This window comes from Neltuma alba, unplaced genomic scaffold, assembly GCF_004799145.2.
Source record: "Neltuma alba isolate B1F8T4 unplaced genomic scaffold, ASM479914v2 tig00004331_pilon, whole genome shotgun sequence".
Taxonomy (NCBI): Eukaryota; Viridiplantae; Streptophyta; class Magnoliopsida; order Fabales; family Fabaceae; genus Neltuma; species Neltuma alba.
This window is the reverse complement of record NW_021633659.1, coordinates 141,930-266,800: the sequence shown is the minus strand read 5'-3', so window position 1 is coordinate 266,800 and position 124,871 is coordinate 141,930. Positions and strand designations below refer to the sequence as shown.

At 33.3% G+C, this 124,871-nt stretch overlaps 12 protein-coding genes, 1 non-coding gene and 1 pseudogene across 15 annotated transcripts; 9 read left to right on the top strand and 5 right to left on the bottom strand.

The window, feature by feature from the left end:
• Positions 1–10,909: 10,909 nt before the first annotated feature.
• On the top strand, positions 10,910–14,805 carry LOC114744320 (protein JASON). Its single transcript, XM_028932489.1, has 6 exons — positions 10,910–11,137; positions 11,385–11,436; positions 12,514–12,768; positions 13,172–13,973; positions 14,056–14,138; positions 14,437–14,805. Exons 1-6 carry the CDS (start codon positions 10,987–10,989, stop codon positions 14,543–14,545), a joined length of 1,452 nt encoding a protein of 483 aa, XP_028788322.1. The 5' UTR covers positions 10,910–10,986; the 3' UTR covers positions 14,546–14,805.
• A 3,388-nt stretch (positions 14,806–18,193) lies between these two features.
• Positions 18,194–18,408, top strand: LOC114744331 (small nucleolar RNA U3). Its single transcript, XR_003740087.1, has one exon. It is a non-coding gene; the product is annotated as a small nucleolar RNA U3 (small nucleolar RNA).
• A 639-nt stretch (positions 18,409–19,047) lies between these two features.
• On the top strand, positions 19,048–20,068 carry LOC114744329 (glutathione S-transferase F10-like). Of its 2 annotated transcripts, none has more exons than XM_028932498.1 (3): positions 19,048–19,205; positions 19,332–19,380; positions 19,530–20,068. In XM_028932498.1, the coding sequence occupies exons 1-3, from the start codon at positions 19,062–19,064 to the stop codon at positions 19,982–19,984; spliced, it is 648 nt and encodes a 215-aa protein (XP_028788331.1). In that variant the 5' UTR covers positions 19,048–19,061; the 3' UTR covers positions 19,985–20,068. The 2 variants fall into 2 exon arrangements, with proteins under 2 accessions (XP_028788331.1, XP_028788332.1); XM_028932499.1 differs by having other exon boundaries at positions 19,058–19,170.
• A 2,943-nt stretch (positions 20,069–23,011) lies between these two features.
• On the top strand, positions 23,012–29,864 carry LOC114744328 (glutathione S-transferase F10). The gene is made up of 4 exons (XM_028932497.1): positions 23,012–23,051; positions 28,631–28,792; positions 28,919–28,967; positions 29,122–29,864. The coding sequence occupies exons 1-4, from the start codon at positions 23,019–23,021 to the stop codon at positions 29,574–29,576; spliced, it is 699 nt and encodes a 232-aa protein (XP_028788330.1). The 5' UTR covers positions 23,012–23,018; the 3' UTR covers positions 29,577–29,864.
• A 395-nt stretch (positions 29,865–30,259) lies between these two features.
• On the top strand, positions 30,260–30,830 carry LOC114744319 (uncharacterized). Its single transcript, XM_028932488.1, has 2 exons — positions 30,260–30,329; positions 30,442–30,830. Exons 1-2 carry the CDS (start codon positions 30,260–30,262, stop codon positions 30,828–30,830), a joined length of 459 nt encoding a protein of 152 aa, XP_028788321.1.
• A 2,085-nt stretch (positions 30,831–32,915) lies between these two features.
• LOC114744318 (mannose-1-phosphate guanylyltransferase 1-like) lies at positions 32,916–41,805 on the bottom strand (annotated as a pseudogene).
• Positions 41,806–47,167: 5,362 nt separating this feature from the next.
• On the top strand, positions 47,168–69,393 carry LOC114744308 (transcription factor JUNGBRUNNEN 1). 2 transcript variants are annotated; one of them, XR_003740085.1, is made up of 4 exons: positions 47,168–47,414; positions 47,628–47,935; positions 51,071–51,589; positions 69,358–69,393. XR_003740085.1 is itself a non-coding variant. In XM_028932479.1 (3 exons), the coding sequence occupies exons 1-3, from the start codon at positions 47,192–47,194 to the stop codon at positions 51,473–51,475; spliced, it is 936 nt and encodes a 311-aa protein (XP_028788312.1). In that variant the 5' UTR covers positions 47,168–47,191; the 3' UTR covers positions 51,476–51,610. The 2 variants fall into 2 exon arrangements, 1 of the variants encoding a protein (XP_028788312.1); XM_028932479.1 differs by lacking the exon at positions 69,358–69,393 and having other exon boundaries at positions 51,071–51,610.
• LOC114744309 (transcription factor JUNGBRUNNEN 1-like) lies at positions 65,773–69,351 on the top strand. Its single transcript, XM_028932480.1, has 3 exons — positions 65,773–65,987; positions 66,901–67,208; positions 68,850–69,351. The coding sequence occupies exons 1-3, from the start codon at positions 65,846–65,848 to the stop codon at positions 69,210–69,212; spliced, it is 813 nt and encodes a 270-aa protein (XP_028788313.1). The 5' UTR covers positions 65,773–65,845; the 3' UTR covers positions 69,213–69,351.
• Positions 69,394–70,349: 956 nt separating the features above from the next.
• On the bottom strand, positions 70,350–75,926 carry LOC114744324 (switch-associated protein 70). Its single transcript, XM_028932493.1, has 10 exons — positions 75,833–75,926; positions 75,647–75,754; positions 75,264–75,325; positions 75,089–75,172; positions 74,947–74,978; positions 74,762–74,843; positions 72,519–72,744; positions 71,839–72,066; positions 71,380–71,672; positions 70,350–70,898 (listed from the first exon to the last, which is right to left on the bottom strand). Exons 1-10 carry the CDS (start codon positions 75,854–75,856, stop codon positions 70,550–70,552), a joined length of 1,488 nt encoding a protein of 495 aa, XP_028788326.1. The 5' UTR covers positions 75,857–75,926; the 3' UTR covers positions 70,350–70,549.
• Positions 75,927–78,330: 2,404 nt separating this feature from the next.
• Positions 78,331–82,132, bottom strand: LOC114744323 (protein LTV1 homolog). Its single transcript, XM_028932492.1, has 5 exons — positions 81,603–82,132; positions 80,709–81,143; positions 79,807–80,442; positions 79,417–79,544; positions 78,331–78,702 (listed from the first exon to the last, which is right to left on the bottom strand). The coding sequence occupies exons 1-5, from the start codon at positions 82,068–82,070 to the stop codon at positions 78,699–78,701; spliced, it is 1,671 nt and encodes a 556-aa protein (XP_028788325.1). The 5' UTR covers positions 82,071–82,132; the 3' UTR covers positions 78,331–78,698.
• Positions 82,133–90,216: 8,084 nt separating this feature from the next.
• On the bottom strand, positions 90,217–102,359 carry LOC114744317 (4-hydroxyphenylpyruvate dioxygenase-like). The gene is given in 5 exon segments (XM_028932487.1): positions 90,217–90,412; positions 90,508–90,812; positions 90,814–91,609; positions 93,372–93,386; positions 102,316–102,359. Coding segments are annotated over 5 exon segments (1,356 nt in total).
• Positions 102,360–102,525: 166 nt separating this feature from the next.
• LOC114744325 (4-hydroxyphenylpyruvate dioxygenase) lies at positions 102,526–104,975 on the top strand. Its single transcript, XM_028932494.1, has 2 exons — positions 102,526–103,757; positions 104,418–104,975. Exons 1-2 carry the CDS (start codon positions 102,544–102,546, stop codon positions 104,608–104,610), a joined length of 1,407 nt encoding a protein of 468 aa, XP_028788327.1. The 5' UTR covers positions 102,526–102,543; the 3' UTR covers positions 104,611–104,975.
• A 6,347-nt stretch (positions 104,976–111,322) lies between these two features.
• On the top strand, positions 111,323–113,013 carry LOC114744316 (4-hydroxyphenylpyruvate dioxygenase-like). The gene is made up of 2 exons (XM_028932486.1): positions 111,323–112,548; positions 112,623–113,013. Exons 1-2 carry the CDS (start codon positions 111,323–111,325, stop codon positions 112,810–112,812), a joined length of 1,416 nt encoding a protein of 471 aa, XP_028788319.1. The 3' UTR covers positions 112,813–113,013.
• Positions 113,014–114,527: 1,514 nt separating this feature from the next.
• Positions 114,528–117,920, bottom strand: LOC114744326 (GDSL esterase/lipase At2g42990). The gene is made up of 3 exons (XM_028932495.1): positions 117,507–117,920; positions 116,630–117,119; positions 114,528–115,336 (listed from the first exon to the last, which is right to left on the bottom strand). Exons 1-3 carry the CDS (start codon positions 117,897–117,899, stop codon positions 115,143–115,145), a joined length of 1,077 nt encoding a protein of 358 aa, XP_028788328.1. The 5' UTR covers positions 117,900–117,920; the 3' UTR covers positions 114,528–115,142.
• Between the last annotated feature and the right edge of the window lie 6,951 nt (positions 117,921–124,871).

Sequence of the window (124,871 nt, the reverse complement as noted above, 5' to 3'; positions counted from 1 at the left end):
GACATCCAAAGACGGCCTTTCGTACCAGATACGGACATTCGAGTTTCTAGTAATGCCTTTTGGTTTGACGAATGCTCCAGCGGTGTTTATGGACTATATGAACCGGATCTTTAGGCCGTACTTGACAAGTTTATTGTGGTGTTTATGAGATATTCCTGATATACTCTAAGAATGAGGAAGAACACCGAGAGCATCTTTACATTGCATTGCGAATATTGAGGGATCATCAGTTATATGCTAAGTTGAGCAAGTGCGAGTTCTGGCTTAGAGAAGTGAAGTTCTTAGGCCATGTAGTATCTGCCGAGGGAGTAGCTGTTGATCCTAGCAAGGTCGATGCTGTATTGAATGGCAAACACCAAAATCTGTGACGGAGGTACGAAGTTTCGTGGGCTTAGCTGGGTATTATCGAAGATTTCATCAAGGGATTTTCTCAATCGCCATGCCTCTAACTAAGTTGACCAAGAAAGACCAAACCGTTTATCTGGAATGAAAAGTGTGAGGCGGCTTTTCAAGAACTGAAGGCTAAGTGACCACGGCTCCAGTGTTGACTATTCCAGATCCTAGTAAACCGTACACCCTTTACACTGATGCTTCACTTAAGGGTTTAGGTGTGTGTCTTGATGCAGGAAGGCAAAGTGGTGGCCTATGCATCTAGGACATTAAGGCCACATGAGGAAATTATCCTACACATGACCTGGAATTAGCTGGCGGTGGTGGTTTTTGCATTGAAGATCTGGAGGCACTACTTATATGGATCACAGTTTGAAGTCTTCAGCGATCATAAGAGCCTGAAGTATTTAATAGATCAGAAGGAACTGAATAATAGACAACGCAGGTGGATGGAATTCATCAAGGACTATGACTTTGAGCTTAAGTATCATTGGTAAAGCCAATGTGGTTGCCAGACGCTTTGAGTAGAAAACGGTGCATGTGTTTTCACATGAGTCTGGAGGAACACTACTGCTTAGAGAGATTGAGAGATCTCCAAGTGGTGCATGAGGCTCCAGCCACTCTACAATCAATTTTGGGTGATTATGAGTTCTTTCGAGACTTGAAGGCTGCACAGATGGAGGATGAACGGTTATTAAGCATCCGAGAGGAAGTGGAGACCCATGGTGTGCCTGATTATGAAATTGTGATGAAGGAATCCTGAGGTACAAGAAGAGGATTTGTGTCCCTAATAATGAGGAAATCAAAAGGACTATTCTAGAAGAGGCGCATCGAAGTAATTACACAATACACCCAGGGATAACCAAGATGTACCAAGACCTGAAAAGGAACTACTGGTGGCCAAAAATGAAGAGGGATGTCACAAATTTTGTGTGAAGTGTCTGACATGTCAAAAGGTCAAGATAGAACATCAGAGACCTCCAGGACTATTAAAGAATCTTGATATTCCCCAATGGAAATGGGATAGTATTTCCATGGATTTCATTACTGGTATGCCAAGAACCCCGGCGCTGGCTATGATGCTATATGGGTAATTGTAGATAGATTGACTAAGTCAGCGCACTTCCTGCCTATCAAGAGTACTTACTTCGTTAGAACGATTGACAAAGCTGTATATAGATGAGATTGTTCGACTTCATGGAGTGCCGGAGTCTATCATTTCAGATAGGGACCCGAGGTTTTACATCGAACTTCTGGCAGTCATTACATGAAGCTCTGGGCACCAAGCTCAAGTTTAGTACTGCTTATCATCCTCAGACTGATGGACAGACTGAGAGGACGATTCAGACTCTCGAGGATATGTTGAGGGCTTGCGCTATAGAGCTAAAGGGTAGTTGGGACACTCATTGTCATTAGCTGAGTTTGCCTATAACAACAGCTATCACGCTAGCATTCAGATGGCACCATATGAAGCTTTGTACGGGAGGAAGTGTAGATCTCCACTTTGTTGGACTGAATTAAGTGAAAGAACAATTATTGGCCCAGATTTAGTGGACATCACAACCAGAAAGATTGAGCTGATCAAGCAGAAGCTGTTGATGGCCCAAGTCGACAGAAGAGTTAGAGTTATGCGGATCGTCGAAGGAGACCTTTAGAATTTGAAGTGGGTGATCATGTATTTCTGAAGGTTTCACCGGTCACTGGTGTTGGTAGATCCATCAAAGCCAAGAAGCTTACACCCCGATTTATGGGTCCTTATGAGATTTTGGAGCGAATTGGACCTGTTGCATATCGAATTGCGCTGCCGCCACATCTTTCCAGTTTACACGACGTGTTCCACGTGTCACAGTTGAAAAAGTATCATCCTGATCCGTCTCATGTTATTGAACCTGAAGAGGTCGAGTGCGAGATAATTTGACTATCCAACAGAACCAGAGCGGATTTTGGACGTTAAGGGATAAACAATTAAGGAACAAAACTATCCGTCTGTTAAAGTCTTTTGGAAGGCATGAGTCCCGGTGATGCTACTTGGGAGACAGAGGAACGGATGCGTTATGAGTACCCTTACCTGTTTCTTAGTAAGCACTTTGAGTTACTTTTGTTTTTATTTTTGTGTGTGGTTGTTTGAATTTTGAGGACAAAATTCTTATAGGTGGGGAGAATTGTAATATCCTTTAAAAAAAAAAAAGAAAAAAAAAAAGAAAAAAATAATATAATAAAATATAATATAATATAATAATATTTTATTATAATATTTAATATATAAATATATATATATAAGTCAACTTTCCACCGAATTCGGTGGAAAGTTGAGCGTTGCATGTGGAAATTTTGGAGGGGTTGCGTTTAGAAATTCAACCCCCTCAATAAATGTGTAGGTTGTTAAATACCCCCTCCCCAATTTCATTTTCCACATCAGCGCAAGAAGAAAGAGAGAAAGAGAAGGAAAAAAGAGAGAGAGAGAGCCGAAGAGTGTGTGAGAGAGAGGAGCATACCGGTGAAGCAGAGGGCAAGTTTTGAAGATATTTTAGGTACATGAAATTATCTCTTTTCATCAAACTTTCTTCATAAATATTTCATATATATTTTATGCTTCCTAATAGTAGTATTACCCTAGTGATTAGAGAAAATTTTGAGACTTATATATGATATAAGTATTGAGTTTTGACAAAAGATGACTATAGAAATTTAGAAACAAATAAGTTGTTAATTTTAATCGGTTTAGATTTCTCTATTTGCTAGTTTTAGTATTTAAAATTAATTTATTTAGTGGAAAATCTGTTATGTATGAGATATACCATATTTTTTACCGATTAAATTTAAGTGGGTTGTTTGATATATTATTGAGATTTTAATCGGTTTGGATGGTCCATTGGGTGGTTTTAGTGCTTAAATGGATTTTTCTAGTTGAAAAATATGTGATATATGATTATATCATATTTTACCGGTTTAAATTAAGTTGAATTAATTTAATTGAGGTGTTTAACATATTATTAAGATTTTAATCGGTTTATTTATTTATGGGTGACTGGAGGTTTTAAAATAATTATTGTAGCTAAAAGTTTATTATTTATGGAAATATATATATGGTAGTTATACCATTAAAGTTTTGATTAGATTATTTATTTATAAATATTTGAAATATTATTGAATTTTGATAGTTTGATTTTGAGGTTAAACTTAAATGAGGATTTTTAGAGTTTATAATATATAATTTTATATTTAGAATTAGAAATTGTTGAAAATCCTTTTTATTAGGTAAATAATTTGGAGGTGGTAAATAATAATTGGGGTTGTTAGAAATTTTAAATGTTGCTAAAATACTTAATAATTTTTGGGTTATGAGAGTTGCGGGAATTTTAGAGTAAAAAAAAATATAGAGAAGTTTAATTATTAATTAATTAGTTTATATTAATATGTGGTTATATTAATTGTGTAGATTAATTATTGGTTGAGCAAAGGATTGACCTTGTGGTAATCCTTAGTATTGCTTTGGCGAGAGGTAACCACTTTCCACTTGTTATATGTGCTAATATGTTGTTTGTGAGTATTTTGCTGTTTTCAGAATAATATTTGATATTTAGAACTTGAGTAGATATGTTATATCTTTTGAGCTTTGAAAATTGTCTTGTGGGATTCTTGGAATGGTGATTGAGAAGTTTGGAAAAGATATATGATTTATATCTTATGGATTATACTGAGAAAAGATTGAGGCATTTTTATTATATTATGAATGATTGGTTGTTATTTGGATTTTGGATTGAGTCTTGTCCTACCACGTGGTAAGGCCGCCATTGGTGCACATTGGTTGGCTTCTTCTTTCGTCCCCCATAGTGAGGGATAGGCCTTTGTGGCTTCTTATTCGTCCCCCAAAGTGAGGGATAGGCCCATATGGTTGATTGATCCCCCAGAGTGAGGGATAGACTTATGTGGCTTGTGTGTTGGCCCCCATAGTGAGGGTTTGGATGATTGAAATTATATTTCTATGGATATATCTATAGTTCTCGAGAATTAATAACTGTCCCACTTGACACCTCACGAGCACGTGTTAGTGTGTATGATGAGTTGGAAAGTTGGTTACTGAGGCGTTTGTCTCACCCCGTGGTTTAACATTTTCAGGCGATAGTTCCCGTGGTGGCCCATCAGGGAAGGCTCCGGAGGCATAGTGTGCTGTTATAGCTTGTATAGCCTCCCTGCTTTTGTTTTATGTGCTGACTTGTTATATATTGCCACATAGGGCTCATCTACTATCATGATGTAAAATAATACTTTTAATTATTACTATCTGATATGATAGGGTCGTGAGGAGGCCCGAGACATCTTAGACTCTGCATGTAACGCTCCTTCGAAAGTGTTGACTTTTGACTAATGAGCTCTATAGTTTATATTAAACTGATTTATCAGTTCGTATGTTTGAAAATATCAGTTTGGTTTGGGCTAACGGTTGGATGATATTTCTAGACTTTGGAAGTCTAAGGCCCAAGATAACGATAACTGTTACTCTTATTATAAGTTTATTTCTTTTAACCATGATAGCGATTTTAAAATTTTAAGGTTTCTTCTTTTCTATCATGGTTAATCGTTTGAATAAATTGAAAATTTGACTAAATGGGTTCTAAAAGAACGGTTGTCACACATGTGGCTTGACATCTATTTTCAGCTTTTAATTGTTACTTATTCCCTTTTTTAGTCGGGAAATTGTTATTTTTTTTAATTAGAGATAATAATAAGGGTTGGATCCACACAAAAAATGACAAGTTTGAGTTAGCAAAATGTCAACTCGCCAAGTGCTAGCTACTTTACCTTGTATCGCTTTAAGCCCACTTCACCACGGGCCAACCCACTTTTTTTTTTATTTTAAATTTATAAACTAGTCATCACATCACATTATCCCAACCCACTAGTCCACTACCCAAGTTTAACCCTATACATTTTTTATATTAGGGCGTTTCTATTTCAATGCTATTTTAGTTCTCTATGTTGAATGTTAATTTTTTTTTTTACCATAAACTGAGCCTTCATTACTTTGATCATGAAATTAATTACAGGCATTGACCAAAAATAACGCACTGCAAATACGACCTTCGATTCTTAATATAATAGCTTGTCTGACTTCTATTTTAGTTTTAAATATAATATCTCAATCCACTTTGTATCTCATATTTATCTATTTTTTTAAAATATTTCTTGTAATAATGATAGTTTTAACTAAAATACTTGGTTAGCAAGAATATTTTAGAAAAGACAATATTTATTTATTACAAATAACTAACATAATTAATTTTTTTAATCTATTCAAATTAGTTAACTAGCTCTTATATTAAGAACCTGTACTATTTACTTTACTACATTCGTGATTACAATTAGGTGGTTATATAAAAATGAAATTGATAACATATTATTAACAGTTTGGGTACATTTTCAAAATAAGTTATCCTCATTATTTTAACTCAATGCCTATAATTAGTTCTCATCCTCATTTTTTTTTTACTATACAATTGTTTTTATGAATTTATTTGAGTTCTTGTTTTGAAAAACTTATTTGAAAATATTTTTTGATTATATGTTCTAAAAATTTTAAAAAATGAAAAGTTGTTCTAAAAGAATATCTTTTTGATGTTTTGTTATTTTTTTCTCAAAATTAGAAAAAAAGAATATTGCATTTTTTTGTCAAAAAGCTGGCTGATTGGCGCGGGTTACTCCAACCAGCACCACGATGGGTTAACCCGTATCCGTACCACCGACCCGCTTTACCAACTCTACCTTTTTTGGCCATCTCTATCCTTGATTTATACTGCTACCTCCTGTTCTAACTATAAAACCTTATTTGTAGTTTACAAACAAAATTTTATATTTAGGATCGAAGATAGTATTAATTTATTATTTATGGCAACAATATGATTAGGAGATAAACTTAAAAAGTATAATATGATACGTCAGAGTTTTGGGCTGAAGCCCAATAGATGCAAAACATACAGTATAGGGCCCAATAATTAACATTTGATTAGACGAAAGCCCAATAAAGTCAATGACTGAACCTGTAGGGGTTTTTTTTTTTTTTGGGACCAGATCTGTAGAGCTTCGCTTTAGTACTAAGAAGAGGGCTAAGCGTGAATGAGTGATGATACGCAAATATCAACTTTACTTTAACGGTATACCCGCCCCCCGGGGGGACCTTTATTTTACTCCCTCCGTTCCTTATTATAAGAGATAAATAATCGAAGTACGTTGATCAAAAAAATAGTTAAAGTTAGTTAAGAACAATTAATGTATAAAAAGTATAATTTTTTTCCAAAAATGCCCTCATTAATAAGGAGAGAGAACAATTAAATTATTAAAAGAAAGAGAAGTGGGAGGGAGAGAGAGTGTGAGTTGGAGATAATAAATATGGGTAAAATAGTAAATCAACACAAAAAAGTAGAGACAACTTGTAAGTGTCTCTTATATATAGGAACATGGTATAAGCATCAAGTGTCTCTTATAATAAGGAACGGAGAGTAACGTTTAAGTGAGGCAAATTACAAAGCGTGGGAGAGTGAACATTTAACTTGTGTTTAGAGTTTTTCTTTTTAAAGGAACTTTCAACATGTATTTGATTAATATGGTTTCTTAATATATAAATTTGGAATTACTATCATTTTGATTATAATTCGGTGCCACGTAGGAATTTTAAACATAATTTTCAATTCAACAACCGATATATTGATAGTGAAATAATTCCTGTTTGTTTAGACTTTGTGGACCCACGCTTCTTTTATTTTTGTTCATCTAATATTGCATCCAGTAAATTTATAGCAAAAATTGCGATTCCTTTTTTGGGATGAAATAAATATAAAAAGAAAAGTTACAAGACCAATAATTTTTTTGGGGAAACATCGTTACGAGAAAAAAATGTTAAGTAAGGGGAAAAAAAAAGTATTCGATTTATTTAGTTATTTATAAGCAAGGTGTGTGATGAACTTATTATTTTGGGGAAATCACAAATAAAGACCCTTGAATTAGCAAAATCACTCTATGGTCACCTGAATATGCTAAATTACTATGAGGGACCTGGTCTCAAATTGTAATTATGAAATCATGGTCAAATTACCAAAATACCCCTCTTTAAATTTTTTTTTTAAAAAAAGAAAGCCACTCCTCACCGGAATCCGGCCACCTGCGCCGGAGCTCCGGCGGCCGCTTCCGGCCACTGTCGGCGGCCGGACGCCGGGGTCCGGCCGCCGGAGCTCCGGCGCCGGCGGCCGCTTCCGGCGGTCTTCCTTTGGTTTTTTTTTTTGAAACTGTTTTTTTTTTTTAATTGGGGGAAGTGAGGTTGGGGGGATTTGATCCCCCAACCTAATGCTTCCCAAAATAAGGAATGACCATTGAGCCAACAAATTTTTGTTAACATTATGATGCAAAAAAAAATATAAGTTAACTCATTTACTCTTGTTCCAGGTGATAACAACAATACATTTGGAAATAACAAGTTCTGATTGTAAAATAACACGTCTGGAATAAAATTTAACAATATGTTTTTTTATAACAATAAATTTGTTGCAGGTAATAACAACAATACATTTAAAAATAACAAGTTCTGATTATACAATAACAAGTTTGGGATTAAAATTTAAGAACACGTTTTTTTTATAACAATACACTTTGTTTCAAGTGATAACAACAATACATTTAAAAATAACAAGTTCTGATTATAAGATAATAAGTCTAGGATTAAAATTTAACAACACGTTTTTTTATAACAATTAATTATTTTATACTTTTAAAAAATAAATTATTTATAACATAAAAAATATTTTTAATATATTTATTCTCTAAAAAAATACTTTTTAATCTGTATATCTATACAACTCATTATAATCAAACTACTTCTTATAAATTATAAAGTATTTATAATAAGGCATTTTTATTTATTAATCATAGTATAAATTTTATATTATTTCATTCTTTAAATATTAAAAATAGTTTTTATATTTAAAGAATAAAATAGTATTTTTAATTATAATTAGAGATAAATTTCACTTATAAATTTAAGCAGTCAAAAAGTATTTTTAATCCACAATAAATTGTACTATTTATAATGTATAAGAAGTAGTTTGATTTATAATAAGTTGTTAGATATATAGATTAAAAAATTTTTAAAAAAATTAAAAAAGTGTGTTGCCATTTTCCCTAAATTTTATTTATAATTTGAACAATAAAAAGTATTTTTAATCTATAAAAAATTATACTTCAAGTTCTGATTATAAATTGGAGATAAAAATTATTTTTTTAGCAAATTAAATAAATTATAAGTACTTTTTATAAGTTATAAATAATTTATTTTCCAAAAGTATAAAATAATTAATTGTTATAAAAAAAAGGTGCTGTTAAATTTTAATTCCAGACTTGTTATTTTATAATTAGAACTTGTTATTTCCAAATGTATTGTTGTTATCACTTGAAACAAAGTGTGTTGTTATAAAAAAACATGTTGTTAAATTTTAATCCCAGACTTATTATCTTATAATCAGAACTGTTATTTTTAAATGTATTGTTGTTATCACTTGAAATAAAGTGTGTTGTTATAAAAAAAAACGTGTTGTTAAATTTTAATCCCAAACTTGTTATTTTATAATCAGAACTTGTTATTTTTAAATGTATTGTTGTTATTGCCTGCAACAAAATTTATTGTTATAAAAAAACATATTGTTAAATTTTTATTCCAGACATGTTATTTTACAATCAGAACTTGTTATTTCCAAATGTATTGTTGTTATCACCTGGAACAAGAGTAAATGAGTTAACTTATATTTTTTTTTGCATCATAATGTTAACAAAAATTTGTTGGCTCAATGGTCATTCCTTATTTTGGGAAGCATTAGGTTGGGGGATCAAATCCCCCAACCTCACTTCCCCCAATTTAAAAAAAAAAACAGTTTAAAAAAAAAACAAAGGAAGACCGCCGGAAGCGGCCGCGGCGCCGGAGCTCCGGCGGCCGGACTCCGGCGTCCTGCCGCCGACAGTGGCCGAAGCGGCCGCCGGAGCTCCGGCGCCGGTGGCCGGATTCCGGTGAGGAGTGGCTTTCTTTTAAAAAAAAAAATTTAAAGAGGGGTATTTTGGTAATTTGACCATGATTTCATAATTACAATTTGAGACCAGGTCCCTCATAGTAATTTAGCATATTCAGGTGACCATAGAGTGATTTTGCTAATTCAAGGGTCTTTATTTGTGATTTCCCCTATTATTTTTGTGCTTTTGTTGGATTTCAATCCTCTTTAAGCGTCATGGCCTCTTAAATAGAATGAAGAGATTATCAATCTTTTATTTTTATTTTTTAAAGAGTCAACCCGTGCTAAATAATATGTGTTGATGCTGGCAGGTTGCTCATGTGACTTGTGGGTCAATTTTTTTTTTTTTTTTACGTTGGGTTATATTTAATTATCTTGTAATAAAAACAAAAGCGCTCAATTATTTCATAATAAATCAAAAGGTGAAGATACATTTAGCACTTCAAAGTATTTTTTTAGATGTATTTAGTACCCACAGGTATTTGTGGTACATTTGACGCCTCAAAATATTTTTTTAGATATATCTAGCACCCTGAATTTTTTTCCCTTGGTGCTGGATGCAGCAAAAAATATTTTTGGATGTTAGACATACCTAAAAAATATTTTGATATGTTAGATACACCGAAAAATACTTCATAGTACTGTATGCACATAAAAAAAAATACTTTAAGATGTTGGATGTACCATACAATACTTTAGAATACTGGACGCATCTGAGAAAATATTTCAAGATGGTAGATATCCCTTAACCGTAAATCAAATGATGAAATTTGTTAGACATAAGGTAAGTTATCATAATTTTTATTGTTTAAATAATATCAAATAATTCTGAATATAAATTTACAAAATATTACAGTACTCTTAAGCAATGAATAATGTTACTCATTTTTTAAAATTATGTAAAGCATAAGGGGCATTTAATTTTTAAATCATAGATAAATAACCTAAGACATGATTCGTTAGAGGGAAAAAGTTCCTGGTGCAGTAGGTAGAAATATTTAGATTTAAGTTGGAAAAAAAAGAAATATTTATATTTAAACAAAGAAAATGAAAAAATGAATTATATAATGCTTGTTTATTTAATTTATTTAATTTTTTAATGGATGAATATCAGTATAAATAATCAATAAATTCGGGCAAGAAATAAAGAATAAATAATATCTATATAAGTTTTTATTTCTGGCCAAGAAGTAATAGTAACAAATTAACAACAAGAATCAAAGTAATTATTAGCAAATTGGGAAAATTTAAAAACAAGAATAACGCACATTTCCATTTAAGACTAATCAATCGGCACAAAGAGGAGAAGCGTGTGCCATATCCATTCCCTCGCTCCCGTTGGTTCAAATTTTAAAAACGACCCCTCACCTCAATTCAGCTCACACAATAGACAATACACACACAACACTCTCTCTCTTTTCCTCTGATTCTCTTTCTCTCTCAAATTTTTCAATTTCAAACCCAAAATTAGGAAGAAAAAAAAAAAAAGTGGAAAAGGTTTGATTTGAGGTTTGAAGACGAAACCTCCTCTTCCTCAATCTTCCCTGATATGCTCATTCTCTTCAGGTTCGTACTCCGTTTCCTCTACCGATCATTTTCGAAAGCCATGGGTTGCTTCTTTGGTTGTTTCAGGATCAGAGACGATCGCCGCCTCCCTACTTCTCAGCTTGTTGCCGATCGTTCCCGTTCCCAAATCTGCTGTAATGTTCTAGAACTTTGTTTCGTAACGCCAAGAATTGTCGACTCTGTTTTTTCTGTCTTTCTTTTGTTATTCATTTGTAATCTCTAATTTGTGTTGTGTATTTGCTAAAGAAGGGGAAGAAGTTTTTCTTGATAGGCGTTGTGATTCCTTTTTTCTCGCTGTTTTTTTTTTTTTGTGGTATCTTTGAGAAAATTGCTAAACAATCGAAGTCGCGTAGAGTTTTTACTAATTTGCTGGTTTTAAAGCAGGATGCCTTGGTATCTCGAAATCGTCTATCGTCATTGTTTTTATCCGAAGGTATCCCTCTTCTCACTGCTATCTATTTCATTGTTATAATTACCTTTCCGGACCTTTTTCTCTCTTCCAGCGTGCGTACTTTTTATTTTTGGCCTTTAAAAAACTCTTGTACAGAGAAAGAAGATTCTCCACGCGATGAGACGGTAAAAGTAGGTTTGGGATCTCAGATGGATGACAAGGCGCTCAAGGACGAGGTACTTTCTATCCAATGATGAAAGTTTGTCTTGTCCTACAAGATAACTTGTATCGAATTTTCCATTTTGGTTTGTAATTTTACTCGTTGGAGCATTTTACTTCAATTGTTAATCGTCCTTAGCGAAGCGTCTCTTTTATCTCCTGACCTGTGATTTCTCTTTCATGCTACCAGATTTTATACGTGGGTGACTCTAATAAGTTGGAGTGCACTAATTTTTTAGTTTTTGTTTCTCTCTGCTGTTCTGTTCGTGAGTGGAGCTACTGAGAATAATGTCATGGATGCCTATTGAGTATGAGAAAAATACAGCAAACTAGTTTTCATGTTACGAATCAGGATTTTCTACCATCTTCGTCTACTCTTGACTTTTAATCCATAATTTTTTTCTAGTTTCTTAATGCATTTAGAACTGCCATTCTGTTCTTAACACGCCTTTTGAGTTGTGTAGTTCTTAGAAGTCGTCTTGGCTTTACTGAATCGTTTGTGTAAAACTGATTCTCTCGTTCTTCCTTACTAATTCAGCTTGTTAGTTTCTTACAATCATGAATCGACTGGTTAGTTCTTCCATGTCAGCTTCTATATTTGTTCCAAAGTAGAGATGCCCTCACTCATTCAATGCCATTTTTCATTTTGTCGGAACATCCATTATCTGTACATGAATTTCAAGACTAGGAATCTGAAAAATGTTTTGAGAGACACAATAACTTGTTATTGAGTAAGCTATTAAGTTTTCTTATAACCTAAGTTGTTACATGTGGCTTTCTTTAAATGTGCCCGCAATCTTGGAAACTGATATTTTTGCGTGAGTTCCACAGAGGTATATCTACTCCATTTACGTATTGTTACTTTACCATTGCTTATCTGCTTAAGTGAATCAAAATTTTTCTCCAGGCTAAGTTTCTTAAAGCATGCGGTACGTTAGCCGGGACCCCTGCTGAAATCCGGAAAGCATCTGGGAAACTGAAATCGTCACCTTCTTGTAGCAAGGAATCTGAATCTTCACGGTTTCATTCTTGGCTTCCTAATGCTCCTGTCGTGAAGCTCCAGATGGATGCTCAGCCTTTTGATCCCCCAACTCCCATAAAACCTGGTGAAGAATGGCGAGATGGCAGGGATTCTTTAGACCGCACTCCAAGCAGGTTGAAACATCTCTCTGTCTTGGCCCTCTGCCTTTTGTTACGTTTTCATTTTTGCCTGATAATGATTGATAATGACTGTTTAAAAAGTAGGTTGTAGTCTTTTTTTTTTTTTAATCGAATATTGTATCTTCCTTTGCACGCCAGCTGATTCGATAGATTTTGAAGATGAATGTGTTAGGAATTGGCCGTGGTTTATCACGATCTCAAAGAATCTACGAGAATATTACTCCTTAAAGGCTGTCCCTGAAGAAAAAATTCCGAAGCTGGTCCCCCCTCCCCCGCCTTTTCATGTTTTTGTGGAGTCGTGTTCTTATGGAAGACATACTTTGGTTATACCTTGTCCTTCCCTAAAAGTTACATAGCTCATGATCGCATGATAATGATAAATTTATTAATCTTGCAGCTGTATCTCCAATGCACAATACACCCAAAGTGACTCTGTTGACTCAGCTGAAGGAAGTGGAGCAAGAATCCTTTATTCTGTCGGCAAGACTTGTGATAATCGATCTGAAAAAAGTGCAGCTTCAGTTTCGCCTTGGCCAACGGTGGCAGACATTCAGAGGAAGAACAAGTCTGTACGTTTTGAATGCGATGCTGATTCTTCCTGTGGGAGTTCTTCTGAATATGGTGGAGGTCATACGAAGAAATCAGGGTCACCAAACAATCAGAGTGCACACAAACCATCACCTTATGCAACCCCAAGGAAACTATCTGATGAAATGCAAACACCTGGAACCGTGTACCCTGCAACTATAGAAGATTTTCCTAATGGCAAGCCTCGGGTTAGGTCCCAGTTTGTGTATTCATTTCACGGAACAAGTGAGAACGTCTCTCAGTGCAAAGTGCTTGAGGATGAAGAAGATTTAAACTCTGAGCAAGATTCAAGTGATATGAGATCTCATGAGCCGCCTCAAAATGCAACTCCAACAACAGAGCAGTCAAAGCAACACTCATCTGAAAATGAATCTAAAGTGGAAGAAAGTTTATCTGCTTGGTTGAAGCCGGCAGCAGTCATTGAGGAAGAGAGAAGGAAGAGAATGGAGGCAGCTTATAGTCAAATTCCTAATTCTCGTAAAACTCCTGCAGATAGGCCTATCATTGGGATGGTTGCAGCTCACTGGAACGAAGAAGAGGAATCTGATGTTCCTCCCCCAAAGTGGTGGGATGGCAAGGGCATACCAAATTCAACGAACAAGTACAAGGAAGTATGTCTTCTATATCTTTATTTGTGATGCAAGAATTTGAAATCAAAAATACTGAAATTAATGAAGGGGGATTGCTTTCCAGGATCAGAAAGTAAGTTGGCATGCAACACCCTTTGAAGAGAGGTTGGAGAAGGCGCTGTCTGAGGACAGCGTTGTGCCTCAAAGGTATGCTATGCCTCTAAACTATTTGTTGTTTTCCAAATTATGCAATGAATGGTTAGTCATTAATAGACCACAATGGTATCACATAACCGACCTCACTTAGTGTAACGACTTGATCAGGATCCTGCTTGAATTCAAATCATTTTTTATGGAGAGAGACATGGAAACTTGAACTCTGGGAATCCGTGAAAATTAAGAATTATAACAATTGTATTCTTGTTTCTTACCTTATCAGACACCTCAACATTTCGTTCTGAATACGTATAATAACATATTAGCAATTTGCGACTGTGATTAACAGGAAGGATGTATGTGGAAAGCCCATTGCTTTTGATGACAATGAAGAAAGTGATACAGCTCTATCTCAGATGCAAACCTCAAGTCATCCACAATCTGTGGTAACATTCTGATAAATGTAATCAGCTGCTCATTCTCCTTTGTGCTGTAGTCTGCCTTAAGTGATTGGTTGGTTTGTAACGTGGGTGATAGCAGAAATTGAATCACCAATCCGATTATAAACAGCTTTTGGTGGTAAGGCAGGCTGGCTAACAAGCGTGACAGCGCTTGCGTTGTACAAAAGTAATGGGTATTGGGTTATCGGAACTCATGTTCCGTGGACTTTTATTAATTTATTGTGCAAAGCACATCAATTTATTATGTTCTTATTCAAGGAATTATAACAGGCATTAAAGAATTTCTCTAAATGACGACCAAAGAAATGCGACAAGGAAACCTAATGAATCAAATCAAGCAGTGCTTGATATAAGTTTTATTTTACTTATATATATATATTAGTTTACTGAATCAATGTGTTAATTAAAAGACAATGCCATGAGCATTACGTTGTTCGCACGGACTATTTGTATGACAATGTGTTTGGAAATCAGTAGGTTTTAGTGTCATGTGAAAGCAATTTCATCTTAAAAGTTGGAAAAATTGTGTTTTCAGACTAAGAATAAACACTTTTGACCCCCAAAAAAAAAAAAGACTAAGAATAAACACTTGATTTTGAAAAGAAGCATCATTATAATCAAGACAATAATTGTGGTGATTGGTTGCAAAATAATCTTTTGCAGAAAAAATTTCTCAAACTTGATGACCTTGTTAGGCAATCATAATGTTTTATCCAAAAAAGGGGAATCATAAGTCTATTTTGGATTTCATTCCACACGTGTATGTTGGCAGTATAAATCATATTTTTAATAGTTTATATAATTCTTATATTAACTTATTTCTTAAATTTTAATCATTATTAGTATCAGCATAAAGTAATCTATATTGGACTATACTAGTTATAAATTACGGATAAGGCTAAAATGTATTTTTTAACTTTACACAAGATTTCATTTTAGTCCCTTAACTTAAAAATAAACTTTTAGTCATTAATCCTAAAAATGTAAACAAAAAAAATGATGATATTGAGGTTTTGAATGCCGATAAAATATGACTAAATACTAATATATTAAATTTAATATTTAAAATAACTACAAAAATAATCATTTAGGATAATAATTTTGGGATTAAAGGACTAAAAGTATACTTTTTAAAGTTAAAGGACTAAACTGAAACCTACATAAAGTTAAAAGATCAAATATATATTTTAGCTTTACGAATAATAATTCTTTTTAATTTTCGGATTTTTTTTTTCTCTTTTCAATTTGTCTCCCATGTATTTTGTTTGATTCTATAACAAATTCTGAATGCTAAAACAATATGTAGAATCTTCCATGGTTTTTTCCCTCAAAATAACCTTCCAAAAACTTTCAACTTAAATGCATCCAAGGACATAATTTCTCACCGTGGCCATGAAATTGTGAAAGTGAAATTTAACGATAAAAGCTACTGATATTTAATATAAGATACTGTTTGACTTTTAGTTTGGTCTTAAATATAAGACCCCAATCCACTTTGTTTCTCATGGTTACTCAATTTTTTCCAAGATAGTCCTTCTAATAATTAGAATTCTAGTTAATACACTTGATTATTAAGGATATTTTAGGAAAGACAACACTTATTTAGGACAAATAACTAACTCAATTTTTTTTAATCTCTTCAAATTAGTCAACCGGCTCTTATAATTAGAACCGGAGGGAGTATAAATTTAAGATAATCGCCGCCAAGCATTGGTAGGGTGCTTGAGAGGGAACTGGTTAGGGTTTTGAGGTAAGAAAGGGGACGAGTGGTCGGAAGCGGCAAGCTACATGTGGATACGAAAACCAACCTGAGAGGATCATGATGCTCTCTATTCAATAGTTTTCAATCTGAATTTTCATTCTCTTGCTGCTCCCATTCTCCCCTTTCTCTCTCTCTTTCGGCGCAGTTCCCATTGCTCACACCTTGGGCCTCGTGATGATGCGCTTCACGTCTGAAGGTTCTAATTTCCGTTTATTCATCTCATCTTAGTTTTCGTCTTTGTTAGTCTAGTTATTCCGTGAATCGTTAAATTTGATTGGAGTTTTGCGGTTTTTTGGTTTTTGAGTCTGATTTTTGAGCAGAACGAACTCGAACAGGATCTTGATGAATCGTGTTGTGGAGCTCTGATTTGTTTGTTGGGTGCCTCGTGATAGGTTTAATTTTGCTGAAAAACATGTCATCGTTTCTACCTTCCGGCTTTTGTTTGTGGTTGTTTTGGTATTTTGCATTGTTGATGATGGTGAAATTTGGAGACTGATTAATTTGGTTGCATGCGATGAGGAAATTGAAAAACTTAAAAATTTCGATGGGAGGAAGCTTGTTGCTGTGAATTGTTGTTTATTTCACAGACAAGCTCCGGGAATGAGCTATGGATCGATTAGTTAAGAATGGACTTGTTACAGAAGCACAGGCAAAGGTCTGTTCCATAGAAGTGAAGCTGAAACAGGACATGGACACACGAAAGACGAAAACTAGCTATGTTACTTATTCCAAGCCTGCTAGCAATTTGAAAAGAAAGAAAAAAGAAGAAATGAATTTACAAACTTTACGACTGAAAATATTTCACTCCATATATCATTCAGATGACGCAAATTTGCAAGTCCACGAAATCCCCCTTATCAGCAAACATGAAATGGCTTCAGAAGCAAGAATAGACAAATGAGTGGAGGCTTCAAGGATAACACTTCACAGTACGGGAAATAATTCCACTCTAAGCTGGTTAAAAACTTTATTCATGTCTATCTTCCAGTTCTATCGAACTTTTCCTTCACATGCTAGCTCCTTTAGCTGAATAATGTCTTCATTTCCCCCTCATTGCGCTATGCAAATATAGAGAATTCGACTTATGTCGAGTTGTAAAACATGGAGGGGTGTGTGCATATATCAAAGTTCACTTTTTATATAATATTTGGACCTAATAAATATAGAAACTAAAATATTAATGTTTCATATGCATATATATGAAATAAAATGAAGTAGGTATCACATTAATAGTAGGATATATGAGCTCAGTTTAATTTTTGTATTTAAAAGTATCCAGATGTTTAAAAAATTAACAAACTATACACCATCTAAGTAACTCTATGCTGTGACGAGTTGACAGAAATAATCACACTTTGGAAAGTTAGGGGATAAAAAGTTCGATCGCTCGCAAATATAGGCTATAAGAATGTTTGTTTTTTGGGCCATCAGTATATATAACCATATTGATGGGCATATTGTTAAATTGAAGTGGACAGATAGAAGTTCATACTACCGCTGGTATTTGATGTTCTTAAATATAAAGATTAGTTAAAAATTTTATTTAGTTCTAAATATAAAATTTTAATTCACCTTATTTTTCATATTTATTTATTTATTTCCTCAAAATAATACACATAGTAATTATATATGTTAAATGGTTTCTATACTAATAGACATGATACATAAGTATATTTTAGAAAAGATGATATCTATTTATTACAAATAATTAACTTAATTTTTTTTTAATATTTATAAATTAGTTATCTAGTTTTTATATAGAAACAGAGACAGTATTCTTGTCTGTTCAAAAGAAGAAGAGACTGTAAGGAACTGAAGTCCCGCATCGAATGCATCATATCAAACGCCAAGCTATAAAAGAGTGGAAAGTGGCTGAGATGGGCACGACCTTACTTGAACAGGATCTGTTCTATAGGCTCGTACCTCTGTGTCCTTGAGTATCAAGGAGACAAGATCCGCAACTTGGTTGATGACTTAAGACCAGATGGCCAGAGCGTGATTATTGGTTCGGCTGACTCATGGTTGAGTCTGTCTGGCCGCAGAGGATCGTTCTCATGTAGTCTCTACATGAGATGGCCACTTGGTTGTCTGACAAGTTCCCATTCTTTTTTTCCCATTTTCGTCTTGTTCGACCTTATTATACCGCCTCTACTTCAGTCAAATGCATCGTATGGTACTCGAAATAGTGGAAAGCAGCCTGGAAGGTCACGACCTTACTTGAACAGGTTAATTTCCTTCTGCATAATACTCAGAGAATGTAGCAGGTTAATTTAAATTACGACTTATCAGAATGAAGATATCAATAAGAAGAGTAGGAAGCATAGAAAAGTATGCAAAGAATATAATTGACATGAAGTTTTGAACTTTGAAACTTCCAGTTACGTAATTTGAACACAATTTTCGATCGACTTGGGAGCCTCTTTAGTTCATCTCTAAAGCTTAATATAATTGCCATGGCTCATCTTGCAAGTGGCCCAAGAAAAATTTGGCCTTGAAAATGACAAGTGAAAACAACAAGAAGCGGGTTCACAAAAGCCGCGGAACAGTACACTTACAAATAAACCCAACCATCTAGAGTTTAACAAAATGGCCCAAACAAGAAAAAGGATAGAAGATCAGCATGGATCTCAAGAGCCAGCTGCCTGGCTTTGACTTGATCAGTACCTCTATAAGAACCAAATGAGATTGTTAGCCTAGACTTAAGTGTAGGCGACTTAGCTCTAAAGTGATCCTCTTTCTCATAGACACACCATGGTGGCGAAGGTGTATGGCCCTACCGGTGCTGCCACAAAACGAGTGCTCCTTGTTCTGATTGAGAAGGGCATTGAGTTTGAAACTGTCCATGTTGATTTCACTAAAGGTGACCAGAGATATCCTGAATACCTCAAATTACAGGTTCAACTGTCTCCTTCTTCCAAATGTTTTCCTCTTTTGGCTTCTGTAATCCATAATTTAGTGAAAGATTGATTTCTGAAACTTTATCTGAGTTCTGATTTGTACTCATTTGTTCATGTTGAGCAGCCCTTTGGAGTTGTTCCTTTGATTCAAGATGGTGACTATACCCTATATGGTTAGATTCTTCCATGTTCTGAGCTTTTTCTCAACCTGATTTTTCTATTCATAATGCTTGATTAGTTTGTTTTGTAACTCTTTAAGCACATCAATTTCTGGATACTAATAGTTTCTTTCTTTCTTGTTCAATCCCATATGAATCTGCAGAATCCAGAGCAATAATGAGATATTATGCAGAAAAATGCAAATCTCAAGGAGTTGACTTGCTGGGGAAGATGATAGAAGAGAGAGGTCCAGCGGAACAATGGCTAGAAGTTGAGGCACAGAACTTTCACCCATTTGCTTACAACTTAGTGATTCATATACTGTTTCCTTCAATATGTGGGGTCACACCAGATCCAAAGGTGATTGAAGAGAGCGAAGCTAAGCTGGAGAAGGTGCTTGACATTTATGAGGAGAGGCTCTCAAAGAGGAAGTATTTAGCTGGGGATTTCTTCAACCTCTCTGATATTAGCCATCTTCCTTACACTGATTATCTAGCGAATAATATGGGGAAGGAGCATCTGATAAACAAGAGGAAGCATGTCAGTTGTTGGTGGCAAGATATCAGTAACAGAGCTTCATGGAAGAAGGTTCTGGAGCATTACAGAGCTCCTATATAAGATCAGTAAGTTACTTGAAACAGTGACTTGAGTGTGTGGTTAGAACAAATGTTGTGTCATTAACTTCATCGGTCCTATGAGGATTGAGGAAAGTTATTGTCTGTGTAACCCACCAAGGTTGTGGAATGTGAAGGAGGTGTCAAGTCTCTGCAAATTTTATTTGTTGTGAGAATGTGGGTTTGAGATCTAGAAATGCAATAAAGTTGTCCAATCTTTTTGTTCAGTCTTCATGTCTTCATTTGTTTTATATATATTGGTGGGCACAGGGCACCCACTGTTGTAGTGTTGTTACGTAACCTTGCTTTAAGTAAAGTTAGTTAATTGGAATTGTATGTCTGGTAAAAGTTGTGGTTCCCAGACAAAGCTATGCACTATATTTTGTCCTTGCTATTTTGTTTTAATTTGTTTTATTTATAATACTCATAATGTTTATGCATAAAACTGGAAACAAACCTTTGGACTAATAAATCTGTTTAGAAATCATTCAATTTGTATAAGATAAAATCAATTTTTCCTCATTAATCCAAACGAGTTATATTTATTAGAGATATGGTTGTCGCTAAGTTTGTGGAATGTGAAGGAGGTATTAAGTTGGCAAATTTCTTTTTCTATTCTATCTAGAAATGAAAGAAAAATGCTAATTCTTCATGTTAGAAATGTGAAACTATCTTTTGAATTTGTATGATTTTGAGAATTCACATTCTTGGTTTAGTCTCCTTATTTTATTTTAGAGAAAAATAATCATTGGATACCGCAGTTTTAATTCTTAAATTTTGACTGGATGCATACCAATTCTTATTGTTTTAACCATTTAAAAGTTAAATCTCTAAGTTTCATAAAATAAAAAAATATAATTAAATGGTTAAAATTAAAGAAACTAAGTTGTATTGAGTCAAAGTTCAGGAATTAAATTAAAACTGAGTCAAAATTATAAAGATTGAGTTGCCTTAAATTAAAGTGTAGAGATTGAGTTATAACTTAGCTAAAAATATAAAGATTAAAGGCTAATTTTCTCTTTATTTTATCATATCAAGATTCGAATCTTAAAATTTTCATATATTGATGTCACTTACTCATGTCTTTTATTTTGGCCGACACATACTCCTGTGATATGAGTGCGTGGTTGGAATAAACGTTGTTATTAACTTCATCAACCCTGTCAGGATTGAGGAAAGTTAAGTGAGATTTAGAGACAAGGTTATTGTTTGTGCAACCCACTAAGGTTGGGGAATGTGAAGGAGTTATCAAGTCTGCAAATTTTATTTAGGAAAAATCTCATATAAATACTTATTTAATTCTAAAATTTGAAATAAGTCATTCTAATTTGCCATTTGAATATAAGTAATATAACTTCTATCTTAGGCCTACTAATTTTTGATAAATAATGTCACTTCAGTAGTCAATTTCATTGTATATGTAGTAAATTATGAAAGTTATTGTTATTATGTTTTTTATGATATTCTTCAAGTGTACTAATATGCTACTTTGCCAACACACTTTGGCCCTTGTTTAATTGCCCCAAGACTTCATGAAAATTGACCATGTGAATAGTATGAAAATCGTCAAATGTCGTTATTAAAATAGTTGCTTACATTATATAAGTTGTCATTCTTGTTACTTATTTTGTAAAATATCATGCGAATAACTGAAAACAAGTTGTAAAAACCATTATGCATTCGGTGACTTTTATTATACAAGTTGTTATTCCTCTTGTTATATATTTAGTAAGTTTGTTTGCAAATAGATTAAAATTGGACTGCAAATAAAAATGTTGCAAATCCCTTGATAGAAATGGTAACTTGCATTACACAAGTTGTCATTTCTATTACTTCTTTTGTAAAATACTATGCAAATTACTTAAAACATGTTGGAAAAATCATTATGCAACTAGTATAACTTTCATTACACACAAGTTTTTGTTCCAATTACATATTTAGTAAAAAAATTTTAAATGAATTATGATTGGGTTGCAAACAAATAAGTTGCAAATCCTCAAATGAAGATGATTACTTGTATTACACAAGTTGCCATTTCTGTTACTTGGTTTGGTAAAATAAACTGATGAAGATTTAATTTGGAGTTTCTAAATTCGAAACCAAGAAAAAAAACTATTACAAGACGTGGGAGGAGAGAGGTGGTTAATTTTGGTTGCATACGATGAGGAAATTGAAAACTTAAAGATTTTGATTGGAGGAAGCTTATTGTTGTGGTGAATAATAGTTTATTTCACAAGTTCTGGGGATGAGCTATGGATTGATTAGTTAATAATGGACTTATTATAGAAGAGCAGGTTATCTAGCAGGGTGCTAAGAAAACCATTTCTATCATAGCAGGCAAGGAAGGAACTACTCCATAAAAATAAAAGTGAAGGTGAAACAGGACATGTAAACATGAAAGGAAGAAAACTAGCTATGCTCATTATTCCTAGCTTGCTATCAATTTGATTAAAAAAAGAAGAAGAAGAAAGGGAGTATTATAATGAAGGAATAAATTCACAAGCTTATTGTGTTGTAGCCAAATACCTGTTGATTTAAATGACGACTTGTGAGAACGAAGATACCAATAAGAAGAGTAGGAAGGATAGAAAAGTATGCAAAGACTATAATTGATTTTGATGGTTTTGAAGCGTCCAGTTACGTAATTTGAGTGCAAATGGCCCAAGAAAAATTTGGTCTTGAAACTGATTGGTGAAAACAACAACAAGCGTGTTCATAAAAACGACGGAAAACTCACAAATAAGCCCACCCAACTAGAGTCTAATGTAATGGCCCAATTAAGAAAAAGACAACAGATCAGCATCGATCTCAAGAACCAGCCGCGCGGCTGTGACTTGACCACTTGAGAGAGAGCAACCTCTGATCAGTATCATTATAAGAACAAAACGAGAGTCCTAGCCTAACCCCAAGTTAACTCTAAACTAATCCTCTTTCTCGTAGAAGCACCATGGTGGTGAAGGTCTATGGCCCTATCTGTGCTGCCACAAAAAGAGTGCTCCTTGTTCTGATTGAGAAGGGCATCGATTTTGAAACTGTCCATGTTGATGTCACTAAAGGTGAACAGAGAAATCCTGAATACCTTAAATTACAGGTTCAACTCTCTCCTTCCTCCAAATTTTTTCCTCTTTTAGGTTATGTAATCCATAGTTTACTGAAAGATTGATTTCTGAAACTTTATCTGAGTTCTGATTTGTACTCATTTGTTCATGTTGAGCAGCCCTTTGGAGTTGTTCCTCTGATTCAAGATGGCGACTATACCTTATATGGTTAGCCTAGCCTCTTCCATGTTCTTAGCTCTTTCCCAACATGATTTTTCTATTCGTAATGCTCGATTAGTTTGTTCTGTAAGTCTTTAATCACGTCAATTTCTGCATACTAATAGTGTCTATCTTTCTGGTTCAATCCTCGATGCATCTGCAGAATCCAGAGCAATAATGAGATATTATGCAGAAAAATACAAGTCTCAAGGAGTTGACTTGCTGGGGAAGACGATGGAAGAGAGGGGTCAAGTGGAACAATGGCTGGAAGTTGAAGCACAAAACTTTCACCCATTTGCTTACAACTTAGCGATTCATATACTGTTTCCTTCAATATTTGCGGTCACACCAGATCCAAAGGTGATTGAAGAGAGCGAAGCTAAGCTTGAGAAGGTTCTTGACATTTATGAGGAGAGGCTCTCAAAGAGCAAGTATTTAGCTGGTGATTTCTTCAGCCTCGCTGATATGAGCCATCTTCCCTTCACTGATTATCTGGTGAACAATATGGGGAAGGAGCATCTGATAAAAAAGAGGAAGCATGTAAGTGGTTGGTGGGATGATATCAGTAACAGAGCTTCATGGAAGAAGGTTCTGGAGCATTACAGAGCTCCCATATAAGATCAACAAGTTACTTGAAATAGTGAAATGATTGTGTGGTTAGAATAAATCTGTGTTATTAACTTCATCAGTCCTGTGAGGATTGAAGGAAAGTTATGTGAGATTTAGAGGTGTGGTTATTGTCTGTGTAACCCGCTAAGCTTGTAGAATGGGAAGGAGGTATCACGTCTGCAAATTTCATTTTTCTATTCTGGGTTTGGGGTTGTGATCTACAAATGAGATTAAAATGCTTATTCTTCTTATCAGAAATGTAAAACTAGCTTTTGAATGTGATGTTGAGAATTCACATGTTTAGTTCAGTCTTCTTATTTTATTTTAGACAAAAATAATATTTGCATCCCTATAGTTTGACTCGATTGTAACTTAATGCCTAAAATTTTAATTCGGTGCAACTTAATTCTTAAATTTTTACTCATTTGTAGTTTAGCCTTTGAATTTTGACTTTATGCATCTCAATCCAAATAGTCGTAACCATTAAAAAGTTTAACTCAAGTTTCATAAAATATATAATTTATTTTTTTAAAAAAAACATATATTTAAATGGTTAAAATTATAAAGACTGAGTTGTATTGAGTTAAAATTAAATAACTGAATTAAAACCAAATCAAAACTATAGGGATTAAATTTTTCTGGGTTAAGTTAACTGAATCAAAATACCGGGATTAGAATATTAAATTTTCTTTTGTTTTATCATATCAAGATTCGAACCTTAAAATTTTCATATATGGATATCACTTACTCGTGTCTTTTTTTTTTTGAATGGTTACTCGTGTCTTTTTCTTCTCAAGTAAGATATTTTATTTTTGGTCCAAAAAATAATATGTTTTATTATTTTGGGTCAATTTGGGTGGGTGGGAGCTCTGCGTAGGCAGTAGGTAAGCTATTTCTTTTTCTTTTTTTTTCCCACTGTGTTTTTAAAATAAAATATTATTCCAACCGTGTTGACCTCCTTTTTTAAATTTCTTTTTCTGTTTGTTCAATCCTCCGTGTTTTGTATTCCAAATCATCAATACATTATTGATGGAAAATAAACATAATTGATACCATTCTCCCAACAATATTTCACTATTTTATTAGAATGTCAATTTTAGGACTAAAGAAACTAGGAAAAATCGTAAATAAAGACCCCTCAATATATAAAATTGGGACTTAGGACTTTTAATTTGAAAAATTGCAAATAAAGACTTGGTTTGATATTGCAATTATAAAATTTTAGTGAAATGTCTGAAATACTCTTCAGCCAAATTATGATTTGATGTACTGAAATTATCATTCACTAAAGTAAACTTGTCATTTTTCATAATCAACTTATCATTTGGCATACTCTCAGTCAAGTTATGATTTGGTCTACTGAAGTTGTCATTTGTTAAAGTGAACTTGTCATTTCTCATAGTCAACTTGTCATTTGACTGAGAGGCATTTCAGACATTTCATTCACATTTCATATTTGTAATTTGAGACCGGGTCCTCTAAAGCTATTTTCTAAATTAAGAGTCTCAAATTACAATTTCACATGTTAGGAGGTCTTTATTTATAATTTTCCCAAGACGCTATGATTAAATATTTCTACTGCCTAGCAAATAAATAAAGATAAAACCAAGACTTCAGTCATGACCCGTGAACATAGAATATTATGACGATTCTCCGATATTATTCAATTATTCTTAAGCGGGTAGCATATAAATATCCTTACAACAAAATGAATTAGGGTCTTATATTTAAAATAAAAATAAAAATTAAAAGAGCTTTTATATTAAAGACCAAAGGTAGTATAATTAAATGGTTAAAGAATACTTTTGGTCTTTTAACTTTACATAAAGTTTCATTTTGGTCCCTTAACTTTAAAAAGTAAACTTTTAGTCCTTTAACCCTAAAATCATTAACAAAAAAATGATGATATTAAGCTCTTGAATGTTAATAAAATATTACTAAATGCTATAATATTAAGTTTAATTTTCAAAACAACCAAAATTGTTACAAAAAATATCATTTAAGACAACAATTTTAGGGTTAAAGGACTAAAAGTATACTTTTTAAAGTTAAGTGACCAAATTAAAACCTTACATAAAGTTAAAGGACCAAATATATACTTTAGCCTAATTAAATAAAAAGTTGCTGCGGCCGTTGAAAACAAATGATTTTTTTCTCTATGAAGGAATACTGCAGGTTTTAGATTAAGAATTTCCAACTGTATTTATCCTAATGAATGCCCCAATTGCTACGCCATAATCTGGAGAAAAAAGAAAATCATGCTCCTTCCTGTTCCTGATGGAAGAGCTAATTAGATATTAAATTTGGCTAAAAATATAAAATCATATATCATTCACTTTATTTATCATAACTGTCATTTTTTAAGTTAATTTATCTAACTTATAAATTGATATATAATCTAATATTATACCTAGATATTTTAGGAAGATCATATCGTATTTATTATAAATAACTAATTTATCTAAGTTAATCCAAACGAGTAATGTTTATTAGAGATATGGTTATTGTCAGTGTAATCCACTAAGCTTGTGGAATGTGAAGGAGGTATCAAGTTCGCAAATTTCTTTTTCTATTCTATCGAGAAATGAAATGAAAATGATAATTCTTCAGATAAGAAATGTGAAACTAGCTTTTGAATTTGTATGATTTCGAGAATTCACATTCTTGGTTCAGTCTTCTTATTTTATTTTAGAGAAAAATAATCATTGGATACCCAAAGTTTTAATTCTTAAATTTTGACTGGATGCACTCAATTCTAACCATTTAAAAGTTTAGCCTTTAAGTTTCATAAAATAAAAAATATATTTAAATGGTTAAACTTATAGAAATTAAGTTGTATTGAGTTAAAGTTCAGAAACTGAATTAAAACTAAGTCAAAATTATAGGAATTGAATTAAAGTGTAGAGATTGAGTTGTAACTTAGCCAAAAATATAAAAATTAAAATCTAATTTTCTCTTTATTTTGTCATATCAAGATTCGAATACTTAACATTTTCATATATTGATATCACTTACTCTTGTCTTTTATTTTGGCCGACACTTACTCGTGATGAGTGTGTGGTTAGAATAAACGTTGTTATTAACTTCATCGGCCCTGTGAGGATTGAGGAAAGTTAAGTGAGATTTAGAGACAAGGTTACTGTTTGTGCAACCCACCAAGGTTGGGGAATGTGAAGGAGGTATAAGTCTGCATATTTTATTTAGGAAAAATCCCATATAAAACCTTATTTAATTCTAAAATTTCAAATAAGTCATTTTAATTTGCCATTTGAATATACGTAATGTAACTTTTGTCTTATGCCTGCTAGTTTTTGATAAATAATATCATTTTAGTACCTAATTTCATTGCATATATAGTAAATTATGAAAGTTATTGTTTATTATTATTTTTACGATATTCTTCAAGTGTACTAGTATGCTAATTTGCCAACACATTTTGGCCCTTGTTTAATTGCTCTAAGACTTTGTGAAAATTGACCATGTAAATAGTAATAGTCAAATGCCTAAGAATGAGTTGCAAAAAACGTTATTGAAATAGTTATTTACATTATGCAAGTTGTCATTTTTGTTACATGTTTTGTAAAATGCTATGCAAATGACTAAGAATAGGTTGCAAAAACCATGATGCCTTTGGTAACATTTATTACACTAATTGTTACTCCTCCTGTTACATAGTTAGTAAAATTGTTTGCAAATAAATTAAAATTGGATTGCAAATAAACATTTTGCAAATCTCCCGATAGAAATGATAACTTGCATTGCACAAGTTGTCATTTCTATTACTCGTATTGTAAAATACTATGCAAATTATTTAAAATATGTTGCAAAAATCATTATGCAACTAGTATAACTTTTATTACACACATGTTGTTATTCCAGTTACATATTTAATAAAATTACTTTTAAATGAATTATAAAGGGATTACAAATAAATAAGTTGCAAATTCCCAAATGAAAATAATCACTTGCATTATGCAAGTTGTTATTTTTGTTACTTGTTTTGTAAAATAAACTGATGAGGATTTAATTTGGAGTTTCTGAACTTGAAACCGGGAACAAAAATATTACAAGACGTGGGGGGAGAGAAATGGTTAATTTTTGGTTGAATACGATGAGGAGATTGAAAGCTTAAAGATTTTTATTGGAGGAAGCTTATTGTTGTGGTTAATTATAGTTTATTTCACAAGTTCTGGGGATGAGCTATGGATTGATTAGTTAAGAATAAAAGTGAAGCTAAAACAGGACATGTAAACATGAAAGGATGAAAACTAGCTATGCTACTTATTCCTAGCTTGCTAGCAATTTTATTTTAAAAAAAAACAAGAAGAAGAAAGGGAGTATTATAATGAAGACATAAATTCACAAACTTATTGTACTGTAGCCAAATACCTGTTGATTTCAATGATGACTGGTGGGAAAGAAGATATCAATAAGAAGAGTAGGGAGGATAGAAAAGTATGCGAAGACTATAATTGATTTTGATGGTTCTGAAGCGTCCAGTTACGTAATTGGAATACATCTGGCCCAAGAAAAATTTGGTCTTGAAGTGAAAACAACGACAAGCGTGTTCATAAAAACCACGGAACACTCACAAATAAGCCCACCCATCTAGAGTCTAATGTAATGGCCCAATTAAGAAAAAGACAACAGATCAGCATCGATCTCAAGAACCAGCCGCGTGGCTGTGACTTGACCACTTGAGAGAGAGCAACCTCTGATCAGTATCACTACAAGAACCAAACGAGAGTCCTAGCCTAACCCCAAGTTAGCTCTAAACTAATCCTCTTTCTCATAGAAGCACCATGGTGGTGAAGGTCTATGGCCCTATCTGTGCTGCCACAAAAAGAGTGCTCCTTGTTCTGATTGAGAAGGGCATTGAGTTTGAAACTGTCCATGTTGATGTCACTAAAGGCGAACAGAGAAATCCTGAATACCTCAAATTACAGGTTCAGCTCTCTTCTTCTTCCAAATTTTTTCCTCCCTTGGCTTCTGTAATCCATAATTTAGTGAAAGATTGATTTCTGAAACTTTATCTGAGTTCTGATTTGTACTCATTTGTTCATGTTGAGCAGCCCTTTGGAGTTGTTCCTCTGATTCAAGATGGCGACTATACCTTATATGGTTAGCCTAGCCTCTTCCATGTTCTTAGCTCTTTCCCAACATGATTTTTCTATTCGTAATGCTCGATTAGTTTGTTCTGTAAGTCTTTAATCACGTCAATTTCTGCATACTAATAGTGTCTATCTTTCTGGTTCAATCCTCGATGCATCTGCAGAATCCAGAGCAATAATGAGATATTATGCAGAAAAATACAAGTCTCAAGGAGTTGACTTGCTGGGGAAGACGATGGAAGAGAGGGGTCTAGTGGAACAATGGCTAGAAGTTGAAGCACAGAACTTTCACCCATTTGCTTACAACCTAGTGATTCATATACTGTGTCCTTCAATATTTGGGGTCATACCAGATCCAAAGGTGATTGAAGAGAGCGAAGCTAAGCTTGAGAAGGTTCTTGACATTTATGAGGAGAGGCTCTCAAAGAGCAAGTATTTAGCTGGTGATTTCTTCAGCCTCGCTGATATGAGCCATCTTCCCTTCACTGATTATCTGGTGAACAATATGGGGAAGGAGCATCTGATAAAAAAGAGGAAGCATGTAAGTGGTTGGTGGGATGATATCAGTAACAGAGCTTCATGGAAGAAGGTTCTGGAGCATTACAGAGCTCCCATATAAGATCAACAAATTACTTGAAATAGTGAAATGATTGTGTGGTTAGAATAAATCTGTGTTATTAACTTCATCAGTCCTGTGAGGATTGAAGGAAAGCTATGTGAGATTTATAGGTGTGGTTATTGTCTGTGTAACCCGCTAAGCTTGTAGAATGTGAAGGAGGTATCAGGTCTGCAAATTTCATTTTTCTATTCTGGGTTTGGGGTTGTGATCTAATAATGAAATAAAAATTCTTATTCTTCTTATTAGAAATGTGAAACTAGCTTTTGAATTTGTGACGTTGAGAATTGACATATTTGGTTCAGTCTTCTTATTTTATTTTAGACAAAAATAATATTTGTATCTCTATAGTTTTGACTCAATTGTAATTTAATGTCTAAACTTCAACTCGGTGTAACTCAATTCTTAAATTTTAACTCAGTTGTAGCTTAGCTTTTGAATTTTGACTCTATGCATCTCAATCCAAATAGTCTTAACCATTAAAAAGTTTGACTTGAGTTTCATAAAATATATTTTTTTTTCAAAAAAACATATATTTAAATGGTTAAAATTATAAAGATTAAGTTGTATTGAGTTAAAGTTGAAGAACGACATCAAGGAAATGTGGAAATCCATCATCAAGCCTCCCTTACATAACTACTTCTCGGCGCGCCTTAAGGAATGGGTTGAGTTAAACATGAAACGCAATGTGTGTCAGACTTAAGGGGCCTGGAAAGAGTTATTCATCATTATATGCTGGCTCATTTGGTGTGACAGGCATGATCGGATCCATAATAATTCTTGCCAGGAGATATCCAACCTTGTTGCTAGAGCCACGGCTATTTTGGGCAGTATGACAAGGGCACAGTCTATAATGCTGCCTGCGCAGGAGTCCTTAAAAAGAGTAGTGGGAGCATCATTGAAGGATTTCAATCTAAACTTCCTAGGGGAGATGCTCTCTCTGCAGAAATATGGGGCTGTCTTTTAGGCCTCAAAAGAGCTTGGGATTGTGGCCTTAGAAATGTTAGACTGAGTAGCGACTCCCAGGAAGCTTTAGGCCTCTTTCTAACTGAACCCTCGGACCTTCATGAAGATTTGAACCTGATTTTAGAAGTCAGAGATATGCTGCAGAGGGATTGGAAGGTCGATCTGCATTATTTCCCAAGAGAAGAGAATAATACAGCTGACATCTTGCGTGCTTTGGCAATGAGTGTGGCCATGCAAATTCTTAGTCCTGGAGCAGTCATGCGTTATGTACAAGAAGACACCGGAGGCTAGCCTCTTTAGTTTGCTCTCTTGTATTTTGTTATATTCGTTTTCCAGTATATCCAAAAAAAAAAAAAGGCTAAAGAACTATAGGAATTAAATTCTTCTGGGTTAAGGTTAACTGAATAAAAAATATAGGGATTAGAAGAATAATTTTTCTTTTGTTTTATCATATCAAGATTCGAATCTTAAAATTTTCATATATTGATGTCACTTACTCGTGTCTTTTTCTTCTCAAGTAAGATATTTTATTTTTGGTCCAAAAAATAATACGTTTTTATATATTTTTGGGTCAATTTGAGTTGGTGGGAGCTCTGGGTGGGTAGGAGGTAAGCTATTTCGATTTTTCCACTGTGATTTTAAAATATAATATTATTCCAATCGTGGTGGCCTCCTTTTTTGAAAATTTTCCTTTTCTGTTTGTTTAATCCTCCGTGTTTTGTTTTCCAAATCATCAACACATTATTGGTGGAAAATAAACATAATTGATGCCATTGTCCCAGCAATATTTCACTATTTTACTAGAATGTCACTTTTAGGACTAAAGAAACCATGATTAAATATTTCTATTGCCCAGCAAATAAATAAAGATAAAACCAAGACTTCAATCATGACTCGTGGCCCCAAGGTCAAAAAAAAAAAAAAAATCATGACTCGTGAACATAGAATGTTATGATGATTCTTGGATATTATTCAAGTATTCTTAAGCGGGCCCCATATATAAATAATTTAACTATATATATAAAGAAGGGAAAATCACAAAAACAGACTGCTAAAATGAAAAATGTTACAAATTAGGACTCATTATAATATTAGTATGGGTTTTAATAATAATAGTATGGGTTTTGATAACAATTTTTATGAACAGATCCTTGTATGCAATTTTTTAATTTTAGCAGTCTTCTTTTTGTAAGTTTCCTTATAAAGAATCTCTTAACTATTTGTATTATTGTCCTTTAAACACTGCTATGATTAAGTAAAAAAGAAAAGAATTCTGGGACCTCGTAATGTTTTATTGCATTAACGAATCTGTGTCCCCTATATTTTGGGACAACAAATTCTGGATTTAAAACAAAATAAGTGATGAAAATTTATGATTGTAATTTTCGACAGTTGAGTTAGCAGCTTAGGTGAGAAAAATGTGTATAAACATTAAATGTAAATAAATAGGATAAGAAAGGCACATATTATTTGAAGGAAAATAAGGGGTAGATGGGGGGGAAAAACAACATAGTTTTAGAAGAAATATAATTCAATAAAATGTTGATGGCCGTTGAAAACAAATGATTCTTTTCTCTATGAAGGAATACTGCAGGTTTTAGATTAAGAATTTCCAACTGTACTTATGCTAATGAATGCCCCAATTGCTACGCCAGAATCTGAAGAAAAAACAAAGAAACTTGATTCATCAATGTTCCCAACCCACCACATACACAGCAATCAACATCATCGGTTTGATTTACTTGTTTTTATTGGATTGTCTGCTTTTTTGGAATGACTTAAACAAGGGCAGAAAAATCTCTCGTTGCTATGAAATTTACTCGTTTTCACGCCTTTAAAAGTTGACCATAAAATTCTAGAAGTTCAATTTCCGGGAGAATATGGGCTTGCTTGGATCAGTGTTTTATAAATACTTCTAAACATTTTTACATAATTCAAGATAAAACTTTATAACATACTTATTTCATATTCTATAAATCCTGATTGAAAAGCTGTTTTTTAAAGGAGCCCTGCATCTTTGTCTTTTTTCTTTGAATTTTCACACACACCACTTGAAAAAAAATAATGAATACATCCAGGGGGAAGAATATCATCCAATTATCATCACGGTTTCTCTATTTGTTAAAAAAAAAAAGGGAGAATGACAAAAAAAGAAGGTTGAAATTACAAATCCTAAATTAGGTTTGGTAACACAATTTTATTTGGTTGACAAGTCTGAATTTGTAAATGACAACAAATTTTTGTTGACATTTCTTATTTGATATTTACAAAATTCTAGCTTATTTTTTTTTGTCATTGTCTCTAAAAAAATGCTATACGAATTAAAAAATAAAAAAAAGCAGTCAATATAGGGGAAAAAAAAGGAAAAAAGGGGCATCATTCCCATTCAGTGATAGGAGGAGGCTTGGACATAATGTTTTGCACAACCCGATTTACAACTGGTACACTGTTACAAACCTTCCCTGCAACATCATCCAGGAACTTGTGCTCAAAGTAGTACCTGACAAAACAAACACCATTTAGTTTCCTATCATAAATAAATAAATAAATGGGGAAAACCCAATACTTAATTTGTTTCATTTAGTGACGTATTAATTAAATTAAAGATTGACTTGTACCAGCTTCTTTTATGGGAGAATTTCAGTAAAAGACCACATTATCATGTTTAAAAAAAATCAAGAAATTCTGAAATCTCATTTCAGACTTTGAGATTTGAAATGAAAACAAGCTGAAAAACAGAATGTCCAGAATAAACTTAAGGCAAGCCAAAAAAAAAAAAAAGACGGGTGTATCAGGGTCAAAAAAAAAATCTTTACAATAATGGGGTGTCCGCCATGTGCCCACTGTTGAGTATTATTGAGTGTGTGTATATATTTTACAAAATAAATGTAAGTATGAATGCACAGATAAAATAAGAAGATTAACAGCGAAAGTTAGAAAATTTATTAAAAAATATACGAGAATTCATAGTATCATTTAAGGTTTTGTATAGAGAAAAATCTAAGTGCCAAGATCTACATGAAAAATTGGAATAAGAAAATTTATAAAAAAAAAAGATGATTTATAAAAAATTACAAAATTAACAACAACGTATAAGAAAATTAACAATAAAAATTAAGCTATTTACAAAAAAAAATTAACAACAAAAATTAGGCTTTATGTATCTTGTAAATCACCCAATTGTATTACAAATCCTCTTAAGTTAAGTAATTTATAAGAAATATAAGGGAGTTAACAACCACATGTAAGGGAATTAACAACAAAAATTAGGCTCTATGTATCTTGTAAATTGCTAATTTTTGTTACAAATCCTCTTATGTTCCTTGTAAACCTCTAATTTTTGTTGTTAATTCCCTTACTTGTATTGTTAATCAACTAATTTTTGTTGTTAATTTTCTTATGTTTCTTGTACTTACCTAATTTTTATTTTTAATGCCTTTATAAGTTGTCGTTAATTTTCTTTTTTGTTTGTAAATAACCTAATTTTTATTATAAGTTTTCTTATTTCAGTTGTTTATATAGACCCTTGGCATACATTTTTCTCTCTATAGAATCTAAATGGTATTGTGAATTTTCTTGTATTTCTTGTAAATTTTCTCATTTTTGTTGCTAACTTTTTATTTCACCTATTTATTCATACTTAGATATTTGTATTTATTTTGTCATATGTTTTTTCTTATCATATGATTAAATGGATCATATGGCAAAAATATAATCACATTTCACCAACAAAATTATGTCTATGAAAAATGAAAATTTGGTTATTAACAAGAATGCATGGGGGTGATGGATTTGTCCTAGTTAGTTATTTTAGTAGGCCGTGATTGATTAGGGTTAAACGGTATGAGTTGAAAAGGCATGTATAACGGCAGGTTGGCTGAAACTTGCCATGATGGGCTGACAGGTTGGCGGGCCAATCTACCAACTATTTTTAATTTTTTTTCTCATATGATATAAAGAAAATATAATAAAATATTTATTTTTCCTTGAAATACTTGATTGAAAATATCAAATAAATGATATTAATATTTTTTAATTTATTAGATAGGATATAAAATATAATAATATGATTATAATAATTAATCTTTTTAAAAAAATATAGGTTATGGGTTAAATGGTACAGATTAAACAATTTCATTTATTGGTAGGTTGATTTTAGTCAACCCTGATCTGTTATTTTTGGTGAGTTGGCGGGTTACACCTATGAGTCCAATCTATATTACTAGCTCTAACTTTGACTAGGCATGCTAATTCTTTTTTCCCACTATGGTTTTAAAATACAGTATTAAAGATGCAAATGAGTCTTTTGCTCCCAAAAAAAAAAAGAAAGATACGTATGAGTCATCTCTTTTGCTTTTGCTTTTTCTTTTTTTTGGGTTTTCTCCATGTTTGGCATGCCCATCATGAGTGCATTAATGGAAAATAAACAACGAATAACATTGTCCCAGCAATATTTCACTAGTTTATTATGATATTGATAACTTCTAAATCTGATAGAGTTGAAATATATTTGGGGAGTCAAGGACACAAAGCTAAAAGGATTTACCTGAGATTTTGATAAAAATTTGATTTTGTGAATCATTTATTAGGGATTTTATTGTGAATATCATAGTTTTAAATTAAAATGGAAAAATATTACTTCCTTTATTTTATTTTATTTTGTTTTTTCCCCCTTCCTCCGCTGAATCAGACGATGCGTTTTGAGGGGAGGGGAGTTTTTTTTTTTGGGGGGGGGGGACTTCACCATTCGAATCTTGTGACAGCGTCTACAAGAAAAAGAGAGAAGCTTTTTGTCATATCTATAAGTTATTTTACTAAACTTTTCATATGACTTAGATGTTGTATCTTTTATTTATTATTGATATATTATTATTTTCTTAGAAAGTGTATAATACTACCCCTAGTTCTTATTATAAAACTCAGTTAGCTAATTTCAAAAAATAAAAAAGTTAAACAATTACTTATTTATAGTATATGTTATATGATCTTTTTAAAATATTATTAGATTATATATTAACTTATAAGCCAGAAAAATTATTTTGGAGAAAAACAATAATCATAATATTTTAAAATAATTTAATTCACTTTTTTAATCTTCTTAAATATAATTAGTCAATCAAGTCTTTATATTAAGGACCAAAGGTAGTATTAGAAAAAGATAAAATTAACAAAAGTTGTTAAGTTTTAAGACAAAGTTAAAAATTTAAGTTTTTTTTCTTGATTTTGATAAACATGTTGAAAGTAACTTATAAATAGAAATAATAGAGTATATAATCATCTTGCATATTAATTTTAATTTAATGCAATAGCCTGCATTGATGTAGACTTTGCTTGTTTTTTTTTTTGCCCCCTTAATTAAACTTGAAATTTTAATTAACTTTCTTAATCATGAATTACCTTTTAATATTTTGTCATTGGACCAATTAAGTGCAAGTAAAAGATCGTAAAAATATCTAAATGCAATACAATTAGATTGGACAAGCGAAGAGATATGGACTATGGAGACCTTCCGTGCAGCTGGGGAAGATCCTGAAAGACGATGCTGAAGACGCTGTTTGAAACGGTGGATAAAGGATTTTGTTTTGTTTTGTGTTTTGTTTTGGAATGTTTTCTGGTGTTTTGGAATGAATTTTATGGTTGGCTAAAAAGGTTTAATAATTGGTGTTAAATTCGTTAATATATTTTTTAAAAATCATAATGAAAAAGATGGCCAGTAAATCTCTCTTATTTGTGTGAAATATTCATCGATTAGGTCATAATAATATTGGAGTTGACCTAGAAATTAAAGTTAGCAAAGTTTGAAGCTGATTAGTTTAAGAATAATATAATGTCTTTTCATAATTTAGAGCTCACTTCTCACTCTTGAAATTATAATTTCCTCACATGGAACGACTTCCTTGCATCACTACCAAAAAACATGTGATTAGCGACGGATTAGTAACGGAATTGTATTAGTGATGGAATTAGCAATGGAATTTGTTCCGTCGCTAATTCTTTTGTCACTAATTGGATTAGTAACAGAATTTCAATTCTGTCACTAATTACTGACAAATTAGTGACAGAATTTTTCCTGAACTCTATAGAGTGATTCTGAACTCTATGGATTATTTGATAGTGAAAAATGGCCACGATAGCTTGAGGATCTTGTTCAGCTCCAATGAATTGGATATGAACTTTTACCCTCTGTGAAGCAGTTGGATTGGAAAGCATAAAACTGAAGTCTGGGGTGATAGTCATGGTAGCACTGTCATTGCTAAGGGTAGTTAGAAGGGTGCCTATCAAAGCATTTTGATAGGATTTATAAGAAGTATCTAAAAGAGTGACTCTTGCGGTGGCTGGGATGCCTTTTCTTCCATGAAGGGTAAGAATAAAACATACAGCGCCTATGTGTAGATGCATATGACCTTGATCTATGTATGAATTAATAATGGGTTAAGGTATTTCAAGGGTGACATATTGTTCAGAAATATAAGCAAGGAGACCAAACTGGTCAAGCTTTGAATATTGAACAAGTTCTTTGATAGGAGGGGTAGATGCATATAACCTTCCATGAAGGGTAAGAATAAGACGTACATCGCTTGTGTGCAGATGCATATAACCTTGATCTATGTATGAATTGATAATGGGCTAAGGTATTTCAAGGGTGACATATTGTTCAAAAGTAGAAGCAGGGAGACCAAACTGGTCAAGCTTCGAACATTGAACAAATTCTTTGATAGGAGGGGTAGATCTGGAGATAAGAGATTGGATGGATTTAGTGAAAGATCCTTGGTGATGGTAAAAGGAATAAGGGCTAATGAGAGGTAATTCTGTGACTTAGATGCGGGCATCTGGTAGTATGTGGGTAATCCCAACAAGATTATCAATCTTGTCGTTGAGGGTACAATGAAGGGAAGAAGGTGCACACTCAAGAGAAAGAGATGAAGAAAGATGAATAGGTTTGGTAGAAGTAGATTCACTCATGATTTAGAGTTCTTTCTTACTCACGTAATCTATACCGTTGGGAGCTTAGGCTCTGATACCATGGGGGTGAGTATCAGAGATTACGAATACTCACCCCTATTTTTAAACTTGCCAAATTCTTTATATCATTCCATCTTCACATAAAAAATGAGTACAACTTTCCTACCTTGCCTTTATGCACCACACATCCACACTGTAGTCAATTTAATCATAGAGAACTCTAAAGCTATGTAGTTTTGAAGCCACCAAAGGAAGTGAGAAAGGAGAGAAATAGAACCCTTCTTCAAACCACCCCCGAAAAGATCTAGGCCCATCAAATTTGGACATCTGTTGGCCAATCTCATATCCATGGTTATCTCTCTTCTTTTTTTTTTTTTTTCAATCTCCTAGCCAATTCCAGACCTAATCCTTTTTACGAATCCACTAATCCATCAGCCATGGCTATCCTAGGATTTCCACCATTTGAGTTGAGTTTCACCCGTCCTCATTCACGAACTCTCTTAATTTAGATTAAGATTTTATTATGTTCCAGCATGTCAAAAAAAATAAAACACCGACTATGAAACAAAAGGAACGACAAACTAGAAATACCCTTTCTTGCTTACAATTAGTGCCTGTTGCAACGTATTAATTAATATAAACCAAACAAGAAGAGTCACAAACACTCTAATAAAAAAGATTCATAGACATCGCGATAAATATCCTAATTATATGACTTGATTATCAGCGCTAATTTAAAAAGGTTGCTCTTAGCCTCCCAATACGATAGAACTATGCCCTCGTGCCATGCTTTATCAAACACACGACCATATTCTCTGAGAAGACTAACCTGTAAACTAGCCATTTCCCTAACAGTGGAGTGCCATCCAAGGATACTCTGGCTAACCATGGCATCCTTCTTAATCCAAGCAACCTGCATCACAATGCAATCTGCAAGTTGAACCCCTGACTCAATGAGGCAACCAGGATCGATAGCCACATTAGGTCCCAACATGCAATTTTTGCTAATTTTGACAGTGTCATCTATGATGAGGTTCCCAAAAATTTGGGCATTCCCCAAAGTTTGGGTGTTACCTAGGATATAAGGACCAATAGCAAACTTAGAAGGGGAATTCTTCTTCTTTGAGTCCAAATAGAGTACTAGACTAGTAATAGTCCCATGGTTGTTCAATGTGCATCCAAAAGCCAAGAAGGAACATTGTAAATAGCTTCCCTCTACGAAAATCTTTGGAAACACATCTTTCTCGATGGATTTAATCCCTATTTTAATACGATCCAGATCTAAGGGGTTCAGTAAGTAAATTCGAGCATTGGTAGGCTTTTTCGCAAATTTCTCAACCTTCCTTGTGGTCTCCATCACAACCACAGTGTGACAACTACTCTTCCAAAAACCTATTTAGATTAAATCAAATAATTTATTTGAAAAATTAATCATGATAGAAAAGAAAAAAATCATAAAATTATAAAACCACATCAGGGTTAAAAAAAAATTATATCACGAGCAATATCAATAATTAACTTAGGTCTTGGACTTGCAAAGTCCAGAAATACCTTTCAATTATTAGCCCAAACAAAACTCATACTTTCAAACATACGAACTGATAAATCATTTTAAAAAAACTATAGAGTCTATTAATAAAAAATCTTTAAGGCCTTTGGGCTTTTAACGACCCTCCCATCAAATAACAGCAATCAAAAGTATTAGTTTACCATATCAAAGTAGATGAGCCCTATATAACAATATATAATAAATTAGCACATAAAACAAAAAAGAAAGCTATACAAGCTATAATAGCACACTAAGTCTCCAAAGCCTTTCCTGATGGATCATCACCTGATGATAGTAGAAACCATAAGGTGAGATAAAAGCCTCAGTAACCAACTTTCCAACTCATCATACATAGTAATATGTGCTCGTGAGGTGTCAATGCGACACTTATTAATTCTTAAGAAATATAGATATATTAATAAAAATACAAAACACGTATACTAAAATAATTTCAATAATCCAAACCCTTACTATAGAGAATCAATTTGATATATAAGCGTATCCCTCACTCTAGGGGATGAATAAGAAGCCACAAATGCATATCCCTCACTGCGGGAGACAAAAGTAGCCAACCAATGTACACAAAGGACAGCCTTACCACGTGATAGAACTGGACTCAACTCAAAATCCAAATAATAACTAATCATTCACAATATAACGAGAAATGTCTCAATCTTTTATCAATATAATGCATAAAATATAAATCATATATTTTTTCAAACTTCTCAATCACAATTCTAAAAATCCCATAATACAATTTTTCATAGCCCAAAAGTTATAACATATCCATTCGAGTTTCAAAATACACATCATTATTTTAAAATAACAAAATACTAACAAGCAACATATTAGCATATATAACAAGTTACCTCTCGTCAAAGCAATAAAAAAGATTACCATAAGGTCAATCTCGTTCTCAACTGATAATTAATCTACACAATTAATATAATCACATATTAATATAAGCTAATTAATTAAGCTTCTATATTTTAGTTAAATTTCTAATTTAATTTAATTAATTGTATAAAATTCTTAATTTATAAGTTAAGCTTTAAGCTTCAAAAATTCTCTAATAATATATCCTCAGTATTTTCAAAATTCTAAACCGATTGAAATCTCAATTATATGGCAAACAATCTAAATAAATTATTTAAATTAATTTTAATTGATAAAAATATGATACATATATATATCATAAATGACAGATTTTTTAACAAAAAAATTAATTTAAATATTAAAAACTAACAAATAGACAAATTTAAACCTATTAAAATTAGCAACTCATTTGCCTGTAGATTTCTGTGGTAATCTATTGTCAAAACTTAATACTTAACCCATACCTAAATCTTAAAGTTTTTTCAAATCAATATAGTAATACTGTTATTAGAAAGCTTAAGATATATAGAAAATATTCATAAAAAAATTTTGATGGAAAAAAATAATTTTATATACCTAAATTATCCCCAAAGCTTGCTCTCTCATTCAGAAATGGCAAACAGTCCTCCTCTCCCTGCTCCCTCTTTTTGTCTTTCTCTTCCTCTCGCTCTCCCTTTCTTTCTTTGCCTCTCGCTCTTTTTTTATCTGTAACCTTCAACTGTCCTCCCTCATTTTTTTTTCTTCTTCCATGAACTCCTCCTTTCCATCCATCCCCATTTTCTTCCACCTTTTCCACTGAATTAGGTGGAAAAGGTGTTTTTACCCCCTACTTTTTTAATAAAGTAATATTATTTTATAATAATAAAATATTATTATTTTATATTATTTATTTTTTTAAATTTTGTTAACTAATATAATATTTAGGATGTTACACACAGCATGCTTCGATGGCTCATTGACCTGCACAAGTAGATGGAAAAATGACATGGAATGCTCTAAACTATCATTAAAAGTCTTGCATGGTGGGCAAACATTTGTCACCTTTGTAACCATTATCGATGCCTCTCGTCCGTGGGATTTATGAAATTCAATCATCTTCTTAAGCAGGGACTCACTAATAACATCACCGTTGAAAACAAAAAACGGCTCTCCAGAGCTATCTATCAGCTTATCCTTGGTAAGATCTAGAAGTTCTGCTGCACCCAGTGGGTGAGCTTCTTGAGAACATGTCATCTTGATGCCTAGCTTTCCCCCAAATTCCTTAAAGAACTTCAGCATCTGCCATATAGAGAGCAACTTCAGCCACATATAACTCTCAATTATTGACTAAATATTGCAGTGAGGATATTTTGATCTTTACCTTTGGTTGGCAATTGATGCCTACTGCCACTTCCTTAACTCCAATAGACTCGAGCCTCTATTTGAAAAATAAGTAAAATCAAAATGAGAATAAGTTGGAAGATCTTTTCTCCCATTCACAGATAAAGAAAAGTTGTGAATATATACACAAACACATATGGGACTTTAGAGAGGCCAACATTACCACATCAAGTGAGGAGGCTTCAGAAAGCCAAGCTGGTGCAGGATCATGGGTTTGTTGGCAAAATCTACAAGACCCTCGGGACTGTAGGTGTCAGTGGCATCAATCTTGTTGTAAAGCCTCCAGCTAGAATCGGTGCCTTCATTGTGACTTGCTATTCCTGTAAATTATAGATCAATAAAGAACCAATTTCAGTACGAGTGATGATGAGCAGACTGATTCCACTCTGTCCTCTAAATACTAGCGGATGGAAAAGCAAGAAGCATTGCTACGGAACTTAAACATGAGCTGACCAATGTTGTGATGAGCATGACAGATGCAGCTAAAGATGAAAATCTAAATCCGGAAGAACATTCAGAGGACGGTTCTTCCAAATCAATGCTAAATCCAAACAAAATGGACAAGTTCTTTCGATCTAACTAAAACAACACTTCTTCAAGAAATGATTAAATAAATATATATATATATATATAAACTAAACAAAAGATCCAGTCAGGTGAGATGAATTCATAAGAACAAGCAATGATGACATTGCAATCGCATGAAACTGATTCTTTCTTTTCGCCTGACTAAAGAGAACCGTATTAAAGTAAACAAAATACTGCTGCTTCGTTGATATTGCTCTCTGGTTTTCTCCAGATCAAATACACAAGGGAGAACGACTGTTGAAAATCCTTATAGTAGCTAGTTTAAAAGGTTCTCTGTTCTCCGTATTACCATGTGAATGAAAAAAGATTTCCCCAACGAAATCACAAAGATTTGTAGCAGTCGCACAAAATCCAGGGAGGAAAAAATGTTACATTACGCAGCGCACAAGCAATCAGGAACAAAAACGAAAAATGAGGAAAGAGAGGGGAAGAAGCAGAGGTCTCAATAAGGTACCAAGCTACCGTTTGCTAAGATATTGAAAATAAGAGATAGGGATTATAATTGAGATTAAGAAAATACTACCTCCGGTCCTTAATATAAGATCCTTTTTTTTTTTTATTTTGGTCCTAAATATAAGATCCAAATCCACTTTGTTTCTTATATTTATACATTTTTTTTTCAAAGTAGCCCTTCTAACAATGATAGTTCTAATCTATACATTTGATTAGCAAGGATATTTTAGGAAAGACAACACATATTTAGGACAAATAACTAACTCAACTTACCTCCGTAATTTCCTCAAATTAGTCAACTGGCTCTTATAATTAGAACCGGAAGTAGTAGTGTTTAAGACGAAAGATTGATATAGATTAGATAAATTCATATATGGGATTGGGGAATATTATGGGGGAGAAGTGATATTTCCTAATCCTACTTCAGGTTTATCTAATCTATATAATAAGTAATTACTCGTACTAAAAACTTTTTTAATAATTTTTTTTAATTACAGTTTTAGTCTCTATCTTTCATTTTCATTGTTTCGTATGATACGGGGCCCAAGCGTTCAGATATTTATTACGTTCCGTGAATCTAGCCTGCGCGAAATAGAGACGCATCTGAGTGGAGGTTTATGTGGTCATTAGAGCAGAGTCTTGTCTTGCTAAAAACAATATATTTTGGGTCAACTGTTGGGCCAAAAAAAAAAATTGGTCAACTGATGCGTTGCGAGCTTTGGGTGGGTAAGCTGTTTTTTTTTTTTTCCCATCGGGATTTTCTTTTTTTGACTAGAATTCCATCGTGATTTTAAAATGCAGTATTAAAGAATTGACGCGAGTTTTTTGTTTTTTTTTGGGTAGAAAATTGACGCGAGTTAAGGAACTTGATTTGCTGACGGCTTAGCTAAAAGTGCGCTGGGTAACGCCTTGGGCCTGACGATCTATAATGCTCACACTCCAAGGGAAGTCATGGCTGCAGATACTGGAGACTAGTAGTTTGTTTTTCTCTTTCCATTGTTATCAAACAAAAAAAAAAAAAAAGGAAAAGAAGAAGAAGAAGAAGAATTGACGCGAGTTGTCTCATTTATTTATTTTTTTATTTTTCTGTTATTCCCATTATCAATACATTATTGATGGAAAATAGACAATTTTTCTGTTGTTATAGTTGACTAATTTAAAAAAATTAAAGAAGTTAAAAAAATTACTTAGTTATAATATGTATTTGATAATTTCTCTAAAATACTTACGTACTCATTTCATTCCTTATTATAAGATCTAATTTTTTGAATAGGTTTGTCCCTTTTTATAAGATTCCTTTTGAGCTTGTCTGAACATTCAGCGCATTATTACCCATTTTACTCCTAGTTTAATGTATTTAATACATTCTCTTTCTTCATTTATCTCACTATTACTCTTTCACATCTACCTATTTATATATAAGGGTATATTTGGAAAAAAATTATATTTGTTACATATTAATTGTTTTTAACTAATTTTAACTGTTTTTTAAAACCGCGCAATTTAGTTAAAAGAATCTTATAATAAAAGACGGAGTAGTACATTATTGTATCATATAACAATTTATAAGTTAAGTAAATTAGTTTAGAGAAAAACAATACATATAATATTTCAAAGTGGTTATTTAACTTCCTTAGTATTTCTAAATTAATCAATTAGGTCTGGATTAAAAGTAATAATTAATTTATAAATTAATATATAATCTAAATGGGTATTCTAGGGAGGCTTTGTCAGATTTGATATAACATTATCTAATTTTTTAAGCGACTGGTATTTCAGATTAAACTCTAGAAGCAACAAGGATTCAAGGAAACTTGGTTCATTAATGTACCCTACCCACTACATACCCAACAATCAGTTTGATTTACTTGTTTTATTGATTCTATCATTGTTTGCTCTTTTGTAATGACATAAACAAGGGCAGAAAAAACTCTCAATGCTATGAAAATTATTCTTTTCACATCTTTAAAAAAGTTGAGTATAAAATTCTAGAAATTCAGTTTCCAGAAGAATACGTCTTCGTCTTTTTTGGTCCCCACATACATCACTTAAATATTAGATTGAAACAATATAATGAATACATTTGGGAAAAAGAAAATTATAATCCAGTGCTAAGAACGGCTTTTTCTATTTGATAAAAAAGACTATGCTATGCGAATTCAAATTTTCTTTTTAAAAAAAAAAGAAGAAGAAAAAGTAGTCAATATTCTTGGGGCGGGGGATAATATAAGTCTCCTTAATGGACAAAAATGATGGATTCCTACCAAATACCTTACAATTTAGAAGTGTGAAAGTTTCCTTGCTAGTGGGAAACTGCAAATTCAATTCCAATTATAATTTTTAAAAAATAATGACGGATTCCTTGGAAGGGAAGAAAAGGAAAAGGCACAAATTTTCAAAGAGAGGTTTACTTTTCTTTTTGGCCAACGTGAATCCTTCTAGCGAGTGAATTATGAGTCTGATTTTTGGTAAGATTTGGTCCTAAACGTATAAGTTAATTAGAAAGCTAATTTTGGCTCTAAACATATGACTTAATTAGGGAACTTGATTTTTACTAAGTTTTGGTTCTAAACTAATATATAATATAATATTACACATGAATATCTTAATGAGATCAAACTATATTTGATAGAATTAAATAATTTATTTAGATTTTTAAATATATTTAAATTAATTAAGTAGTTCTTATATTAAGAATTAAAAGAGCATAGGGAAAGTTACTCTTAGATCCGAAACAAGAGAAATTATTACTAGAGAGTGCCTTTAAATCTTGCCTTTGGGACCTTAGTGTGAGAGATTATAATTACATAACTACTTATCGGTCCTTAATATAATACCTATTTAATTAATTTGATTAGATTAAAGAAGTTAGATAAGTTAGTTAATTATAAAAAATATGACATTTTTTCTTAAAACATCATAATCATCTTCTTTAATATCCTCCTTACCTCTTCCATTTGATTATGATTGAGGGATTATCCATATGGATAATTTAAAAAAATTAATAAATATAAAAAATATGTCTTATATTTAAGATCAAAATCAACTCAACAATTAGATTATTTTGTCCTTATTAATTTACAAGGTAAAACTAAAGATGGAAAGCAAGGGCTCCACGACCGGTGACTGAAATCCAGTGATTAATTGTGACTCTTGCTCTACAATGGAGACGAGAGGGCTGTTCAAGGGATCTACTCCTATGGCGAAAGATGCGGAAGGGTCGAATCAAAGGAAGAAGTAGAAGCCTCAAGTTTTTCTTATTTATGAAAACTTTGTGTTATTGCTGTTGCAGTTATTTATTACTTCTTCCAATTCCTAATATAAGAGCTCATTTGATTTTTATTTTAGTTCTAAATATAAAACATAAATTTATTTTGTCTATCATATTTATCTTTTTTTTTTCCAAGGCAGTCCTTGTGATGATTATAGTTTTAGTTAATATACTTGATTAGCAAGAATATTTTAAAAACGATAAAACTTATTTATTATAAATAACTAACTTAACTAATTTTTTTAATCTATTTAAAGTAGTCAACTAACTTTTTTATTAAAGATAGAAAGTAATACTTTAGATTGATACTATAAATAATATAGTCATAGTCTTACCTGAAAATTCTCGTTTTGCTAAGTTGGTTGAGAGGGCATTTGGCAGCCCCCATAAGCACTTTTTAAAAGTGTTTTTACATAAATCGAGGTAATTCCTCTCATATATTTAGGTGGTATTACGCAAGTATGAAAAGCTCCGTAACTTGAGATAAACTTCTCTACATATTTAATTTGTATATTATAAAATTACTTTTAAAATCATGATTTTGATTCCATCCAAACATCCCTCATTTCGTATACCGTAAAATTAGTTTTAAAATCATGGTTTAGGTTTTACTCAAACACTTTCTGAGCTTAAAATAATGATGTGAAGCTTGGGCGTAGCAGAAATTAATGGGGAGAATCTTATCGCTAGTTTGAAAATATCTAAGGATTAGCATGTGTTTGTTGATAATTTTCTTTTGTCATTGGTTGTTAAGATATCTGTATTTCATCAAAAATGTTGGCTTTAGGGCTGATGATGATCTTACGGATGCACAATTTTTTTTTTTTAACAGAACTCATTATGGGCAGTTTGCTCCCCAAGTTCCATGAGTCATTTTAAGAGAAGTTGGGAAACTTCCACACGGTTCCATTATTTTCAGGGGCACGTGGGTGGTAATTTGGAGGAAAAGTTGTACTTTCAAGGACAGATCAAGTACGGCATATAGTAATGTGCCACACGCTTTCATAGAATTTTAATGACATACGTAATAACAAAAATTTCAAACCTTAGCGATGTAATAAAAAAATAGTTTTGACAATTTTAACATAATTCAAGAGACATGCGTAATTTACTTCTGATCTTTAATTAAGTAGGGATTGTGTAAGCTTTGAAAATGGATTTTTAATACATCCAAATGATGAGACTTGAAAGATCCATATATATAATATTTGTTTTGATTTAAGAAAAAAATAAGACAAGTTTATTCAAGAGATGGTTATACAATTTACTTTAAGATATTTTATTTTTAAGAATATAAGACATTCCTATGGAAAATTCAAAAATGCCAATATACGCACGTATCTATCAATCACAAATTTATTAGCCCTTGCAATGCCTTCCTTTCTGAGAAATGTCACACACGAGATGATTGACCTTGACATATCTAAGTCATGCTCTGCCAATATCCAATTAAAAGTACACACCACGATACCAGAAAATCACAAACACGTAAACTTCTAAGAAGATATATATATTTATATGTATATATATAGGCGCACACGGTTCTTGAGAGCTAGGGATTAATTAACAGAGATGAGGAACACAGACATGGAGGTGGGTAAGCTTGAAATTAGGTCATCAGATAAGAGAGAAGAAGAGGAAGAAGAAGAAGTGATGGCTCCTGGGTTTAGATTCCACCCCACAGATGAAGAACTTGTAGGGTTTTATCTGCAGAGAAAAGTGAAGAAGAAGCCTCTTCCAATGGAACTCATCAAACAGATTGACATCTACAGATACCATCCTTGGGATCTTCCAAGTATGAATATATTTCATTTCCTAATTCCTTCTCCTTCATTTAATTCTCTTCCTTCTTCCTTGATTATTACATTCTACGTACCGCTCCGAAACATACACCAGAATAGATATTCTGCTGATATATATAATCAGTCTCTTTATGCTTCTGATATATAAATATATATATTCATTTTACAAGTACTAAAGGTGCAAAACATATTCAATTGTGGAACAGAGAATAGCCATGGGGTGGAAGGGGAAAGAGAAGGATACTTTTTCTGCAGGAGAGGGAGAAAGTACAGGAACAGCAAGAGGCCTAACAGAGTGACAGTGAGTGGATCTGGTTTCTGGAAAGCTACAGGAATTGATAAAACTATTTATGGAGGAGGCGGAGGTCAAAACGGCGTCGTAATTGGGCTGAAGAAGTCATTGGTGTATTATCAAGGAAGTGCTGGAAAAGCCTCAAAAACTGAGTGGATGATGCATGAGTTTCGTCTTCCTCCCAACAACTCTACTGTCGATCATCATCTTCTTCATGATGCTGTAAGTCTTCCAGGCTCTAGTAGTTAATTATTTCGTGATTTTTTAGGGTTATTTTGGAGATTTATCATTACTTCTTAGTGATTTTGCACAATTTATTTGAGGTTTTTACGAATTTTATCATTAAATATAACAATTTTAATGATTTTGTAGCAATTTTCCTATTAAAACTTAGTATTGAACTTATTAATCGGATGCAACTTGATTTCTTTTAAAAATGTAAAATTCCAAATCTTCAGAGGGGGCTTTTTTTCGTTTTAATATGTGCGTGTAACTCATAAATTTTGAAGTTTCTAAATACTCATAATTAATGTCGTTTGTTTAGATTTTCTGATTAGGAGAATGACAGCGCAAATTTTCTTCTCCATCATTTTCATGTATATTTATCATCACCTAACCTTATTATTTTAAACTCTTTTTCATTCATTGTGCATCTTATGACCGCCTAGTGTTACATGAAATATATATATATATATATTTTGTGTAGACGATGGCATAAGATCTCCTAAGTTGGACTTATCAAGAAGCATCAGAAGATAAATGATCAATTGAATTAGGGTTAATGGGTCTGTTTGAATTAGTAGCAGAAAAAGTAACTTATTTTCAATATGACTTTTAAAAAAGTAAGATTAGGTAATGTGATTTATGTTTGGATTGACTTTTATAAAAGTTAGTTTGTAAAATTAAAAATACTATTTGGATTATAATTAAATAAGTAAGTTTATTTTGTAAAATGACCAAAATGGCAATGACTTTTATTAAATAATAAAAAATAATTAAAAATATAAATTTACAAAATATAATAATTTTTAATTATTATAATAGGAAAAAATTATATTTAATGAATAAAATATATTTAAATTAGAAATCACAGTAATCTGAGAATTTTTTAACCAAATAAGATTACATAATTAATTGGATGATATACTTTGCATAATTTATGTAAATATAAAAATAAAAATAACATTAAAAATTAAAAATATTATAAAAACTATTAAAAATTATTTTCACTTAAGAGAATATTAAAAATAAATAACTAAAAAACTGATTGGAAAGCACAAAGAACATATTGAGAGAAGCATAAGAACAACATAAATATAAGGACAAAAATATCTTTTAATTCCAAAAAGCTGTTTTTGCATGAGTCATAAGTAAGTTTTAGTTGCTTTTCTAATTTTGCTTAAAAAAGCAGTTTTTAACCCATAAGTCATATTGACCCAAAACTATGATAAACAACTCTCAAATTTGCAAACTAACTTATCACACTTATAAGTCAATTTTCCCCCTCAAAAACACCTTAATATAATCTTTGATCTCTCAAATTTACCTTCATTTTACTTGTGGTCCCCCAAGTTTCAAACAATAGGTTTTGGTCATTTTAGTTTCTTTTCATTTCAAATATTGGTCCTTGCAATTCAATGAAAACTTGAACTATTTTGCCCCTTGAAGGACCAAAACCTATAGTTTAAAATTTGAAGGATCAAAACCAAAATTACGGCAGACTTAAGGGACAAAAAATTGTATTGACCCTTTGAATTATTCTATACATATAATGGTCCCAAACTCAATATAATTACCACAAATTAATATTGATTTAATTCCACTGATTGACCACAGAGAAAACCTTCTTGGAGAAACTTTTGACTTTTGAGTAGCAATAATAAAGCCTATGAATTTAGAAATTTTTTTTATTTTAGTTAATATTACTTCCGATCTTTAATATAAGAGCTAGTTGACTAATTGAGTAGATTAAAGAAGTTTGTTAAGTTAGTTATTTGTAATAAATAAGTCTTATTTTTTAAAAATATTCTTGCTAATCATGTATATTTGCTAGAACTATAATCTGATATAAATTTAACATGTACAACTATTACAAGGACTGCTTTGAAAAAAATAGATAAAGATGAGAAACGAAGTAAATTAAGATCTCATACTTAGAACCAAATTAAATATCAAACTAGTTCTTATAATGAGGATTGAAGGTAATACTATCTTTTAGTCTTTAAAGTCTGACTTCATTTTGACCTTGGTCCCTAAAATCTCATTTTGATTTTATATTAGTGTCATATTTAGTCCTTAAACAGTGTTTTTGGTTAAACAAGTTCTCAAAAATCAAAATCACTCGTTTCAAATTTTTGGGACTAAAACCTTTTTGTTATTATCTTTTCCATCAAAATATCTGTCTTGCAATGGGATCTTCATTATGGTCATTTTCATTGTTAAATTAATTGTGTTTGATATTTCTCTTTCTGGTCCCCATCGTTGACTGTGTACATCCAAGTCATCTAGTAGTTGTGAAGATAGTTTCCCTTAAATTGCGTTAGAAATTTCCCCCCAAAACTGTGACATCAAATTCAACACCCGTACAAAAAAAAAACGGTTACATGTCCCCGTTAACCTTCATATAATTATTAAACATGACATTTTTTTAAGAGACAAGTGTTAATATTAATGATGTATTAGATTATAAAATTAATATGTATATATATATATATATATCAATGTAAAATTCGCATTACCAATGCGGTGCAATTAGTCATAAACCTCTCTCTCAGCCCTCCAAGCACCTCTCTCCAATTTAGGGCCTGTTTAGAATAGCGTTTCAAAATATTTATAAACACGGTTCATATAGGCCGAGACAAAACTCTTATGTTTTGTTTCGTATTCTAATTAAAAAGTTATTTATAAGCTATTCTAATTGGCTTTTAGTCTTGTGAAGTACTCAATCTCATGCTTGTACGCCTGCTCGTTCACACACACAACCAACATTGAGTGAGAGCGATATAGCAAAGGTGTGAAAAAGACAAAATTTCTCCCTTAGGTGGCATATAAAAAAGACTAGAAGGAATATATCTCAAGTCATCCTTGTTTGACATTTGTGGGATCATCTAACATCTTCATTAGTATTTATTCTGTATCAGACACCATACTCATTTCCTGCTTGCACGACAAAATTTCATATGCAACGCAAGTTCCTGCCTTGAAACCCTTTTTTCTCCAAAAGATTTGTGCAGACCAACATAAAACACACAAATAAATGCAGAATAGGACACACAAATTGTCTTGCATGACTTGTTTGTTAATTAGCATTACCAACTAACCTATCTGTAATTATTTGTGTAAAACTGGATTTTGCAGGAAGTTTGGACACTGTGCAAAATATTCAAACGAACCCCGTCTCAGAAGAAGTACACGCAAGCAGCAATCAAACCCAGCCTAGCTCCTTCAACTCCTGAATCAGGAAACTTAAGACCCGACGTCAATGGCAACTCATGCTTCACTTTCAAAAACTCAATGATCATTCAGCAAAATGATGAAAGGAAGCAGATTAGGAAGAGCATTGAAGAGGTTGAATATGAAAGAAATCACTTGTTTCTGGATCAGTTAGCTCAAGCTTCACCATCAATAGTATCTTACCCTAGCTTTTGGGATACTGGTATAATGGAAGAGAATATATTTGCTAATGCAAACTGGTATGAGCCCCAACATATGGTTCAATTAGCTATGGATGATCCATCCAAAATTTATTATGACTGTACGTAGTTATACTCAATTAGTATGATGGTTGGGGGCATTTTGATGCTCCAATACCCAACTTTTCTTTGGGTTAAAGGGGGAGACTTTGACATATTATTGTACTGTATGAACAGATTACAGGTTTTGACATTATTTTCATTATTTTATTTGTTTCTTTGTCTTGAATACAGTATTCTGAGGTTTATTCTAGAGTTTTAGATACTTTTCCAGGTTAAAAACCCTAAATTAGATCTTCTATAGTGACCCAGTTAGAGACAAAATAACACATGACAATATGACTGTGTAATTTGCATTTCCCCTTAAATGCATCCTCTTTTTATCACTTCGTCTCTCTTTGAATGCTCTTGAATGCATTCGCTTAATGACTGAGAGGATCTAAATTTGATAAAAATCCAATATAGACTTTGGTAAGGTGACTAGATGACATCATTTCGTGGCTTCGATCTAACAGCGCACGCTCACATTATTACAACTAAATTTTTAGAACATTTGAGTACGTAATATTAAGAAGATTTCAAGATTTTCACTTTGATAAAATGATCACACTAAAATGTATGTTCAAAATCTTTTAGAGTTCAGAATTTTACTTATGCAACATCACATGATATTTAATTGTTTACTTTCAGATTCTTCAGTTAAAAAATAAGTACAAAAGCAACACATTTTCCCATTATCTATTTATATGTTTATAACTGATCATCCCACAAGCCCAGAGAATAGCTCAGTGAAGCTGAGCTGTGTCTTAAGAAATCAGATTGTTCTGAGTTGCTACAATTTTGCTTGACTTAGTTCACAGGTCACCTAGTCAGTTATAACTCAACACAAGGTGACTGGGCCACTGAGAAAATGAAATCATCAAAAAGAATACATTCACATGCCACCAATGATACACTGGATTTCTTCTAGGTTAAAAAAATTGTTATATGTATATTTGTGAACTAATTCGAGAAAATTAAGAAAGCTAAAAAAATTACTTAGTTATAACATGTGCTTGATAATTTCTCTAAAATACTTATGTACATCATTATATTATATAACAATTTATAAGTTGAGTAACTTAGTTTGGAGAAAAACAATAAATATAATATTTTAAAGTGGTTTATTTAACTTCATTCATCTCTCTAAATTATTCAACCCGATCTTATATTATAGACTGAAAATAGTAATTAATATATAAATTGATATATAATCTAATATTAAATGAGTATTCTAGGGAGGCTATGTCATACTTGATATAAATAACTATATAACTACATTATCTAATTTTTTAAGCGACTGGTATTTCAGATCAAGCTCTAGAAACAACAAGGAAACTTGATTCATTAATGTACCCTACCCACTACATACCCAACAATCAGTTTGATTTACTTGTTTTATTGATTCTATCATTGTCTGCTCTTATGTAATGACATAATCAAGGGCAGAAAAAACTCTTGATGCTATGAAAATTATTATTTTCACATCTTCAAAAAAGTTGAGTGTAAAGTTCTAGAAATTCAGTTTCCAGAAGAATGTGTCTTCGACTTTTTTTCTTCACATACATCACTTATATATTAGATTGAAACAATATAATGAATACATTTAGGAAAAAGAAAACTATCATCCAGTGGAAAGCACGGTTTTTCTGTTTGATAAAAAAGAGTATGCTATGCGAATTCGAATTTTCTTTTTTTTTTTTTAAAAAAAGTGATCAATATTTTGTTGTTGGGGGGGGGGGGAGACGGATAATACAAGTCTCCTTAATAGCCAAAAATGATGGATTCCTACCAAATGCCTTACAATTTAGAAGCGTGAAAGTTTCCTTGTCAGTGGGAAACTACAAATTCAATTCCAATTATAATTTTCAAAAAATAATGACGGATCCCTTGGAAGGGAAGAAAAGGAAAAGGCACAAATTTTCAAAGAGAGTTGTTTACTTTTCTCTTTGGCCAACGTGAGTCCTTCTAGCGAGTGAATTATGAGTTTGATTTTTGGTAAGATTTGGTCCAAAACGTACAAGTTAATTTTGGTTCTAAACACATGACTTAATTAGGGAACTTGATTTTTGGTAAGTTTTGGTTCTAAACTGATATATAGTATAATATTACACATGAATATTTTAAGGAGATAAAACTATATTTGATAAAATTAAGTAATTTATTTATATTTTTAAATACATTTAAATTAATTAATTAGTTCTTATATTAAGAATTAAAATAGTATAGGAAAAATTACTCTCGGGTCCGAACCAAGAGAAATTATTACTAGAGAGTGCCTTTAAATCTTGCCTTTGGGACCTTACTGTGGGAGATTATAGTCACATAACTACTATTTTTTTTTTTGGTGATACCACATAACTACTATTTTGCCCTTGTTAATTTAAGAGGTAAAACTAAAGATAGAAAGCAAGGGCTCCGCTACCGGTGACTGAAATCTAGTGATTAATTGTGACTCTTGCTCGACAACGGAGGTGGGAGGGCTGTTGAAGGCACTACAAAAAAATATGTCAATTGTAGCGGTTAGAGTGATACATTTCTAGCGGTTTTAACCGCAACAAATAACATTTGTAGCAGTTAACAAAACCGCTAGAAAAACAGGCGCAAGAAAAAATTTCTAGCGGTTATAGCAACCGCTACACAATATTATGGTCAACACGCTAGAAAATTTCTAGCGGTTTATAACCGCTAGAAAATATGTAAAGGAAAAACATTTCTAGCGGTTATGAAACCGCTAGAAAATGTGCCCGGAATAAAATTTCTAGTGGTTTTATAACCGCTAAAAACATGCTAAACCAAATCAATTTTGCCGGGAAATAAATAATTTCAGTAGTGCGTGCAAATTTCTAGCGGTTATAGAACCGCTAGAAATGTTTGGAAAATTCAATTTTCCCGCCAATTAAATTTCTGGAATGGCGGCAAAAAAATTTTCTAGCGGTTTGAACCGCTAGAAATTTTGGCGCAAAATTTAAATTTGACGAAATATTTCTAGCGGTTCGTAACCGCTAGAAATGTTTACCATGCCACAAAAAAAAATTTTGGTTTTTCATATAATAATTTTAAAAACCATTAAATAAATTATGTTGAAGAATTTTTGTTTAATTTGTATAATTAGTTATATGTTACATTTTATATATTTAAATTTTTTAATAAACAATATGTAATTAAATTATGAATGTGTCAAAGGAAGTGAATTTAATTTAATAAGATAATTTAATTGAATATTTAATAAGATAGTTGAATTGAAGATGATATATTTTGTAATATTGAACCTATAGTGTTAGGTTGAGGAGTATTTGAATCAGTTGAGGAGGGCATGACAAGTGTGGAAAAGAAAAATCTGAAAGAAAAGGAGAAATAAATATGTTAGTAAATTTTAAATGAAAACAAATAAAAGATACAATGAATTATAAAATAAAATTCACTTACCATACAGTAAGGAGAAAGAAACCACCATATGAGATAGTAAGAAAAAAAGAGAGAATTATGAAGAAGAATAGGAGAGGAAAGAAAAGAAAAGAGATGGAGTAAATAAATGTAGAGAAGATATGGTATTTATAGAGATCAACGACACATTTGTAGCGGTTATTTTGTAACATTTTTTTGCATTTTGTAGCTGTTATTCATTTTCTAGCGTATACATAACCGCTAGTATTTTGTAGTGGTTCATTTGTAGCGGTTAATAACCGCTACAAATTAAATTTTTTTTATTTTTAAAAAGCTGAACGAATTTTAATTTATAGATATATATTTGTAGCGGTTAATAACCGCTACAAATTAAATTTTTTTATTTTTAAATATGTGAACGAATTTTAATTTATAGACATATATTTGTAGCGGTTAATAACCGCTACAAATTTAATTTTTTTATTTTTAAATATCTGAACGAATTTTAATTTATAGATATGTATTTGTAGCGGTTAATAACCGCTACAAATTATAATTTTGTAAAATAAATTTGTAGCGGTTATCTAACCGCTACAAATTAAAAATTTTTTATTTTTAAAAAAACTGTACAAATTTTAATTTATACATATGTATTTATGGACGGAAATTTTTTTTAATAATTTATTTTGGATGCTGCTATTCTCCATCATCATCCGGCCTGAAAGGACACATTTTAAAAAAATTTGTTAAATTTATAATGTATTTGAAAAAAATTAGTAATTAGTAGTTAATTATTTAAATAATTTAAGAAAAGACGTGTACCTGATAATTGGCAAATTATCATCTCCTTGAGGAAAGAAGTCTTCAAAATTCGAGGGTTGGAAGGGTTCACTGTCGTAAATAATGTCACCATCACCCATATCATAAAGATCCCGTGGCTTGAGGTGAACGACCATATTCCAGTCTTTATGTTTCTCGTCCTCGACATAGTAAATTTGGTGTGCCTCAGAAGCAAGGATATATGGCTCATCATCTTCAGATGCCCCTGTATGAATAAGTCTAGAGAAATTAACTGAGGTGATGCCCAAATGGTCAGTAGCGAGTCCCCGTGAAGTTGTCGTATTTGCCCAGGAGCACTTGAACAGTGTCACGGTGAAAAGCTGGTAACTCAACTCAATAATGTCAATTAGCTTTCCATAGTAAGTGACGCCTCCAAAGCGCATATCGCCATCACTACTGCTAGCATAACATCTCGTTCCGAATGTCCCGCAAACTCCAGAGTTTTGTGTGAGCAATCCCTGATCACGTCCAACCGTACAGAACTTGAAGCGTTGACATTGTACGCGGTAAACCTTCGTGCATGGTCTAACGGACCGAGAGAAAGAGCTTTGAATTCATCTGTGTATGGGCTGTTGTCATTACGTATTCGACGTGTAAACCAACTGGGAAACTCTTTGTAGACTCTTTTATCAATGTCAGCAGAACGCGCACGGCCCCGTAGCTGACGCCTGAGATAACTCCTAAACTCACTATAGTAAAGTGTAATTTGTTAGAAGAGTCAGTAAGAAACAAATATAAAGTGTAAAAGCTAGTGAGCTTATATGATATATATACTTACTGCATGAAGGGTTCAACTTGGCTGCAATTTATCAAAACGTGTCTGTGTGCCTGGAGTTTCTCTGTAGGAGTGAGTCTGAAGAATTCATATCCTCCAACTGGTTTCCCAACAGGAGGAAATAAAGTTGACGTGGAAGGACCAGGAGGAGAATCATCTACGCGACGCGGGCGGTTAAAAGATGTCTCCATGTCATCAAAGTACCTCGAACAGAAAGTTAGGACCTCATCTCCGGAATAACCTTCTGCTATTGACCCCTCAGGCCATGCCTTATTCCTAACATATGATTTTAATTTTCCCAAGTACCTGTAAGTTAAAATTGCATTAATAATTACGAGTAAATGAAAGAACAATGTGAAATTTAAAGAGGCGGGAATAAAAGATAATCTAGTACCTCTCTATAGGGTACATCCATCGATAGTGAACTGGGCCAGCAACCTTTGCTTCTCGAACAAGGTGGACAGTCAAGTGAACCATAACAGTAAAGAATGATGGAGGAAATATCATCTCCAAGTGACAAAGTGTAAGAATAATTTTATTTTGCAGCTGATCAAGCTCTTCCGCTACCAAGACCTTCGCACACAACTTCTTGAAAAATGAACATAATTCTACCAAAACCACCGATACATCAGAAGGAAGTGTGTTTTTCAAGGCCAATGGAAGTAACTGTTGCATAAGAACATGAGAGTCATGACTTTTCAACCCAGTAACCTTTCGAGCCTGCAGATCGATACACCTTGAGATGTTGCTAGAATATCCATCTGGTACTTTTATGTTCTTCAACGTCGAGAGGAAGATATCCTTGTTATGCTTTGTCAAGGTGAATTTAGCTGGCTGAAACTTGTCGTTTTCATCAGGCCAAGCCTCTTCACGAATTCCCCAGGCCCGTAAATCTTTTCTAGCTGCGAGATGGTCTTTGGACTTTCCAGCTTCATTGAGCAACGTATATAGCACATTATCGCACACATTTTTTTCAATGTGCATAATATCCAAACTGTGTCGTAGCAAATTAGATTCCCAATAAGGAAGAGTGAAAAATATGCTTCTCTTCCGCCATTGCATAGGTTGCGTATCAGATGTCCCACGAGATCGTCGTCCCAATCGTTCGGGATCCACACTCTTACCAAACTCGACATGAACATCTTCTAACTGCCGCAAAATATCCATACCAGACAAAGTAACAGGAGGATCTCTCTTCTCCTGTTTCCCATCGAAGCGAATCCGTTGCAATCTAAGTCTGTGCTTGGAATCAAGGAACCGTCGATGTCCTATGAAGCACCACTTGCGACTGTGTGGAAGGCGACATGGCACAGAATCAAAATTGCACTCAGGACAGGCCAACCCAGTATGCACATTCCAGCCAGACAAAGTTCCCAAACGGGAAAATCACTTATTGTCCACATCAAGGCTGCACGGAGATTGAATAGTTGCTTGTCATGTGAGTCATATGCCTCAACACCATTCGTCCATAGGTCGATCAATTCGTGTATCAACGGTTGCAGGTATACGTCAATATCATTTCCTGGTGCTTTCTTGCCAGGAATGATCATGGAAAGCAAAAAGGAGCTCTGCTTCATGCACATCCAAGGTGGTAGATTGTATGGAATTAACACCACCGGCCAGATACTGTAACTTGTGCTCATGTTTCCGAAGGGATTGAAACCATCGGTTGCCAATGCAAGACGTACATTTCTAGGATCATTGGCAAAGTCTGGAAATTTCGCATCAAATGCTTTCCACGCCTCCGAGTCTCGTGGGTGCCTTAACCTACCATCTAGATTTTCCTCAGTCGCGTGCCACCTCATATGCTGAGCCATTTTTGATGACATATACATTCTTTGCAACCGTGGTTTCAAAGGAAAGTATCTAAGAAAATAATATATTAAAAATTTAAAATACCGAATATTTAAATACTAAATATTGACTCAATTTAAAAAAATTGATGACATAATCAATTGTTTTAAGAATTTCAAATATCGAATATTTAGAGACGGAACAAGTAACACGCTGTAATAATTTGTACCTGAGAATTTTGGCCGGTTTCTTCTTTTGCTTCTTGCCCTTCCGTACCGACTTATAGCGTGACGTCTTGCATCTCGTACAAATCTCTTTGTTGGCATCATCTCCCCAGTATAGCATACAGTCGTTTGGGCATGCATCTATCTTCTTATAGTTCAAGCCAAGCTTGTTAATAATCTTTTTTGCTTCGTAAAAAGATGGAGGGAATTCAGCTTGGGGGAAAGCATCTCCCAGTAATTCCAGCAACATGGACATCGCCTTGTCAGTCATACCGCACAAGCATTTGATGTGATACAGCCTCACCAAGAATGACAACTTCGAATACTTTGTGCACCCAGAATAAAGAGGCTTGTCAGCTTCGGTCATGAGGTCAAAAAATTCCCGAGCAGTTTCGTTTCTTAGAAACTCCGGTTGAGGTCCCTCTACTTCATCTTCGTTGGGATTCGAGCTTTCGTGAACACCAAAAGCATCACGCACAGCATCATTCACGGCATCGGCTTCATCCACTCGAACTCCCATCCGTGAAACTACTGGAACTGACTCAGCACCCATATCTAGCCGTTCCCCATGTAGTTGCCAAAATACGTACTCTCGCGGAAAAGGCTTAAAATTAAATGTTCCCTAACAATATCTTTGGGATGCCACTTTTTGAAATTACATTTAGGACAGGGACACTGAATCTTACCATTTACGGCAGCATTGGCGAAAGCAAAATCCAAGAAATAGTTTAGACCAGCCAAGTATTGCGGAGTCGACCGGTGCAAGTTGATCCACGACCTATCCATCACTAATAATGCTCAAATTTCGTGAAAATATGACACAGGAAGCTCAAAGAGAAGTTAAAATGGAATTCAGTTGGAGTGCTTCAGCTTATAAAGGAGGCTGGTGGAACGGTCATTTTTTTGTAGCGGTTACAAAACCGCTACAAATTTGTAGCGGTTTTAACGGAAAGTTTCATTTTCCAGCGGTTATTAACCGCTAGAAATTCAAAATATCGGTTACAAACCGATAGAAATTTCTAGCGGTTTAACGGGAATTTTTTCTCCAACGGTTTTGAAATTTCTAGCGGTTATAAAACCGCTAGAAAATTACGTAGTAATTTTCTAGCGGTTTTAATGAACCGCTAGAAAAGGAGCTGAGAAACCGCTAGAAAATTACTAATTTTCTAGCGTTTTTCTGTAAACCGCTAGAAAATTATAAAACCGCTAGAAAATTTCACGATGTAATAAAATTCATGATATTATTTTTAAATATTAAATAGAAATACTGCACAATAAATTAATAACATTACAAAAATAAATATTTATTAAATTAATAAATGATTATAGAATTATTTTGATTAATTAACATGTTTAACGTGTTTAATAAATTGTAATGTTGATGTTGTAATAAATAAATAAATATTTCAATATTAATTAATACTTGACATAAATAAAATTATAGAAATAAATAAATAAAGTAAACAAATAAATATAAAATTTAAATAAATATCTAAATAGTATATAAAACCGTAAAATCAAAATTCTAATAAAATCCCATACAATGAAAGCAAGATAAATCATGGGTGAGGGGCAGAAGCAGCATCATCGTGATCATCCTCTGCTGGATCCTCCGGCTGGGGGTAGGCAGGCCGCTCAACCTGCTGGGACTGGACTGGCGGATGGGGGGGTAGGGGCGGGACTGGTGGCAGGTGTAGGTCGGGGATCTCAGGAACCGAGATGTTTGGAGCTATACTGACCACCACATGACGCAAAGCCGTAGCAGCTGCCAAGAGCTGGTCAAGCTGCGTCTGGAGCTGACGATCACGCTCCTGTAGCTGACGATCACGCTCCACGATCCTGGCCTCCATCCTGGCCTCGAACTCTTGTCTGAGCTCCTCTCGCAATTCCTCTGAGGATGAGGAACCCGGCCGCTTCGCACTCGCATGAGAGCTCCCGGTAGTATATGAAGGGCCAGCGCCACTTGAGCGGGGCAACCTAGTCGGTGTAGGTCCAAGTCCAAGCCCGCTAACTCGACCAGGGTGCTGCGGCCGGCCACGACCCGCTAAAAGTGAGGCGGTGGGATCCAAGGCAGACCCCTAAGACTCACGCAACTCGGAATCGACCTGAGTCATCCGTGCCTACCAAAATTAATATAAAGAAGTTAATTATAATATAATGATATCTACACTGTGATATTATATTAATATTTAATTTATTACTTACCGCTATCTCCTCAACCTCATCCGACGCACGCCCGTCTCGAGGTCTATACACCATCGGCCACATCTCGCCATAAGTGGCCGTGTATCCCCGCTCCTGCCGTATCTTTTCCCTCTGTAAATGAAATCAAAGAAATAATTAGTTACAAATTAAATACATATACATATTTAATAAATTTATTTCAAGTACTCACAATCTCGTCATAAGTGATCGCAAAGCTCCTGGATCCAGCCCTATGACGTATCGTCTGATGCCTGACGCTCCCAGCATTTCTCCTAGAAAGAGCCTGAAGCAAAATGTAAAAAAATTAAATTAAATGAGTCAAGTCGGATAAAAAATAAAGAAATTATAATTAATACAATATTATCATACCATCTGGTCAGCCGTCATCCTAAAATAGACGTAACTGGACCAGTCTTGGTCGGGACTCCACCAGGTACATCTGCCAGTATCTCCTGGAGGGGCCTCGTCCCGTCACCTTTCTTCTCCCTCCACAGGTCGGCCCTCCTGTTCTTCCATGCCATCCCAAGCCTCTTGATCGTGTCAGCCCTCAACTCCTCCCCCAGAATAAATTTACTCTATGATTAAAATAATAAATTACTAAATAACAAATTATAAACAAATAATTAAGCAATTTCAATAATCAAAAACAAATAATTAGTTTTTAACTAATTTAAAAATATTATAAATAAAATATAAATTAATAAAAAACAAATAATAATTAAACAATTAAGTAATTTAAATGAAAAAATATTTTTACTCAACTAAATTTAAAATTATTATAAGTAATAAATTAATGAAATCAATAACAAATTTTTTTCATTTAACTACTTTTAAAAATATTATAAATAACAAACAAATTAAATAAATAAAAAATTATAATCAAACAATTAAATTATTTGAAAACAAAATATATAATCATTTATTTAAATTAAAAAAAATTATAAATAATAATTTTATATTACCTTCATCATTTCCCAGCCTTGCTGCTTCTTGTCTGAGGTGATCTTCTTCCAGTCCTGCACGTAGATGGGGAACAGCGTCCACTGCTAACCAAGGAGGCACACGTACTTGTTGTACAACTGGCCACCTTTCTTCGTCGGTTGGCCCAACTCATTGAGCGGCACAACCACTCGTCCGCTCGTCATCATAGGCAGCTCTCTGGCTGTCAGCCTCCGATAGGACCTGTTCCCCTCAGTGTCTGTAAAATTTAATTAAGAAATAAATTATATATCAATCAATTAATACAATTTCTATATAAATTAAATACTGATAAAAATTTTAAAAAGTTAAATAAATACTTACCGACAAATTCCACCTCATAACCAGCCTGACGTCTCGGAGCAGGACGCTGCGCAGCTTGGGGATACTCATTCCCTTGATCCTGCTCCTCCTCCTCCTCCTCCTCGTCGGCAGCATCAGCATCAGCATGGGGTTGCTCATCCCCAGTAAAATGAGCCTCCTCAGTCCGCTCAACATCATCCTGCTCCATAAAACTGAGGATATCCTCCTCGCTGAGATCGTAGTCATGAATGCTGGGGAATGGCTCACCAGCATCATGATGAACCTCACTGGGTCTAGCTCTCTCAGGATCAACTGGGTCTTTCCGGTGCCGACGAGTCATCCTAATAACAACAAATAGTAATTATTTATAAATAAAATAAAAAGCAAAATTATTTATAAGCTAACATAATAAAAAATAAAAAAAACATAAAATAAAAATTATTTATCAATAAATTACTATTTTTACCTGAAAATAAGGATCTGCAACTGAGTCAGAACTCGAATATGTTTGTGGAGAAAATTCAGCAGAGCTTCACTTCCAGAACGATTGAAGAAGTGAAAGTGGGGGGTGGGGGTATATATAGACCAAGCATTTCTAGCGGTTCGGCCAAAACCGCTAGAAATTTCTAGCGGTTTTGGACCGAACCGCTAGAAATGCCCAACGGTCACATGTGCCTCGGGAATTGCCAAAATTTCTAGCGGTTCGGTCCAAAACCGCTAGAAATTTCTAGCGGTTTTGGACCGAACCGCTAGAAATTTCTCAACTCCTCGAGCAATTAAAAATATTTCTAGCGGTTCATGCATCAACCGCTAGAAATTTTTAGTGTCTAGCGGTTTATTGGCCTGAACCGCTAGAAAATAAACGCTACAAATTTGGCGCCAAGTTCCCACCAAAACCCGGGAAATTTTCTAGCTCTAAATTTCTAGCGGTTAGGTGGTAACCGCTAGAAATGTACGGGCAATGGTCAAACCGTCGGTAATTTGCAGCGGTTTTTCTAGAAACCGCTAGTAATGTTAGCATTTCTAGCGGTTTTGTTGAACCGCTAGAAATGTTCCGCTGCTAATTCTACATTTTCTTGTAGTGAGGGATCTATTCCTATGGCGTAAGATGCGGGAAAGGTCGAATCAAGGGAAGAAGAAGAAGCCTCAAGTTTTTCTTATTTATGAAACTTTGTATTATTACTGTTGCAATTATTTATTACTACCTCGGTCTTTAATATGAGAGCTGGTTTGATTTTTATTTTAGCTCAAAATATAAAAATCAAATCTATTTTGTCTCTCATATTTATTTATTTATTTCTAACGTAGTTATTGTATCACAAATAACTAACTTAACTAATTTTTTCAATCTACTCAAATCAGTCAACTAGTTCTTATATTAAGGATCGAAAGTAGTACTATCAATTCACCTCAAATTCTCGTTTTGCTAAGTTGGTTGAGAGGGCATTTGGCAGCCTGAAAAGTGCTTTCATACAAATCGAAATAATTTCTATCATATATTTACTTCGTATACTATAAAATTAATTTTAAAATTATAGTTTGGTTTTATCCAAACACCCTTTGAGTTTAAAATAGTGATGTGAAGCTTGGGCATAGTAGAAATTAATGATTGGGGAGAATATTATCGCCAGTTTGAAAATATCTAAGGACTAGCATGTGTTTGGTGATAATTTTCTTTTGTCATTGGTTGTTAAGATATCTGTATTTCATCAAAAGTGTCGGCTTTAGAGCTGATGATGATCTTACGGATTCACAATTTTTTTTTTAACAGAACTCATTATGGCCAGTTTGCTCCCCAAGTTCCATGAGTCATTTTAGGAGAAGTTGGGAAACTTCCACACGGCTCCTTTATTTTCAGGGGCATGTGGTCGGTACTTTGGAGGAAAAGTTGTACTTTCAAGGACAGATCAAGTACGGCCTACAGTAATGTGTAACACGCTTCCATAAAATTGTAATGATATACGTAATAATAAAAACTTCAAACCTTGGCGATGTAATAAAAAAATAAGTTTTGAAAATTTTAACATAATTCAAGAGACACGTATAATTTACTTTTCTAATCCTTAAGAGTCCGTTTGGTACATTGTAATTGATTTTGATGGAAATGGATATGAAAATAGAAATAGGAAACCCGATTCTATGAACCGCGTAATGCAAAAAAAAGAAGAAAAAGTCCAGAACTAGCCCCGATAGAACCAAGAAAATTGACTCTAGCTATGGAAATGGATATGAAAATGAGGTCTAAGAACATGTTTGGTATGACATGGAATTTGGATATTATTTTTATTAAATATCTATATTTAAAAATATGAAAGTACTAGGATGTGCTTGTCCAGAAAAATCCTAACACTGTCCCAAATATCCAAGCCACCATTGACATTGTCCTCATCCTTGCCAGAAAACCAAACCCAATATCAAATCAAACACAAAATATCCATCCGTAAACATGTGTAGAATCAAATTAAAAGAAAATGTCTTGCTTAAAATTGAAGATCACAAAATAAAAGACGACTTCGTGATGAATGAAAACAAAGTGGGGAAGACAGATTTGGCCATCTTGATGCTTTGGAATGAATCACTGTCGAGCTTCAACAACTATCATGGATTTCTGCTGCCACGATCAACCTTCTCCTTCATCTCTTATTCCTCTTCTACTTCGTTGCTCTCTCCTTTTTCAGCATGGATTTTCTTATTTTGTTCCATATGTAAGTTTCAAATATGTGTGAAGAAGAAGACAAAACACCACCAACTATCCAAACCATCATCACCTTTGCTAGAAAATCAATCTAGATCCAATCAAACTCTAAATATCAATTCAAACACAGAAAAACATATGAAAAATTGAGGATTTGGATAAGTCAAAGGTAGAAAAGATGAAGAAGATAGAGAAGTCGAAGGTGGGGAAGAATTGAAGATCTGAATTAGAACATTGAAGATCCATCGATCTTGCCGTTAGTGATGGTGACGAAGCCAAAGAAGTCAAAGACAAGGTAGGGATATGTAGGAGGCAGAGATCTATGAAGGATGTGTATATCTCGTCATCTCACCGGAGATATGGGAAGAAGACGAGTCATTGTCAGGGTGGCTGGAGATCACCGTTGCAGGTCACCATCGTCATTATGGTAGGCTGGATGTTAGTGATAAAGTGATAGAAGTCTGAATGAAATGAAGAATGAGGGGCAAAACTAAAATTCCATGGAATTATCTAGAATTCCATGGGTTATATGATGGAAGCCAATTCCATCAATTTTGAGGGGCTTGGCTTCCACATGGAATCCAATTCCATGACCCATTTTTTGTACCAAACAAATTTTGTGGTAGAAATCAATTCCATTTCCATATCCATCCCCTAAGTAAGGATTGCGTAAGCTTTGAAAATGGATTTTTAATACATCCAAATGATGAAACTTGAGAGATCCATATATATATATATATATATATATATATATGTGTTTTAATTTAAGGAAAAAAAATAAGACAAGTTTATTCAAGAGATGTTTACTATATAATTTACTCTAAGATATTTTATTTTTAGGAATATAAGATATTCCTATGGAAAGTTAAAAAAATGCCAGTAAACGCACGTATCTATCAATCACAAATTTATTAGCCCTTGCAATGCCTTGCTTTCTGAGAAATGTCACACACGAGAAGATTGACCTTGACATATCTAAGTCACGCTCTGCCAATATCCAATTAAAAGTACACACCACAATACCAGAAAAATCACAAACACGTAAACTTCTAAGAAGATGTATATATTTATATGTATATATATAGGCGCACACGGTTCTTAAGAGCTAGGGATTAATTAATAGAGATGAGGAACACAGACGTGGAAGTGGGTAAGCTTGAAGTTAGGTCATCAGATAAGAGAGAAGAAGAAGAAGAAGTGATGACTCCTGGGTTTAGATTCCACCCCACAGATGAAGAACTTGTAGGGTTTTATCTGCAGAGAAAAGTGAAGAAGAAGCCTCTTCCAATGGAACTCATCAAACAGATTGACATCTACAGATACCATCCTTGGGATCTTCCAAGTAGGAATATATTTCATTTCCTAATTCCTTCTCCTTCATTTAATTCATTCACTTCCTTCTTCCTTGATTATTACATTCTACGTACCGCTCCGAAACATACACTAGAATAGATATTCTGCTGATATATACATAGGCTGTGTTTGGCATCGCATTTCATGGCCTAGATGTATGTTTCCACCGGTGAAAGCTACTTTTGGGATTTTAAAGTTGATTAGATTGACTCCTTTTTGTGATGGGCTTATGGGGTCTAATGAACTGTTGGGCAGAGGCTTTTTTTTTTTTTTACTTTTGGAGTGAGGAGCGGTTGGGGGTAAGGGACAGTGGGGTGTGCAGGAGAGAAGAAAAGAAGAAAGAGAAGAGATGATGATATTAGACATGAACAGTTTTTTTTTTTTTTTGACGTTCACATGTTGTAAAAGTGGAACAATAAATTAAGGATAATATTTTTTTAGTAAATACTGAACATAAATTATCGCAAAAGTAAATACTAACGTAAAATTGAAAAAAAAAAAACCACCATGCTATTTTTTCATTTATTTACTTAATGTTTATATTTTTTTTTGTAAAAAATATATCTTTTTGTTTTTATTTTATTGCTTAGAACTTACTATTATAATATTACTTAATAAAATTTATGTCCTTTATCTAAACTTATTTTTTTATCATTCATCCAAACAAGTTTCAGTTTCTCAAACTGACTTTTCTATAAAAGTTAATACAAACATAAGCCACATCACCTTATCTGACTTTTATCTAATCCGATTTATGTAAAAGTCAGATTAAAAAAAGTAACTTCTCCCACCGTTTATACAAACACACCCATAATCAGTCTCTTTATGCTTCTGATATATAAATATATGTATATTTATTTTACAAATACTAAAAGTGCAAAACATATTCAATTGTGGAACAGAGAATAGCCATGGGGTGGAAGGGGAAAGAGAAGGATACTTTTTCTGCAGGAGAGGGAGAAAGTACAGGAACAGCAAGAGGCCTAACCGGGTGACAGCGAGTGGGTCTGGTTTCTGGAAAGCTACAGGAATTGACAAACCTATTTATGGGGCAGGAGGAGGTCAAAAAGGCGTCGTGATTGGGCTGAAGAAGTCACTAGTGTATTATCAAGGAAGTGCTGGAAAAGCCTCAAAAACCGAGTGGATGATGCACGAGTTTCGTCTTCCTCCCAACAACTCTGCTGTCGATCATCATCTTCTTCATGATGCTGTAAGTCTTCCAGGCTCTAGTAGTTAATTATTTCATGATTTTTTAGCGTTATTTTGGAGATTTATCAATACTTCTCAGTGATTTTACGATGGGGTTTACTTGAGATTTTAGAAATTTTATTATTAAATATCACAACTTTAATGATCTTGAAACACATACATACATAAATACATAAAAGATGATGGCATAAGATGTCCTACGTTGGCCTTAATTATCTGACCACTTGAATTACTCTGTACATAATTACATATAATGGTCTCAAACTCAATACAATCGACACAAATTAATATTCATGGATCGTCATTCAATGCTCATTTCACTATAATGAAACCTAAACCATTCAAAATTTGATTTAAATGGTCCGAATTTGAAATTTTTTAATTTACAATTTTTTAGTGATAATTTATTTTTTTATGAAAATGCAACAGTTATAAAACTAATTTTATTTTGAATTCTGTATATATTAAAATAAAAGAATCATTTCAAACAAAAAAACTAAATTGAATTTGTACCATCCAAAATCAAGTTGGATAGTCTAGATTATATTGAGTCTAGATTTTTTTCCAACTTTATTAAATCTATCAAAATATTGGCCACGCAATGGGGTCTTCTTTATGGTTATTTTCAATGTTAAATTGACGAAAAATACTTACATCAAAATTTTCATATTTATTATGTCAAATTCTCTAATCACATATAGTCATGTGTATTTTTTAATGTAAATTTATCATTCAATGATAATATTTTTTTTAAAAAAATAGAACATGTGCCTATATGCCATTGAAAAATTTGACATAATAAATATAACAAATTTGATGTTAATATTATTGTAAATTAATTGCATTTGATATTTTCTCTTTTGGTCCTCATCGTTGACTGTCTCCATCCAAGTCATCTATTAGTTGTGAAGATAGTTTCCCTCAAATTGCGCTAGAAATTTCCCCCAAGATTGTGACATCAAATTCAACAAGCTCGTCAAAATAACGGTTATATGTCACTGTTAACTTTCATATAATTATTAAACATGACATTGCTCTTTTTCAGGGTAAAGACAAGTGGTAATGATGTATTAGATTATAAAATTAATATTATTTCTGGTTTTAATTATAAAACATTCGAGGTAGTATATCATATGAGTAAGAAAATTAATTTATAACACTAAATTCTATGACATAATGCAATATGTAAGAAAACTCCTCTCTCTCTCTCTCTCACATACACACACTCCAATATAGTCCTACGTGTAAGAGCAACATAGGAAAGATGCAAAAAAGACAAAATTTCTCCTTTAGGTGCCATATAAAAAAGAACTGGAGGGAACAATCTCAAGTTATCCTTGTTTGAAATTTGAATGATCATCTACCATCTGCATTACTATTTATTCTGTATCAGACATCATGCTCCTAATTTCCTGTCTGCACAACAAAATTTCATATGCAATGCATGTTTCTGTATTGCAACCTTTTTTCTTTTTTTTAAAAAAAAAAGATTTGTGCAGACCAACATGAGACACAAATAAATGCATAACATAAGATTTCGGAAAGAACTTCTCATCTCCATTTCCTTGCATGGCTTGTATTTGTTTCTTACTTAGCGTTACCAACGAACCTATCTGCAATGATTAGATTTTGGATTTTGCAGGAAGTTTGGACGCTGTGCAAAATATTCAAACGAACCCTATCTCAGAAGAAGTACACACAAGCAGCAATCAAATCCAGCCTAGCTCATTCAACTCCTGAATCAGGAAACTTAATATCTGACGTCAATGGCAACTCATGCTTCAATTTCAAAAACCCAATGATCATTCAGCAAAGTGATGAAAGGAAGCAGATTAGGAAGAGCATTGAAGAGGTTGAATATGAAAGAAATCACTTATCTCTGGATCAGGTAGCTCAAGCTTCACCATCAATTGTATCTTACCCTAGCTTTTGGGACCCTCGTGTGATGGAAGAGAATATATTCGCTAATGGAAACTGGGATGAGCTTCAACCTATGGTTCAATAAGCCATGGATGATCCATCCAAAATTTATTATGATTGTTATGTTTAAAATGATGTTCAGGACATTTTGATCCTCCAATGCCCCACTTTTCTTCGGGTTAAAGTGGGAAACTCCTGACATATTATTGTACTGTATGAATATATCACAGGTTTTGACATTATTTTCATTATTTCATTTGTTTCTTTGTCTTGAATACAGTATTATGGGGTTTATACTAGGGTTTTAGATGCTTTTCCAGGTTAAAAACCCTAAATTAGATCTTCTATAGTCAGCCAGTTAGAGACAAAATAACACATGACAACATGACTGCATACACCACTTGCATCCCCCCTCTACACACATCCTTTTCTTTTCACCTCGTCTCTCTTTGAATGCTCTTGAATGTTTTCACTTTATGACTGAGAGGATCTAGATTGCTAGAAACCCAACATAGACTTTGGTAAGGTGATTAGATGACATCATTTCGGGGATGACATCATTTCGGGGCTTCCATCTTACAGCACGCGCTCACATTATTATAACTACATTTTTAGAACACTTGAGTACCTAATATTAAGAAGATTTCAAGAGTTTCACTTGGCTAACATGATCACACTAATAGGTAACTTTGAGGTCTTTTACAGTTCAGAATTTTACTTGGGCAACATCACATGATATTTAATTGTTTACTTTCAGATTCTTCAGTCAAAAAATAAGTACAAAAGTGATACAGTGCTGTAGAAATCTAAGGGAAAAGGGAAGGGAATAGGAGAAGACAGAAGAGAGGATAGGAAGACAGAGACACGAGAGAGAAGAAAATCTGCTGAATATTATCCATGAATCATCAGTCCACCCCTCATTAGGCTATCCAAGTAATATATATAGGGGTCAGCCCGTGGAGTTAGCCGTGTAATGTATTACTAACTAATCCTAAAGCTAATTACCTAAACTACCCTTAAGGCCTTAAGGACTTGGTAAGCCTTCATTTAATAAATCCCTGTGGCTCATAGAATTTGCAAGACCACTCCTAATCCCAATATTCATGATTATATAACCAAAAGCACCTAAAGAACCTAACACATTTTCCCAATATCTATTTATACGTATATAACTGATTATCCTACAAGCCCAGAGAATTGCTAAGTGAAGCTGAGCTGTATCTTAAGAAAACAGATTGTTCTGAGTTGCTGCAATTTTGCTTGACTTAGTTCACAGGTCACCTAGTCAGTTATAACTCAACACAATTTGACTGGGGCACTGAGAGAATGAAATCAACAAAAAGAATACATTCACATGCAACCAAATGATACATTAGATTCCTTCCAGATAAAAAATTTTTATATGTCTATTTGTGGATATCATCAGGGCTGATTAGAAGTATTTGGCCCTTGTTCATTGTGATTGGTAGCACCTGGCTGGCTAACCACAGGAATATCTAAACTGCTTCCTTCAGTTTCAAGTTCTACTTCCCTTACATCAGCTACCCTTGCCTCTGTGGCCTGAATATCACTCCATTTGCGGTCTCCAAGAGGCTGAATATTCGTCTGATCTGTCGCCATGTGAACTACACTCTCAGCAGGTACAGGGACAGGGATGTCCCTTGAAACACTTAAACATGCTTTGTCCACGTTCTCTTCAGTCAAGTCAACATGCTTTGTATCCGAGCAAGACTCGGTCTTCTCAATAACTTGAGTAGCATTGATATGTTGTCTGGCAACAAGGAAATTATTAGTTAAACCAACTTAGTGGATTAAAATATATTAAAGTTGTTGATATTATAGCAAGACCATACATGAGTCTTGGCTTCATGGTTTAAATTGTTTGACTCAAAATAGCCCGACATAGTCAGGAATTCAATCCTCACCAATGACTTGCACATAAAGGTCGTGTTGAATCTATGGTCTTCAATAATACCGAACTAAACTTCATTTTTCATGACATATGCATTCCTAGCAGATAAACATACAAAAGTGATCCTCAGCTCAAAGAACACAATAAAGCAGCCCGGGTTTTCTCTACTCTTGCAGTTTTAATTGTGCCAATTGTGATATCTCCATTTTCTTTTGGATCGTTAAAAACTAACTCTCTCAGACAAACTGAAGTGGTTACCAATAGTTGGAAAAGAAAAGCAAGATGTTGATTCTAGTTAATGCAAATTTCATGCAAGGGCTGAAGAGGACAAGATGTTGACCTTTGAAGTTGTGCTTTTAATACATTCACATATGCAAGAAGCTCCTCCTTCTCTTTTAATGCCGATGCTTCTTTTTGTAAAGCCTCCTTTATCCTAGCTTCAGCATTTGCCTCAGCAACCCTAACCCTTTCTTCTGCTCTGACTACAGCTGCTTCTAAGATCACATCATGTTCTCTAGCTTTTGCCAGCTCGGATCTCCACATGTTTGCCTCCTGAGTAGCATCATCTCTCTGTTTGTTTAACTGGTCCCTCTCTCGGCTTAACCCCACAATCTTTTCTTCAGACTCTTTTAGCTACCAAAAGTATGAAAGATAAAATGGACATATAAGACAGTTTCGGCATATTTGGTAACAATAGTTCTAGCTGAGGGTCTATAACCCATAGTTACTAAAAATCGTTCAAGTTTACACCATTCAATCAACTAACGGAGAAATCTTAAGGTCCACCATAGTAGCATACCTTCTGCTTGGACATCTGAAGTTGCAGCACTGACTGTTTTTTCAAACGTTCAATTTCCACACATGCAATTTGCCTGTGCTCATCCATAGTATGGGCAGCAGATGCTGCTGCCTCAGCTGCTTCAGCAGTCTCAGATAGTTTCTCTGCTATTTCTTTTATTGTAGAATCACGTGCTCGAATATCACGTGCCAAGTTCTGTAGTTCCTCATCCTTAACTCGCAGTGTTTCCTGTACACAGGGGAGCACCATGAAAACCAAAACGGTCACATGAAGAACATGACATCCATATGCACATAACCCTGTCTATACAAAACAATTCTTCTTAGTTTATATCCCCAATCCTCCATTCTCCCTTGAGATCTTTGGCACTGGATTTATTTTCCTTTCTAGCCCCCTGAGCAGTGAGCAGAACATAATGATTGCCATTCAGTCTAGAACTAGTAGGTGTAAGAAGTGTAGGACAGCAGCTTTTAAAAGAAAATATAGGCTAAGTAGCAACAACAATCCAACCGAAAAATCAGGGACTAACTAGGACTTCACTGTATAATCTAGAATGATAAATCATCCATTAGAAGCTAGAACAGAGGAAAGGGGGGAAAAGAGAAAAAGGACTCAGTCATACCTTTGTGATCATTTTTTCTAATAATAATTTAAAAAAAAAAAAAAAAAAAACACTATACCTTCATGATTGCTAAATCATCCATAGGACCATCAGTAGTTCTATTTATCATTCCTAGTGCATTTCGAAGAGAGATTTGCATGGCTGCTTCAATTTCTTTAGAGAATTCCAAGGCCGTTGAGTTGGCTGCGGCAACAGCTGTTGCAACAACTCCTACTTTTGAAGATCCATTTCCACTCAAGGAATTCACAGCCTCTTTGTGGGCTTTCAGAACCAGCTGAGTTGCACTAATGTCAGAAGAGACAGATGTAATTATAATTTACAATAAGTTAGACAAGAATATACATAGTAATGGCAGTCCACACAATATACAAATTCATGTATTATAATAGAAAGCAAGATCACCTGATAAAATATAAGATAGGAAGAACATAATATTAAAACAGACAGAACGTTCACATGACATTAACTTTTGTAGCACTTTCTTTCAATTTCTTTAAGGTTTTGGGGAGGGCATTGAAACTGAAGCCTCCTCCAAAAGAGAAAGCCCCTATTCCATAGCTTGAACTCCAAATAAGAATTTCTACCAGTTTAGGTCATGTTGCAACTTGAACAGAGTTTTAGAATCAGAGAATTTGTCTGTTTCTTAACAGTGGGCAGAGACTTGTTACAAAAATTTAAGACACGCTGCTTGTACCAGTCAGCTAATAACAAGTGAGACATGCTGCATCAACAATGTACATTCACTAATCCAATTAACCACGACACAGAAATGGCTCTTTCATCGACAGACATTCCCCCATAAAAGTCCAGTCAGCACATCAACTTTGAAATTATAGACTAAAGGACCAATCGTTTGAGCCTCTTAGGCTCAAGCACATTTGAGTCCCTCTCTAGTTCAGATACTCAAGAAATAATCTATTTGTGACAAAGGGGATCCAAAACACCCCCACAGGCCACTTTCTCCCAAGTTGCAACCATTGCATCCTCATTGGCTCCTTTGGAGAAAAGATACGGTTATGTTCTAGCACTTCTTAACAACCACAGATCATTCCAGAAATGATTTTCATTCATATCCCCACTCATCAGCCATCAGTTTCATGGTTATGCCTTCATTATGATCACCCAATTATGATGACCCAGAAAGACTTGGTTAAACATTAAACCATCAGGTACTTAATTTCAAACAAATCTAGAAATAAAAGAGAACCCCCAAAAAAAAAAAAACCACCTATCATTGTGATGCTAGAACTTCAGGGTCCATTCAACAACCATGTGAAGCTTCTCATGTATGTGTATGTGAGGTTATCTGCATAAATGGGATTGACAGAGGGTACAGACGTAGGAGACACGGGCCAATGCTGTGGCTTCTAGTGAAGCAATTTGACATCTTCTAACAGAAAAGAAGCTTGGATGGATGGTTCGTTAACAGAAGCTCCAGATCAAAAGGAGCAATTTGACATCTAACTGAGTAAAATACCGCAACAAATACACATAAAAGCTTAAATATCTTATACCTTAGTCCAGATACATGATTTTGTACTTCCAAGTGCCCAAAGAAAGACACAACTCAAACGAGCTCAACCTCATATGCACAGTCCATTCAGTTACAACCCAATCCCACCGCTGGAAGACAGATTTATCCTTGAAAATTATTATGTTCTACAACAGAGACACAGTGTTATCCTACATGGCCCAACTTACAAACAAACCCAAAAATTTCTTAACTTATAACTCAACATATATGCTCCCTAACATTTTAATTGGTCAAATTATCCAGTTGTGCAAATCAACACTTTCATCGACCAGACATTGAAATTTGATTCTGTTCTTCCCAATAAGTTTTCGTTATCCCAATATGTAGCAATTTTTCCCAATAAGTTTTCAAGTGGAGTTACATACTCTCATAAATTATCTAATTTCATTATTAATTTGATTTCAATATCAATGTCATAAGTTATGATACGCACCATCTGATAGACAATGGTATATAGGATAAATTGCACCTATCAAATTCAGGCTGGGATGCATATGCAATAAAGTTGATAGAAGTTTTTATGATATAAACTAATTTTTAACATCCTGTCAAACACCACCTTCTTTTACTAGGTAACCTTTAATCAAACTGGCATACGTATTCAACGTTCGGAGCAGCAGTAGTGTAATATTCTCAAGTAGTACATTGACACATCTCATTAACCGATGCAATTCACAACAAAATGAGCTGAAAATAATAAATAACATTCCACAGAACTTGGCGCAAAAGGATAAAAGAAGTGAGGGAGAAGGAAGGGGGTAACATACTGTAAAGTTGACACCCATGCTCTAGCCGCACCAGGAGTCTCCGCACAAAGAAAGTAATCCTTTTTCTGTGGGGTCCCAATATCTAAAGAAGATGGTTAAGTATACAAGTAGAGCAGTTTTCACTCAACGCTCACCAATTTATTACTTATAAACATCAAAAATGATGAAAATGACAAAATGGATACAAAAGCAGCAACCATCATACTTTGGCAGCCCTCTGAATCACAAATCACAGGGATAAGTGAGCAACATGTCAACAAGTATTAAAAGGAAATTCATTGAATAGAAAGTCGTCGAATAAATTGATGCTGTAAACATCATCCTTACTGGAAGTTTACAGGAGATACTGTAATTGTGCTATTAGCATCAAATACAATCGTTCCCTTAACAGTGGGCTCATTTCTTCTTATCCTAGAGCAAGGAAAACAATATAAAGGTTAAGTAATTATGCATTCTTGCGACACAAAGACAAAGCACGAATAAGTGATTCATATGAAAATACTTGTATTCCATTCTCCCAGTTGTTGGATCCAAAATAACCCAGCGTTCGTTCCATTTCCTTAACTGTAAGCACAAAAATGATTTGCATGAGCTAGCAAACAATACAAAAGTAACAATTCAGCATTATCTGCAAATATTAACAAACGAACAGGAAAAATCCAAACAGTCTGGTATAACAATTGCTATTCAATTTTCATCCAAAAAACAAACAATTGCTATTCAATTGCTATCATTAATGTACTATATAGGAACAGAGACCCAGTGACAGGATAATCATAAAATATCACTCTCCAGTCCAATATTCATAGAGCACTTGACTTGATCATATCCAACAGCAACATGTACCAAGCAACAAGAGATTAGGTAAAGAAAGAATCAAATTACTGTTTCGGATCGCTTGAGAAGCGGTCCCTGCAACAAATTTTTGGCAGAACTCGAAGCTAACTGGCGCTTGATCTTCTGCAAGCTATTCTCCGTGTCCGCATCAGCTCTCTGTAACATTACGAGTTTATGACTAGCTCTACGTCACGACCAAATCAAACAAACAGAGAGAGAGAGAGTAAAACTAACCACAGAGGCACCGTTGGAAGCCATTTCCGCAGATCAAGTGCCGTGTGAAGCTTGAAACAGGAGGGTTTTTAGACAATATTTCTGAAACTTTGCATTTCCGGAAGACAAATATAATATTAAATTTGTATAATTTAATTTAATTTAATAATAATATAAAAATATTTTGGTCTTATATCTAAACTTCAATTTATTTTATCTCTGTATTTATTTATTTTTTAATATATTTTTTAAAATAATAATAATTCTAACTAATATTTTAAATAGTAAAAATATTTTTTAAAAAAATAACACATATTTATTATATAATTATTTTTTTTTTAAGAAATAATACTATTGTATTATAGAATTTCAGGCCAAAATGAACTTTAAATATTATAAAGTAAACCGTTCCTACCAATATTTATAGAACATAAATTAAATGAAAAAGACTGGTAGGTTTGAGGATTGATCCCTAGACTTGCTGGTGAAAATTATAGAATCGCTACCCCTTTGACAAAAAAGAAGATACTGTTGCTTTTTAAGAATGGGCCAGCCCATTAATGCTTCTAGAATTATTTCCCCGTTTCGGTATTCCATTCTACCTTTTCAGTAATGGCGTATCTTAACCAAAAAAATATCTTGAAAAAATATGGGCTAAGGACACTCTAACAAAATATTTGTGATCTTATATTAAAATATTTTTTAGGTATATTTAGCATCGTGAAGTCTTTTTTAGTGTATTTTACACTTTAAAATATTTTTCTCGGTGTGTCAAAACACCTAAAAATATTTTTTTATGTATTCAGCAGCAAAGCAAAAAAAAAAAAACCTGAGGGTGCTAGACGTATTTAGAAAATATTTTAAGATACTAAATACACCTAAGAAGATACTTTGGATACTAGATACACCCTAAATCAAAAAAATTGGTAAGTTATTAATTTACTATTATAATACACCGAATTGTAAAATGAACTAAAACATTATCCTTTATACACATATTGTATCATCAAATTTTTGTCTATGATTCTATATTTATCAAATACTAATTTTTGTTATTAATTTTTAATTCTAATAATTTATTTCTTTTGTTGCTATTTATTATTTCAAAATAATAAATCGAGTTGTATAACAGTTTGGTTGATGTCGTTGTTATAACAATTTGCGAACTTCTTCAATATCTAAATTCCAACGTTAAGGGTTAGCACTACAAATGTTCTCAAATTAAGTACTACCTCCGGTCTTAATTATAAGAGATAGTTGACTAATTTAAAGAGATTAAATAAATAAGTTAAGTTAATTATTTGTAATAAATATGTATTGTCTTTTCTAAAATATCCTTGCTAATCAAGTGTGTTGACTAGAACTATTATTATTAGAACTACCTTAGAAAAAAATACATAAATATTAGAGACAAAGTGAATTAGAGTCTTATATTTAATATCAAAATAAAAGTCAAACGAAATTGTATATTAAGGACCGGAGGTAGTAAAATGCAGAAACAGATATTTAAGAGCAAAGGAACTTTAGAAAAAAAAAAATCTTTATGCCGATACATTTAAATTTTTAATTCTAAAATATTTTCAAAAGAATAAAACGTAGGTCAGTTTTTTTTATTTAAAAAAAAAAAAGCAAATATATTTTTATAGACGTGCAAAAAATATAGTAAAAGTAAATCATGCTCCAAAGATCAAGTTGCACTCTATTCCAAAGTTTTTTTGAAAAATGACAAAAAAAACCTAAAAATTTATAAATATCAAATAAGAAATGTTAACAAAAATTTGTTGTCATTTACAAATTTAGTATTATCAACACTTAAAAAAAAATGTTATCAAACCTGATTTAAGATTTAGTACTTTTCAACTTTTTTTTGGTTTTTTGGTCATTCTCCCAAGTTCTTTCCTTATAAGAATTTATTTCTTGAATCTTCGGAAGTCGAATTCTTTTCCAGAAGATAGCTTGAAATCACAAGTAAAGAATTGGATGTCCTTTTGCAATCGAGGCTGGATTCCAAATGTGATTGTGACAATTGATTCACATAAACTTTCATTTCAAATCATTCATTTCAATGTGAGAAGAAGAAATTCCCATAAAGGATTCAAACGGACTTGTAATTATTTACATGAACTAACATGATGACCAAGTTTTATGAGAAATTTTACGTACAATACTATTAAAGGGGTGCTCGGTTTAATCTAAAAATACCTTAAAAAAATGATTTCATGCAAATCAGGAAAAGTATTTTTAAAATCATAACCTGGTTTCCACCCAAACATCCTCTTAAATCTAGAAGACTTGTCACAAAATTACTCAACATTGTATATTCCTCAATGTCCAACATTGCAACAGCCTAGTAGCAATAGCAAGTCTCATAAGACCTTGTGATAACTTGTTATTTTTTGACCAGCACTTGTGGTAACTTCTTAACTAAAATAATTACACATTTTAAATCAGTCATCCTGGTACCCCCCCCCCTTTTTCCAAAGCGCGAGCATGTATATCCATGATTGCTTTTATCAGTGAAGAAAGGTCCCCCTTCAAAATTTGATCAGTCATAATTCGTGCGAAAAAAACATATTATTAATAATCTCATGATTGGTTCTATAAACCATGTCAACTCAGCTTAACCCCCCAACTCCCAAAAAATGGAAGACTTTCCATAACTTTTAGTCTACTAACCAAACGCTAACATCAAAAACCCCACAAACCCATTCTGCTTGGGGCATAGATAAGCTATCACAACCTGTCTCAGCCGAAACCAAGGCACCACCATAGCCATGCATAGAGACATTCTTACTCTTATGAGAAATAGCAACGACTGATAACACCTCACTTCATGACAGTGGAATGGAAGACCCACTCATGGATGAAAACACGTATAGCTTATAGCTTACCTGCCAAGAGAATAGCACAAGAAGAAAAGAATGTCATTGATTAGGAAATTAAAGAACAATCGCACATCATCCCCAGGTTCAATTGGTAAACAAGGCCATGATTGTGCAGGTCATAGTTTCAATTGATGCAAACAATTGAGTTATCATCACCGTGGTTGAATGCTTAATATCATTATGTCGCACTCTAACTTGCCATGATCGTGTAGGTCATAATTTCAATTGATGCAGGCAATTAAGTTGTCATTATAACCGTAGCTGAATGCTTAATATTGCTATATTGCACTCTAACTTGCACGTCAAGGTTAATCACATTCATCCAGAATTGAGTTTTAAACTCAGAAGCCCAGAAAAGTTTTAACCATTTTCTCCATTGTTTTTTCTCCTTCATATCGTTTTTATGCAAGGATGACTACAACAAGGGAGAGGAAGTAGGTTGAGAAGCGGCGGATGTTTTCAATATTAATGCAATTCAAGTTAGCAGGACGCTGGGAGGATTTATCCGCAAACAAGAAATTTCAGAAACTTCTTCAGCGGATAACAGGCCATCTCATTAAATACATATTTCTCTTCGTAGCATGGCTTGAACTTCCAAGTTCTATTCAAGTTGAAGCCTAATGTCTTGAAAGCACCAAATTCACTTGTAAAAATTATGTCTTCTACTAATACAAAATTCTTTTCAGAGCAATTGCTAGCTCTAAAATTTTGAAAACTTACAAAAGAGGAATGGTAGTAGGGCCCGATACAGCAGCAACTCTTTGTCCTCGATGTGCTTCATGGTTGTAAAGCCCTTTCATTTCTTTCTTCAGGCGGCGTGCCTCTCGCCTTTCCTCCTTCACGGCAGCCTAACAGCAGGACAAATACCCTTTTTGTCAGAGCAGCAGCAGATGCAGAGTAAGACCAAAATACATAAAGATGGATACTATTCTTTGGCTAGCAAATTCAGACAGTTACTTCTCATTAAACTTGAGGTCAGTCGTTTTATTAGTCCACAAGTTGAAATGACCACTCTTATTCATCAGTAAATATTTAACAATGACTATATGATAGATGAATTGCATTGTTTATAAATAGCATATGTAATGTCAAAATAACATCAGCATATACCTTCCGTTCTTTCTTCTCCTCCTTTGACTCTTGCCCATGCTGTTTTCTCCTGTGCTGTTCAGCTTTCATAGTGTTCACGGCTTTCTCTTTTCCTGCAGCAGGCATTCTACTACCAGGCAAGAAGTCCAAAGGGATTTTCTCTTTTCCTTTAAGGGATATTTTATGACTAGAGGAACTCATTGCTGCAGAAACAGCTTGAGACAATTTTTTCTTCCTAGTTGCTTCAGGTGCTCCAATTTTCCCAGGGTGATTATCTAAATTTGAGTATGTAGACACAATTGTCTCGCAATCCCAAACTTCTGATTCATCACTACTTTCTTCCATAACAACATCCTTGTCTTCTTCTTCTTCTTCTTCTTCTTCTTCTTCTTCATTTTCATACCTCTGAGCATATTCCTTGCAGAGGCGAATTACATCAGCAGCAGAGCCATCTTGCTCATCACTTTTCAATGCCTCTTTATCCTTCACTAAATCTGCAGGAACCTTATATTCGTCATCATTAAGCTCTAGGTCATCCACCGCACGGCCATTAAGAGAACGTTTGAGCTTAGCAGCAAGAGATTCATCTTCAGCTTGATAGCAATTATAATCATAATCATCATCATCATCATCAGTTCCATACTCTTGACGTTCAAGCTACATAATATAAAATATAATGAGACTGGGGATCTTGAAGTAAAAATGTGCAAAGCATTTAATAAAGGGCCTTATTTAGGCAACATAAAAATGTAGTAAGGTGGAAAGCACTGTCTTTAACATTGGAATTAAAGAAATTCAGTATACACAGTCCTTTAATAAGATGATTCGTAATTTTTTCACTCAAAAAAAAAAAAAAGATGATTGGTAATTTGTTATAGAGCGATAGAATGCGTGCAAAGTCAATCAAGAAAAGTAGAACTCACTAAATCAAACTGTTCATCCAAAAGCCGCCGAACTCTTGGCTTTTCATTGACACAATCTACTTCTACAACACCTTTTGTAGATCCATCCAGGGGCTCAAGAGCATTAGAAACTTTGGAACTAGCAGAGGCATGCAATATTTCCACATTGTTTCTATCTATAACACACTCATCAGTAGAATTCGTTCTGTTACATATGTGGGGCTTGTCTTCTTCTTCTTCTGCTGGAAGGTTTGCCTGGACAACAAAGTCTTCCTCCAAGTCTTCACCATCAGAGCCAAACCGTGACAAATCACTATCGTCAAGCAATGCAGCCACTTCAGGATCTACACCTTTCTGAACCCTCACATTTGTAGTCCTGGATGCAACACTGTAGATGGACTTGTCATTGTACTCTTCATTCACTTCGGAAATTTGTAACCGTGATGCATCATAGGCCTAGATGCGTTAGAAAAGAAAACAATAGATCATTTTCTGGCACATCATAGGACCACAAAATGAAAAATTCAACACAAGCCACCCAAGTTCAATGTAGTCAGGAAGAAACTAATCTTAAATTGAGGTAAACCCATATCGTTGTCATCCAACTTCTCACGAACCAAACACCCAGGAACCAACAAATCTTTACTTTAAAGGAAATATAAGAAAATTGCTACCCAATGAGTACAACAAAATTACCTAGTTTCATACTCTATTGAATCTAGTCCATCAGATGCAAGCTGAAATCCTATGAAGCATTTAAGCTGACATGAACGCAAGACAAATGCAACACTATTTAAATGTTTATAAAAGAGTCATGTGCGTCATTTTCTATACCGCTCAATTTTGACACAACCGGAGCTTCAAATTCCACATCAAAGGCGTAAACAACGTAAAATGAACAGAAAAACAACCAACCTTTACATCATGAGGAACAAGATCAGCCCTAAACTTGGGGTTGTGATAAAAAGCGGAGCCGCCACCGGTATTCTTAATCTCTCTCAGATGGAGCAAATAATTATACCCGTCATCTGGAAAACCTAACTCCAAAACCTCCCTTCGCACATGCTCCGGCAATGTCCCAGCAGCAGTACTCGAATTCCCACTCCACCCAAGCATGGAGTTGCCGAGTACCTCGGCATCATTCTCGTCACCTTCATAGTCCTCAGGTGCGTCAGCGAATATCGAATTTGGGTCATCATCGCCGCCGCCACAAGGTTCATCAGAGCCAACAAAGCTGGCAGCAGAGACAGGGTTATTGTCAACACGGACGAAGATACGGTCGTTGTCGGGGGTTCCGTCATAGCTGGGATCAGAAGAATCGCGTGCGAGTAATTGGAAAGTAGCTGACTTTTTCTTGTCGATGAATTTCTTCTTCTTCCCCATGGAAACGCCGAGTCAGGAGCGCAGTTGGAGGCAGGCAGGCAGGCAGCGGTGTTGGCGTATGTGTGGTGTGATATTACATAAACCCTAGGAAAATCTCAAGGATGAAGATGACCAAATCAATACATTTTAAATTTAAATGTTTAAATAATATAAAAAATATATTTATCCATGATAATAAAGAGTATAATTCAAATGCTGGTCAAAAAAGGAGTATAATTCAAATTTCCAAGAAAAACAATAATTTAAAAAAAAGCAATATTCATCCAAATGCATCAATTATCCATATTCATAGTATTGAAATAATTTTTTAAGAATAATTTTGCAAAGCTTGAGATAAATACGTGATATCTCAACATGTATAAAAGCTTTTTTTTTAATTAATTATGAGGGTTTCCAAATATCCAAAGTCGGAATCTCTTGAACAACTTGGTGATCTTGGAAGAAGTTGTATCAATACATTCGGCCTTGATAGTTTCATTCGTATTCTTTAATCATTTAATATAATGAAATATACATGCACACAAAAAATGTCAAACTCAAATAGAAAATTCTATCCAAACACTATAGGTAACATTAATTAGCCGCTGACACAAAACATTCCAGTTTAATTTAAGCAGGTGTTAAGATTATCTAAAAATACTTTTAACAAGTATTTTCATATAAATCGAAACAAAACTCTTCTCACGTATGTTTTGATTTTGGTCTAAACACCCTTTAACAATATGTTTGGTTGAATGGAAGGGAAAAATTAATTTTAAAGAAACGAAGATATTTTGCTAATTTTTGCTCTTCAAGAAGTAAGAGGAAACTAACTGCAAGTTGACAAGCATACCCTTATTAAGTTATTATTTAAATTAGATTTCTTTATTCTTTGGTAAGACTTTAGAAGTATTTGGATAAGTACCAAATCATGATTTTAAAAGTAATTTTATGATGTACGAAATAAATATGTGAAAAAATTTATCTCGATTTGAAAAAAATGTCTTTAAAAAACACTTTTTTAGTCCCCCAAGCACCCCCTTATATTAGATTCTAAATTTTAAATTTCAGAAATCCATTAGCTCACTTATAGCCATAGATTGCAACATCCTTTTATATATTTTAAAGAATGAATTTATTAATTTTAATATGTTTTAAAAAATTATTTACCTATGTAAAATATCATAAACTTCGAGAATTAAACGGGAAAAAGAGACAAAAACCCCAACCACATCAGAAAATAAAAATTGTGATAATATCAGTGTTATAATATAAGATATATATATATATCATGTGCGTGTCATAAATGAGCTATTTACAAATTTATAAAATAAATTAACAACACTGTCCAACATCTTATATCATAAAAATATATACTTATCATGTGAGGGCATCGTTAAAATCACAAAAAGAGCACCCAACAATACAACATTCAAATACGATTAGAATGTCATATCATCACCATAAATCAATGAATAAGAAACCGGACTGCATATTAAACTGGTCAAAATACTAGGTTAAGAGTTAATGGTCTGATCGGGATCGAACTGGAATCAAACCGTTCATATTAAAATAATACAATTAGTAAAAAATAATTAAGAAATAAATTTTATGAATTATAATACCTAAAAATTTAATTTGAATACAACATTAAAAATCAGGGTTACATGCTATGTATTTTAAATATTTTATTATTTACATAACATGGTACAAGCAAGGTCAGGAAAATGAAAAGAAAAGAGAAGAAAAAATCCTAGAAAAGAGAAGAAAAAATCCTAGATCACTGCAACACGTTGTCAATTACCATAAATGCAAAGAAAAAAAGCTGATACATTGAATGCAACACGTCTTGTTTACTGGCCTTTTTTTTCGTTTTTTAATTCTATTTTAATATCAAATATTGCATTAAAAATAACAGCCTTTTCTTCTTTTATTATTGACTTTTTATCTAATCCAACCAAACCTTGCCTCCGCAACGATTCAACAAGCTAGTAGCACGCTTTTGCAACTTGAGCAACGCCATTTTCGTCCGGCCGGATCTGCGAACGCCTTCTCCTCCTCTCTTCTCCTATTTTGCAGCTTGAATCTCAATTTCCTCGTTACTGCTCATTACTTCTTCTATTTTTTGGTATCTTTTTAAATTTTTCAATTATTTTTCCTCCCTTTTCCCTCTCTTTTCTTTTTCCTTTCCCCGGTACACCTTCGTCTTCTTTCTCAAAAAAGTGAACCGGCCAACCCACTTAGCCCAGTGGGTTGCCTGGTTTCTTCCAATTCACACCGAGTTAATCCGATTCGCACTGAGGTGATTCCTTCCCAGTTAAAATGACAAACTGAACCGGACAACTGGCCGGTTAGCCTATTTCTGACCTAAACCGGCCAGTTTGGTCCGGTTTTTCATTCATTGCCATAAATCATTACATAATTTGTTCATCATAAATCATACAGTACGAAAGTAATCTAAAATCATCAACATCACATCATAGCAAAAGTGGTCATAGTGTTCCACATGATATTTACAATGTTCCATCATATAAAACTAAGGATATCCAATATCATCAACCCTATGCACCACATGGTTAGAAAACTAAATCGATTTGAAGCCCTTCATGATATCTATTAGCATATCTTTGCGCGTATGAAGGGGACATTCAACAAATGCCCTTAACATATCACATCACCCTGAGAACTTTATAGGTCTTAGTAATATTGTCCTGTGAAAAGCCACACTCTTTAATCATATTCCATACTCCTTCACCGGATAACTGTGGGAACCTTCTAAGCCTTTCTTTTACCACCTGTGTTTGTTCTCTAATTGCTTGAAGTCCTTCTTTAATAGCTTCTAAAACTTTGAATCCAATCTCAATTAAAGGGGTATTTGGATAAAACCAAATAATGGTTTCAAGAATAACTTCTGGAAAAAAAAAAAGTTATCTTTTAGAATAAATTTTAGAATAATAGATTTTGTAAAAAAATAGTTTTGATAAAATGAAAGTGTTTAGATAATTATTATCACGAGTATATGTATAAATTTCTAAAAAAGACATAAGTTAATATAATAATTGCATAAAAGATAGATTTTATAATATATTTTTATCTGAAATAATAAATTTGTTAAAAATAAATTTTTTGCCAACATAATAAATAGTATAATAAAATACAAATAATTAATAATAATATGTGTGTATATATTATAAAATATGAGATTAAATATGTTTGAGTTAATATAATTTTTGGACCCTTAAATTTGTCCTCATTTTGGTTTTGGTCCTTCAAATTTCAAACCATCAGTTTTAGCCCCTTAAGGGGCAAAATAGTCTAAATTTTTATTGAATTATGGGGACCAGTGTTTTAAATGAAAAGAAATCTGATAGACTAAAACCTATGATTTGAAATTTGAGGAATCAAAACCAAAATAAAGATAAATTTGAAGGACCAAAATTTATATTAACCCAATATGTTAAAATGATTATTTTACCTTAAAGATTTTGAACATGAAATTTCATAATTATTTTTTAACAAAATTGAATAAACATATTTAAGAGCAATTTATTAGTTATATGATTAATTAATAATTAATGTGTATATAAAATATAAAATTAAATATATTTTTTAAAAATAATACTCTTATTATATATTTATGAATTTTCCTAATATTTTTTCTATTAATCATATGATGAAAATATTAAACATAAATAATTTGATTAAATTTACAGCTGAAGTCATAAATTTATTATATATTTTATTAAACATAATAGGAAAATATGAAAGTCTTGTTGGGGTTGTAAAGAGAAGAAAGAGGCTAATGCAAATATGCACGTCTTTCAAAGCCTGTAATTCATTGATGTCTATCCAAAAGTGAAAAAGTTTTGCTTCTTCTAAAACCATGATTTCACGGTCTAAAGGAGAGTCTAGGAAGCATCATAATGTGTGGTGTTTGGATGGTTTTCAGATCAAACCATGGTTTGACACTCAAACGTGTTTTTTTTTAATTTTGCCAAACAACCCCCAAGTCCAAGTCTTTTTTTTTGGAACTCACTCTTTTCTTTTCTTTTTTTTGGAGGAACCATTTGTAGTGATGCTATTATCAAGAGTTTTAAAATGTTCTGGAGTTACATTGTACACAGAAGCAACATCATCAATGCTATTGGCAGCATAAGTACTCTGATTGTAGCTTATTTTTCTTTCACGGGATTTCTAAATAACAACACAGACAAAACCACATCCAAGTAATGTTATAGCTTTCTAACGCAAAACAAACCATTGGCGTAGGACCAAATTGTCTTCAAAAGTCAATTCCATCTAACAAACCAAGTCAACATATACCCAATTAATACTAAACTACTTGAGAAAGAACTCAATTAATTGCATATGAAGTAGATAAAGCCAATCACTAGCAAATTAAAAGAAAATCTAAATTAATATAGTTAGTACTCCTCCGATCCTAAATATAAGACTTATTTTATAGTATAAATCTTTGTGGTGTAACTTATACTATAAAATGGGTTTATATTTAGGACCGGGGGAGTACAATTTCCATTTTGGAAACTTCAAACTTATCAGTAGATGCTTTCCAACTTAGAGGAATAGACCTTGAGATAGAAACCAAACCATGAGACCGAAGAGGTTATTAAAAAGTGTTAACACTAAAAATGTTATATAACAAACATCTGTATAGTTTAATGGTAATATTATAATAAACATCTACATAAGTAATAAATGAGAGCCTCCAAAAATACCAACCAGAAAGCAACTATTTATTGACGAAAAAAACCATATGGAATGTTAAAAAACAAGACAAAGAATTTCGCAATTTTATTCTTGTCGCATCATCATCATGAGATAGCCTAAGCTTAAACACCAGAAAAAGTTCTGGGACAAGTAGAAGATACAGATCTTAGGCAAAAAAAAAAAACTGGGCTGAGGAAGGCGAAACAAAGAGGAAAACTTCTGTTTTATGAAGTTCAGGGGATTGATATTCACCATAAAACAGCTTGGCTTGGTGCTCTCACTTTGGGAATATAGACTCGGGAAAGAAGATGACAAATAATAGAAGCAATTGTGAAATAGGATTGTCATGGTTATGAAACAAGTGAAAAAGCAAAATAAATCCCTTCCCAGAACGAATGAGGCGATACAGATGAAACGGGAAACGTCAGAATCCAGAATAATAATATTATAATAAATAATAAACAAAACCAAAAAGCATTTCAGAATATACAAGCTTGAGCACAAAAGCATAAATATTCCAGCCTCATATGGAAGAGGAAAGCGACTCGAACTCAGACAAGCAGAAAAGAGAGCTGACGCGAAGCCCCAACTTCCATGAGGAGCAGAAGATTTATTTGATTAATTAAAAAAAATCTTTGAACGAGAAACAGAGATGAGATCGTGAGAAGAGAGGCAAGGGCTGACCTGCGAGAACAGAGAAGGCGGACTGGTGTGCCGTCGTCGGAAGAAGACGAAAGGCTCAACTTTAGCTAAAGCAGCGAAGTGCGAACGGAAGAAGGCAATACCGACTGTGAGTGCGGAGAGAGCGGGAAACTTTTTTTTTGGCTGCTAGAGTATCCTCCCTAGTCTCTCAGGATACTGTCAGGTCCTGCTATAGCAGGACCTCTTTCAATAGTATTTTTTTCATACACATCACTTGTGGGACCTTTTCAATAGTATTTTTTTTATACATATCGCTTTAAGATTAAACCCAGGACATGATGTTTAAGGTATCTAAATCCCTTCTACTTGGATCAACACTTTTTCCCCCTTAAAGTATAGGTATTCTCCTATTGGAGGAAATCCTATTCGAGACACTGTCAAACACTAAATGTGGACACCTCTTCCAATAGGGATTCGAACCTTGATTCGTTACGTTGTGAGGGACTAACCCCTTCACTAGATCCAACCCCTGTTGGTCACTTGGACCAACACTTGTTTTTCTTTTTCTTTTTTGCTAAAGCATAAGTATCTTCCTATTGGAGATAATCTTATTCGAGACACTATCGGACACTAATTGTCAACACCTATTCTAACAAGGATTTGCTATGTTGCGTTTCCTCACAGCACTTGTCGGTAGAGCAGGAAACTGCCGCGTGCATCGGAAGAGGCCTGGAGGATTGGGCCTAGGGATCTATGTTATGAGAGGCCCAATTGGATGACCCGGCAGCCCCTGTAAAAACGAGGAGAATTATAAAATTTGAAATTGTTTCAAAGGAAGAAAAACTCGAATAGAAAATTAAAAAATGAAAATTTTAGAAAAATTCCTTATTAAAAGATTTATTGTCCAAAAGTATTATTATAATGAAAAATTTTCAAGTTTATTATTCTCCTAGAGGCATAAAACGTGGTATTTCATATTAGTCTGAAATCTTCTTGGCTTGTCAGAGCCATTCCGCTTCTTTTCAATCAATTGCTAAAAATGCACCAAGAGGTTAGATTTAATACAAAATGTTAGCTCCTTGTAACGTAACGAACTAAAATTTAAATTTTTATTAGGAGAGATGTTCATATTTAATACTTAATAATAAGAGGATACATAGATGGCTAAAAATGCAGGAGATTCAAATTACACATATGACTGATGAAATCTGTTTCTACGCACATATGCCCTCACATAAGATATTTGTATATTCATAAGTATGAAAGTTAAATAATTAATTCGTAAAAGTTAACTAATAAATATCTTATTTAAAATATATAGTATCAGGGGTGATGGGGGATGGCGGGTGGGGCAGCTGCCCCCCACCATTGCCAATAGGTATGCTCATATATTTTATAGTTACGTGTATATATGGATTTAGTAAATTTATTTAATTAATTGTTATATATTTTTCTCGATATCTACCCTCAGTTATATTATTAAAAAAAGGAATTTCGCTACAAAATTTATATATATGTATCTTTTTTATTTTGTAGGAAAAAAAATAACCTAAAAAAAAGAAAAAATGTGGGGAAGCATAAATGAAAAACATGAGTATAGTTTATTAGGATCTTATATTTAAAATTAAAATAAAAGTTAAACAAATTATTATATTTATTATTAAAACCGAAAGTAATACTTTATTTTATCAAACCCTTGCTCCTATCTATTCCCGTCTCCTTCGCCTTCGACTTTCCTCTTCTTTGCCACCGCCACCCACCCATCATCCCAACAATCCCGATTCCCTCAACCTTGTTCGAAAACGGCGGAATAACGTAAAACAATGAAATCCACCATGGCTAATTGATACCCTCAAATCCAACCAAGCTCACTCCTCAATTGAGCCGTCCCTCACTCGATAACCACACATTTGGGTAGATTTCTCCTCCTCCTCTTCTGTTCTTTTGCTCAATGTTGACTGAATTTTCTAGATCTAACTCTTGTTTGATGCGATATATTACCTCTGGTCCTAATTATAAAAGCCAGTTGACTAATTTGAGGAGATTAATGAAATAAGTTAAGTTAGTTATTTGTCCTAAATAGGTGTTGTCTTTCCTAAAATATCCTTGCTAATCAAGTGTATTGACTAGAACTATCATTGTTAGAAGGACTACTTTGGAAAAAAAAATATATAAATATGAGAGACAAAGTGGATTGGGGTCTTATATTTAGGACCAAAATAAAAATCAAATAGGATCTTATATTAAGGACCGGAGGTAGTATTTGCATACCAGACCATGGGTTAGTGACAGATCAGATCACAGGTAAGGCGCTAACCTAGTCTGGTCTAGGGAATGTTTGGATAGAAACTAAATTATGGTTTTAAAAGTGTTTTTACGATTTACGAAGTAAATATATGAAGGAGTTTATCTCGTTTTGTAAAAAATTTCTTTTGAGAAACACTTTTGAGAGTTGTCAAACTCTTAGAGAAAATTGGAGCCTGTAGAAGCATTATGGAGACAACGAGCAAGCTTATCATCAGGCAAATACGTACATACCAATGCATCAAAATCGATTTTTTAAACTGAGGAGATTATTGCCAGCCAACTAAGAAACTCAACATTTATTTATTCATTAATACACTACGCACCATACATGCAGTACACTGATATATATTAGCGCATCATAATTAATAACAAAGTAATTGACGAAATAAAATGACACAGTAACAGGATGATTAATTATTACTACGACTTCGATCATATGAAACACTATATATGCTATCTTGAAATCTCATCACATGGATAATGTCATATTTTAAGCGCTAATGGTCGGTTCTGCAACTGCAAGTCTTTGAAGGTCAAGCGTCTTCTCGTACTCTTGCACTGATTTGAAAAGCTCTGAGATGTTACCCTTCCCAAAACCTCCACATCCTCCCTTTTGATGCACCTTCCCTTCCTCATCCTTCTTCATGCACCCCACTCTCTGAATTATCTCCACAAACATGGTTGGCCTGCCCATTAATTATCTCAACAAATTAAACATACATAATCTCTCACTGGTTATATAGCCATCCAACAGGAAGAGGGATATGAGTAACTATATTACCTGTCTCCAACGGGCTTGGTAAAAATTTGAAGTAAAGTTCCTTCATGATCTCTGTCCACCAGAATCCCCAGCTCCTCACACTGCTCAATTTGTTCATCCGTCAATACATCACCGGCTCGGTTCTTGAGATTGTTGTAATAAGTTGGAGGTGGTGGAGGCATGAACTCGAAGCCACCTATTGAACTTCGCTGCCTCATTTCCCTCAGAGTTCTGAATATGTCTTCACTAACCAGAGCTAGATGTTGTAACCCAGCTCCTTCATTGTGCTCCAGAAATGTCTGTATCTGACTCTTCCGCTTCGTCCCAATACACTGGTTCGCACAGTGGCAGCAGAACAGTTTCGTCGTTGTTGGCTAACACGATCTGTTTCATCCCACTCTCGCAGGTGCCCACGTCCTCCGCCGTGAACTCCGAGAACTCGTGAAACCCAGTAAATCCATGCACGTAATTCACCGCCGAAACCAGCTCTGGCACGTTACCAACGGCATGGTCGAGCCCCCGAATCCCGTAATCCAATGAAGGTTTGGATGATAGTTCCTCCACCAGCTCAAAGTTGGGCAGGAACCAATGGTTGGGGTTCGGGTCGGACGCTTTGGACGGATCTTTGTAGCTGACATATCGCAAGACGACGTCGCCGTAGAGCAGAACTTCGGCCAACGTCACCCCGTTGTCGAGAAGAGCAGGAGAAGCCAATGGCTTGGCGCCATGGGCGACGCTTGTGTGAAATCCAATATCTGCATTATCGACTTCAACGGCAACGGCCCGAACCGCTAGGCCATGGGAGGCAACGAAAGCGACGCAGGATTCGCGGTCGAACGTGGGGATGGAAGCGGTGGATTTGGGTTCAAGGTGCTGCGCGGCGGCGATGGACGGAGAGTAGGGAGCAGTGAAGACGAAGGAGAGGTCACCGGAACGGAGGAGATAGGAAGCGTGAGCAAGGTTTCCGGTAGAAAGGTCAGATTTGGCGACAAGGGGCATCCCGAGACCCCACGAGAAACGGCGAGCGGTGTTGGTGGCGTCGGAGCACCAGAGCTCGATGTGGTGGAAACGCTCAACGTTGAAGCGATCTGATTTGGGGTTGGTTCGAACGATGTTGAACCCAGTGGCTGACATGTCGGTGGGACGGGAACTCCGCTCGCAGTGGTTGCTTTGGGATTTGGTTATCGTTTTCATTCGTGGCGTCGTCATTATACAGACACAGCAGAGCTATAAAGGCAGAAGCTGGCAGGCTGTCGGGGTGCAAGCTAGTTGTGGAGGGCCTGGAAAGACGTGGCAATGATTAAACTTGGAAAATGAATTACACATGTTGAATTATAAAAGTGTTGGGATGGTACGAAATTATGATTTCAAAAATATTTCTACAATTTACAAAATAAACATATAAAATATTTTACTCATTTTATGAAAAAAATACTTCTTAAAAATATTTTTGAGAGTTACCGTACATCTCCTATACTAAATAAAGAAAAAACCATATTAGAAGTATGTATATTATTTTTGTAATTTTTAATTTAATGCTTATATGTTTTTTAATTAAATTGTTTAATTTTATCTTTTTAGTGATATTAACTCTTATAACCTTATTCTATTAATATTTTTAATCTCTATGAAAGGGTTAATAATGTTAATAGATTAAAATTAAAAATTTAATTAAAAGAAAACACATATAAGTATCAAATTAAAAATTTAAAAAAAATATAGTTACTTCCAAAATAGTTTTCAAAATAAAAAGTTGGGTGGTAATAGTAAAACATATAAGAAATATAACTTAGTAGCATATTTTATATAAAAACAGATCATCATATCTTTGAATATCTCATTAGTTTTCGGTCCACCTTAATTACTACGAATCCAATCCCTAAAGACACGTCTTTTTTTTTTTTTTAAGAAATGAGCCATCGTTATCATAAGTAACTAAGTAAACTATTAATAATATCTTTTAAGATTGCTCTTATCTATTGTTTAATGTAATTTTTCTTTTTAACTTCTCTCATAGTGTAATTCATGGTTTGAATAAGAATAACTTTGATTTTTTTTTAATTTTTAAACAAATTTTTTTTACTAAATACAGGTATTTCCTATTAGAAGCAATCCTATTGAAGATATTATTGAACATATCTCTTAGTGAGAATTCAAATTTTGATTCACCTAGCGCTGGTAAATTTAACAACTTAACTATTGCTCTTCAGTTAAGATTAGAACGCCATTGGCCAAAAAGAAAGTTAAGATTAGAACCAATAATATCGGTTAACTCGCGTGTTGGAGGCCGCCGAGTTAGAAGCCCACGTAAAGCCAGCCAATAGTGAAATGATCCCCTTTTTTTTTCATTTGTTTATTCGAGAGGGGGGAAAAAAGAGATATATATACCAAATTAAAAATTAAGAAAAAAAAATATGTGTAACTGCGGGATAATTTTCCCTTAAATAAAATAATGACACTGCAGCTTTCTGAGGTGAGCAGTGTAAATGAGAAGCCATAGGTGAGAGGCTGCGCAATTGTGCCAATGCAATGAGAAGCTTCGGACTCTTCTCTCAGCTTTAATTTTCTTGTAAATGAATGAGGGTAGTTCCATAATTGCTCAATTAAAATCTTCACAATTAGGTACTACCTCCGGTTCTTAATATAAGACATTATTTGACTTTTATTTTGATTCTAGATATAAAATACCAATTCACTTTGTTTCTCATATTTATGTTTTTTTTTTCCCTAAGATAGTCCTTTTAATAATAATAGTTCTAGGCAATATACTTAATTAGTAAGGATATCTTAGGAAAGACAACACATATTTATTACAAATAACTAACTTAATTTACTTCTTTAATCTTTTTAAATTAGTCAACTAAGTCTTATAATTAGGACCAGATAGTACTTTGAAACCTCTTCAAAATTATTTGAATATTTCATGAAACCTTTTAATATTAAAATCTCTTGCGACTTTAAAGTGATTTTGCCATGTTAATATATAAAAATATAAACATACCATAGATTACACAGGGCTGACCCTTATTAATGCAGAAAGATGGATACTTCCCCCCCTGTTAAGCACAGATATTCTCTAATTGAAATTGAAAATAGTTCTGTTTGAGATGTTGATAGACACTAAATATGAGTATATCTACCAGTAAAAATTTAAATTCTAGTTTGCTATGTTGTAAAAAATTTTCATTAGACTCAGTCTCTGTTAGTATGGATACTTCTTTTATTCAAGCAAGTGGTTGGTATTTTAATATAAAATCTCACCACCGGTATAAATGTTGTTATCCTGCTCGTTTGTATATAGAGAGTTCAATTGAAAACCATTTGTTAGCTACTAAAATTTATCATAAATTTAAATTTTAATTCTATAACATCCACTTCAAACGTAAGACTCCTTGGGTATTTAACAAAAGATCTATTTAACCAATTTAATTATACTAAGAAAGTTAGCTAAATTAGTAAATTATAAAAAGAGATAAGATCCAATTTGCCCTGAAAGTTGTTAGAACGTAGCAATGTTATCCTCACCGTTAAAGAAGTTAATTTTGACTCTTAAATTTTTCTTGTTGACCCACTATGCTGACATGGATTGTGAGCTGAAAAGGGCTTTCTATAGAAGAGGGGGGAGAAAAAAACAAAGAACTAGAGGACACTGGTTCATCGGACTCTGGAGATTCAACTCAAGAACCCCTCTTCAATCATTGTTCATCGTCTCGGTGACGGAATCTTCAATTCTTCTCGTTGTTCTTTAAGATATGTATGGTATACTAATTTCATATTTATAGCAATAGTCTCAAATCTCAACTAGTCAACAGTTCGCATTTGCATGCTTGTTTCAAAATCAAAAGGGTTCATCAAAGAGGACATTGGTTCGCTAAAAGTACCCGTCTTCTCCCTTGAATGCCGGAGACTACACAGAGAGGACGCATAGAGCTCCAGATCTGAGGCTATCATTAGCGATCTACACAGAATTAAGGAGAGGACGTTGGCAACCAGACAAAGGATACAAGAGCGGAACTTCAGAAAATGATGGGACGCGATTGCAAAGGGAAAGACTAGTGAAGAACATGGAGACTCCCCCCCCCCCAACTAAAGGGAACATCAAGAGTTTGAAGGGCGTGAAATAGGAAGTGGAGAGAAGTTTTGGGATTGTTCATATGAAGAGGCCAATTTATGGAACTTTCAGAACTTTTATCTTGATCCCAATTTTCATCCGGAAGCTAGGAAGGGGAATTGAATGGTGCCGCCGGAAGAAAGAGAAGCCAAAAAGAATTTTACCACATGGACCACTCCCTGCCGTGGGACTTATAAAAAGTGAGGTGGATGCCACCTAGGCAGGCCAAATTAGCATAATGGGTCAGCTAACATTTGACCACTGGGGGGTGTTAAATTTGGGTGACATTGCTACTAAAATTTTTTTTAGATACCCACAGCTCTTGAGGAACAACTCTCAGGACAAAAATAAATCTTATCTCTTGTAAAAAATTATGATATGTTTGTTCTAAAACACCATAATCATTTTTCTTAATATCCTCCATCTATTTCTTATTTGATTATAATTGAGAGAATATTAATATGAGTAATATAAGAAAAATTGATAAATATGATAAATATGTCTTATATTAAGAATCAAAATCAACTTAAAAATTATGTCTTATATTAACTATTAGAGGAGTATTTTTTTTGTAATTTATGGACCAAAAAGAGAAGTTATTTAACCCCTAAATGTTAAAGGACAAGTTTTGGCTATAAAAAATAGGGAAAATCTCATAGAACAAAAAACGCGATAGAACCAATCGATTCAACCGGTGAATCGGCTAGTAGTCCGATTCAATTTGGATGTTAAACTGGAGGGGAGTTGAACGGGTAGCGAACCGGTCAAACTAGAGCAAACCAGTGAAAATCGGTAATGAACCGTTTTGGATGATTATGTTGTTATTAGTCCTATTTTTTCTCATTCAGCTTCCAATATCTCACCCCTTATAGATTTAAATGAATTTTAATGATGATTTTGGTCTCAATGATTGTTAATTTTATTTAGTGGTAAACCATAAAGATCAAAATTCTTAATATTGTTATACTTTATCATTATTACAATCAAATTATTGTTATATTTCGTTATATTTTGTTATTAGTAATTATTAATGTTGTTATATTTTGTTATTTTTAATTAAATTATATTATTTTAATATGACCGTTGGATTCTGAGTTGATTTCGCTCTAACCAATTGACACTTAAACTACTACCTCAACCGGTTTAATATCTGGTCTGGTTTTTTGTTCTTGAGAAAATTTCAACTAAGGACTGTAGTTGGCAATTAGTTTAAACAGCCCCCCAAAAATTCTAAAATTTCACAGAAGGATTTTGAAATTTTACTAAAGGAGCCAAAGGCAAACTAAAATTAATTGCATAATCTATTTCATAGAAATGCCCTGCGAAATGTGATGCGCTGAAAAAGAAGAAAAAAGAGAGAAAAAGAAGAACTTAGCAGCAGCTCTTCCCATAACCATATAGTGATGAAGAGAGGTGATCGACGAGAATGAGCTGAGAAAATGCAATGGATGATGGTCAATCTGAAGAAGCATCCATCGGCCGTCTGTGGGAAGTCATCCTCAATGTTGGTGGAAGTGACAAAAACCATAACTCTGCCTTACAATGTGGTGTTGTGATCATATCTGGTGCTTGGCGTGTAAGGTAAAATATTTTTTCTGAAATTTTTGTTCTATTAAGCTAACTTGTTGAGCATAGGTAAGTTGTGATGGTTGAATAATGTAGAAATGAGTGTTTAAATGTATGGGTAAATAGGTAGTGAGAGAGGGAAAATCTGATAGCGCTTTTAAGTTTAGAAAGATATTTTTATCATCTTCTTGTTTGAAGTTAATAAATATAAAATGCTAGTTATTTTTGAAAAGTGGGTGAAAATAGGTGAACACTGATTGTAATGCATTGTTGAAAGAACTTAGGGAGGGAAAAATGAAAAAGAAATGGGTGAATGTGCTGAAATAGGTGATATGAAAGTTAACTATGTACTTCATTTTATATTGACTATTGCCTGGCCAAACACCATTTGCTACCATGCATTATATCTATTATAAATGGCTAGATTTGAGAGAGTTAATATATTTATGTAATTTTGGTTTAGAGGGTAGTCTTAGAATTTTAGAGTAGTTTTGGAGTAGTTTTGAGTTTTATATTAATAAATATTTATGTGTAATTTTGTAGACGCTTGAGAATTTTGAAGTAATCTTTGTATGAATATTTGTAAGCTAAAGAGTACCAAATAACTCTGAAAATTCTTTCTTGTACATGCGAATTGTATATGATTATATTATGGATTTACTAATTTTTATATTACTAAAATATAATATTATGATTTTTTAAATATATTGATATCTATGGGATTATCATGAGTTGTTGTTAAATGATACAAAAATTTTATTACTATCTTATTTTTAATAATATATTTGAGGACGTATTTAGGATGTAACATTACTTGCATCTAACATATGCATTGTTAGGCTAAGGATAGAAGGAGATTTATATGGATATAAATTACCACATGATATGTCATCACTCGGTGCACAGTGGATGACACTTGTTAAGGCCCCTTTTTCTATGTTTTCCTTTAGCTAGGAATTAATTGGAGCTGTGAGACATATAACACCTCCTTAATTTTTTTGCAAAGGAGGGGAGTTATAATCTGAGTTTCAACTCTATATCTTTGGTTAGATATATCTCTAGTATCGGTGAGCTTGGAATAATTCAGTAAAATAGATTAGTTCTTATTAGACTATATGTTAGCCTATGGCTCCAATCAGCGGTTTAAGGGTGGACGGTGATATAAGGGAGGCTGAATATTGCATTATTTTTGGACATATTGGAAAAATGATATTGGCATATTGTTGAACCAAAAATGAAATCGAGTTGAATGTATCAAATATGTGATTTTCATATATAAATACACACACACACACACACACATATAAATGAATTTTTGTTTATCATATATGGTTTACTTGTATAGGTTAGAATTTTAGTAGTTACTGAGACGTTTGATCTTATTCCTAACATTTTCAAACAAAGGATCTAATAGGAATCAAGGGAAGGCACCGATAGAGTGAGCCGTGAAGGCTTCTATGCTTTTCAAGCACATGCTATTTTATATTTTTATTTGTCATGACTATAAGATTTCAATAGTTTATTTTATTTTGTTATATCACAAAAATATTTTGAAATTATGACTTGTTTGAAGTGTTAGTAATGTATAAACTTTTAAATAAAATATTCTATTGAATATATGGATATAATTATGTAAGGTATTACATGTATCATCCCTTCTCTAATCAATCTTCCACTTATAATACCCTCTTCATATATCAATTTTCTTTCTAAGGTCTTCACAAATTCTCTTCCCACATAGAAGATATAAATAATTGTTTTCCACCAATAGTAGCCATTTATAATCCGTTGATAGACATCATTCATCTATCAATTTCAATCAACTTTCAATAATAATAAACAGCATACGTTAACAATAGGAATTTGCGATTTTACAACAGAAATACAGTTTTCACAACATTAAATTGTCATTTTCCTGTACAATTCTAATTTTCAAATTTACAATCCAAATACATATTTTCACAACTTCAAGTTATCATTTCTTTGCACATTTAGCTTTCATATCACCCATTTCAGTACATTCACCCATTTTCCTTTCATTTCTCCGTCCCTAAGTTCCTTCAACAACGCATTACAGTTAGTGTTCACCATTCTCATCCACTTTTCAAACATCACTAACACATTGTGTTTATTAACTTCAAACAAGAAGACGATAACAATTTCTTTCTAAACTTAAAAGCGCCATCAAATTTTTCCTCTCTCATTACCTATTTACCTATGCATTTAAACACTTATTTCTACATTATTCTACCATCACAACCCAACTATACTCAACAAGTCAGCTCAACAGAACGAGAATTTCAGAAAAAATATTTTACCTCACGTGCCAAGTACTAGAGATGATCATGACACCACACCGTAAGGCAGAGTTACAGTTTCTATGGGAAGAACTAGTGCTAGGTTCTCATTTTTCCTTCTTTCTTCTTCCTTTTCAGCACATCACATTTCGCATGGCATTTCTGTAAAATATGTTATATAATTAATTTCAGTTTGCCCCTGCATCCTTCAATAAAATTTCAGAATTCTTCAATGAAATTTTAGAATTTTTGGAGGCTGTTTGAAATTAATTGCCAATTGCAGTCCTTAGTTGAAATTTTCCTTAAAAAATATGATGATTCTGGGGGGGAAATTTACAGGGGATGTATTTTTTAACATATATACATAATCATATAAGGTTAAGATGGATCAACTACCTCAAAGTCTTTTTTCAAAAAAGTATTTTGTGGTGCATCCAGTACCGCGGAGTATTTTTTTTGCCTTGGCATTGGATGCACCAAAAAAATATTTTTAGGTGTTGGAAGCATTTAAAAAATACTTTAGGGTGCTAAACGCATTTTAAAAAAAATTCAGAGTACTAAATATACTATAAAATATTTTATAATGCAAAATGAACCTGAAAAAATACTTCAGAAGCTGAATGTGGCTTAATCCTAATCACACACACATATGTATATATGGGTTTGTGTGTGTAATGTGGAGTGGGGTAAACAATAAATGTCCTATTTAAAATACATAGCATTTGGTAAGATGGGGAGTTAGTGGGGCAGCTGCCCCTACGCCATGGTGGATAGTAATAGGTACGCCCATTGCTAACAATAAAGTATACTTATACACACTTTGACAAAAAGGGGATTAGCATTTTTTTTTTAATAAACCTTCACATTATATAAAAACAACTTGTCAAATTTTGATAACAAACTTTGTAAGTCGAATAACACTGCTTGAAACATGGAAGGAGCACTACCCTGTCCTTGCAAAAGTCTAAGCAGATTGGCATCTTGAGCCATTATCAAGAGAAAAACCCTACCCGGCTGATTAATCACTTGCTGAGCTCTTTTGAACTGTAGTACCTTTTGAATCTGCAGCAGACCAATCATCTGTCTATTTGCATGCTGAGGAACCAATTGAACCTTCTTACAAGCTAATATCCCATCTATTTCCAAACTAATATGCATCTCCAACCTTTTCCTTTTAAACACTTTAAAAGGGGGATTGACTAAGGGTTTCGCAAGGATGACAATATTAACAATGTGGGAGGAGTACATATTCATATACAGACTCCTTGCACAAATAAATTCAAGAAGGCAAATGAATCTCCCTTTCCCTTTATTGTGGTAATAGTGTTGATACAGCATTGGCTTCTCGCTTCTTCTTCCATCTTTTTTTTTCCTGTGTGGAGGGTCTCTTCTCCTCTTCTGGTCAAGGTTCTTATTCGTGTCCCAAAGATATGGCCCTTAGTTGTACTAATTAGGACTGTGTTTTCTGAAGATGGTGATCAAGGAGGCTAGGTGGGTGGATGAGAGGGGGCTTCCAAAGCTTGGTCCTATGTGAAGGCCCCCCAAAGAAGACCTTCGATAGATGCCTCCATGGATTTCGATGTCGAGGTTTGGTTTGAGATAGTACTAGTGGTTCTCTCGATTTATAGTTGAAAGGATGACAATGAAGGATGAATTGAAAAGCAAGGGTTGGGGCATCTTTGTTGTTGTGATTATATTTGTAGTAAAACACAGCGGTCTAAAACAAAGGGTTTGAATGATGGAGAATTTGGGAGCCATCACTACTACAAAATATACTTAAAACACATGTCTTTAACGTCAGTTATTTGGTAAATCTAAGTTAAAAAAGATTGTGACATTTTTGTAATATTTTGAAGAGCTTTAACGTTGCTTATGTGAATAATCGACATGATAAGTCTTGACAAGACAAAAACTGATGAAAAACATCGAGAATCAATGTCATTTAGACAAAAATGACGTTGTTTTGGGTTATAAGGTCTGTTATAAAAACCAACCCAAGTCAAATCAATTTAAATTTTAACATAGTTGCATTGTGTTTTGACAGTTTTACTTCTCATTTTCACAAAACCGTCACAATCCTTTCTTGCCCCATCTCATTCGAACCTTCATCCTCTTTTCCAGTTTTCCCCCAAGTTTTATAGTAGTCTCTTCCACTTTTTGTCATCATCATCACCACACCGTTATTGTGAGTTTTCATTAGGGGTGTTCATCAAGCCTGTCCAAGCCCAAGAAAAAACGCCCAGCTCAACCCCAAAAAAAGCAGCCCGAAAAAAATGAGTATTATTGAGTTTTCATTATTCCTTTTGCATTGTATTGTGTCAGGTTATTGTTTGATGATGATGTTTATAAATCTGATTTTGAAAGCAAAGAAGAGAGGTAGACCTTTGATTTTATTTATCAGGATTGCTCCTCCCCCTTAGTATATATACACTTTTTTTTTGCCAGAATATATGACCTCATGTTTTAAATGAATGATGGCAGGAAAAAATAATTTGCACTCAATTTCGTCTCCTACTCCCTCTGGCTGTCTTCCCACATCCTTTGGAATCATTTATATAAGTATCTAGAAGTATATTTTACACAAGTTAAGATAAAAATTTTCTTAAATATTTATCTAGATCCTGTAAATCATGATTAAAAAATTATTTATAAATCATTCTAAACGAGTTTTTCAAGACATCATGTGAAAATGGTACTCCCTCTGTCCTTTGTTATAAGTAACATAGAAGTATATGACTCTATTATGTAGATAAAAAAGTTAGTTAAAGATAATAAATAAGTAAAAATTAAAATTTTTTTAATCTAAAATACTCTTATTTATGGGGAAAATAGAGTATAAAAAAAAGAATAAAAAAATTACTACAATAAGAAAATTATGAAAGGAGAGAATGTGTGATAGAGAGATGATGGTTTGAAAAATGAAACAATAAATATATTAAATATTAAAATAAATAATTAATGGGATAAAATAAAAAATTTATTACAAAAATTTAAAACAACTTATAAATATTGTTTATATTTAACAACGAAACGAGAATAATAACTGTTGATTATAAAAAGAGTCGAAAAGAGTAATGTTTAGCCGAATCGTTGGCACATGGGGATTCCAATTGAAAATCACGTGCCACGTCCCAAACTTTATTAAAAATTAATATTTTATGTTGCTGATAACAACATCCGTGTTACATCTAGTTTCCATTATGGTGTTAGACGCGAAAAAGATAACGTTAAACACTTCAATGCAAAGGATAAGCCTTAGCCGCAAGGAATGGGCGGATGTATATGACAAATATATAGTAAACAATAAATAGTCTGGATTTTTAGATAACTAAATTAAATCAAACCATATATAAGAAATAATCTCAAGAGTAAATACTCCCCTCCTTAACGTATCACCTAATTCATTCATTTGAATAGATTAAAAATATTTACTAAATTAATTAATATGATGTGTTCTTTTTAAAACATTTTAAACATCTTCCATAATTCTTTTTCCTTCTTTCTCTCCTATTTAATTATTATTGAAGAAATATCAATAAAATTAATCTGAAAAAAATTGATAAATATATCAAATAGGTTTAGAGTCAACATTAACTTTTTAATTAGGTCATGTATTAAAAATAGGAAGAATATAAAATTAAAGTAGTATCCAACACTTTAATATTATTTCTGTATTCAATATTTTAATCTTAGTTTTAATACTTCTAACACTCTAGTGTTATTTTTCTGGTATCCAACAAGTCCAACGCTGCGCTGAAGGTAAATCTTCACCTTTCTGTTTGGCTTATCTAACTTAATTTTTACCAACTTTACTTATCTATAAGTTATTTTTCTTGCTTTTTCCATCGATCTAACCGGACACGGAGGTACATCTTCACCTCCCTGTTTGACTTATCCATCGTCAGCAATACAGACACGGCACGTTTCCAATTTTGAATTTTATTTCCCACCAATTATAATTCGCCGCGTGTCGTGACCCTGAACATTCCCTTCAGCCACGTCTCTGCCAACGCCACTAGCTCTGCCAGCATATAGTTGCAGAGGACAGCGGTATCCGGGAGAGACGAATAAACCAGGAAAACGATGGGAAAAGAAAGCGACCACGGAGCTCCGGTGACGGTAACGGCGAGGGCGAGGGCGACGGCGGCCACTGGAGCTCCGGGTAGTAATCTTGCTGCTGGGTTCAAGCTTGTTGGGTTCAAAAACTTTGTCCGAACCAATCCAAGATCCGATCGATTCAAGGTAAAGCGTTTTCACCATGTCGAGTTCTGGTGCTCCGACGCCACCAACACTGCTCGCCGCTTCTCGTGGGGTCTCGGCATGCCTCTTATAGCGAAATCCGACCTTTCCACCGGCAACCTTACTCACGCTTCCTATCTCATCCGTTCTGGCGACCTCTCCTTCCTCTTTTCTGCTCCTTACTCTCCGTGCATTGCCGCCGCCGAGCACCTGGAACCAAACTCCACCGCCTCTATGCCCTCGTTCGATCGTGAATCCTGCCTCGCCTTTGTCGCATCCCATGGCCTGGCAGTTCGGGCCATTGCAGTTGAAGTCGAGAATGCAGAAATTGCATTTCACACAAGCGTCGCCCATGGCGCCAAGCCATCGGCCTCCCCTGTTCTCCTTGATAACCGAGTGATTCTCGCCGAAGTTCTCCTCTACGGCGACGTCGTGTTGCGATATGTCAGCTACAACGACCCGTCTCAAGTATCCGACCCGAACCCTAATAATTGGTTCTTGCCCAAATTTGAACCTGTGGAGGAGCTCTCGTCCTATCCGCTGTTGGATTACGGGATTAGGCGCCTCGATCATGCGGTGGGTAACGTGCCGGAGCTGGCTCCAGCTGTGAATTATGTGAAATCATTCACTGGTTTTCACGAGTTTGCTGAGTTCACGGCGGAGGACGTGGGTACGAATGAGAGTGGCTTGAACTCGATGGTTTTAGCGAACAATGACGAAATGGTTTTGCTGCCTTTGAATGAACCAGTGTTCGGGACAAAGCGGAAGAGTCAAATACAGACATATTTGGAGCACAACGAAGGAGCAGGGCTCCAGCATCTAGCGCTTGTGAGTGAAGACATATTCAGGACTTTGAGAGAAATGAGGCAGAGAAGTTTCGTAGGTGGCTTCGAGTTCATGCCTTCCCCACCTTCGACGTATTACAAGAATCTGAAGAATCGAGCGGGGGATGTGTTGACTGATGAGCAGATTAAGCAGTGTGAGGAGCTGGGGATTCTGGTAGATAGAGATGATCAAGGAACTTTGCTTCAAATTTTCACTAAGCCTGTTGGAGATAGGTAATTAGTCTTATCACTTTTCCTGCCTGGGAATAACAGCAGTGCTTTTTCTGGGGGATAATTTACCTTGATGTTGATCATTTATACAACACTTAATTGAAAGACGGAAACTAGCATTAGCAGACTTATCTGATCAACCAACTTATATCACTGTTGTTGGAAGTTCAATAGTTGGAGTTCAAAGTTATGCGGAAAGTCACTGATACCAACATCAACTAGAGTTGTGACGCAATAAGATGTGCAGTATTAATATAGGTTTACGAGTACTGAAATTTGAAGTATCTGTGTATGATTTATACTTTACAGAGATAAAAAGAAAAAAGATGAATGTAAAGAGAGAGAAAAAAGTCCCGTCTACGTTTATTCTTTTTCGATCAATCTCTATGAATATATGAGTACGTGACTATACTGAATTGAGTGCTTCATAGGAGTCTAGGGATGTGCTTGGCCTGAATAAAGTAGGATGGAAGGAGTTTAGAGGAGGAAATATAGGCATTTTGTGCACATTCTCTCTTGATAATATCTGCTATTCCAAGCTGGTTCTAATCACCTAACCTCTTTTTATCTAGTCATCATTTAGCCTCTGAGCTTCTCTACTGGAATAACATAGTGTAAGATAGCACTGTGAGTTAAAATGCTTTTGCTGTGTTGAATGGGCAGGCCAACCATGTTTATAGAGATAATTCAGAGAGTTGGGTGCATGCTCAAGGATGAGGAAGGAAGGGTATATCAAAAGGGTGGATGCGGAGGCTTTGGGAAAGGAAACTTCTCTGAGCTGTTCAAGTCCATCGAAGAATATGAAAAGACGCTTGAGCTTAAAAGACTAGCAGAACCAGAACAAACCATTGCTTGAAAGTACGTATGGATCTGGGGATGAAGTATTTCTTGAAGCTGTAATCACCCTGTTACTGTATAGACACTGGCTGAAACAAGAATATATACTGTATGAGCACTGTCTTCACCTATAGAAATGATGGAATATGGATATACGATATTCTGTGTTGATAAACAATTGTTGTATTTCTTACTATGTTTGTCAAGATAGAAGAACTGCCCACCTTATCATGTCTATAGATAATGCACTTTGGACTTGTGATAAGAGAGATGGGAAAATAAATTAATCTGATGTGCTACTTAATTAGCATTAGTCTGCAGGTTTCCGCAAGCAACATATAAACAGAATTTTTGATGTCGTCTATGCTTTTTGCTTTTGGAGTATGTTCTGGTAGCAATACTATGTTAAAGCTTTTACTTGTTCCATAATGCTTTTACTTCTGGTGGCTGAAACCCTTTCCCATCTTCTTTTTCAATCAACTGAACAGAAACATTCTGAGCAGAGTGCCTCAGAGTCTTGAGATTTTACATTCATAAACTGCTCCCTTGTGAGGGAGACAACAATATTTAGAGAGGTTTCTTGAACAAAATTGCTACACTGGAGTGAAACACACTGGAATCGGAAAAATTGCCAGAAAAGCAAAGAAAAGCAATAAAGGATGCCAACATTAACTGTTCTCAGTCAGCCTCTAATGAACTTGCCCAAGACTAACCACTCGAATATTTGTCTAGATGTTTGCTAAACTAGACTTGTTTAGGAACACAGCTAAAGTCTAGAGACTATTTATTTTTTAGTTGTGTTGGTCCTGTAGTTATGTGGTGACAATATCAGCATTATTGGCTTCTGATTGCCCATCATGCACTATAATGACACAAATGGAGCAAATTGTTCTTGGTCAGTTTGAGAGCAATCGTGAAAATCTGCTTTGAATCGGAATTCTCAGGGAACGGTGGAAAGAAGACTAATTTATTTATAGAATGGAAATGAACGGAATGTAAAACAGAATGGAAATTAATTTTGAGCATGGATGATACTCATTAAGCTAATAAAAGAACGAAGGAATGAGAATCCCTCTCCCTCTAAAGTTTCAAGCCGGGCCCATGTCGTCATAGATATGCGTAACCCTTTCAGTCAGGTTCCGCTGAACATGGCGTGGGCTCTTGTCACTAAGCACGGGGTTGGGCATTCAAATCTCCGCTCTTGGAAAGGTTTAATTTCTTTCTTTGTTTTTTTTAAAAGAATGATATGGGTTTAATTCTTTGCCCTCAATATCTTGGGAATACAGGGCTGTTTGTTTTTGTTTTTGTTTTGTTTTGTCAGAAATAATTTTATAAAATTGTTTGTTAGAATAACTTTTGAAAACAAAAATAAAAGAATTGTTTGGATAATAATTTAAAAAAAAAATAAAAAGATCACACACAGTTGATGGTTGTCACTTGTCACCGGTAATAGGTAACAACTAATAGGTAAGAAGAAAAGAAGGTTTATTTAATTTTTTAAAGCAAAAAAATGAAAACATAAAAATAAAAATATTAAAAATATGTAAAAGTTGTTTTGATTTTTTAGTTTTTAAAAACATGTTACTTTTTTTATTTTGCAAAACAACCAACTAAAAAAATTACCAAACAAGGGTTTTTGCTTTCTTGTTTTTGAAAACATAAAATTGTTTTCAAAATCAGAAACCAAACAAGCCCAATCTTTATTGTTCGTGGAGCTTACTCCTTGTGTTAAACAAAAAAAATGAGTTTTACTTTTGATAAAATAAAATAAAATAAAATAAAATAAAATAAAAAGGAAAGTGTCTCATTTAAAGAATAATGAAAGAGAGGGTTACAAATGAAAGTGTGGCGAGAGACCAAATCTCTTCATTTTTTTTTTTTAATGAAATTTAGCTCTTTAAGAAAGCTGCATATTAAATTCAGAATGATGGTTGCTTTCTCAGTTTCCTTTCCATGGCAAATTTTTTTCAATTCGATATTCACTCAAATATACAGCAAAATTATAAGCCTCTCTTCCCGTACATTAACCGTTGCAATAATATGTATGAATTATATACATTAATTTAGAACATTTATATTTATATATATAAATGTTATAAAATTATTTTTTTTTTCCTTAAAATTACACAAACTTGCTATTTACCTTTAAAAATTTTATTGATCACCTATGAATTATGAAACAAAAAATCGAATAAATATAGTCTGAACTTTATATTGAATTATACATTTGTTACTTATACTGTAGGACAAGTTTGTGTATATTTTGGGATTTTTTTTTTTTGAAATGTGAAATTATTGAAATGGTTGCCAACATGTGTTAGGCCTAATAAAAATGGCTATATCTGCTTTAATCTCATGATTAAATTTGTTTTAATGCAGAAAATATTTTTGAAAGAAATATCTCCGTGGACCTAATAATAATTAAATTTGATCTAATAGTATTGGATATCGTATAGTTATATCAAAAAATTATAAAAATATTTATGTGACTTTAATAACATTTCATGACTTATTTTTATAGACAAATCCATGCAGATTTTTTCCAAAATAAAACTGTTTTAATTTTAGTTACATAAAAAAAAATCTATTAGAGAGTAGTAATATACTACAAAAAAGGGACATGTAAACGATCAAGAATGGAGGTGAGCAAAACAACACCGAAACTAAACACCAAACCAGACTATTTGCTCTTGTCTATGTAGGGTTGCAACGTGCAAGATGTTGGAAATATGCAAAGCATGTTACAATATATCTAGTATTAATATAAGAGTTAGTTAAAAGTTGAATTTAATTCTAAATATAAGAACTTAATTTATTTTGTTTTCCATATTTTTTTTTCCTTCCCAAATTATCCATATTGATAGTGCATATTAAAAGAATTTGCATTAAAAGGGTAGTTTAATTAAAAAGATAGTTTAAATGCAAATGATTTAACAAAAATACTTGAGAAAAATTAACACATTTTTCACAAATAATTATAATTAACTAACTTTTTAATTTATCCAAATTAGTTAAGAAAATATGATGTCGAGGACTAGACGTAGTGTTCTCTTTGCTTTCTTACCTTCTTGTTGTCTGTATTCATCACATGATGTTGTATTAGTGATCTGGTTCTCGGTTTTGAAATGTATTGGATCTTGTTGGGTGATCTTGGCTTGAATACAACCTCTGCTATTAAATATAAAAGAGAATTTGGGAGTTAGATTTGACTCTACTTTGTCTTCTAAATTTATAATATTTTTTCTTCAAAATATCTCTATTAATTGGAAAGGGTTTCCACCAAAATGAAGTACCGATGTATAATAAGGACATATGGTAATTTAGAGAAGTCAACATATATTTATTATAAACAACTAGTTTAACAAATTTCTTTAATCTTTTCAAATTAGTTACATAACTTTTATATTAAAGACAAGAGGTAGTATCTATGTAGATTAATGTGGAACATTATTTATTAGTGATGTTTTATGCTTTCTCTATGTGTTGGATTTGCTTGTTTTGTGTTGTTGAATGACCTGGTTGTCGTAGGTTTTAAGTAGACTGAAGTTGAACATCTATGTTGTTTTGTTAAACTTGATGGTGCATTGTGTAAAAGGAACAAATATTAAGCAATATTATATATGCCACAAGACAAAAAAGCTTATTATAACATGAGTTGGAGCTTAATTTATATATTTACACTGTGTTGATTGAGATTCGTTATCTGGGAAAATTCAATTTTTTAGAAGATTTTCTAAGTGTTGAAATCCAATTATTTTCTTATAAATTATTAAATTGGAAAACTTATTGAATGTTCCTATTTGGAAAAATTTTTTAATTTGGTTGAAAGGACTTGAATTGAGGATATGTAACTCTTTTTCAACTTTGTGCAATATGTCTACGTATAACTTTTTTTATTTTATATGTAGTTGAGAATAGGTTCTACATAACCGAACAAAAGTTGCACTTATTAAAAATAAGCTACATTTAAGTTCTTAAACAAGTTTCAGATACCTTTAAATAATAAAAGAATAAGATGTGTTCACCAACTTGAAATTTTTTCAATAGCATTTAAATTGTGTGCTGGGATTATTAGGAACTATTTCCTCTTGTTCTTATTATAAAAAGTGACTAACTAATTCATACGTACCAATTAAAATAATTAAAAATATTAAATTTATCGTAAAATTCATGTAATTTTTCAATTAAATATTGTATGGCGCCCCTTTCATTGAAGATAGCGTATATTGGGATTACAAAGCATACGAATAGCATAACATTGTTCCATTAATTATTTAATAGTATTTCCTGACTCTTGTTCTAATGGGCCGGTCGCTGCCCATAAATGACATGGGCCCGGGTTCGATTTGACAGGTGGGTCCTTAGAAATTGTCGACTCCCGACCAACAGAGGTTGGGTCTAACAAAAAAGGCTATCTCCTTACAACGTGACGAACTAAGACTTGAATTTTCGCTGGGAGAGGTGCTCACACTTAGTGCCCGACAGTGTCTCGAATATGATTGCCTCCAATAGGAGAATACCTATGCTTTAGCAAAAAAAAAACTCCACCAACGGGGATTGGGTCTAGCAAAAGGGATTATTCTCTCATAACATGACGAATCAATGTTCGAATTCCTGCTAGAAGAGGTGTTCACATTTAGTGACCAACAGTGCCTCAAATAGAAAGATACCTATGCTTTAGCCAAAAAAAAAAACTCCATCCATCATGGGCCTGTGCGTGCCAGTTGTTATGGGAAAATTGTACTTTCGACACTAATATTTTACTTAAATTCTTATTAAGCCTCTGTGAATTAATCTTTCCTTGTAAGTCATTCCTTATATGGCTTGGCCATGTGGAGATTTGGCTTAATAAATTGGTCAAAATTATCCATGATTCCATCACTACTTATGAATTAATAACAAAATGACATAAAAAGAAGTTAGAAAGTGTAATATTCTAATTCAAATACCTAAAAGTTCAAAATCCCAAAGGAGAAAGTAGTGCATGATCTAGTATTTTGCAAATGTAGTCAAAATAAATAAAACGTCTTTATATCATATTTTTAGAAAAATGTACAAATTTGTTATTGTCAGTACATTTCTTGTTATTAACTATTTATCATTGTCACTTCACAGTTTATTGGTAAATAATTTCTCATTACTAACACATTTCTTATCATTTGTTGTTAAACACTTATCGTTATTAGTTTATAACTTATTAACAAATCATTTGATACAATGATACTTTTATTATTTAACTATATTTGCAAAATACCTTATCAAACATCACTTTCTTCCTAGGATTTTGAAATCTTAGGTGCCTGATTGGAATATTATATTGCAATTTTTAGCTTCTTTTTATGTCATTTTTCCATTTGATTTTGTGGAGAGTAGTTGTTAATTAGTTGTTAATAATTCAATTGATGAAGAATTGTTATGTTTTTTTATAGTATACTACCCCCAGTACTTAATATCAGAGCTTGTTTAACATTCAATTTAATTCTAAATATAAGATCTCAATTTATTTCTATTTTTTTCAATGCAATCCTTATAGAAATTGCACATGTTAAAAATTTAATCAAATGGTGGTTTTAGCTAATACATATGATTAGTAAGAGTATTTTAGGAAAGATAATACCTATTTATTACAATAACTAACTTAACTAATTTTTTTAATCTACTCAAATTAGTTAACTAATTCTTATATTAAGACCGGATGCAGCATTTCTATTCCAATTTACTCATGCATAATTACTGAATTTTCGAAATTAAATTTTAAAGAATTAAAAGCAAAGTCGTTATTTTCTCATAGTATACTTGGTATTCAATTTCTCGTTTTCTTCCGCATAACAGTTGTTAATTTATAAAGTCTACTTGCCATTCTTAACACAAAAATTGTTATTCTTATTCTAAAATGTACGTAGTTATTATTATTAGATAATATTTTTGCTGGCAATATTAAAGTGTATTAATATAATAAAAATCATAAAAAACAATCGTAAAATCTTTTACAAAATAAAAGGTTTAGGGATCAAATCTCACCTTTAGGCTTTGATCACCCTCTTCTCAATAATTCCTTAATTGCCAACGTAAGTTAAAGCACAACGGGTGCCGGTGATTAAAGGAGTGCAGCCGAATTTTCGCTTGAAAATGTAGTAATGCTACCTCATTTTGTTAAAAGACTAAAGTTGGATTTTAAAATATTGATATTAACTATTAATATCTTTAATGTTAAAAGCAATATTGCTCTATTTTAATACTTTCATAATATTGCCATATTTTAATACTTTCAAAATAATCTTGAATCCAGAAAAGATTACGGCACAGCATTACTCCTGAATTAAAACTTTCAGAGAAAATTTTCACCTTAACCCTAAAAATTAAATAAAAGACTTTTATTTTTTTATTTTAACAATTTAAAATCTCCCTCTACATTCACCCTAACTTTGGCTATTTGGGCTACAAAATTCACCATTTTTTTATGAATGTAGATCTGGGCGTCATGTATGTTGGCTGGAAACTCTTGGAGTAAAGAACATTTATGTAAATGTTCTGCTTTTTCTGTCCCGGAAAAAAAAAATCTGCATTTTCTCATGGCACTGGCATGAGGACATTTTCATGCGACCATGTCATTCTCTTATTAATTAAACCGCCGAAAAATAATGACGACAAAATCCTGTGATACTACAGGTTCATCGTGGTGGCCCCCAGACCAGTACTCCGTTCGCTCTATTTAGTTGCAGTCGACGACGATGACGATGACAAACACCGAAGCAACAACAATGGGAAAGAAAAGTGAGAACAGAGGTCCAGTGAAACCCACAGCAACCACGGCGGCTCAAAGTAGCCGTCTTGCGTCTGGTTTCAAGCTAGTTGGGTTTACCAACTTAGTCCGAACCAACCCAAAATCAGATCGCTTCAACGTTAAGCGTTTCCACCATGTCGAGTTCTGGTGCTCCGACGCCACCAACACTGCTCGCCGGTTCTCCTGGGGTCTCGGCATGCCCCTTACAGCCAAATCCGACCTTTTCACCGGTAACCTTACTCACGCTTCCTATCTCCTCCGTTCCGGTGACCTCTCCTTCGTCTTCACTGCTCCCTACTCTGCGTCCATCGCCGCCGCCCAGCAGATTGAACCCAAATCCACCGCTTCTATCCCCACGTTTGACCGCGACTCCTGCGTCGCCTTCGTTGCCTCCCATGGCCTAGCAGTTAGGGCCATTGCACTTGAAGTCGAGAACACAAAACTTGCATTTGACACTAGCGTCACCCATGGCTCCAAGCCAACGGCCTCCCCTGTTCTTCTCGACAATGGGGTCATGTTGGCGGAGGTTCTGCTCTACGGCGACGTCGTCTTGCGATATATCAGCTACAACGATCCGTCTCAAGCGTCCGACCCGAACCCCAGCAATTGGTTCCTCCCCAAATTCGAACCCTTGGAGGAACTATCTTCCGACCCTTCATTGGACTACGGGATTCGCGGGATCGACCATGCCGTTGGTAACGTGCCAGAGCTGGTTCCGGCGGTGAATTACGTGCATGGATTTACTGGGTTTCACGAGTTCGCCGAGTTCACGACGGAGGACGTGGGGACGAGCGAGAGCGGGTTGAACTCGATGATGTTGGCGAACAATGAGGAAACAATTTACCTGGCACTGTGCGAACCAGTGTTTGGGATGAAGAGGAAGAGTCAGATACAGACATTTCTGGAACACAATGAAGGAGCTGGGTTACAGCATCTAGCTCTGGTTAGTGAAGACATATTCAGAACTCTGAGGGAAATGAGGCAGCGAAGTTCAATAGGCGGCTTCGAGTTCATGCCTCCACCACCTCCAACTTATTACAACAATCTCAAGAATCGAGCCGGTGACGTATTGACAGATGAGCAAATTAAGCAGTGTGAGGAGCTGGGGATTCTGGTGGATAGAGATCATGAGGGAACTTTGCTTCAAATTTTCACCAAGCCCGTTGGAGACAGGTAATATAGTTAGTCATACCCCTCTTCCTATTTGATCATATATATATATATAAACCTGTGAGATGAATGGGCAGGCCAACCATGTTTGTGGAGATAATTCAGAGAGTGGGGTGCATGAAGAAGGACGAGGGAGGGAAGGTGTATCAAAAGGGAGGATGTGGAGGCTTTGGGAAAGGGAACTTCTCAGAGCTGTTCAAGTCCATCGAACAATATGAGAAGACGTTTGAACTTAAAAGAGTCACAGAGCCAGCAACCGCTGTTTGAAAGCAAATATGTTGGTGCAGTGATTTGAGCAAGTGTTGCGTTTATTGAAGCTGTAATACAAGAATTATCCTGTTACTGTAGAATAAGCAGCTGTTGGCTGATGAGAGCAAGAATAAATAATCATCCTGGCTGGTTATGGATAAACAAGTAGTGCACTTTAGGTTGGATCATAAGTCATGATGTACTTCGATTAGGATTTCATTTAATTTGTCTGTAATATAAGTCATAATCAGAATATTTTATGTACTAAATAATGCTGCTTCCAATGAACAAACGTAGCTAACAAGCTCTTTTTCCATCTTCTTCCTCATTTCAATATCAACCAATGAATAGAAAAAACATACCAAGCTTACTAATTGATATAGGTATTGTCATCTCATTCATCCAGGCTACGATTTTGTTCGTATGATTGATATATCAATTTGGCAACTCTTCTTTTTAATTAAGAGTCCCTACAAAAAGAACCCATCAATATAGTCAATGGACTTCTTGATATAAATGTGGCATATTTTTCTGGGACAAATTAGTTTGTATAAACAGTGGATTTTCAAAGATTTTATGGATCTTTAATAAAAATAAACATGATTATAATTACTTTTAAGTATTAATTGATCATAAAAGATAAAAAAATATTAATCGTATATATATTTTTTGTGCTTGAAATTAAATTTATTTAAATCAGTTTCTGCGTGTTATATGAACTTTTGAGAAATGGGTCACACTATTCTAACTCATGAACATTATATGATTTGTGGTGTACTTTTATATTAATATGTTGAATATATGTAATGAAATGTACAATAATCTGTGCGATTCAAAACTCCAAAACATGAAGTTTTAATTTTTTGTTGCTAAAAAATAGGTATCCTCCTATTGGAGATAATACTATTCGAGACACTGTCAGGCACTAAATGTGGGTACCTCTCTAAATGGAAATTCGAACCTTAGTTTAATATCTTGTGAGGAACTAGTTCTTTTTGTTAGATTTAACTTCTATTGGTAACATGACGTTTTAATTTGTGTAGTGGACATTGGGAAGCCTCGGGTAAAAAATACAAATGGGCCACAGCTATTGTTTCCCTCTCAACCCAAATACAGAGTCTAGGTTAAGCCTCTCCTCTAAAGCCTTTTAATGTTGCTCAAAGACCCAAAATTGACAAAACTTGCGTAAGAGCAATATTAGAAACCGTACGGAATTTGGATTTAGCTTTTCATAATACCATGAATCAAGTTTTGAATTCCTGAAAATGATTTTCACATTTCCATCAAATTTATATATGTAATGTCCTAATTTACGCTGACTTTTAATACACATTGCTTGAGTAAAACACTACACCAATGAAATGTAGCAAAAGAAAAAGTTTGAGAGTCAAAAAAAACACATGCAACAACTACAACTTCTCTTATCCTTAATGTACGATCTAAGTGAAGAATTAATATTGGTTTTAAATATAAGATTTTTCATATAATTATCAATTTTTTAAAATTAATTCTATTGATATTCCCTCAATAATAATTAAATAGGAAAGAGAGGGAGGGAATTAAGAAGATGCTTAAGCTATTTTAGAAAAAACATATCATATTAACTAATTTAACGATAACATTCTTGATATATTTAAATTAGTTAATCAAATCTTATATTAAGAACTATAAGAGCACTACATATATAAACGGTTCAACATTTATAAACTTGTAATTCAACTCTCAGACAATTCTAAACAGTAAACATTAAATATAAACGATAGTCTAAGATTTGTTCGGTATACATATAGGATGAAATGAAATCAAAATTTGTGTCCATAAATAAAAAAAGATAATTGAATTAATTGTCATTGTATAGTGATGATATATAAGACGATATTACAAATGCAATAAATATAAATATATCTCTACTACTTTACAGAGAAATGGGAATTCCTATGCCTTCTTCCACATTTTCCAGATGCTCAGCGAAAAATTTATAGAATGCCTTTCACATTATAAGATAACCAAAAATACAAGCAAAATATATATCCAATTCTCAGAATTTTAACAACTAAACAAAAAGTTATTTTGGATATTTCATTAAATTAAAAATAATGAAATAAAGACAGGATTATAACAATATAAAAAAACAGATATCTGTTCAACTTACTAAACAAATTACAGCAATATATAAAGTAACATTTTCTTGTAGACACAAATTGTTAACCAAAATCACAGGTGCATAATAATTAATACAGTAATTAAAGACTGATATTTTATTAAAATAGTTATTATAATAATGATAATGTGATTTTGGTCATCAAGATTTATGAAAATATATGAGAAAGAAACAAATTAAAACAATGTCAGAGAAACTTGGAAAGATGAGTTTGAGTGATATAATTAGAGACAAGCTGACTGGTTTTGGCAGAAGGGTGGAAGGCATCCCAGAATACATATTTATTGGCATCAGGGCAGGTGAAAGGACTGTTTGGATCGCACAGAAAACCCATCTCAAATCTGCCTGTTCCACAACACCCCACTCCTGAGTCTTCAAAACCTGTCCAAACAAACATCGCCCAACGTCACTTATTGCTCCATTCGTTGTTTGATGTGCTTTCAAATCTCAAGGCTGAAAAAAATCTCAAGGCTGAAAATTTCAACGCTTATTTAATATCGATAAATGGTTTTTTCAGAGGATTTTAATTATGCTCTCCGCAAAATCGTTTCATGTCCTTCCCATCATTTTCTTATTTATTGCTAGTTTAAATTGAGAATTTTAAATTTTACTATCTTCATTCTTAATATAAAAAAAAGTTGACTAATCTAAATAGATTAAGAAAATTTGTTAAGTTAGTTACTTGTAATAAATAGGCATTCTCTTCCCTAAAATGTTTTTGCTAATAATATGTAATAACTAAAACTATCATTTGATGAAATTAAACCTTTAACATATGCAACTATTACAGTACTATCTGGAGGAACTACGTTGAGAAAAATAGATAAATATAAGAAATAAAATGAATTAGAATCTTATATTTAGGATCAAATTAAAAGTCAAACTAGCTATTATATTAAGTACCAGATGTAGTATTATTTTATAATCTATTGGCTTGTTTTTAACTCTAATGCGGTACTTAATTAATTGTGGTCATTGTTTTACATGGACAAAACAAAAAATAAACATTTGTTTATGAGATTAATAATATAAACTATCATTCATTAAGAAACGTGAATCAGTTAAGTCTGTTTTATATTTAAAATTGAAGGGAGTGATTAACTTTCAATTGGTTGAAAAATTAAAGAAGCATGAACTAAAATTGGCAAAAATCTACTACTTCACAATAAGACTTCTATTTTTATTATCCCTTCAGCAAAAAGACACATCCATAAGTTTTGATTAGTCCCTTTTTTTTGGGGTAAATTTAAAAGCACAGTTTATAAAATTTAGTAAAGCATTATTTATGAATTATTTAAAAAAAAACTCACAAATCCAATTGATTCATCTGGGTGACGTACTTGACTTTAATTAAGATCTAAAGGCAGAAATTAATTAATAGTTTTAATTAAGATTAATTTGGGAATGTTCTAATAATCTTTGAAAAAATTTAACTACCTTTCTCAAGAATTTATATGATTCAATTAGAATGTCTTCTAAACAAGAGGTCGAAACTAAAATAGGTTAGTTGAAAGGTATTTCCTCTGGCAATCTGATATGCCATTCTATTCCTAGTAAAACCCAGAAATGGAACTATAAACTGAAAATTCCATTCTCAGCCCAAGCCTTTAAGATAGACAAAACCAAAAACTTAAGAGCAGCAAAACAGATCTAATAATTAAGAAAAGATCTTACCAAACCGAGAAGGCTGTGTGATAATTTGCAGTATGAAGTCAAATGCATTTGCATCAACCAATTGAAACCCAGGAAGCTCCTTATTCAGTTTCGTCACCAACTGACCCAACTTCCCATTGAACTCCAACGCCACATTGTTGTATTCCTCCACACATCCATGGTACTCCAAAATGTTGGTGGCCCTTTCCAGGGGCAAGCACCCCATTGGAGGGACCCCTGTGAGGGACACCTTCCTTGCTCCAAGGTCATACAGCCCTCTAAGGAAGTTCTCTGCTAAACCTATCAGAAAATCCTCGTACTCCTCAATTGTGAACTCAAGTTGTCGTTCCGGTAAAGTGTAATAGTTTTCCAGGAAATCGTTTGTTCCTATGCTCACTAGGTATAGAGCTTCTCTTATTATCTTGTTCGCCTTGTCGGTGCCAAGATGAGACCTTAGCTTCTTCTGGTACTCCTTGTAGTACTCCACTTCTTTCCATAATGGTATCACATCCTGTCAAATAAACGATCGATCTGGCTAATGTTTGTGTTCAAATCATGCATAGTATATTATCGGATGTTTTCTTTTTTCATGTTTGATTCTACAAATCATGCATACATATACCTCAAGTTATATCCCGCAGTGAAAAAGCTAGATCTCTCTTACAAGGAAGAACCTAAGTTGTTATATATATATATATATATATATATATGCATCTTGAGATTTTCTTGGTTCAAAGTCTCAAGATGCAAATACTTTTTCAGAAAGCTCACCTTTCTGAAATCTGGAAGGTGAATTTGATGAGATGATGAGATCACTCACAGAAAGAAAATATATATATATATATATATATATATGTAGAGAGAGAGTAGTGTAATTTGAAGGGAAGAAGGTAATTACAGCAACATTAGAAGTGGCATTGTCATAGCCAGTACCAGCAGAAGCAAAGCAAACACCGACAGCAAAATCAGAGATATTATAGGAAGGATCTAAGTAAGCAGGAACGTAGGGTTTGAGGCCAAAGGCTTCGGAGATGAAGTCGGGAGGGATTCTGCCATTGGAGAACCTTCCAGTGGGAAAGCCACCGAAGAAGTCACGTCCATAAGGCTCGAAGTTGCTTCTCGCTATGGTGGGGATGAAGTTGTTGTTCCCAGAATCCACAGACGAGTCACCAAACACGATAATCGCTGGAACTTTCTTTCCACTACTACTGCTGCTGCTTGCTGATGAGATGAAGAAGAACAAGACTTGAATCAAACAAACTAAGAGAAGGGTACTACGGAATTTTCCCATCCCACTTGCTCTCTTAAGATTGGTTCTGATACTGAACCTTGAGCAGAGATCAGAGGTCGGGAGAAGCAACAGTCTTTTCCTCACAGAGTAAAAACCTTCTTTAAGTATCAACTGTTTCCTTTAAGTATTTACTTCTTTGCGTACGATTTAAAAATGGCATTGAATTAGGTATACCAGGTCCAGGGAACCAAAAAAAAAAAAAAGGTCAAGATATTGAATGCATATAGAGAACAAGCTGTGTATTTAGTTTGTTGTGAATAATCTATTAATAAAAATGAACAGAGACTAATGTTATTTTCAAGAAAATAAAATTAATCTGAGAAAAAATTGGCTAGAAGAAAATATGTTGTACATGATTGAAGATCAATTGCAGGTCTTTTTGACCAATAAAATTTTTAAATAGGTACTTATAACCAAATTTTTATTAATCTTTTATCTATAAAGTTAAAAATTATGTTTTACTTGTTTCCATCTTCATTATGTTTGGAAACGATATTAAAATGATAGGGGAGAACTCAAAAGAAGAAAAAATCATTGATATTGTCCGCGGATGTATTGAAATCATTATTGAAACTTGAAAGGGTTAGTAATATATGTGGTTTAAAAAAGAGAATAGAAAAGTAGGTAGGGATACCTTTGGATGAAATTAGGTGGGAGTTTAATTTGGGCATTGATGATGATCATTAATGGCAGCCTAATTAATTGCTAACTACGAATATGAGTGATTGAATAAAAGTATAAAACCATTTCAATCGTGAAAAGAAATTTCGGCAAGAGATCAAATAAATGGCTTGGCTTAGAAGTTACTCCATCGATGTTGGGAACAAGCAATTTTAATTAGTTATAATGCCTAATTTGGAAAGAAAAATAATCCACATGTTACACAGAAATTACATGGCTTCTAAATATGAAATTATAAGATCTCAATATACTACCTTCGCTCTCTAATATAAGAACTAATTTGACTTTCAAATTAATTTTAAATATAAGACCCCAATCCACTTTGTTTTTCATATTTATCCATTAGTTCTTATAATAATTGCACATGTTAAATGTATTACCAATGACACTTGATTAACAAAGATATTTTAAGAAAGATAATATCTATTTATTACAAATAACTAATTTAACTAATTTTTTAATTTACTTAAATTAGTTAACTAACTCTTATATTAAGAAGCAGAGGTAATATTAACTCTGGTCATAAGAGCTAGTTAAGAGATTAGGTTTGGTTTTAAATATAAGATTTCAATTCATTTTGTCCTTTATCCGTACTACTCTTCCGGTCCTTAATATAAAACATATTTAACTAATTTGATTAGATTAAGAAAATTAGGTAAGTTAGTTAATTATAAGAAATATAACATATTTTTTCTAAAATACCATAATCATCTTTCTTAATATCCTCCCTCTCTCTTTTACTTGATTATAGTTGAGGGATAATCTATAGAGGTAATTTTAAAAAAATTGATAAATATGATAAATAGATTTTATATTTAGGACCCAAATTAACTCAACAATTAGGTCTTATATTAAGGACCATAGGAGTATTTGCCTTCGAAATTATTCCTAATAACTTAATTAATTTTTTCCATCTATTTAGATTAGTTAAGTATATTTTACGGAAAAGCAGGTATTACTGCTCACTACATACGCATGTGTGTAAGAGAGACAGCTATGAATGGGGACACATATTGGGTCATACTGGTACAGATAGTAATATGCATCGCGACATGCCGGCAGCAACGGCATTCAATTCTTGGACCACCAAGTTACACTCTACTGTCGCATGGTTCCTTTCTCAATCATTCACTAAAAGATTTTTTTTTTATTTTAGATTATATGCACATTAAGGAATTAAACTATTAAAAATATAATAATGAAATTATATTAAATCTGGACGATATAGGTTAAATACCCAAATAAATAAATAAAAAATTACAAGTGACTGTGTTGCTGAGAAATGAGTAAAGAGAAAATTCTAATTAAATCCATTTGAAATAGAAAAATCCTAATTTAAGCCTACATTTTTAACAAATTCTTAATTAGGTCAAGAGGCCTAATTGGAGATTTCTAAATATTGCTAAAAGACCAAAATGCTCTTCGTAATTAAAAAGCCTAATTTTAGTTTTAATTCTTTTAATTGAATTTAACTAACATGTTTTTTCTTTAAATATTATCATATGAAAATTTGGCCAAAAAAATTATCATATAAAAAAAAGAAAAATCATGATTTTGGCCAATAAAAAATAATTGAAAAGTCAAGATAAAAAATGTATAATTTCTAAATATCCATAGAATTATAAAAATATGGGAACCAATAAAAATTTTACAATTTCAAATGTCAAAGATTAACAGGATCAAAGATTTTTTTTTTGTGCGAGAAAAAATCAAATTAAAGATTCACCTCATTCTTGAATATCTATCGAAATTAATTTTACTATTTCACAAATTACATTGAGACTCTTCAATTCATCTTCAATTTTTCAACCTCTAAGATTTATTCAATATCAAATTTTTATTATATAAAAAATAACTAAAAGCCCATAAATTCTAGAGTTGACATAACATTCACAAGTATAAAATACAACTTTGACATAAAATCTAAGAAAGACCATGTCCTCATTGGTAAATCTACTAAAATAATTAAAACTAAAATTAGGCTTACACCTACATCCAATTTTCCTTTTTGATTACAAAAAGACATTCTGGTCTTTTAGCAACATTTAAAAACCTAATTAGAAATTTGTTAAAAGTATAAGCCTTGATTAGAATTTTATTATTTACATAGGGACAATTACTGCTCATTGTCATTTATGAGCACGTACCATTGGCGTGTGAAGAGGAAAAGCTACCAGTTTTCTCTTTGGGAAAATTACACATAGGTCCCACACAAGACAATTAATTTATAAAAAGTCCTTAAAAATTTCAAAATGATTCCTAAGTCCCTAGGAACCTATGTATAATAAATTAAAATTATGAAATTACCTATTTACTCCCATTAATTTTATTGCAGTAATTTATTTACAACCTCAATAATGGTTGTTGAAAACCCGAAGAGAAGTGGTTAACAACCTCGGCAGTACCCCTGACAACTCACTCTGTGGGATACCAGGAGCACTGTCGAGGTTGTTAACCACTTCTCCTCGGGTTGTCAACAGCCACTGTTAAGGTTGTAAATGAATGGGGTAAATAGGTAATTTCATAATTACAATTTATTACACACAGATTCCTGGGGACTTGGGAGTTATTACACACAGGTTCCTGTGAATTAATTGTCTTGTGTGAGACCTAAATGGAATTATCCCTTTCTCTTTTCTTGATTGTCTGTAATGCCTCTTTCTTTCACAGGAAAAAAGTTCTTATTATTATCATAGTATCTCCTGTCCTAATTATGAGACTCAGTTGACTAATTTAGGAAAATTAAGAAAGTTAGTTAAGTTAGTTATTTATAATGAATAGGTGTTGTTTTTCCTAAAATATCCTTACTAATTAGGTTTATTATCTAGAACTATTATTATTAGAAGGACTATCTTGGAAAAAAAATGGATAAATATGAGAGACAAAGTAAATTGAGGTATTATATTTAGGACCAAAATAAAAGTCAAACAATGTCTTATATTAAGGACCGGAGGTAGTACTATTTAGGTTGTTTGAAATTATAATTAAAAATACTTATAAACATATTTTATATTAGTCGTCACAAAACTTCTCTACTTATTTTTTTCGTATTCTATAAATTATAATTAAGAAGTTACTTATAAGTCATTCAAAATGGGATCTTATACTATACTCCTCTGGTTCTATTTATAGGACAAAAAGAAAAGACATTTTTTGGTCCTATTTATAGGGTATTGAGAGAAAAATTTTGTATGGATGTACAATTTTATCCTTCATTTATTATTGTGTTGACTTTATTTACATGAAGTATAATATATATGAAATAGAGATAAAATTATAAAGTTGTTAAATTTTTAAATGAGAGTTAATGAAGTTTAAGGTTTTTCTTGATCTGTGTAAAATATGTTGAAAGTGATTTATAAATAGGATAAGCGGAGCATGCAACCTACCTAACTATGGGCGATAGTTTTCAATCATACCACTGTCATATAAATTAACTTTTTTATTTTGTAATGAAAATGAGCTTGCCACATTAATTCTACATACGCATGTAATAACTTGGTCAACCATATGACAATTCCTTCATTTGAATCAGGCAACCCTTTTCATTTACAGCGAAATATGGGACATTAATTATTACACGCCATATAGGCGGGAAATTAACCATGTTTTTGTCCGCAGTCCTTTTCTGTTAATTTTGGATTGTGCTTGGGATTGAATGTGTGGGGGCCTCTAATGCTTAAATGCTCCATATCCAGTTTTTACTATAAACATATATAAAATGAATTAATAAAGTTAGATAAAGTTAGTTATTTCTTATGAAATATTAAATTTACCTTCAACAAATGTCATTTAGAAGAATTTGATCAATTAGTTTAGGAAGTTTTATAGTTAATTAAGAATATTAACTATGGGGGAAAAAATTCCACCATGTTCTGGCTGGCGTTATGTTATTTTCTACAACAGATTGTTTGGATTTTTCATATCATGCTGAATTGCTTCAGTTTGTATTGTTTGCAATTAAGAAATAGCCAACTCTTGCTACAAAAACATTCTGCATATTAATTACTTTATTTGTATTCATCCACCGTCAAAAAATTTAGAGTATATAACGCGCGGATGAATTAATAGTGTGTGTGTGTGTGTAAATATTTAGTGTAGCAATTAAGGTTTGATATTCAAAGACGACAAAAATGATGTCGTCAATAATACTCCCTCTAGTACTATATATAAGCTTTAAATTTGGAGAGGGTCGTAATCTATTTTATAAGTTTTAATTTGGATTTGTCTTAACATTTAGAAGGTGTTTGGATTACTCCAAAAGTGCTTTTTAAAAGCACTTTTTTTTTTGCAAATTGAAATCAAACTTCTCCACATATTTATTTCGTATATCGTAAAGATACTTTTAAAATTATGATTTTATTTCTACCCAAATACCCTTTAATGTGAAGAGGTTGGCTTGAGGAGATAATGGCATTGATTTTGAAGAAGACACAATGGAGGAGGAGGGAGAGAGAAGCCGAGGGAAGCCGACGATGTTTAGGAGGTATTTGGATAAAATTCAACTTATGATTTTAAAAGTGATTTTGCAGCATATAAAATAAAAAGAGAAATTTTATTTTGACTGGTATGAAAATGCTTTTAAGGGGAAAACCAAATGCCGCCTTAATCAGTTGCCACATGAGCACTGTTCAACTTAGAATAACGCCATATTCACACATCACAAACAGAAGGACTGTAATCAATAACTAGCGAACAATAGGGATGGAAAAAAGAGAAAAAATATTTACAAGGCCTGATTTAAAATTGAGTGAAGCAATGTAAGGATCGTCAGATTAACTTTCCCTAAGGTATAACTAAATCCCACAATTTTCCTTTTTCCCGCCAAGTTAGACGAAGCTTTAGGTGCAGCATAAAGCCCAACACTACCTGCTTTGGGCAAGGGCAAATTTTCAGGAGATCGATAACCAAAGCCCAAAGGCCCAACCATATTTAATATGGGGGAACAGTCAACGTAAAATCACTGTTTTAGAATTAAAAAAAATGGCGCTTTGATATATACTACCTTCGATTCTTAATATAAGAACTAGTTGACTAATTTGAGTAGATTAAAAAAATTAGTTAAATTAGTTATTTGTAATAAATAAGTATTGTCTTTTCTAAAATATCCTTACTAATCAAGTATATTAGTTAGAACTATTATTATTATAAGCACTACTTTGAAAAAAAATAGATAAATATGAAAAAAAAAATTGATCAAAATCTTATAATTAAGAATAAAATAAAATTCAAATAAACTCTTATATTAAGTAGCGGAGGTAGTAAAAACTTGGTATCCAAGACAAATTTGTATGACTAACCGTCACAAGGGCACAGATCAGTGATCATTAACATAAGGATAAGATCGTTGGCGCAACCAATATATATATATATATATATATATAAGGATAAGAATCATAAGATCAGTAAATCAGGGGGGATATATAAAAATTGGAAAAATGAAATTTTAAGATTAGCACAGCAAATTAACTACATTTAATGACCATTAATTGTTAAAATCACAGATGAATACCGAAGTTTGAAAAATAAATGGACCAGGATGCCGTTAATGTGGTCGGCAACCTAGATCAATTGTAAATCTTGAAACTTGAAAAATTAGTTGCAAATTAATCATGATTTATGAAATTTTTGTAAATTTCAAAAAATCAATTGCAAATCCTAAATTTTTTCAACTAAATGTTGCCGATCATGGAAGGGCATCTGATCCATTCATTTAAAAAAAAAAAAACTCGTTTCTTTTTTGTAATTTCATAGATTGGGGGTCCTAAATATAACTAAGGGAAAATCCCAAAAAAGGTCCTTGGAATATGAAAAATGCCAGATTTGGTCCTTAAATTTCGAAAATGACAAAATGAGTCATTGATCCAATCTGTCATTTGTGAAATTCAGGCGAATTGACAATTTTGCCCTCATTTATTCATTCACTACAATGATTCAGGGAATCACTATAAGAGTTTAGGTGTTACCTAGATTCGTGTAGCGAATAACTACTCATTTTTTCATAGTCAAGTGTCTTGTTATTAACTACAACTAATTCTATAATCACTAGAACAATGTAAGCATTACCTAGATTTGTATAGAGAATAACTACTCATTTTTTCATAGTCAGGTATCTTATTATTGTCAAGTACCTTATTATTAACTACAACGAATCTTGTAATTACTAGAACAGTGTAAGCGTTACCTAGATTTGTTTAGAGAATAACTACTCACTTTTGCTCAGGGGCAAAATTGTCAATTCGCCTGAATTTCACAAATGACATATTAGGTCAATGACCCATTCTGTCATTT

What these genes read in the sequence shown, in the direction of transcription:
- LOC114744320 (XM_028932489.1), top strand. Translation starts at nt 10,987, where the DNA reads ATGCTCATTCTCTTCAGGTTCGTACTCCGTTTCCTCTACCGATCATTT. An exon ending in TTAGACCGCACTCCAAGCAG is followed by an intron (nt 12,769 to 13,171) that starts GTTGAAACATCT and finishes TTAATCTTGCAG; the next exon opens with CTGTATCTCCAATGCACAAT. An exon ending in CAACGAACAAGTACAAGGAA is followed by an intron (nt 13,974 to 14,055) that starts GTATGTCTTCTA and finishes ATTGCTTTCCAG; the next exon opens with GATCAGAAAGTAAGTTGGCA.
- LOC114744329 (XM_028932498.1), top strand. Translation starts at nt 19,062, where the DNA reads ATGGTGGCGAAGGTGTATGGCCCTACCGGTGCTGCCACAAAACGAGTG. An exon ending in CTGAATACCTCAAATTACAG is followed by an intron (nt 19,206 to 19,331) that starts GTTCAACTGTCT and finishes CATGTTGAGCAG; the next exon opens with CCCTTTGGAGTTGTTCCTTT. An exon ending in TGGTGACTATACCCTATATG is followed by an intron (nt 19,381 to 19,529) that starts GTTAGATTCTTC and finishes ATGAATCTGCAG; the next exon opens with AATCCAGAGCAATAATGAGA.
- LOC114744328 (XM_028932497.1), top strand. Translation starts at nt 23,019, where the DNA reads ATGTTGATGTCACTAAAGGTGAACAGAGAAATC. An exon ending in CTGAATACCTCAAATTACAG is followed by an intron (nt 28,793 to 28,918) that starts GTTCAGCTCTCT and finishes CATGTTGAGCAG; the next exon opens with CCCTTTGGAGTTGTTCCTCT. An exon ending in TGGCGACTATACCTTATATG is followed by an intron (nt 28,968 to 29,121) that starts GTTAGCCTAGCC and finishes ATGCATCTGCAG; the next exon opens with AATCCAGAGCAATAATGAGA.
- LOC114744319 (XM_028932488.1), top strand. Translation starts at nt 30,260, where the DNA reads ATGTGTGTCAGACTTAAGGGGCCTGGAAAGAGTTATTCATCATTATAT. An exon ending in TGGCTCATTTGGTGTGACAG is followed by an intron (nt 30,330 to 30,441) that starts GCATGATCGGAT and finishes CTGCCTGCGCAG; the next exon opens with GAGTCCTTAAAAAGAGTAGT.
- LOC114744308 (XM_028932479.1), top strand. Translation starts at nt 47,192, where the DNA reads ATGAGGAACACAGACATGGAGGTGGGTAAGCTTGAAATTAGGTCATCA. An exon ending in CCATCCTTGGGATCTTCCAA is followed by an intron (nt 47,415 to 47,627) that starts GTATGAATATAT and finishes ATTGTGGAACAG; the next exon opens with AGAATAGCCATGGGGTGGAA. An exon ending in ATCATCTTCTTCATGATGCT is followed by an intron (nt 47,936 to 51,070) that starts GTAAGTCTTCCA and finishes TGGATTTTGCAG; the next exon opens with GAAGTTTGGACACTGTGCAA.
- LOC114744309 (XM_028932480.1), top strand. Translation starts at nt 65,846, where the DNA reads ATGACTCCTGGGTTTAGATTCCACCCCACAGATGAAGAACTTGTAGGG. An exon ending in CCATCCTTGGGATCTTCCAA is followed by an intron (nt 65,988 to 66,900) that starts GTAGGAATATAT and finishes ATTGTGGAACAG; the next exon opens with AGAATAGCCATGGGGTGGAA. An exon ending in ATCATCTTCTTCATGATGCT is followed by an intron (nt 67,209 to 68,849) that starts GTAAGTCTTCCA and finishes TGGATTTTGCAG; the next exon opens with GAAGTTTGGACGCTGTGCAA.
- LOC114744324 (XM_028932493.1), bottom strand. Translation starts at nt 75,856, where the DNA reads ATGGCTTCCAACGGTGCCTCTGTG. An exon ending in TTCTCAAGCGATCCGAAACA is followed by an intron (nt 75,326 to 75,646) that starts GTAATTTGATTC and finishes TTGTGCTTACAG; the next exon opens with TTAAGGAAATGGAACGAACG. An exon ending in GCATGGGTGTCAACTTTACA is followed by an intron (nt 72,745 to 74,761) that starts GTATGTTACCCC and finishes TTCTGACATTAG; the next exon opens with TGCAACTCAGCTGGTTCTGA.
- LOC114744323 (XM_028932492.1), bottom strand. Translation starts at nt 82,070, where the DNA reads ATGGGGAAGAAGAAGAAATTCATCGACAAGAAAAAGTCAGCTACTTTC. An exon ending in TTGTTCCTCATGATGTAAAG is followed by an intron (nt 81,144 to 81,602) that starts GTTGGTTGTTTT and finishes TAACGCATCTAG; the next exon opens with GCCTATGATGCATCACGGTT. An exon ending in TGGATGAACAGTTTGATTTA is followed by an intron (nt 80,443 to 80,708) that starts GTGAGTTCTACT and finishes TATATTATGTAG; the next exon opens with CTTGAACGTCAAGAGTATGG.
- LOC114744325 (XM_028932494.1), top strand. Translation starts at nt 102,544, where the DNA reads ATGGGAAAAGAAAGCGACCACGGAGCTCCGGTGACGGTAACGGCGAGG. An exon ending in ACTAAGCCTGTTGGAGATAG is followed by an intron (nt 103,758 to 104,417) that starts GTAATTAGTCTT and finishes TTGAATGGGCAG; the next exon opens with GCCAACCATGTTTATAGAGA.
- LOC114744316 (XM_028932486.1), top strand. Translation starts at nt 111,323, where the DNA reads ATGACGATGACAAACACCGAAGCAACAACAATGGGAAAGAAAAGTGAG. An exon ending in ACCAAGCCCGTTGGAGACAG is followed by an intron (nt 112,549 to 112,622) that starts GTAATATAGTTA and finishes ATGAATGGGCAG; the next exon opens with GCCAACCATGTTTGTGGAGA.
- LOC114744326 (XM_028932495.1), bottom strand. Translation starts at nt 117,899, where the DNA reads ATGGGAAAATTCCGTAGTACCCTTCTCTTAGTTTGTTTGATTCAAGTC. An exon ending in ATGCCACTTCTAATGTTGCT is followed by an intron (nt 117,120 to 117,506) that starts GTAATTACCTTC and finishes TTTATTTGACAG; the next exon opens with GATGTGATACCATTATGGAA. An exon ending in CACACAGCCTTCTCGGTTTG is followed by an intron (nt 115,337 to 116,629) that starts GTAAGATCTTTT and finishes TTGTTTGGACAG; the next exon opens with GTTTTGAAGACTCAGGAGTG.